Below are 142,249 nucleotides of genomic sequence, written 5' to 3' on the forward strand. Positions count from 1 at the left end.
CCCCCCCCCCCATACTGCGCCCCAGCAGGAACGGCCCTCCGCGCCTCGGCTCCGGAGGGGAGCTCCCGGGGCCTCGAGAAGCCGGCACTGCCGGCGGGCCCGGGCTCCACTCACCCCTCAGCCCGGGAGGCGGGGGAGCTGCTGCGGCGGCTCCTCGGGCTGCGCCTCTCCTCCCCCCTCCCGGCCACCGCCGTCGCCGCCGCCGCTCGGCCTCCGGCCTGGTCCCGGCCGGCCCCGGCCCGGCTCCGCTTCACCTCGTCCCCCACTCTGGCCGCCGGAGCCCAGTGTCCTGCATTGACCCGGAAGCAGCTTTCGCGGCCCAACAACAACACGTGACCCCGCCGCACGTGTCACGTCCGCTGCGTGAAGGGGAGGGGGCGCCGGCGGAGCGGGTCCTCGGCAACCGAGCTCGGGTTGCCATGGCGACGGGGAGGTCTTTAAGGGCCTGGTAGTCTCTACAAACACACTGCACCTGCTCTTTCTCTTGGCCCTCGTGAGGAGACACCTCAGGTGCCAAGGAAGAGTGAATTGTCACATCAGAGTGAGGTAGGGGCGGGTCAGAGCAGAACCTGGGCAGCTGGGAGGCTGCTGCCTTGCAGAAAGGAGCCTTGGGCTGAACCTTTCCGGACTGACCTGGAATTTTGTCCCGGCCTTGGCACCGGTTTGCTGCGTGACCCTGATTAACTCACTTCCTGCCTCTGGCTTCAGTTTCCTCACTAGGCGAGTTCACGGCTGTAATCTAATAAAGTCCCAGGATGCTTTTGCATCGGGATGTGGTCGCACTCACTCTGGCCTTGATTCTGCGTCCCCTTTGCAAGGGCCTCTGGCATCCTGAGTTTTCAAATGCTCCCAGCACCGATGGAGAGACCCCCGCTTTCCATTCATTGGGCACCTTCTAGGCACACTGTACATGGGCTGTTTCTAATGTTCACAACTCGCAAACGTAGGCATTTTGTAGAACCGAGAACTTTAGTTCACAGACGTTAAGCGATCTGCCCAAGACCGCCCAGTTAGGAAAAGTGATCCGGCTGAGGTTTGAATCCAGGTCAGTCTGGTGCCAGAGTAAAAGTCCATGCACTTCACATTATGACATGCTATTGCTTCAGCCCCATACACCTTATCTGTGGCTGTTGGGCTGTGATTGCTTATGTACTTTTTTGTCCCTTTCTTTTGCAAGGGCGTATATGGAATAGGGATGGTGGTGGCTGATCTTGAAGAGAATTCAGCCTTGTATGGATGTGTCAGCTGACGTGCTAGGAGTTGCAAGGTTCTATGTGCTACACACATAAGATGTGTGTGCTTTTATGTGGCGTGTGTCAGGGAGCTGGGGAGGAGTTGTGATATGTATATATGTATGTATGTGTATATATATGTATATTGGTTCCTAGAGTGGGGGGTAAGGACCCAATGGCGGCTTATTACCATCAGCAATTAGGTACTTCTCTCGTTTTGTTTTGTTTTGTTTTGTTTTGTCTTACCCCATATGTAGAGCTTAGAGAAGTTGAGGCAGGGAGCCCAAAAGAGCTGGTTAAAGAAAATACTTTGAGGATCAAGGGGAGGGTGAGCCAAGCAGTGTGGCTTAGGTTGCTGAGATGGGGACATTCCTCCTCCTTCTGCAGAGAACAGAGCAGTGCCCTCAGAGTACCTCAAAGTACCGTCAGTGGCAAGGACCAGAGAAGAACAAAGTGATAAATGCACAGAGGAGGAAGAACAAGGTGAATGCTGCGTGGATATTTTGTTAATAGACTTCCTTGTGAGCTCAGGTACCACTGGGGACACACAGAAATACTTGGGAGGGTAGATGTCCTGTGAGCAACTAGAAAAAGGCAAGAAATGTGGATCATGAGTGCACAATGTATATAAACATATACATGAGTGATGCCTTTGACTGGGTGTGATTCGTTATATATGTCTTTGTCTCTTTGAGATATCTTTGAGTCATTTTGCCTTTGTTCCCATCTCTCCCCTTAATGAGCCAACTCCTAAAGACAAGATCCATTTCTCTACCCTTCTCCTGTCTATCTCCATAAGGCAGCCAATCCTATGTTTCTAAAACTCCTATCTCATCATGTTATACCCTGGAATGTAAAATCCTCCTGAGGTGAAAATCATAGTTATTAACATGCTCCTCAAGGCTTTTCATGGTCTGGAACCCTGCTGACTTCTCCAGTCTCATCTTTTTGTCCTTTTATCCTCTTCCTTTATACTCTCTGTTCAGCCTGGTAGCCGCTAGCCACAGATGGCTATTTAAATTTAAATTAATTAAAATTAAGTTAAATTAAAATTGCATTTCCTGAGTGACATGACACTAGCCACATTTCAAGTGCTCAGTAGCCCTAGGTGACTGGTGGCTATCATAAGGGACTGTGCCGATACATTTTTATCATCACAGAAAAGTCTTCCGGCAGTGCTGCTCTACACCCTCAATTCCTCATGTGTGATACATTCCGCGGGAATTCGCTCAGTTAAGCCCTTTGCTTGCAAAGTTATTCTTCCAGCTCCTTGAATCTGAAAATGATACACAATTGCTTATTTTGTTGTCTCCTTAATAAGCATGTAAACCTCAGTGAAGGCAGGAGCTAGGTCTGTCTTGTTCCCCATTGACTCTCCATTGTCTCTAAAGGATTGTCCTGTAGAAGGAGAGAGACGATGTCAAAGCAAGAGGCAAGGATAGAAAGACAAATTCCTGGTCTTTTTAAATACATTGTTGATAATTTAATTGTTTTGACCCAGAAATAGCAATTTCATATGACTCAACCTAATAGTAAGGAAGAACTTTGGAAGAATTGGAGCTGCTTCAGTTGGTTCTAATGAGTTCCCTGTCGCTGGAATGTCTTAAGCAAAAGCAGAATCTGTTAGAACCATCTGTGAATAATTCCAGGATTGGGTAGACTGGTTGACCAGTATAATTCTAAGAATCTAAATCTGTTGTGCTCCAACTGAGTCTTTAATTCAAGGGTTGAGTATGTCATAACAACAATCACAGCTAACTAAAATCTATGTACCAGATACTGCTCAAGAGATTTCACATAGATTATCTCCTTAATCCTCACAATGATCGTACAAATTCAGTTTGGTACCATCGGATTTACCAAGTGAGACCCAGGTTAAGTAATACACCCAAAACATAGAGCTAGTAAATAGCAGAGGCTGAATTCATATTTAGGTCAGTCTGACACCAGAATCTAAGCTCCTAATAACACTGTAGTTACAGGATATCATTCTATCATGAAGTTTCAGTCACATATTTGCATGTCCTTTTAATGCAACACATGTTGGTTTTATAATGGATATATTTCTTGTACTTAGCTAGGTGGTTTGGGGAAAACAAAGACAGATAAGGCATGGTTCCTACAGTGTGGTCCGGAAGACAATGCATAGCCTCAAATACAGTGATACAGAACAATTTATAGGATATTATTTTAAAAAGGGCAGGGGCACCTGAGTGGCTCCGTTGGTTAAACGTCCGACTTTGGCTTGGGTCATGATCTCACGGTTCGTGGGTTCGAGCCCCGCGTCGGGCTCTGTGCTGATGGCTCAGAGCCTGGAGCCTGCTTGGGATTCTGTGTCTCCCTCTCTCTCTGCCCTCGCCTGTTTGCTCTCTCTCTCTCTCTATCCCTCAAAGATAAATAAACATTTTAAAAAAATAAATAAATAAAAAGGGGAGTCATCTTAGGTGAAAGCATCTCTCAAGTAAGCAAAAGGATAAGGACAGAATTACATGAGAATTTAATCATATATGAGAATTATATGAGAACAACAACATATATATATATTACATATATATATTACATATAATACATATATATCTATTACATGCAACATTATATACAACATATATATATATATATATATTACATATAATACATATATGGGTACACAGGAGAAGGAAACTGCTTTACTTGAAAGAATAATGACTCGTTTGGAAATTAAGAGTCTGCAATATTGGAACTGGTTTTTCCACTAACCAGCCATGTCACTTGATCTCTTTCTGCTTTAGAGCTTTATCTACCAAATAACCTGGACTGGACAAACTACCATGGTGAGCCAACTGAAATTATGTGTAAAATATTATATATATACCTGTATTGTACACATATGCATTTTCAAGAGGAAGTGCCCTCGATTCCATCGATTTCACAAAGAAATCACAACTCAGAAAAAAAGGTTAGGCTTCAGTGTCCCCTTAAATTCTGCAATTCTGAGATTCTTTATTTTATTTTTGTCAACACTATTGACATATCTGTCAGGAAATGGACTGTCATGCCAAGCTTCCTGACCAAGCAAAGGGCAGAGATATTTTTATTTTAAACTAGAGAGTCATACCTAGAACGATTTATTTAGAAAGTATCCAGATTTCCTTACTGGGCAAAATATGGTCTTCAAAAAACAACTCTTAATTTACTTTTCTGCAATTTACATAAATGGATCAGTCATGAAGACCTTTATTTTCAAAGAGGCCTTGCATTTATTAAAAATATTTTTAACAAATTGATATAAGCCTCACTAACCCCTCTTAGTTTTTTTTTATTATGAAGGGATAACAACATACAGATTACTGCACATACGAATGTACATAAATGTACAGCCCAATGAATTATCACAAGGCAAAAACCCACGTAACACCACCCTACCAAGTCACAGAACTTTGCCAGTTTCCCAAAGCCTCCTCCCAGTCACTACAGCTAGTATTCTCCCCAAACTAGTATCCCGACTTCTAATACGGTAGCTTAATTTCCCATTTAAACTTTATATATGGAATCAAATGAGATGATTTAACACTGTGAGAGTCATCCAGGTGGTTGAATACAGTTATAGTTTACTGATTTTTGTTGCTAAATAGTATTTCATTATTGTAATTACCCCTTATTTATTTATCCATTCCACTGTTGAAGGGCATTTGGGTTATTTCCGGTTTTTAGTTATTGCGCATAATGCTGCTATAAACATTCTTGTGCTTAACTTTTACTGCGTGTATATACACATCTCTGTTGGGAATATACCCAGAAATAAAAAGTGAATGAATCTTAGCTTTAGATCAGCACCATCCTAGAAATATAGTACAAGTCAAGTCATATATGTAATTTAGAATTTTCTAGTAGCCACATCAAAAAGGTTTTTTAAAAGTTAAATTAATATTAAGTGTGCATTTTATTAATCCAGCACATCCAAAATATTATCATTTCAGCATGTCCTCAGTATGAAAATTATTAATCAGATATTTTTACATTGTTTTTTACATATTAAATCTTCAAAGTTCAATGTGTGTTTTACATTTATAGCAATTGGACCAGCCACATTTCAAGTGTCCAATAGCTAATGTGGTTATGAGCTGCTACACTGGCCAGTGCAGCTCTAGGTAATACTAACAAACATATTCCAAAGTGGTTGTGCCAGGTTACCTTCCTGACAAACAGTGTTATGAAAGTTAGACAATTGTTGGAGTGCCTGGGTGGCTCAGTCAGTTGGGCGTCTGACTTTGGCTCAGCTCATGATCTCACAGCTCCCGGGTTCGAGCCCCACATCAGGCTCTATGCTGACAGCTCAGAGCCTGGAGCTTGCATGGGATTCTGTGTCTCCCTCTCTCTCTGTTCCTGCCCTGCTCACACTGTGTGTGTGTGTGTGTGTCTCTCTCTCTCAAAAATAAACATTTAAAAAGGGGGGGGGGGGTGCCTGGGTGGCTCAGTCGGTAGAGTGTCCGACTTTGGCTCAGGTCGTGATCTCACGGTTTGTGAGTTCCAGCCCCGTGTCAGGCTCTGTGCTGACACCTCAGAGCCTGGAGCCTGCTTCGGATTCTGTGTCTCTCTCTCTGCTCCTCCCCTGCTCATGCTCTGTCTCTCTCTCTCTCTCTCAAAAATAAATAAACGTTAAAAAAAAATAAAAAAGAAAAGAAAAGAAAGTTACAATTGTTCCACATCTTCATCAAAGTTGGTACTGGAAGCCTTTTTAATTTTAGCCATTCTGATGATTCTTTAATGGTATCTTATTTTGGATTAATTTGTGGTTCCTTAATGACAAAGAGGTTGAGTCTCTTTTTCTCTGTTTATTGGCAAATTGATATTCTCTTTCATGAAGAGTCTGGGTCCTTTTTTCTATTGAATTGGTCTTTTTCTTATTGGTCTCATAAGATTAATTGAAAGTCATTTTTTTTTTTATTCTCTGGAAAATCTTGTGTAATATTAGCATTATTAACTCCTTAGCTGATTGTTAAAGTTCTCCAACAAAGCTGTTTGACCTAGATGTTTTCTATATGGAACGTGTTAAATTATAGATTCAATTTCTTTCTCTTTTTTGTCAATTTATTTTTTAATTATAGCACTATTCAGATTTTCCTATTTCTTCTTGTATCAGTTTCAGTAAGTTGTATTTTTCTAGGAATTTGTCCACTCCATATAAATTTTCAAATGTATTAGTATAGAGATGTGTATAATATATCCTATTATATTTATCAGAGCTGCAGTGTCTGCAGTGATAACTCATTTTTATTTAATTTATTTTTTTTTTATTTACATACAAGTTAGTTAGCATATAGTGCAACAATGATTTCAGGAGTAGATTCCCTAATGCCCCCTACCGATTTAGCCCACCCCTGCTCCCACAACCCCTCCAGTAACCCTCTGTTTGTTCTCTATATTTAAAGAGTCTCTTGTGTTTTGTCCCCTCCCTGTTTTTATATTATTTTTGCTTCCCTGCCCTTATGTTCATCTGCTTTGTCTCTTAAAGTCCTCATATGAGTGAAGTCATATGATATTTGTCTTTCTCTGACTAATTTCACTTAGCATAATACCTTCAGTTCCATCCATGTAGTTGCAAATGTCAGGATTTCATTCTTTTTGATTGCTGAGTAACACTCTGTTGTGTGTGTATATATATACATACATACCACATCTTCTTTATCCATTCATCTGTTGATGGACATTTGGGCTCTTTCCATACTTTGGCTATTGTTGATAGTATTGCTATAAACATGGGGGTGCATGTGTCCCTTCGAAACAGCACACCTGTATCCCTTGGATAAATACCTAGTAGTGTAATTGCTGGGGCGTAGGGTAGTTCTATTTTTAATTTTTTGAGGAACCTCCATACTGTTTTCCAGAGTGGCTGCACCAGTTTGCATTCCCACCAGGAGTACAAAAGAGATCCTCTTTCTCCACATCCTGGCCAATGACTTTTGTTGCCTGAGTTGTTAATGTGAGTCATTCTGACAGGTGTGAGGTGGTATCTCATTGTGGTTTTGCTTTGTATTTCCCTGATGCTGAGTGATGTTGAGCATTTTTTCATGTGTCGTTTGGCCACCTGGATGTCTTTGGAGAAATGTCTATTCATGTCTTTTGCCCATTTCTTCACTGGATTATTTGTTTTTCGGGTGTTGAGTTTGACAAGTACTTTATAGATTTTGCATACTAACCCTTTATCTGACATGTCATTTGCAAATATCTTCTGCCATTCTGTCAGTTGCCTTTTAGTTTTGCTGATTATTTCCTTCGCTGTGCAGAGATTTTTATGTTGATGAGGTCCCAATAGTTCATTTTTCATTTTTATTTTAGATACTGGTTAATTACTCCATGTTTTTTTCCTTTATTAGTCTCCAAATTTTGTTGGTCTTCTGAAAGAATCAATGATCAGTTCTGTGAAATCTATTTTATTTTTTCTTGTTTCATTATTTTCTACTTATTGCTTCCTTCCTTCTGCTCTTTCTTATTAAATATAATTTACAATACTTTTTCTAACTTTCTTTTTTTTAATTTTTTTTAACGTGTATTCATTCTTGATAGAGTGAGAGAGAGAGAGAGAGAGCGCGAGCATGACTGAGGGAGGGGCAGAGCAAGAGAGGGACACAGAATCCGAAGCAGGCTCCAGGCTCTGAGCTGTCAGCACAGAGCCCAATGCGGGGCTCGAACCCATGAGCTGTGAGATCATGACCTGAGCCAAAGTCAGATGCTTAACCGATTGAGCCACCCAGGCGCCCCAAACTTTCTTCTTTTCTAAAATATACATTTAGAACTACATTTCTGCCTCTAAGTAGAGCTTTAGTTGTGTCTCCTAGTTCTGATATATAGCATTTTTGTTATCATTCAGTTTTAAATATTTCCTCATTTCTTTGGTCTTTTGGTAGCGTGCATTACCTTAATTGATTTTTGAATAGTGAGCCAGCCCTGCCTACTTGGAATAAACCCCTAGTGGTCATGGTGTAGAATTATTTTTATACATTGCTGGATTCAATTTATTGTGATTTTTTTTTTGAGGATTTTTGCATCTATGTTCATGAGAGATATTGGTCTTTAGTTTGCTTGTTTTGTAATCTCATTGTTCAGTTTTGGTATTAGGGTAATCCTGGCCTCATAGACTAGGAAGTACTCTTGCTTCTATCTTCTGGAAAAGATTATAGAGAATTTATATAATTTCTTCCTTAAATGTTTGGTAGAATTAACTAGTGAATTCTGGGCCTGGTGTTTTATGTTTTGAAAGTTTATTAATTCTTTTTTTTTTAATGTTTATTTATTTTTGAGGGAGAGAGAGACAGAGTGTGAGCAGGGGAGGAGCAGAGAGAAAGGGAGGCACAGAATCCAAAGCGGGCTCCAGGCTCTGAGCTGTCAACACAGAGCCACGTGGGGCCCAGACTCTCAAACCGGGAGATCATGACCTGAGCCAAAGTCGGACGCTCATCCAACTGAGCCACACAGGTGCCCCGAAAGTTTATGAATTCTTGAATCAGTTTCTTTTTTAGACATAGGGCTATTCAGATTCTTTCTTCCTATAAGAGTTTTGACAAATTGTGTCTCACTGAATTGGTCCATTTCATCTGGGTCATCACATTTCTGGGTGTAGGGTTGTTCACTGCATCCTCTTGTTATCCTTTTCATGCCATGGGGTCCATAGTGATGCCCTCTCTTTCATTTTTGATCACTGTAATTTGTTTTGCCTTTCTTTTCTGTTTAGATAGACTGGCTAAGGGCTTATCAGTTATATTGATCTTTTAAAAGAAACATCTTTTGATTTTATTGATTTTCTCTATTAATTCCCTGTTTTCAATTGCATTGATTTCTGTTTTAATTTGTTTTTTCTTTTGCTTAGTTTGGATTTGATTTGTACTTCTTTTTTCTAGTTTCCTATGGTGGAAGCTTGGATGACTGATTTTACATCTTACTTCTTTGTCTACTACAGGCATTCAATGCTATAAATTTCCCACTAAGCACTATTTTACTGCATCCCATAAAATTCGATACGTTGTATTTTTTTTCCCACCTAGTTCACATTTCACTTGTGGTCTCAGTCACTTCAAGCTGCTGTAACAAAAATACCATGGACTGAGTGGCCTAAACAACAAACATTTAACTCTCGCAGCTCTGGAGGCTAAGAAGTCAAGAGATCAAGGCACTAGTAGATTGGTGTTTGGTAAGGACTCACATCCTGGCTTATAGATATCTTCCTTCCCTGTATCCTCATGACAGAGAGCAAACGATAGTCTCTTTATCTTTTGTTAATTTACACTCTTTTTCAATTTTTTACTCTTTTGTACACTCACACTCTTTTGTTAATTTAAATCAGTTTTATATAAGAATTTCCAACGTTGACAACTCTTATAAAAAGCATCCAAGCACAGGCCACAGAACTGCATCAAACAGCATTCTTATGGGTAGCTGACAGACATTAGAACTTCCACCCTTCGTGGCGACACCCCGAGCTCACTGGTGAACTCTGCTTCCCAGTACTCCTGCAAAGCACACCACAAGCTCAGTCCATCTTCTCAAGCCACCAGCTTCAGTTCACAGGACCACACTTACAGATCAGGAACAGAGGAGAACACACACCATACAGCCTTCACAGCAGTTGGCAAAAGGGGAGGGGAGATACAAGTATCGTTTCACTCAACACATCCAACTAACGGGGCTATCTAAGAACAAAACTCACTTAAAGTCTTCCAACAGACGTGGGTGTCCTTTGAATGCGAAACACATTCGTACGTTATCTGCTATTACTGCTCTCTGCACACTCTCACGCCAAAGCCACAGGATTGAGAGTCACATCTCGCCAAGTTAAAAAATATCCATTACGCACCACCAAGTCTCTGCACGCGCTCTCTCCTTTCCTCGCTCACGCTAGCCTTTCCTGCCTCGGCACCACCATCGATCCCACACAAGGTTTCAAAAGTTCAAACAGCCTTCTGGTTCCATATCACAGCCTTGCGTTCACAGCGTCGATACGACTCCATGAAATAAAGAGTAGCGGGTAAAAACGGGACACCCACCGTCAAAGACGCAGCCTGTGCAGCGTGATGACGAAGTCTTGGACGAGAGAGCCTGTAGACGGAAGTATTCCTATGGCAGAATATTTACAGCACTACTATCAGTGAAGTGCTTCTTCCATAAACATTTGAAATGAGCTGAACTGCAGAGATTAAATGAAGCCTTCGTATTGTACCTTTGCACACGAAGGGAGACAAATGTTAACAAAAAACAAAAACGAAAACAAAAGAACCAAACACCGTGACACCATGATCTCCAAAAGAGGAGATTTTCCTACGGGAAAAAATTCATATGGTGGGGTTCAAATTAAAACAAGGAGAAAACAGTGTAGTTCTAATCAATGGTTTCTATTTTGAACGTGCAAAGAATTCACTTGACAAGTCCAGGGATAAAATATTCCAGGAGAAACCTTTTGATATCAATTGTAGTGTGTTGGGTTTTTTACCAATCAGGCAAACGGCAGTTCACTTTCAAACACTCAATATTTCAACCCTTTATGTAACAAAACTTAGAAAATTCCTTTAGCTTGTCCTCTTTTTCTAAAGAAAAATGTCAAAAATACTGCTGAATATACTCCACACTGAACAGACCAATTCTGAAAATTCTCGGTGCATATGTATTTTACAACATACTTACCATGTGTTTAGAAAAATCTGAATTCCCACCAGTCTATACCAACCCCACCGTCTACATTCCCCAGCCAGAAGATTTAGAATCCATGCTGGAGCCAAAGCCTCCATTAAAACCGCTGCCTGACCCTGCATCTGATGCGGATCCCCAACCAGTCTCTGCACCTGAACCAGAACCACTATAGGAGTTATTTCCAGAACCAAAGGCCCGATTTGGCTCCCTCTGCATGTTGCCTTGGCTTTGGTTATCACCCGATGGGCCTGACTGGTTCTGCTGACTGGCTAACATGCCCACCATGCCCCAGCTGCTCTGCAGTGCCCCCTGGGCAGCTGCCTTCATTGCCGATTAATGCTAAAAGTGCCAAAGTTCATCCCCCCACTCGTATTACCACCTTGATTGTTTCCCACACCAGCTCCACCCCCTCTGCTGTTACCAAATCCACCCCGATTCCCAAAGCCACCTGGATTACCACCAATTCTTCCACTTCTTTCTGTCTATTGCTATTGTGCTTAGGTTCAGCATTGGCTGTATGGACGCTGATTCCTTTAGTGATCAAGTCCTCTCCACAAAGAGACTGGGCCACCTGATCATCTGCAAATGTAACAAAGGCAAACGCCCTGAACGGTCTGGGAATGAAGACGTCTGCCGCTTCTCCGTACTGGCAAAAAAACCTGCCGCCACTCATCGGCGGTCATGTCCTCTGTACAGCGCCCAACAAACACCTTCCTGCTTCTCAAAGGCTCATCTGGGCTTTGCTTAGAATTAGGAAGTTTACGGTCACACCGTGGTGCGTCTATCATATGTCGCCGCGACATTACCTTCACCTGGGTTTCGTATTCCGTAAAACGAACAAAACCAAACCCCTCTGAATGACCAGTTTTAAGATCTGTCTTGACCTGAACCATAAGAACCTCTCCAAAGGTACTAAAATATTCTCTTAGATCCTGTTCAGTCGTTTTCCACGGGAGACCCAACACTATTAAATCCGATGTTTTCTGGACAGCTCTTTTCGCTTTCACTGGTGAAGAAGCATCCGTCTCATCCATTTTTATTTTGTTGACAAAAAGATAGTTTGTGATCGTTGACAACATATACCAGATTTCCCCAGCCAGCTTCGGGGGCATGCAGAATTCCTTCTACCAGCCAGATACCTCTCATACACTGAGACACTGGACTCCTGGAGCTCAATCCACAGGCCCCCAGAAACTGGGCTGCAATTGTGGACGGCAGCACTGTCCCATCGTCTTCTGATGGTATTTCAATGGGCTTGTCATTCTCGTCTTTGGTTCCCCGAATACATTCAGACATCTTTTCTTAGTTTTCCGTTAGGCCACTGCTAGGAAGCCTGACAGAGAACCCGAAGCAGCGACAGTTCCAGGAGCAGCCCAGCTACCACTTTGCTCCCACAAAAGGTAGTCTCTTTATCTTCTTGTTAGTAAATTAATCCTATCATGTGGTCTCCAGCCTCAAGACCTCATTTAAACTTTACCTCCCAAACCTCCCAAAGGCCCACCTAATACCATTCTTTTGGCGTTTAGGATTTCAACATATGAATTTTGGTGGGACACAAATAGGCAGTCCGTTACCCTTGTGATTTCTTCTTTTGACCTCTGTGTTATTTAGAAGTATATTTCTTAACTTCTAAACGTATGGAGATTTTTAAGGGATATTTAAATCAATTTCTAGTCCAATGAAACTGTGGTCAGAGAACACATGCCATAGGATTTCAATCTTTTGGAAATTATCAAGATTTGCTTTGTGGCTAAGCATGTGATAAACTTGAGAGAAACTTTTTTGAGGGCCTGAAAATATGTTATACAACAGTTGTGGAGTTCGGTGTTCTACGTAAGCAATTAGATCAAGCTTGTTAATTGTGTTAGTCAAACTTCTTGCATTCTTATTGACTTTTTGTTAGAAATTGATTTTTGTAACAATTGTTAAAGCAGATTCATTCCTTGTTTTATTAGTTGCCACAGAGGTGTGTTAAATTTCCGACTATGACTATGGATGAATTTGTTTTTCCTTGTAGTTCTGAACATTTTTGATCTGGGTCTTTCGACAACATGTTGTAGGATAAATAACCAGTTTAAAATTGATTCTCTTGCTGGTAAGTTAAACTTCCTCACTGTGAAATATCCCACTTATTTCTAGTAATGCTTATTACCTTAAAGACTATTTTGTCTGGACTTTTCTTTGCTGTCAGGTTTTTGATTGCTGATTCCATCCCTTGCTAGTTAGAAGCCTATACAGATCTTCTATTTCTTTAATGAAGGTTTAGTCTTCGTAGGCTGTTGTTTCTATGAGTTTGTTCATTCTATCCAGGCTATCCACTGTTGCCATACCATAGTTTCTCATACTCTTTTATAATCCTTCTTAGTTCTGTAAAATCAGTATAAATATCCCCGCTTTCATTTCTGAATTTAGTTTTTTGAGCCTTCACTCATTTTTTTCTTCACCAAACTAGCTAAAGGTTTGTCAAAGTCGTCAATCTCTTCCAAGAAACAACTCTTGGTTTCACTTCATTTTCTCTATTATTTTTTGATACTCTCTTTTATTTACTTTTGCTCTAATCTTTATCATTTCCTTCCATCTAATAGATGTAGGTATAGTTTATTCTTCTTTCTCTAGTTCTCTAAGGTATAAAGTTAGGTTGGTGATTTGGAATCTTTTTAATGGAAGCATCTACAGCTATATGTTTCCTTCTTGGCACTACTTTGACTATACTTCAATTTTTTGTCTGTTGTATTTTCATTTTAATTTATCTCAACATATTTTCTGATTTACCTTGTCACTTCTTCCTTGACCCATTTGCTTGTGTCAGTGTGTTGTTTAATTTCTACATATTTGTAAATTTTCCTTCTGTCGTTGGTTTCATTTCATTCCATTATGCTAAGGAAAGATACTTTGTACAATTTCAGTCTTTTAAAATTTATTAAAAATTGTTTTATGGCCTAACAATTGATCTAACCTGGAGAATGTTCCATGTGTGCTTGAGAAAATTGTGTATTCTGATATTGTTGGGTGGAATATTCTTTATATGTCAATTAGGTCCACAGTGTTGAGTCCTCTGTTTCTGCAACAGAATATTTATGACCCCCTCAAATTCATATATTGAAGTCCTAATCCCAATGTGATGGTATTAGGAGGTGGGGCCTTAGGGATGTGATTAGGTCATGAGGTTGGAGTCCTCAAAAATGGGATTAGTATCCTTATAAAAGAAACCCCAGAGAGCTCCCTTTCTCTTTCTACCTTGGATGTTGTGAGAAGATGGCCATCTACCAATCAAGAAGCATGCTCCCCAGACACTAAATCTGTCAGTACCTTGATCTTGAACTTTCAGCCTTTAGAACTGTGACAAATAAATTTCTATTGTTTATAAGCCATCCAGTCTATGGTACTCTGTTATACCAGCCCAAATGGATGGAGACAGTTTCCTTACTGCTTTTCTGTTTGTTCAGTCTTGACACTAGGGTATTAAGGTCTCCTAGTATTCTTGTAGAGCTATCTGTTTCTCCCTTCAATGCTGTCAATATTTGATTCATGTGTTTTGGAACTCTGTTGTCTTGTGCTTATTTATAATTGTTATATCTTCTTGGTGAATTGACCCTTTTCTCAATATATAATGCCCTTATCCCTTATAACAGTTTTTGACTTAAAGTCTACTTTGTCTGATATTAGTCTAGCCACCCCTGCTCTCTTTTTGACTATTTGTTCAGAATACCTTTTTCCATCATTTCACTTTCAACCTAAGTGTGTCTTTAGACATAAAGGGAGTCTCTTTAGAGACTGTCCTTGAATTCTGCTTTGTTTTTTTTTTTTTATCCATTCTTCCAAACTATGTCCTTTTCTTGGGGAGTTTAGTCCACTTATATTTAAAGTACTTACTGACAAGAAAGGACTTCAGTTCGCCATGATATTATTTGTTTTCTATATGCCTTTAGAATTTTTGTCCGTCATTTCCTCCATTACTGCTTTCTTTTGTGTTTAGTTGATTTTTTTTTTTTGTAGCAACATGTTTTGATTCCCTTATCGTGTCCTTTTGTGTATATTCTATAGATATTTTCTTTGTGGTTACTGTGGGCTTACATATAACATCTTAAAGTTATAACGATCTATTTTAAACTGATACTCAACTTTAATTGCATACAAAGGCTGTATTCTTTTATAGCTCTTCCTCCCCATTTGATGTTATCAGTGTCACAAATGACATCTCTATATACTGTGTATTAACATAGATTTATAATTATTTTATGCATTTGTCTTTCAAATCTTGTACAAAATGAAAATTGAAGTTACAAACTAAGATAACAATAATACTAACTTTTATATCTGCCCATGAATTTATATATTCGTACAGCTTCAAGTTACAGTATTTCATTTCATACTGAAGAACTCCCCTTAGCATTTCTTTTAGGCCAGATCTGGTAGTAATGAACTCTCTCAGCTTTTGTTTATCTGGGAATGTGTTACTTCCTCCCTCATTTTCTTAAATTGTTTATTTATTTTAGAGAGAGTGAGCACAAGTGGGGGCGGGGGGAAGAGAGAGAGGGAGACAGAGGATCCGAAGCAGGCTTTGTGCTGACAGCAGCTAGCCTGACATGGGGCTTGAACTCTTGAACCATGAGCTGGATCATGACCTGAGCCTAAGTCAGACACTCAACCACCCTACTTCCTCCCTCATTTTTGAAGGACGGTTTTGCAGATATAGAATTCTTGGCTGCCATGGTTTTTTTTTTTTTTCCTTTCAGCACATACCCTTAATATATTCCTACCACCTTCTGGCCTTCAAGGTTTCTGATGAAAAATTGGTTGATAATCTTACTGAGTATTCCTTATATGTGATGTGTTGCTTCTCTCTGCTTTCAAGATTCTCTCTTTGTCTTTGACCTCAAAAGTTTGATTATAATGTGTTTCAGGGTGGCATATTTGTGTTTCTCTTACTTGGAGTTTGTTGAGATTGTTGGATTTGTAAGTTCATATCTTTTATCATATTAGGGGAGTTTTGTCCCAAGGTTTTTCTTCAAAAAATCTTTCTTCTCCTTCCTTTCTTCTTTTTCTGGGACTCTCATCATGCATACGTTGGTACACTGATGTTGCCTCACAAGTCCCTTAAGCCCTGTTCATTTTTCTTCATTCTTTTTTTCTTTCTGCTCATCATAAGAATCTCAGTTGTCCTAAATTCAAGTTTTCTGTTTTCTTCTATTGATTCGTATCCGCTGTTGAATCCTGTAGTGATTTTTTTTTTTAATATCAGTTATTGTACTATTCAGCTCTAGATTTCTGTTTGGTTCCTTTTTATGTTTTCTATCTCTTTGTTGATATTCTCATTTTGTTCATATATTGTTTTCCTGATTTCCTTTAGTTCTTTGTCCATTTTTTCCCCTGGGCCTTTGAGCATATTTAAAACAGATGTTTTAAAGTCTTTGTTTGGGAAGCCTGATGTCTGGGCTTCCATGGGGATGGTTTCTGTCAATTTTTTTTATTCCTTTGAATGAGTCATATTTCTCTGTTTCTTTGCGTGCCTCGTGAATTTTTGTTGTTGAAAATCGGATATTTGATTATTATAATCTGGTAACTCTGGAAATGGTGTTTCAGATTCCCTTCCCCAGGATTCACTGTTTACTTCCCCAGGATTCACATTCTATTTTGTTGTTTTGTAATTGTTGAAAGCTATAATAGCTTATTTGTTTTGAGACTTTTACAGACTATTTTTGGAAGGATGAGCTCATTTAAGTCTCTGTTTTTAAAATTCATGTTCGGCTAATGTTTTGATGGAGGTTCCCTTGAAAGCCAGGAACAAACAAATAAACAACACACACATATACACACACAAATACACACACACTCAGAGAGAGAAAGAAGAAGAGAAGAGACAGAGACGGAGATAGAGAGATCGACAGGGAGACAACAGCCATGTTTCCCAGTCTTTGAAGACTGGATCTGTACTGAGGCAGTTTTTACAGATTAGCTATACTTGCTCTGAGCCGAGGGATCAGCCTATGGTGAAAATTTAAAGTCTTGTCAAGACTTTTCTGAGAACGGATTTTTCTGGGCATGCAGGTGACTTCTAAATTCCTCCGTATATATGGTTGCTTTTGAATGTCCTCATTTCCCAGGGTCTCACCTCAGTTTGTTCTCAGGGCTTTCGATGCTGTATTGTATGTCTCCACCTAGAATCTCTTGCCCAGGCTGGGGGTAGGGGGGTGGGGTGGGGAGGGGTGTCTGTGGGCTTAAAGTCCCTTTATAACCTTTACTAGCAGGGCTCACCGGTTTCTCCAACCACAGTCCAAAGTATATAAGACAGAAAGGAGAGTGTCAGTCATATCAGAACTGAATACATAATAATTTTCAGGTAAGGTCTGTTCTGCTCCCTTCGGTTCAAGATGGTGAACTAGGTTTCCGAGTGCTGAAAACCCAGACTGTCATCACTGCATCAGGGAGGTGGTGGGACAAGGATACCACAAAAGTAGCACAGTGCTTTCCTATAGTTTTGAAGATTTTTTTTCTTGATTAGGCATGCTTGGTTTAATTGTTTTCAAAGCTCCTACAAAGTTTATTCAAATAGCTTTTTTTTTTTTTTTATGGTTTGTGGACAAACAAAATGACGGAGCTTCCGAGTCTTCTGTTTTTCTGACATAACTCCAATTTTATTGGTTTTTATTCCTCCTGTGATCTACAACCTTCTTTCTGGAATCATTTTGTGTGTGTGTGTGTGTGTGTGTGACAAATGCCTTTTAGTATTTCTTACTGCAATGGACCAGAGGTTATTAATTCTCTCACCTTTGTCTTTTTTTTTTTACATGTTTTATTTTTGAGAGAGAGACAGAGACTGAAACAGAGTGTGAGCTGGGGAGGAGCAGAGAGAGAGGGAGACACAGAATCCAAAGCAGGCTCCAGGCTCTGAGCTGTCAGCACAGAACCCGACGCGAGGCTCGAACTCACGCACCGCGAGATCATGACCTGAGCCGAAGTCAGAGGCTTAACCAACTGATCCACTCAGGTGCCCCTCTCACTTTTGTCTTAAGTAAAGGTCTTCATTTAACATTTGTATTCCAAAAAGATATTTTGTTAGTTTTGACTTGAGGATTGGCAGATATTTTCAACCAGCATTTGAAAATATCATTCCGTTTTCTTCTAGCTTCCATTGTTTCTTTTGAAAGGTCGTCTGTTTTGGAAAAACTTTACCAACGGTGTTTTCAGATACTCCACCTGACACATTTGTTCTTTCCATCTGAGACCCTGGTTACATGTATGTTGTACTTTCTTGGTCTATCTTCTATGTCTTTTATGCTCACTTAGGAATTTTCTGTTTATTTATCTCTCTACAATCTAAGATGGATATTTTCTTCTAACCTATCTTCTAGTTCATTAACTCTCTCTTCAGTTTTCTGCAATCAGATATATCATCTGTCTATTGAGTTCTTAATTTTTTAGCTTTATAGTTTATAAGTTCTCTGCACAAATTCTCAATCTTTTATCTCTTTTGAATATATCACAGCTATTTTAAAGTCTGTGTCTCACAGCTTATTATTTGAAGCCCTTGTGGGTGTGATTCACCTGCACATTGGTTTTCTTTCATGTTTTTTTTTTTTTTGTCTCCTCACATGCCTGATTAATTTGAATTACAGGATATATATGTAGGTTAAACATTGTAGCAATAATTTAGGGCCTCAGAAAATGACCGTGTTTCTCCAGAAAGAATTTAGACTAGCTGTGGGCGGGAAACCAGGGTCCCAGTAATCTCTGAACACTCTAATCCAATTTCAGACATTACTTGAATTTAGGCTTCAAAATATCTGTAAGCCAGTCTACTTCCAGTTCATCCTTTCTTCTGAGAAGTAGTCCTTTGGAGACCTAATCAAAACATGGTGGATTATCAAGACCTTCCTTATCAGGTCTTGGAAAAATTGTTGTCTTCGGTTTTGTATTCTGGTCTTGTGAGGCTGTCAAAAACACTGCTCAGCTTACAAGCCTCTCAGGTGTCTCTTCCTGAATCAGCAGACACTACCAGGAGAAAACAGCCCCTGTGCCTCTCCGGTTTTTGTCTTCCCTTGAATCTTGACCTCTTTCCTTGCCTCTTTCCTAGCTATCTGATGCCTCCAAACAAACAAACAAACAAACAAACAAAAATTTGTGTCCAGTTTTTCTAGTTGTCTTCAAAAGGAGACTTACTTTCAAAGGGAGACTAGTTTCTAGTTCATGCTAGAAATGGAAGTTGCCAATTCATTTCTACCACAACATTTTTTTTTTTTTTTTTTGCAATTGTTGCTAATCTCTGACCTTATTCAAGAAGTATAGTGAGAATGGATATGGGAACTGGAGAGAATTTTAGTGCGCATTTAAGGCTTAATAATAATAGCAGTTAAACATGCATTGAGCTCTTGCTAGAACCAGATATTATTCTTAGTTTTTCATGCACTTATGCCTTTAGCTTCTAGAGAGAAATTTTATGCAAAGCCAAGGTATTTTCTCCAGTAAAGAGTAATCATTGAAGTGGGAATCTCTCTAAAAATGGCACAGTTCTTGATCTATAGTTTGTTGATCGCATTCAGTGACTAGCTCAAGACTTGGTCATGGTAGTTAGGCCACAAAATTTGTGGAATAAATGAATTAATAAAGAACGTTGGGATGTAATTGAACTATTGAACTATTATTGAGTTACACTTTAAAGAAGCATTTGTAGGCACAATTGAAGATGCATAGAAGCATCTAATCAGGGGTGTTCTTAGGCATGATTTAAATGCTGGCTCACAATAATGCAGCTGTTTATTCTCTATTCTCTGTAACCATTTAGCTCAGCAAAGTTGTGTCACAGTAAACATTGCTTCTAAGCCAGGAACTTGTCACACATAAACCTGGCTTGCAATTAAGATTAAATATTGCTCATAAGTATCCATCTGTCTTGGAAGGGTTAGCTGTTCACCTACCTCAGGAGGTTCCAGGGAGCAATGTGAATATGTCATTTGAAAAACTGTCCCAATTTTGAAATAACACTGTGTGCAATGAAAAATATTGTACATAAGTTTAGCCCAAAAGATTCAGCCAACTGCTGAGGTATTGGGAAGACAATCCTCTCCAACATAAAATTCTGTTACATGTTATTTCATTATTTTTTGTTAGAATTTTATAGCTATTTTTCTTTAAAAATCTTCAAGGTACTCCCATAGGACTCTTTTAAATGTGTCTCTTCTCATGTAAAGTTGTAAATGAGGGAAGTATGGCAGAAAGGGGAAAGGAGAAAAAAAGGAAATGAGAAAAAGGAAGGTTCAGGAGGGACTTTGGAAGAACAGTGTGCACTCTTCCATACATTATACACAAAGAAAGTTATATAGCAATAGACATCACCTTGGTGGTAGCAGACTAGCTTTTCATAAGATCAAAGATCTCTATTTAATGACCTCATTTACTGACTCTGGTAATTTTAAAGCATGTCACAAATTCTTGGACACTCCTTCCACTGAGTGGTGCCGTCTGTGTCTTCTCTCCTTGAACCTGGGTGGGCCTTTGGACCGCCTCCATCAGTGGAGCAAAACGCCATGTACTGCTGCTCTCGTTCTCTTGGGCCAATTGTGCTTAGAACTCAGCCACCATGTTGTGAGGAAGCCAATGTAGCCACATGGAGAGGTCATGGAAGGTGTTGCAACGACCCCAGCCAACAACCTTGGTTAAGCTCTCAGCCCACAGCTAACGTCAACAACCAGACATGTGAGTAAGTGAGCCTTCCTATATTTCCAGCCCTCAGCATTGAGTATTCCTAGCAGAGGCCCCAGACGTTATGGAGCAGACACAAGCCATCCCGCTGTGTTCTCTCTGGATTCCGGACCTGCCAAATCTGTGACTATAATAAAATGATTGTTTTATGCCACTAAGTTTGGGGAAGTAGGCTGTACAGCAATAGATAAGTAGAACTCACTCATAGTCGAGGACTAGAAACTGGGCACCGCCTACTTTTGCTGGCTCATCTTCCATTGTTCTTCCTATCCTCACGTGTGCCATAGTCCTTTATTCTCTCCTCACTCTGCCCCTGCCCGGTCTGCTCTTCTTTACAAGGCCATCTCACGCGCTTTCACCTTCCCCAGGGTGTTTTGCTAATGCTGTTTCCCCTTCCTGGGCTTCAGCACTACTAAGACCTGGTTCAAGTCCCATTTGGGCTTCTCAGTAGCAGAGTAATCAATCCCTCTAACCTTTATCAGAAAAATAGGAATCAAAATAGAACCTATTTATAGATGAAATGGCTAAAGTATATAAGGTGCTTAGTTCCTGATACATAGTAAACACTCAGTAAGCGTTAGCTCTTATTATACGTTCTTCCTATTCTTGTTAAGTGAGTTTTCTATTGAACAGTTAAGACTTAAATGGAACTTTTGTCTTTTAAGTCTGAGCTCGTATGTCAATTCCTCTGTAAAGACATCCCCATTTACCAGAAAAAACTAAATTGCTCCTTCCATTATGCTTCCCAGTACTCTTCACATTCTTCTGACTTTGACAAGTAACTTATTGTATATGTGAACCCCGCCCCCGACCTTAGACTCCACATTCCTCAAGGGAGATGTTTAAGGCAAAGACCTCACAAAAATAAAGAATATCCTTGTCTCTTGTGTAAGTATATGTGTGTATGTGTGTGTGTATTTGATATATATGTACATCAAATACCATAATGAGGAAAGGAAAGTGAAGAATAAATACATGACTATAGGACAAGACTCAAGAATTTCTAGAATTTGGGTCCCTGCCAGGGAACTCTCTCCACTCACAAGACTTAAATTTTCCCACTTTGTTGAGGATATATAAATGAATTGTGAAAGCCATGTAAGGGGAAATGTACATTCTTCATTAGTTCATAATTGCCCACTGTGTACCAGCCACGGTAGTGGGTGCTATACTGCTTAGACTCCATGGTCCATCAAAATACGTACCCCCTTGCAAATACCCACAACTGCAGTGCCCAAGGATGAACCTAACTGTGCCAGGACTAGAGGAGTTGAGTGCTGCTAGAGAATATCACGCAACTGAGCTGACCGGATGCACTTTAATTTCATCTCTAACTGCAAGTGGGCATTCACTACCGCTCACCTATCTCACTTTTTCTAGCTTCCCACTCCTTAAAGTGACTTTCTCTTTCCTCAGACCTCCTATATCCCTGGCCTTCCTTCCTCCTAAGCAGATGACCTCACTTCAGATTTCATTAGTAAATATAAATAACAGCAGTGGGGATTTACTTGTCTTTCTACACCTCTCCCCAAAGACCAGCACTTGCCCCCGTTTCCTCCTCTGTTAACATGCAAGGTATATCCTTCCACCTATCAAAGGCCAGTTCTTCCCACTGTGTTCTGGATCCACCTGGAGTCTTCTACCTTCTGGTTTCCCCTTTCTTTTCGTGCTTCCCCAATCTCTTTGTCCATTGGATCATTCCCATGACAACATAACCATGCTCCAGTATTTCCCATCTTCTTGACTTCACATTCTATACCCTTTCTTCTACTGCCTTATTTTTCGGCTCCCTTCTCAGGAAAGTGTCTTCAAAATAGTTGCTATATTTGTTGTCTCTGCTGCTTCTCTCACCGCTCCCTCCTGGGTTGACTCCAATCTGGATTCTCTTTGCATGCTCTTCACTGACCATTCTTGTGAGGTTGACCAATGGATGCTTCTGTTTTCATTTAAAATTCACAATGGCATTTGGTTCCCTCAAGATCTTCCTTCTTTTTGGCTTCTGGGACATTACTTGCTCCTGGTTTTCCTCTGTCACGCTGACTGCTCCTCTTCAGTGTCCGTGGCTAGCCTAACTTCCCTGCCCTACCTCCAAGTATTAGACTTTCCTAAGGTTCCATAGACCTCTTCTTTACTTGTCCTTTCTCATTTCTCCCTAGGTCATGTCATCTATTGTCCTGGGTTTAAAGAACATCTTTATACTAATGAATTCTAAATCACCAGCCCAGACATCTCTGAGTCCCCAGACTTGCATCTCCCAACTGCCTTTCTAATATTTCCATGTAGATAGTCCTTAGACATCTCAAGTTTAACAAGCGCCAAAGGAATCTCCGCCCCCTCCCTGCTTCCCCTCCCAATCTCATCTTCCCCATCTTAGTAAACAGCACCACTTTCCACACCAGCTGCCAAAGCCAATAACATGAAATTCATTCTTGACTCTACCAAATGCCGTCTCCTTCCAAAATATACTTATGTCTATCTCCACAGATGCCTGACTCAGATAGGCACTCTATAAATATTTGTTTAATGAACAAACGAAGAGGAAAGAGGTTTATGTTTGCCCACCAGAGAAACATGGAACAGGTTCCTGGGAGTCTTATGGGATGAGAAGTCAGTGTTCCTGTTGTCAACAGGATAAGAACACACTGGAGTTAAAGCACACTGGAAAGAAGTGGGAAAAATATTTCTCCAGCTTCTGGGAGAGAAAGGAAACTTGCCTGGGGGTAGATAAGAGTCCAGGTGGCTAGACCATTTTGAGTCCCTATGCTGTGGTGTGCAGGAAGGAACACTCACACAGAATAGGCAAGACACTCTTGGAGGGCACTCCTTGAGAACTTTTCCCAACTTTCCTCATGGAAGACTGTAAACCCAGAGAGCAAAGCAACCCTTTGGGGGTACTACTTAAAGGGCTATAGCATCTTAAGAAGAGAGGTGCTCTGAAGTAGGTAGCATGGAAGTCAACAGCAGAGTCAGTGGCAGTAACAAAGCAGCAGGGGAGATTTGGAAGCTACTGAGCATTCCTGCCAGGGAAAGGAGGTGAAGGTGACCACGTTCTCAAGTTGCAATAGGCGCTCTTACACACACACACACACACACACACACGGCTTTTGTCAAAAATGGGAAAAGCAGCATCTTCTATCACCCTTTTGGCAAGTCATTACACATATTTGTATTATAAATACTCCAAGATGTCCTGCAGTAGAGAAAATGGTGCAACTTTATTTCATGCAGCATGTTCCAAACATGTTTGGTCTCAGAGCCCTTTGTCATGGAATACCTAATGTCACTGCCCCCTACTGTTCCACGAACAGAGGATTGATGGCAGGGAGGACATGTTTCCTTAGCTGTGGACTTAGACTCAGGGAGTCCCAGAGAGTTATCTACAAGGGATCTGCAAATCCCTGTGTGCACCAAACCCTGAATCAATAACAGTACCTAAACACACATGGCTACTTAAAAAAAATTAAGTCAATATCTGTAATTTAAAAAATACTAATTCCTAATCACTCAATGCTAAACCTATAACTGTGATCCTATATGTGGGAGTATGAAGAATAATTTCTCATTAAAAAGGGATCTTTAGGGGTGCCTGGGTGGCTCAGTCGGTTAAGCGTCCGACTTTGGCTCAGGTCATGATCTCACGGTTTGTGAGTTTGAGCCCTGTGCCAGGCTCTGTGCTGATGGCTCAGAGCCTGGAGCCTGCTTCAGATTCTGTGTCTCCCTTTCTCTCTGCCCCTCCCCAGCTTGCACTCTGTCTCTCTCTCTCTCTCTCTCTCTCTCTCAAAAATAAACATTAAAAAAAATTTTTTAAGGGATCTTTATAAGTAAAAATTTGTGGGTCAACCATCCTTAAAATGACTTTGATCCTATAAATAATAATGGCTAACATATTTTGGTGCTTAATATGCTCAGGGACTATACTAAGTACTTTCTCGAGATCGTCTCATTTAATCCTTACCGCAATCCTATGAAGCAGGTACTGTTATTACCATCCTCATGGAGAAAAGTGAGGTTTAGTGACATTAAGTGCCACAATCTGTTGAAGGCCACACAATATAAAGTGGTGGAGTTGGGATTTGAACCCAGGAGCCTGACTCCAGAGCCTATAGCTTAACTGTTAGGCTATGTGGCCCTCATCAGGGCAACCTGTCCTGAAGGGAATGGAGCACAAGCCCTGTGTCTGAGCTTTTTCAGGTAAGAATGGAGGTTTTTGTGTCCTGTTTCACGGCAGCCATTCTGTTCCTACATGTTCCTGAGGAACGTCTCTGTGTCTCTGTGCCCCTCTCCTCCACAAGACCACACTCTCCCTTTTTCTCCATTAATTTCAATATTTAAAAAGAGAATGCAGTCCAGCATTTTGAGGAAAATGAAGATGTGAAAGAAGGGACCTTTCCTCACACGTTTCCCCCGTGAAATCCCATCCATCTCCCTAGTAGTTCACCAGGATTTGGCTCAAAAAGAATTGGGGAAGAAAGGAAGGAGTTATGACGCAAGATAGTCTGGCAGGAGGGAAGTGTCACTGTAGCTCTCCTAAAAGAGGGGAGTATGCCTGGTTCAGAACTGAGACCTATCACTGCACCGTTGGTCATCATGCTGAATTATGTGCCCTCTTCTCAGTCAGGGACAAGGCATCTGATTTGAATGAGTTAAGATATACCTTTGAACCTATGGCAAATGTTAATCTATATAATTTTTTTAAGCAGAAACACCAGAGAGCAAAAGTCAGAAAGTGTAATGACGGTCCTTCATGCATAACAATGACAATGATTGCGGAAGTGCTTGAGTCCTTGACTCTCTGCCCCATAAATTATCTGCTGAGTGCTGCTTCTTAATGTCTCATGTTGGCACTGCTCTGCCCGCTCTTTCAGCATATGGAAGAGACTGTTGCTCACACATAAACAATGGCAACCCATCCCAGAGAGTATCCCACCAGGAAAATGCAACATAAAATTGCTTTCCTGAACTGTTTTTCTTTTAGCAAGTTAGTTATTTTCCAGAGTTTTCCCAGCATGTCTCAAGCACACTTCAATACCTCATCCCCTGAGGTGCAATACTATATTATAAATGATATACTGGGAAAACACTTACTTAGGGTCTAGTTGGGAGTTAACAATTTAACTGCCTTTTTAAGAGCTGCATTTTGACATGCATGTAGGGAGGGTCTATGGGAGAAGCAAAACTTAAGACTAGTCTGCTTTATGCTAATCTAGCCTTAGACAATCCTACATAATTTCTCTTATAGATTAGTAGGGAACACTATATTGTATACATGTATATATCTAGGTGTATTCTCCCAGCTAAAAGCAGGGTGAAAGAAGACAAAAAAACAAAGGGCAGGAACAAAGATGACTCCAAGTTGAGGCTTAAAACAAGTGTACAGTGGCAACAGCTTGCAGACCTCACGCTGAGCTTTCCAGATATGGGTTCAGAGAAGGGAAGGAAACTCATCTGTTTATAGTATCCACAGGATAAAACCAATTGCTCAAGGGATTTTTAGCTATTTTTGGCAACAAAATCAGGTAGGGGGGTTTTCCTAGAGGCCTGGTAAAATGGGACACCATATGATGAGTGAACATCATACCCAAACATTCTTTTACAGTGGAGTCAGTGAGGTTCATCAGGCTGTTTCTCATAAAGATCCTCCAGCTCAGCCAGAAGCATCCTCACCAAAGGGTAATTCCGTGAGAATAATTCTACAGAGGCCTGGTCTAGTCCATATAACCAGCCCTCTGCTGATCAATGATGTGCAAACAATAAAGCAAAGTGAAACCAGAAAACACTCTATTAATAAAATGGACTGGCTGGTTATCATCTGAGAACAAAAAAGTAACATTTTGCTAGTAGATGCTTTACTGACTTACATTTTGATCAGTTTGTCAATTTCCTATGTCTTTCTCAGCAGCAGCAAAACTATCAGGAGGGTTCAGTTGATAGCACTGAGTAGTCACAGATTGAACGAGGATAATAATCATCATCACAAGCTCTACCATTTCTTGGGCCCTTCTTATTTCCGAAGCCCTGTACACATGCGCTTTACATGCATTACCTCTGTAATCCTCCCAGGGATGCTTCAAGAGGTCCTATTTTACAAAATAAGACATTGGAGGTTACAGGCACACCTCACTTTACCGAGCCTCGCTTTATTGTGCTTTGCAGAGATCCCATTTTTCTTTCCTCACACTGAAGGTTTGTGGCAAATCCTGCACTGAGCAAGACTATCATGGCATTTCCCAACAGCCTCTGCTCACTTCGTGTCTCAGTGTCACGTTTTGATAATTCCTGCGATATTTCACACTGCTTCTTTATGATATTTCTTTATGACGACCTGTGATCAGTGGTCTTTGATGTTACCACTGTAATTATTTTAGGGCGTTCACATAAGATGGCAAATTTAATCTGTAAGTGTTGTGCGCGTTCTGACCGCTCCACCGATCAGCCACACCTCCATCTCTCTCGCTGTCGTCAGGACCCCCTATTCCCTGAGACACAATATCGAAGTTAGACCAATTAGTGACCCCACGATGGCCTCGTAAGTGTTCACCTGAAAGGAAGGGTCACACATCCCTCACTTCAAATCAAAAGCTAGACATGATTAAGTTTCATGAGGAAGGCACATTGAAAGCGAGATAGGCAGAAAACTAGGCCTCTTGAGCCACACAGTTAGACGAGTTGTGAATGCCAAGGCAAAGCTCTTAAAGGAAATTAAAAGCGGTACTCCAGTGAACGCATGAATGGCAAGAAAGCAAAACAGCCGTACTGCTCATGTGGAGAGGGTTTGAGTGGTCTGGATAGAAGACCAAACTAGCCCCAACATTCCCTTAAGCCAAAGCCTAATCCAGAGCAAGGTTCTGACTCTCCTCCATTCTGTGAAGGCTGAGACAAGAAAAGTTTAAAGCTTGAAGAGGCTGGTTCCTAAGGTTTAAGGAAAGAAGCCATCTCCATAACAGAAAAGTGCAAGTTGAAGCAGCAAGTGCTGGTGTAGAAGAAGCTGCAGAGAAGATCGAGCTGAGATAGTCAATGAAGGTGGCTATACTACACAACAGATTTTTTTTTTTAATGCTTATTTATTTTTGAGAGAGAGAGAGAGACAGAGCACGAGCGGGGGAGGAGCAGAGAGAGAGGGAGACACAGAATCCGAAACAGGTTCCAGGCTCTGAGCTGTCAGCACAGAGCCCGACTCGGGGCTCGAACTCAGAAACCGTGAGATCATGACCTGAGCCGAAGCCGGACGTTCAACCGACTGAGCCACCCAGGTGCCCCAACAGGTTTTCAATATAGACGAAACAGCTTATTGGAAGAAGATGTCATCGAGGACTTTTATAGCTAGAGAGAAGTCAATGTCTGCTTTCAAAGCTTCAAAGTTCAGGCTGACTCTCTTGTGAGAAGCTAATACAGCTGGTGACTTTAAGTTGAAGCCAATACTCATTTACCACTCCAAAAATCCTAGGGCGCTTAAGAAATATACTAAATCGACTCTGCCGGAGCTGTATAAATGGAGCAACAAAGCCTGAACGACAGCACAGCTGTTTATAACACGGTTTACTGAATATTTTAAGCCCACTGTTGAGACCTACTGTTAAGAAAAAAATATTTCTTTCAAAATATTACTGCTCATGCAATACACCTGGTCAACCAAGGGCTCTGCCAGAAATGTACGAGGTTAATGTTGTTTTCACGCCTGCTAACACAGCATCCATTCCGCAGCCCATGGATCAAGGAGTCATTTTGACTTTCCGGTCTTATTATTCAAGAAAGACATTTCATGAGGCTCTAGCTGCCATTCCTCTATGAATCTGAGCAAAGTTCACTGAAAACCTCTGGAAAGGATTCACCGTTCTAGAAGCCATTAAGGACATTCGTGATTCACAGGAAGAGAATATCAACATTAACAGGAGTCTGGAAGAAGTTGACTGCAACCCTCATGTCGACTTTGAGGGGTTCCAGGCCTCAGGGGAGGAAGTGCCTGCAGGTGTGGTGGAAATAAGACGGGAACTAGAATCAGAAGCGGAGCCTGAAGATGAGACTGCACGGCTGCCGTCTCAGGATCAAACCCGAACGGATGAGGAGTTGCTTCTCAGGGAGGAGCAAAGGAAGTGGTTTCTTGAGATGGAAACTACTCCTGGGGGAGATGCTGTGAAGGCCGTTGAAGTGGCAACCAAGGATTTCAAACATGACATGAACTTAGCAGATAGAGCGGTGGGAGGGTTTCAGAGATTGGACTCCAATTAGGAAAGAAGTTCTACTGTGGGTAAATGCCGTCAAACAGCATCGCCTGCTACAGAGAAATCGTTCGGGAGAGGAGGACTCCATCGAGGCAGCAGACTTCATTGCTGTCCTATCTTAAGAAATTGCCACAGCCACCCTAACCTTCAGCAGCCACCACGCCTGTCAGTCGGCAGCCATGAAATCGAGGCAGGACCCTCCACCAGCAGAGGGTTGCTGAGAGCTTAGATGATGGTTGGCATTTTTTTTTTTTTTTTTAGCAATAAAGTATTCTTAAATTAAGGTATGTACCGGGTTATTTTTAGGTATAATGCTATTATGCAATTGATAGACTGCAGTAAAGTATAAACATAACTTTGACATGCACTGAGAAACCAAAGCATTCATTTGACATGCTTGGTTGGGGTGGTCTGGAACTGAACCCACAATATCTGCAAGGTATGCCTGTGGGGCCATGAAATGAATTGCCCAGAGGGCCACCAGCTCAGAAGCGGTGGAGCAGATTGTGACCCCAGTCTGACTACCCATCATACCATGCCACCTCCAAATTCCTACCATTTAATTAGGAGGTTCTCCCCTCCCCTGGTGTCTCGCAATCCCTTTCCATTTTGTGTGACTTTCTCCCCAGTGGTACATAGGACTAAACATCATTTGAAAGACGAAGTCACTCTGTTGATCTTTTGAGTAGAGTTAATACCCTTAGAGAGAGAGAAAGCACTTCTTTATTCTTTTACTCCATTGGTAGCAACCGTGCAACCTGAGTTCTCGAATAGTCTAGTCCAGATTCCTGTTGGCTAACACAGTCTCATTAAAAACCACTTATCTGCATTCCTTTACTGGGGTTGCTGCCCTTTCTGTGCCTCTGTGATGGGGAGTTGCTCTGGGGGTCTACGTCCTGGCATCAGGTCCTTTCTAGCGCTGCACAATGACCCTTCGTGTATTACAGATATACGCCAACCATGAGCAGTTTCCTTAAGGAAAACCTTCTTTGTCGGCATGAGATCAATTGTTCAACCTCCCCCAACACCTAGCTGTGGCCACGTCCCGAACGAAGAGTTGAGCAAGCATTCTTCTTGGTCACTGATGAAACTTGAGAGACTGCCTAGTTCACTCGAGATGTAGGGTTTCTGCTCAATATTATAGCGTCAAGGCTTATCCATATGGAAATACGTAGAACCGGTTCATTCACTTTTACAACTGTGAATTGTTGCAGCATATCGATTAAATCACAATTAAAAAAAAATCTATCCCTTGACTTGTTCTTAAAAAAACAAGTCTGTTTGTTTTGACGTGACAAACCGCTGTGGCGAATACTCTTGCCCATGTCTACTTGTTGCACGTTTGCAAGAATTTTTCTAGAGTGCCTGATAAGCTATGGAACTGATGATTCGCTGGGTGTTCCTCATCTTTACCTTTATTAGCCATTGCCAAATTATTCTCCATTTTACATTCCTCTCAGCGGTAGACGTATGAGACTTTCTTTGACCACACGTCTTCATCAGCCCTTGGTTTTATCAGATTTTTATTTCTTTCTTTTTGCCTACCTGATGGGGGTGAAATATTTCATTGCTGTTTTGAAGGTCTTCAAGTGTTTGAAAAATAGCCGACTCGGTAGCTCTGTGAAAATGCAGCTTGTTCCAACTGAAATCGATAATGCATGAGAAGAATTTATTCAACGAGGTCCAGTGACTGTGGTCAAGGAAACAAGTTGCCGCCAGGGCTTCGAGCGGTTGTGTTAAGAAATAAAAATGTCACTGGTATTCATCTTGTAACAAGCTGGAAAAAGTTCTTCCCCTTTTCCTATGCTACTTACCTTTTTCTGTTCAGATTGGGTTATGAATTTGGTGCTAGCAATAAACGAACAAGTCAAGATTGGCATCCGTCTGCGTGAGGAAAGCAGGTGCTTAGACATGTGAAGCCTGGCTTTAAACAGTGTGCTGCACTTCCTTGGATGGGCTTGAAGATGCTCTCAGATGCTTAGGGTGCAGCAGGGTCGGGTGGAAGAGTTGGCCTCGGCCCTGCGGAGCGGGCAGGTGCCTGTGACGGTGCCCTGTGAGTCTGGGCCACGCTCTGGAGAGCGGCCACAACTCCTTGGCCTCATTAGTTAGTTACCTGATAATCCATGCCTATTTTCCCTTTGTTATCTCGGAGCCTTTAATTAAGTCTTATGTCATCATTTTAGTCTTATTGAGACCTGCTACAGGAAATGCAGGAAAGAGTCTTAAGTCCACTTGAGTCCGATTTATGAAAGAGCAGAAGTGGCCCTGGAGACAAAGGCAGCAGCAACAGTGATGGGGGACAAGACTCCAAGGCAAAGGTGAATCTTGAGGGGACCGAGATCTGATGATCAATCCAGGAGATTCTACCTCTGTTCCGATCTCAGAAGGGTTGTTAAAGGAGACAGTTTCCCTCACGCGCCGCTAGGCAGGTGAATCCTGGCTGACTCCTTTGTGAAATCAGCCCCCCTGTTCCTTAATTTCCAGGGAGTCGGCGTGATGTGGCAGAAAGAACATGCCCTTTGAAGCTGGTGAACTTGAGTTCGCATCCATGCCTGGAAAGGTTTGTGAACTTGGGCAAATCACTTTAACATCCTGAGCCTCCAGTTCCTCAGCTCTACAGTGAGGGTAAGAGTGACCGCCTGAGAGTTACTTTGAGGATTAAATATGATTGATGTGGAAAACAAAGGCAGAAGGAAATGGCAGACAAAATGAAATTTCCTTATAACCTGCAGCCCACTGACAAACACTTGAGGCTGGCAGAGTGAAATGTTTCTCCAGGACTCCCTACTGTCTTAACGCTAATGTTTTGCTAGAGGGAAAAACAACCTTGGCCTGACAATAGCTAGGCCTCCAGTATCCTGGGAGTCTTCTTTTTTTTTTTTAATGTTTATTTATTTTTGAGACAGAGAGAGACAGAACACGAGTGAGGGAGGGGCAGAGAGAGAGGGAGACACAGAATCTGAAACAGGCCCCGGGCTCTGAGCTGTCAGCGCAGAGCCCGATGTGGGGCTCGAACTCGCGGACCGTGAGATCATGACCTGAGCCCAAGTCGGAAGCTTAACCGACTGAGTCACCCAGGCGCCCCGGAGTCTTCTTTAGCATATGCAAATCTCAGTGGAAACTTCCCTGGACTTTACCTCCCCCAAACCCATAGTGTATAACCAGTCTCTCCTCATGGTCCTGGGGCAGCTTTTCCTGCCCATGGGTCCTGTCCCTACGCTTTAATAAAATCATCTTTTCGCACCAAAGACGTCTTCAAGAATTCTTTCCTGGTCATCGGCTCCGGACCCCACGAACCCCACTATCACTCCCCAAACCTCATCGATGATCACTTAGGTAAAAGCACCTAGTGTAACGTCTGGAACACCACAGACATGGAAGAAATATTAATTCCCTTCCTTCCCCACCCCACCCCTCTGTTTCTGGGACCAGCCTTCCCACACATCCATTCCCCCTTTGCCCCCCCCCCCCCCACAGCTCCCAGCCCCCAGGATCCTCGGAGGCAGGTGTGCTGGCCCAGGACCTTGCGCGAGCTTCTGTACCCTCATAGAAGTTGACCTCTCCGAGACCTTGTCTCTGCTATTGGGCAACAACTGACTTACAATGATTATCTCCATACCATATACTCTGTGGACAATTTCAGTTACCACAGGTTCATGGGGGAGTTGCAGTATCTGGGGACAGCAGGAATCTGGCAATAATTAACACTAACCTCCAGATCATACTACTTACCTTCAGGCCAAGTCTTAGCTCTTCAGTTTTGAAGTAAATGGATTTTTCTCTGAATGCCCCGAGGGAACCATTATTGTCCTCACTGCCCTTAGGGTAACTGCCTCTCCTCACTGCGGGAGAGATTTAGGACCAACAGATGAGATTATGATGGTCCGTGACACTCTTTGGTCTTAAATTAAAATGCTTTCAATGGTTGGTGGCTGGCTCAGGTGACTGCCTCTGGAACCTTCCATCTCTCAGTTAGCCTTTCAGATTTGCCCCTGCAGTTAGTTGCATTCTCCTCTGGGAAGAAGGCAGCCGCTGATAAGGAATCCGAATGGGGCCCCAGCCCCTCGCTAACCCGTGGACACTCAGCTGGCTGGAAACATCTTTCCCTCTGGCACCACAGCCCCTTTACGGACACTCTCAGTGGAGAAACTGAAGATCAAACAAGTTTAATCTCTGACCCCCACACTGGCCACCTAGCAGGATTGTGTCTTCAGAGCAAGGGGGATCTGAAATAACTCATGTTGCCCTCATACAGTGTTCTTTCTCTGCAGGAGGCTGTCGGCGGCTTAGGGCTATCAATCTGACATACTTCTCTCGTTCTACACGGAGACTAAAATACCATTTAAGTCTTATTCCAACATTTCTCGAATCAGGTGGGTATTACCAAGCATGAAATCATCATCTAAAAACTCAATTTTAAAGAGCTGGTACTTTGGGAAAAATAAGAAAGAACGTTTCCCCCTGTTTACTCTGAGATTTGCTTTTTTTTTTTTTTTTTTTTTTTTTTTTTTTTTGGTCTCCAATAGTGTGTTATTGTGTTTTTCTTAATCTTTGGAGATTAAGCTTCAATTTTTCACCTAGACTCCCAATTTGCCCATAAATCTCTTCATTTTGCTTAATTTAAATGTTTTGGCCAACTTCATGGTTTAATAATGAGACATAAAATTGGAGCCTTAATGACTACTAAGGAGGGAATTTTCATTTCATCTGGAATTCAAAGAGCTGTTCAAGAGGCGGGTGCCCTGGCAGACAAGATGCCACAACCTTCGGTGGAGCGTGCCCAATGTGGCTTGATATCCTACCGTTCTTTATACCCAGGGCAATCCTCCAATATGATTACTTGGAAATCCTTCAGTCTCAAGTGAGACTGAGCTCCAGTCTCACTTACATCCACCTGATTGCTATGCCCCTATTGATTAAACTGCGAACTAGTCATTGAATTCAGGCGCGTCCCTGGGCTGTCCCCTCACGTGCTACCCATCAGAGCTAAGCCAGGTTACCCAGCTCCAGCCTGCTTTGGTACAAGTCGTATAACGGGGGGGCCCCGAGACCAGGCCCCAGAGGGATCTGAGAGCCAGGGGGGAGAAAATAGGGTTTCAGCATTTCCATCCGAGCTGACAAACTTAAGAGAAGAACTATAAAAAGTTTGAAAACTCCCTTTCTCGTAGGTTTACCAGTGGAGAAAGGCATCCACCGCATGGCTGTGTAGCCTAGAATTCCCTCCTTGTCCCGGAGCTGAGAGGGAACACCAGCTGGGTGGTTCCCCTTGTGCGGAGAGGGGAGTTTCCTCTGCGGTAGAGAATACAACAGCCGGTCGTCTGAGACAGTGGATGGAAAGGCTGCCTGCTGCCTGGCACTGGGTAGAAGAATGGGCACCAGCTGGAGACACATCGACCTGTCTCTATGGGGGGCTTATTGGAAAAAAATAACCTCAGATTCTTCCCTGTTAGTTACCCCCTGCGGCTATGCCCCAGGCCACTTTCCTTACCACAAATCACCTCTAAGAAGTCTCCTACGAGTGTCCTGTCCTTCATTTAACCCTTAATCATATATTGTTTTAGGTTAGAGTGCTTCGTGTACTTGCCTTTTAACACAGATTGTAAATGCCTCAAGGGCAAAAACCTTGGTTTATAATTTTTATTCATTCATTGATGAACAAATCAGTGATTAAGCCACTCATTTTGCCAGCACCCACGATGGCTGAGCGCACTGAGCAACGCTAATTTTTTGCTACTGCAGAGACCCTAGAGATTTCTGCCTCCAGGCAGCTCACAATGTTGTTGGCTAAACTCACTGTGTATGGAGAGAAAGATACTAATGGAGTCACATACAGTGAGATCACAATGGTTCAAAAACATAAAAATCGCTACAAGACAAAACTTTAATACCGAGTTTCTTTAGTTACTACCATTTGGGTTCTTTTTTTTCCCTTCTACTTTTTGGATTTTCCAGATTTTCTATAATGCATAGGCATTACTTTATTAATCATAAAAATGAAACCTTAAAGAATCCGTTAAGGAAAAGGACATTTTCCCAAACTCATCAAAACTAGCCAGACTTGTCAGTATGGTGATCAGTCTACCCGCTAGAGTTGTAATTTGTTGACCTTCAAACTGTTACGATGTTTTCACATTTTAAAAGCAAACCACCAAGGGGGAAATATTTGGTTTTCCTGGCAAGTATGAGGAAACTAAAGCTGATTTCAATTATTTTGGTAAAGCAGATCAATCCCATTTGTTCTGAGAAAATACCACCTTGGTGGACTTACACTGAAATGGATAACCCATGAACCAAGTTTTGGTAATATAATGTTGGACGGAAATCACTTTTTGAGGATAATGAGGAGAGAAGGGAGAAGGCTGATTGATTTCTCCAAAGCTGGTGTGGGAGTTGGGAGGCTGAATCCCTCTAACCTGTAGAGAAAGCTTGTAGACTGCTGGAAGAGATCATTCCCTGGTACCTACTAACTGGACCAACTCTCCACCAGCCTCTGAATATTATCAAGCTGCTCTCCCCACTGGGTTCATGCCCAGTAAAATAAATGAAGTCATACTTTTGTCTGGCATAAATTATTAAGTTGTTCTATGCACGATTGCTTTAAATCAAGGGTGTATTAGCATATTCCTGCCTCTCAATGTCCTACCTGCAGCATTTTCATGTACATTTGGTCTCGGGTGAATTTGCCTCATTCATTCATGCATTCATTCATGGGAACTCAGGATGTGCAAGGAATCCTACACCCTGTGAAAGAATAAAAAATGAAAAAGGCATTTGCTCTGCTCTTTAAGTACCTTCCTCTGGTGGGTGGGGGTAAGAACAACATATGCGTCAAGCACAGATACTTCAATGATGGAAGCGCTAAGGGCCGCGGAAAAAGTTTGAGAATGTTCAGGAGAGGGAGAGGTTATTTCCTCTGTCCTTGGGGGATGGGGATCATTGAGGACTTCACAGTGGAGACGGTCCATAAGCTAGCTCTTCAACAGGTAGGCGTTGGCAATATAGACATGCCTGGGGGAGGGCTTTCCAGGAGGTGAGAATGGCCAAAGCAAAGACCTAGAAGGAAAGCCTGGAAGAAATGGGATAAATACAGACTGGGAACTGGTATGGTTTTATTGCAGGGTAGAGATGGAAGGCAGGTGACAAAAGTGTCAGGAGAAGTTTGAAAGATCAGCCTGGGCCAGATCAGGGAGGCCCTTAAATCCTCTGGAAGTAATGGCAGTCTCAGCAAATCTGCTGCTTTATTTGAAACAAAAGATGTGCTAGCTGAATAAAGATATTACTTCTGAACTCTGTACTTTACTGGCCAACCTACCCACTCAAATGTTAACAATTTCATTGTCTGACCTTTCTGAACATTGTTTTCTGCCTAACATGGACAAGGCTATTGATGGAAGTATGGAATGTAAAATGGAAGTTGACCTGCATTGCTCTACTTTGTTCTGGTTGTGTTCAGTAACAACAGTGGCTTTGCCTTTTGTCTGGTCACGTCTTTTTTTTTTTTTTTTTTTTTTTTTAATTTTTTTTAAGGTTTTATTTATTTTTGAGACCGAGAGAGACAGAGCATGAACGGGGGAGGGGCAGAGAGAGAGGGAGACACAGAATCGGAAGCAGGCTCCGGGCTCCGAGCCATCAGCCCAGAGCCCGACGCGGGGCTCGAACTCACGGACCGCGAGATCGTGACCTGAGCTGAAGTCGGACGCTTAACCGACTGAGCCACCCAGGTGCCCCTTGTCTGGTCACTTCTTAACGCTAGAGGAACTTTGCTTTGTAGCTGACAGGGGTGGAGGGAAGAGATTTTAAGAAGTCAGCTCAGGCGTCTTCACACTCAACTGGGGAATGGGGGAAAAACAACTTTTTACTTCATGCATCTACATATACGGTTGGCTTAGAAATAAATTACATCAAAGAGCACTCGGTGAGAACTAAGCCAGAGGATCAAGCCCAGCAATATTATCTAGTGGCATGCTGAGGTGGTCACGTAGAGCATCCTCTCTCTTTTGAAATGGGCATAAGGAGCACAGAGACAAGGTCTGGGCTAAACCGCTGCATGCGCATGTGCGCGCATGCGCACGCACGGTTTACCTTGCGTTAAGGGGAGAGGGGAGCCGCAAAGAAAAAAAATAACTGAAATCTCTCTGTGTTGAACTGTTTTTCATCTGGTCCTCTTTAAACTGGTTCCTCAAGTCCTGTCACTACATCTGAGCTAGCGGGCATGCCCCATCCCGTGGTAATGCCGCCTGAGGCTGTTTACCTACTTGTGACTTCTCTCCTTGACCTTCACATTTGACCAAGCTTTGGTGATTTCGAAATGCTTGCCTATGCTCACTTGGTGCTACAGGATTACAGATGATGTGGAAATGGAAGTCACATAATCTGTTATTCTTAATGGAAAAGCTACCAAGAATCTAATCAGATCAATCCAAGTAGAATAACTTTCCAGGCGGACTCCGTGTGCTATGGATAACAGGACGGTTTAATGGGCTGAAAAGGAAAATTGTTCTAAAATGTTCCTGTACATCACAAATTGGGGGGTTTGGTTCTGTATTGATTTTTGACATTGGTTCCACACCTTCGGTTCTGTATTCACACTCCCTTCCCCCCCACCCCTGCAATTTAAAAATATTTTACACACACACACACACACACACACACACACACACACATTTAAAGAGCTCATCATCCACTTCAGACCATTTCACTGCTTATTTCAGTTAGTCTTTCTGTATTCTATAGGGCTAGGCTGTTTGTTTCTGCAGCTAATCCCATTAATATAATTTAAAGAAGCCCTGGAATGAGATAGAAGTAAAAGATCTCTAAACAGTGTCACAGTGTCGGCAGCAAACATGAAGAAACATAATAGGAGAGCTGGAATCTCACCAAAAGGAACACCGTGGGTGACAAACAAAACAATAGCAACGACAAGCTATCTCTTATCAGAAGAGCGCCCCATTCGTCAACAGGAATTAACCATATTGCACTCCAAGCGAGATGAAGCACAGTCTCATTTTGCTGGCCATCAGAAAGGTTTTCAACACCCCCAAGTCACAAACACCCCTGCTTCCTCCACTAAGCCCATCTCAACTACCCAGAGTCCTTCGCCCTTCTGAATTTCTACATGGTTTATAGTCCAGATCACTTTGATATTTCATGCTTTACTCCCTAGGTGAGTTTTGTCTATCCAGGCAGAGTACAGATAATTTCTTCCACTTCTTCACTACTTGGCCACAGAATCGAAAGTGGCACTGTGTGTTAAAGAAATACCCTCTCAAGATCACTCCCCAACCTGAAAAAGGGCCAGCAGGGTGAGAGGTCCTTTGGTCCCTCTGACTTCTCTGGCATAGTCCAAAGAGAACATCAGATTAGGCGCAAGAATATGAAAGCTGGTAGGATCTTTCAGCTAATTCTCTAGCAGATCATTGTGCTTACGTGTTTGATCTCCATCCTCCATGATATGAGCTCTGCACACGCTAACCCACTACTAGGGTCAAATCCCCAGACACAACCGCAGTCACAAGGCATTGACTCCCGCAACACGCTTCAGTACGTTCCAGCCAGGGAAATATTTATATGCATGCTCTTAGCTAATATCAGGACAGCTTATATGCTCAATTGCTTTACGCCCCTTCCTTCTTAGGGCCTCAAGTCTGCCATTTCCAACCGGAGAGGTGGTTTTCTACTTTATTGCCTTTGTAGACTTCTTTCTCTCTCGACACCAATGCTATTTGTGTCATGGTAAAATTAGGATTTTTTCAGTCATTAAAAAAATTTTTAATGTTTATTTATTTTTGAGAGAGAGAGAGCGTGAGTGGGGAAGGCCAGAGACAGAGGGAGACACAGATTCCAAACCAGGCTCCAGGCTCTGAGCTGTCAGCACAGTGCCCAACACAGGGCTTGAACTGGCAAACTGTGAGATCATGACCTGAGCCGTAGTTAGACGCTTAACTGACTGAGCCACCCAGGTGCCCCTCATTCATTTTTGATTGAGGAGTAAGACATTAATAAAAATTTGAACAATTACGTTCTATCCAGAGTGACAACTTCTCGTGCCTGGTTGTCCTTAATATATAACAGGTTTGTTGACCCCTTTAGTTCTAAAACTTGGGAGCATTTTATTCCTCTGGAAGCCACACCAAGTTGTGAAATATACCTATATCTTTTTATATAGAGATACATATAAATTTACATTCATATTTATATAAAAAGATATTTTAATAAAATATTTATTTTTCCTCTAGGAGAAGAGCTTTTTGAAGGTATGACATCACCAATCTTTGAGGGACACTGTTGGATGACCAGATTAACAGACCCTGGGGACACTCTTTGGGTAATGGTGGGGACTTGCCTGTGGGGAGAAAGTCCCCTTTCGTAGAAAGGCTGGGAATAACTCATAGCTCAAGGCAACTAAAGGTTTAATTTCTGTCTTCAGAAGGCCCCATAGGAAGCACCAGCTTTAAGCAAAATCTTTATGAAAGGATTCCTTCTCTGAATTTTCCAAACAGGCCTCTTTGTTACTCCCCCAAGAGAGTGAACAACCAGTCAGGGAATTAAATCTCCCTTATCGTTTCCAGACTATTTTACCTTGCTGCTCACACCCCATTGGCGGGAAAGGCACAAACGGTTCTCTCAAGCTTCACTCCAACCACCAATCTGCCGTGTCTGAAATGCCCCAGCCCTTTCTGGCCTCATGTATTTGACTCCTACACCATGGGGAAGTCCCCCTTGGATTCCAAAAGAAAATTCAACTCCTTGGAATCCAAAACTAATAAACTTTCACAGAGTGGCCCCAGGTGGATTGGTTATCATGATATGTCAGTCTCACCTAACCAATAAGACGGCCGGCTGGCAAGTTCCCAGGATGAATATTCTCATATGAGCATTGGATTAGAGGAAGCCAAAAGATTTTCGGCCATCTACACGCTCAATTTACACCCCACCTGGGTTCTGGGGTAGAGATCTTGTGACGGTTGGGGCCCTGCAAGGCAATTAAAAGAAATAAAGCAAAGTATTATATTTTAATTGATGTAATCTTCAAGCTCCCAGTGGAATCTGGGGTGATATCTGACTAGAGTTACCCTAGGTAGCAATAGATGGCTATTCTGTGAAAGTGCATTTAGGAAGACAAAACCCTATGAATCCTGAACTTCATTAACATGTGTATCCGTTTGGGGGGGGCGGGCAGTGGTTGGCTCAGACTCCCAGGACTACAAATTGAAAGAAGCCACCTAGACTTTCCTGGGATCTGAACAAAGAGCTCAAGGGGGTGGGGGAGTGGAGAGGGGAGAAGGGGAGGAAGAGAGAGAGATAGAAAGAGAGAGAGAGAAGGGCAGGTGGAGGGGAAGACACCAAGTGGGTTTATATTTTTATTTGCTTTTAGGGTACCTGGATGTCAGACACACCAAACTATTCTCCCCAAACCCAAACAGCTTTCATCCATCACTAGCACTTCAGGGTTTGTTTCTGTTTTATTGTAAATATTCCAGTTGAAGAAAGATAAACAGACAAGAAAAAACTGCTTTGTACAGTATACAGAGTCAGATAGAAAATACAGAATGGAAAAGAAAGCCAACGACGAACAGATAAAAAGCGGAGACATACCAAGGAAGACAACTAGTTGGGGGCAGGTTCACTCACCAGCTGGAGTGAGGTGCAGCGATAGTCCAGCAGCTAATAGAAACTGTCTAGCGCTGTCAGTCTTATCTTTATTCCACGCAGTGAAAGAAACAGACTTTATAAATGATTCATGGGGACATTTATTTCCCTAATCCATTAAAAAAAGGTTTGCTATTGATCAAGATATCCTGCTCATAAAAATGAGGTTGGTTTTTTTGTTGTTGTTTAAAAAAAAAAAAAATACCCAACGCTTCCTGCCCCAAATGTGATCTAACAGTAGGGACCACATTGTGAGAAGCAAGCGATGAAGCTGCGGGTTGGAGCAGTGTGGCACCATTGGGGTCTGCGGTCAGGGGGCCTGCGGTGTCCTCCCCACCAAATCCATGGGACTTGAGGCAAGGTGGAAAAAAATACTCGTGTCCTCTTGTAGCTTGTCCTTATTTGATGGTCAAAGAGGAAAAGGAAAAAAAAAAATTGAGATTCATGACAGAGAAGGTCAGCCTAGGACAACACTGGCATCCCTTACAGGAATAACCAGGAGACCATTTGCGCCCCCCCTTCCTCCCCCCAAGGTTGGGTGGATGTCAACCTACCCAAATGGTAAAAAAAACAAAAAACAAACAAACAAACAAACAAAAAAAACCATGGAATTAAGCTCATCATCTTCCAAAGATGTCTTTATTTTAGTACATTCAGAACAGAAATGTGAGGACAGTTTGATTCAAGGTGGTGGCGGTGATGGGGGGGTGGGGCTGGGAGCGGCTGATTACTTCTCTCTCCCTCTGGATTTTCGAAGTTGACAATCAGAAATTGCATAGAATTTGTTTTCCATCAGAAAGTGAAGACTCTCTGCGTGAAACTCCCAACTGGTGAAGCCAAGCAAAGGTCAAGGTCAAGGTCAAGGTGAAGCAGCGGCTGGGGAGCCTCACCCCGCCCATCAGATGAGCGCTCCCTACGGACCCTGCGAACATCTCACAAGTACAGCAGTAACTAGCAGCCATCTGCTAGCCTGGAAAGCATCAGTAACTCAGATCTTGCAGATGAAAGAGAAGTTAAATGCTTTACTTAAAGTCACGCAAGGGGACTTTTGCCCAAGCTGAGGGTAGGACTCAAGAGTTCCCAGGCCGGTGTATGAGCTGTGACACCCCACCTGTCTCCGAAGAAGCTGGCAAATTCTTGATTACTTAAGGTCTTTCCATTTAATACACACAGCGCGCGCGTGTGCGCGCGCGCGCGCACACACACACACACACACACACACACACACACTTGCACCCAGGTCTCACATCTAAGAAATCACCCGATCCGTGACAGCCTAGGGGATCTGGCTTCACAGGCAGCTACTGGGTTTGGTTAAAGAGATAGCGTTGACAGAGTGTGCACCATACTGACAGGGCAGCCCCATCCTTCCTTCCCTGTGAACAGCACGCTCCGGGGGGAAGCCAAGGCCAGGGTGTGGGAAAAGTGTATCACCTGCCCCTGCTCCTTAAGCAAGGTCCCAGGGCACCTTGTACATTCTGCTCTCCTCCCCTGTCTCTCTTCTTTAGAGATCACATTGACAAAAGACCAAATCGAACCGGTCATAGTGAAAGTCAGAAAGAGAAAGAGAAAGAGAAGACATATTAACCCCTGAAATCCCAGGCATTTCAAGGTCTCTCTGAGTAAACTATGAGTGGGTTGGATTTTGGCATTTAAAAAATTACTTTAATGGACTTTTGAGACTCTCCACCTCCTTCTTCCCAAGACTCTTCTCCTATACTCCCCATTATCCCCAATCCCCACTTGGAAGAGAGAGGTCAGCACCTGAAATCAGACGCACTTGGCTGCTCGAAATCCTAAAATTTAGGAAAAAGAAACAGGGATTATTTAGAATTCCATTCCCTAACCCAGCCTCCCCCTCCAAAAACAAAAACAAAAAAACAAAAAAAAATCCCAAACAAATGAATAGAACGGAGAAGACGACAAAGAAGAAAAGGCGGGGGCGGGGGGGGGGGGGGGCGCGGTGCAAGGGAGGGGAAAGAAAAGGAAAATAAGAGAGCATTACATTAACAAAAATATACAAATCCAGAAAAGAAAAACTTCCCTGTTTAGTTTAATTTGTTTGTTTTCCTGTAAGAACTAGACCCAAGGTACAATGGCCCCTTCCTAGGGGAGAATTCCACTGATGGTTCCACCAATTCATTGGACAGGTCTGGTCAAGGCCCCCCACCCCAGACTCTGTAATTTTGGCGGGAGGGAAAGGCCCACTGGGAGAAGGTGGGTCCTTGCGGTCGGGAGGGCTGGCGTCCCCTCGCCACTCGGGGTGCAACGTCTCTGGGTGGACCCAGCTCCCGGACCAGGGCGCTGGCTCTGGCTGGGGCGTCAGGCTCTCCGATCTGTGTGTCAAGTTCCTGGATCCAGGCTCCGGAGAGAAGCGTGGACGCTGTACAAGTCCGGGCTCCCTGCGGAGCGCAGCATCTGCCCCCCGGCCCTCCCGCCTCCCCACCTGGCCTCCGCGTCCGGCGGCCCCCGAGGCTACTCGGGCTCGCTGCTGTTGGTGGTCTTTTCCCACTCCAGGCTCTCCTCGCTGCGGGCAGGCGACGGACGCGCCCGCAGGCCCTGGAACCTGCGGCACTCGGGGCAGACGCGGATGTGTGTGCAGCCGCGGGCCACCAGGGCGGCCTCCTGGGCCAGTCTCTGCGCCAGCTGGTCCGGCTCCCCGGCCCCGCACAGCTTGCCATTGCTGAGCGTGGCGGTGCCCCGCGGCCGGCGCTCCTCGGGGCCGGGGGGCCGGGGCGGAGGCACCCCAGCGCGCCGCCGGCGGGGGTGGACACTGTCCTGACACAGGATGATGCTGCGGAGCTCGGTCACCATCTCCTGGCAGACGGACACCTGGAGGGAAGGAGGAGGTCACAGCCTAACCTCTCAGAAAGAGCCCCTGTGGGTCTCTTGAGCGTCCCCTGCGTGTCTCTGCAGGAGGGGGACTGGGGGGCCCGTGTCTCAGAATCACATGATCGTAGGGATGAAGATAACATGAAGGCCTTGCAACCCACCCCCTCCTTCCACCTGCCACTAAACATTCCAACGCCCTCCATACCCTAGAGGTCAACAGCCCTGCCAGCTGGTTGTCCTGTCTTTGTTCGGAGGCCTCCAAAGATAACGTCCTCACCATGTTGGGAGATAGACGGTGAAATGGTGCTTCCTTCTACTGAGCTCACAATCCCTCTGCGTGAAATTGTCATCCATCGATCCCAATTAAATCTGTAACTTGAAGCCTAATAAATGAATATCCCCTCTTCTGCAGGTCTGTCAAGTATTTGAAAAAAGCCATGTCTCCAGGAACTCTCTGTTCTCAAGCTAAAGACTCATTCTTTTGATCAACTGGGTATAGCTGGAGATGATAATCACTGTAACAAAAGCAACAACAATCACCACCTCTCCAGGTTCATAGTCTCCTGATAGGAAACCCTTGGTCCATCTATGTTTCGGAACGTTTTAGATTTTAGGGGCGCCTGGGTGGCTCAGTGGGTTAAGTGACTGACGCTTGATTTCGGCTCAGGTCATGATATGACAATTGGTGGGACTGAGCCCCACGCTGCATTCTACTTGGGATTCTCTCTCTCCTTTCTCTCTGCCCATCCCCCGCTGAAAACAAATAAATAAACATTAAAAAAAAAAAGAGAATGATTTAGATTTTAGAGAGGTAATAAAGCATACATAGAATATATTGCACGTCATACCCCGTGGGGTCTAGGGCAGACTCTATATATTCAAGCACATTAAAAGTTGTTAAGAGTGGGGCGCCTGGGTGGCTCAGTCGGTTGAACGTCTGACTTGGGCTCAGGTCATGATCTCGCTGTTTGTGGGTTCGAGCCCTGGGTCCAGCTCTGTGCTGACAGCTCAGAGCCTGGAGCCTGCTTCGGATTCTGTGTCTCCTCCTCTCTCTGCGCCGCCCCCCCACCCCACCCCATGCTCATGCTTTGTCTCTCTCTGTCTCTCAATAATAAACAAACGTCAAGAAAAAAAAATTTTTTTAAGTTGTTAAGAGAGTAAAGTCTGAGAGTTCTCATCATAAGGAGAAAACTGGTTTTCCTTTTTTCCTTCTTTTCTTCTTATTGTATCTGTGTGAGATGACACATGTTAGCTGAACCCATTGTGGTAATCATTTCACAATAGGTGGAAATCAAATCATTATCCCGTATGCCTGAAACTTACACAATGATGTATGTCAATTATTTGGCAATAAAACTGGAAAAAGCACATTAGTTATTTATGTAGCAAAGCCTATGTACCTTACACCAAGTGAGATAAAGACCATAAATACTAACATTAGCTTCGCACCGGTTCGAATGTTGTCGCCAAATGCGTTTTGCATCAAATTTATAAAAAGAACTCGGCACTTTCTAAGCTTTTTAGGCTTCAGAATTGTGGGTGAAGAATCACAAGCCCGTGTTACTGCTGCTACCACTTCTACGTCTACTACTCCCGCTGCTACGTCTATGATACCCATTTCACAGATGTGGAAACAGAGGCTCCGAGAAGTTATTTACCTTGTGAAAAATTACTTGACGCATCGATGGCTGACCCGGATTTTGAACCTAAACCCACCTACTCCAAAGCACATGTATGCTCAGTTTAGTTCTCTACTCTGTGCTGGAAGGGATGCTTTCCTGGACTCTGATGGAAGAAGAAACCCGCTCTTTCATGGTCTTTCTTCCAATCTTCCGGTTCTGTCAACAGGACGGTTGTTCTACCATGGCCAGGTAGCTAACGGAGACTTTACTCTTCATTTTGGTTCTCAGAAGTCCTCGCTGAATTTTTTAAGGTACATCCAGACCATGGGTGAACTCTTGGGAGAACCAAATGTGCACAGATCCTCTACTTAAAGCAGCTACAGAGAAGTAGTATCACCTGATGGGATACGGCCAGCATCAAGAATGAGGACCTGGGTTCTGGACCTCCTACTGTTACCAAATATCAGAGGTTCTGGGCAAGCCCCTTAACATCTCTGTGCTTCTAATAATGACTGTAACAGCTAAAACAATACCACCTGCCTACTCTATTTTATGTGGCGAGACACTCATTTGTTGGATGCCAATTAGGTATCAAGCACCGTGCTTTGGGGGGAAATATAGAGACAGAGGACACGGTGCTTTCTTTCAGGCAGTGTTTAGTAGGAAGGCAGATCCAAAAATAATTGCAACACAGTGTAGGAGTGCTCCGTGCACAGGTTATAGTGGTGACGGAAAGGAGGAGAAATGATCAACTCTTCTCATCCAGGGCAGAAGGCACGAGAAAAAGCTTCACAGGGAGAAGAACACTTAGGTTGAACTAAGTCTTACCAAGTAAGTAGCACCACCATTTTAGCAGTGGACAAAGAGAGAAAGCCAGGAAAGCTGGAGGGAGAGATAGGAGGGGAACCAACAAAGCTTGGTGCCGGGAAAGGCAAGGGAGGAGAGAGCTCCTGGAAGGAACTGTCCACTTCATCAAGGGGCACACTGAGGTCCAATAAGGCCCAATGGGTTCTCTGGTTTTGCCCACTGGGAGGGGTTAGACCTCTTAGCAATGACCTTTCAGTGCAGGGATGGGGAGGAGCCAGACTGCCTTGCATTAAGGACTGGCTGGGAGGTCCGGAAATGGAGACTGAGATAGTCGGATCACCTTGGTCGGCCAGAGGGAAAAGACAGCGCAAGAGCAACAGTCATCCTGTTATTATTTTAAAACAGAGGATAAACTTGCGCATAATTTTAGATTTTGGGGAGTCAGCAGGCAGCAAAAATAAAGGGGAGAACGAGGAGGACCCTAGAATAGCCAAGGAAAGATGGGATCAAGGGGGAGAGAGAGGGATGCCCGGGAGCATCTGCGGTGGGCCGCAGGGGTGGTTTTAGCTGTGGGTAGAGTTTTAAGCGGGAGTTGTAACTTGGGGCTGCCCACTCCTGATTTCCTGGGGAGATGGGAGATAAAATCAACCTCTGTGCACGGAGGGGCCAAGAGATGTGAAGAGTGGGTGACGGTCTGGAAGTATTAGCGGGTATGGGAAAGAGGCTGAGCACAGAAAAGTAAAAGGACGGGCAGGCAGTGCTGTACTGATGGCCCTCCCCCCACCCCCACCCCCACCCCCACCCCCGCCTGAGGCTGGACTCCACTGATGGACGGGCACACGTACACTCCTGTCCTGCTAGGAGCTGTTTCTCCAGCATCAGTGAAGCCAGGAGGCTCAGGGAGATCCAGGGTTGAGAAACCGAGAGAGAAGCGACTGTACTTTAAAAGCCGAATGATGCGATCAGCACATAAGGATTTGTGCCCCTTCTCTGAGGCAGAAAAGGACACAGTCTTCTTCCTTCTAACCAGACCCTTCAGTCTGTGGGAAATCTACATTAACCCAGTTGCGAAGCCACAGGTTCGGGAATTAAAGTTACTCAAAATCCCCGGGGGAAAAAAGACGTAATTCTTGGGCTCACGTAAATTGGGGTATCTCTAAACACCTTTGCCGGGAAGTGAAAAACATCCTAAAGATCCAAGAACTAACGTCAACGGTTTCCACTGGCAGCCTGGTACGTTTGCCTGTTTTTCTCTGCCATACTACATCTTAAATTGTAGTTGTAGAAGGCTTCGTTGTGCATAAAACATTCATCCCATATGTATTTTGGCCGTTTCGGAAAAGAATCTGCAGCTCAGAGGTTAAGTGTGCTTTCTGTGGCTGCATCATTAGTAAGTGATAAAGCATGAACCCAGATCTCTTGCCCTCAGGATTGAGATTCTTTCCCCTGCACTGTCTTGTGGGCGCTCCACCCTTTTATGGGGTCTCAAAAAATGATTTTTTTACATGCCCAAGCCCGTCTGCCAACACTACAGGTCGTACCCCTTTGAAGGTTTACCTCAGTAGCTTCCGAGTGTCGGAGGGTCCATAAAAACTCCAACATAGCCATAAAAATGGCCACGATTAAGCCACAAATAAGAACCACAAAGATTCCACCAATATTCTCCATTCCCAGTCCTGTAAGAAAGTGAGAACAAACGAAAGGTAACGTAAGAGGGCTGGAAGACATTATTATTCTACCAAAGATGCTGAAGGTCATTTACATAGCCAGAACTTGAGTCGTGTAAATACTTTACACACATATTCCTTGATAGAGTTATTCTTTTGAAACAAACAAACAAACAAACAAACAAAGGAGCAGCATTGATGAAGTAAAAGAGGGGAGAAGGGATCTGGTTGCAAAAAGAGGAGACTAGAGAGAAGCCTTCAAAAAGCCATCTGGGGGTGGGAGGGGAAGGTCATTTTAAGAAAAGGGTCATTGAGGGGCACCTAGGTGGTTCAGTCGGTTAAGCGACTGACTTCAGCTCAGGTCATGATCTCATGGTTCGTGAGTTTGAGCCCTGCATCTGGCTGGCGGTGTAGAGCCCTCTTCGGATCCTCTGTCTGCTTCTCGCTCTCTGACCCTCCCCGGCTCCTGCTCTCTCTCTCTCTCTCTCTCTTAAAAATAAATAAACATGACGGGTGTGCCCTGGGCAGCTCAAGACTTCAGCTCAGGTCATGATCTCATGGTCTTTGAGTTCGAGCCCCGTGTCAGGCTCTGTGCTGACAGCTCTGAGCCTGGAGCCTGCTTCTGATTCTCAGTCTCCCTCTCTTTCTCTGCCCCTCCTCCACCCACACTCTGTCTCCCAAAAATAAACATTTAAAAAAAAATTTAAAAAAAACATTAAAAAGTTTTTTTTTTTATGAAAAGAAAACAAAACAGATTAGTGAAAATTTGATTTAGCCTACAGAGACATGATAGCAAAATACCTGTAAAGTCTAGACGTTTCATAAAAAATTTAGTGAATCTCTATAACACTGGGTTTATCGGATATAAAGCAGTTGTTTTAACTGAACTGTCGGTAGAAAAAATTCCGTTTACATTATCTGCGTCAACATGTTAGTTAGACAGTAAAACTTTTTATCCCTCCAGACCAGTGTTTGTCAAACTGGGCTACCCAACAGAACCACCTGGGAAGCTTGTTCAAAATATAGATTTCTAGTCCTTACACCAGACCTATGGAATCCATGTCTCTGAAGATGGGGCCTAGGAATCTGCATTTTAAATGTTTTTACTCATTTTTGAGAGAGAGAGCGCGAGCGAGTGAGCATGAGTGGGGGAGGGGCAGAGCGAAAGGGAGCTGCAGAATCCAAAGCAGGTTCCAGGCTCTGAGCTGTTAGCACAGAGCCCAACGTGGGGCTTGAACCCACAAACCGCAAGATCATGACCTGAGCGGAAGCCAGACACTCAACCGACTGAGCCACCCAGGAGCCCCGGAATCTGCATTTTAAAATACATTTCACCAGTGACTCTTTTCTAGCCAGGCCTAAAATGAGTGTGCAGATTGGTATTTTCAGAAGCAAGGTACATGACTAAGTTCCTTGAAGTCAGGCAGTTCCCAGTCGCCTCCTCGCTGCCTAGCATGATATACAGCACGTACTCAGTAAATATTTGTAGGTTGTTTCATTTCCACAGTGTCAAACACTGTGTTTAGCTACGTAACTGGATGCTCTGTTTGGTCTCAGAGAAACCCAAACTTTAGGGGCAGTGTCATAAGCACAGGAGACCCTGATTCCCCAGGGGCCACATTCATAAATCAAAAAGCATCTTTTATCCAGGAAAATGCCAGGAGGGTAGCTTACACCCTGGGCTGGTCTAGAACGCTTGCATGTTTGAGTGTTTGTTTAATCGGTGAGGGCATAGGGAGCTATGTCAGTGTCAGGGAAAGCCAGCCTCAGGCAACACTAAGAAATGAGCCTAGTTCAGGAGCAGAAATCCGACACTACTTTCTGCACCTTGGAAAGCTGGAAAAATAGCCCCACCTAGTCATTTCAAGACCCCCTGGCTTTCCTCTCACGAAGCCTCAAGTGTTGCTTTTTTTGTTTTGTTTTTACAACAGCCCGGCTGGGTGCAGTGCCCGCCCACACTGATAATTTGCTACCACGGCTTACACCATGAATGCATCGCAAGGACCCTATACTTTGGTCTGCAGGTCTATGCAGTTGACTTTTGGAAACCGGTGCAGATATGAATCCTCTATTTCGAATAATCAAAAACAGCGGGGTAGTTAAAAACTCAATTATAAGGGAAGGCATAGAGGGTTTGGAGTAGATTTCTACTTTCCAGGAGGAAGATGCTTGGGGTTCCTTTGAACACCAGCCCCAGATTACTGGGACCATTTGGGCAGAAAGTTGTTGACCATGGGAACAAGAGGATCCAGGTGAACGGGGCAGACACAGGGGGACACTTGAGAAAGAGGGCACAGAGGGGCCTGGCTGGGGCGTTCTGGCACATGCTCCAGCAGCAGGTTAAGGGGTGGTGAGAGCCGGGTGTTCAGATGTGCATCTGAGCCTCATGGATGAACCAGAGCCTCCAGCTGGCCCCTGTGGAGAAGGCCGGATGACGGCCTCAGTGAAGGGGAAGGTGACCACAGTGATCCCAAGGATATCCACCTGTTCAGGTAAACGGAGTCCCCAAGCGACCATTGAGGTATAGAAGACTCTCTGATCACTTTGCGATAGTTCTGCCTGATACAGGAAAAATCCCCAAAGGAAAATAAGGAGCCTTTCTTCCCCTTCCGACTCCGTCTAGTGAACACCCATTCTCTCTCCTTCCTTCCCTGGCCAAGCTTTCTGAAACAGTTGTCTATATCAGAACTGTTTTAAGACATTTTCAAGCCCTTAAAACCGTGTACCTTTGGAGGCCCCGTCTCACATAAAAGCGAGAAGAAGAAAATGCACGCACATCTCCTGTTAAATGCGTTTTAAAAATTTTGCTCGTGACGTGGCTGAGTAGCAGGCAACAGTTAATTTCTAATGGGCTGTGATTTCTCAGCAATCATCGCGCATACCAGGGAATGTTTGCACAACGAGAAAAAAAAAATCTAAGCAAAAAAACTGTCTCTAAATGTAATGAAGTTTTTATGAATATTAAATTTAAAAATTAATGAAGCCGAAACAATGTTACATTTTGGGGATATTTAATTAAACATGTCTTAATTTAATTTTGCCGTTTCTTTTTGCGTGTTAGAGCTAATACATTTTTTCAGACCTCAAACATAATTTTGGATTCTTGAAAAGCTTTTAGGCCCTGGGTATCTGAAGAAGAAAGCGGTTCTGTTCTGAATTCACTTTTTGTTTTTCCTGTTCACTCATCACCCCATGTGATTTTGTCTCGCATCACCAAAACCAGCCCCCTACCAAGGTCACCAACGAACAGTGTGTTTCGAACCTACTGGAAGTTTTCCAGTCCTGATCTTAAGTGACCTCTCGGGGCACCTGGGATTGCCAAGCACTCTCCCTTCTTGGCTTTTTATAAAGACATCGCTGTCTTGCAACCTCCTCGGTGCCTCCGCTTGCTCTGAGGCACATTCTCCCATTTTCCTGAATTTGGTCTCTTGTCTCTCCTTCCCGCACTGGCTCGTACCAAGTCCTGGTGATTTTACCTCCTACATGCTTTTCAACTTCTTACCCTGCTAGTACTTCCCTAGCTCAGGCTCCCACTGTTTCTTGCTGGGACTGTTGCATGAGGCCTCCAAAATGATTCCCTGCTTGTAGTCATATAACTCAACTCTACCCTCCACTAAGTTTGCCTGAGTGATCTTTCCAAGATGCTAAAATCCAACCGCAATAACATCTCTAGTAACTGTTCCCAGTTCCCAGCGCACAGCATTCTGTTCCCAGCACCCTACCTTCTGTACCTTTACTCCCACTGGCACCTCTCCCCGGAGCCTACCCCCCCACCCCCCAGCCCCCAGACACGCACCAGGCTAACCTTACCCTTTCCTTCAAGACTTAGCTCATCTTACCTGGCTCTGTGAGTTATACCGCTTTGGTGTTTCATTGACAATGCACCGTGAATCATTCTAATGTTGCATAAAATAGTACCCTAGTTTAACCTGATAAATCTGGATTTCCCGCTAGGCTGTGAGTTCCATAAGGGGACGATCCAGGTCTGGATCAACTCTGTAACTCCACCATCACGGGGCCTGGCCCCATAATAAGAGCCCAGTAAATGTCTGCAGAAAGAATGAACAGAAAGCAAGAGGATAAAGACATCTCATATGTGGAATCCTGCGTTATCAAAAGCTTTGGATCCATACTGTGAAGTGTATTCATTCCTAATTCATTTTAGTTTGAAATAATAGTAAAGTGCGACAGCCCTTGTCGCGTGCTCGCAGCCCGATCACAGAGGCAGAAGGCCCAGACTGCACAGAGTGGCTGGCCAAGGTGGGACTGAACACTGACGGTGAACCTACCACGTGGACCAATGGTACCGGGTCCCAGGCAGGTGCAAGGGAACTGGGGAGGGTTATAAACAGAAAGGTGATCTGTGCTGGGAGAAGTCTGATCAGATTAGGGGAAGCCTCTTGGAGGAGCTGAGGTTTTAACAGGATGCGGGTAGAAAGCATGAGTCACCAAAACACCACACGGTCCTTCTTTCTCAGCTTCTCGTGTTTCAGGGCCAGCGTGTCAATCATGGCTGTTGGCTCAAGAGTTCCGATTCCTGGCTGAGCGGCCTCCCCACCCAGGAGCGAGGCTTGTATGCCACCGGTGCCTTCCACTTTACTGGAAAGTGGAAGCAAGAATAGATTGCTGGCAGAGCCTGAGTTGAGAAACAGATGGAGCGGGAGCAGGCAGCGAGCTCTAGGAGAACACAGTGGTTCCACTTAACACTGTCATCAGTCACTCTGCTAAAGTCAAATGCCTTCCGCAGCACACAGCCTCTACGCTGGCATGGGCACCCTCCAGTCCGACCACAGGCCCTCGTTGTGCTCACAGGCGCCCCGGCCCTTGCGAGGGGACGGCCCACCAATCACCCCTCCCTTCCCTTCTTCAGACGGCCCACGCAGACGCCACCTAGACAGATGGCTTTCAGACAGAGCCTCTCTTGACACGTAAGTCTCGGAGCCTCAGCTATGCCCCAGCCACGAGACTGCATTCACTGACATAGAATCGAACTCCCCCTGCAAAGTCTTGGTTGATTCAATCCTAACGCCGGCGTCACTCATAGCTTGTCCACAAATACAAATTACAGTTGACAAATGCCAACAGACAGCATTCCGTGTCTCTAGAACTAACAGAGGGAAATGGCAACCTGGAAGGGACTGCAGGTGATAAGACTGGAATCTCCACCCAACTGCTCTGCCATCAGCTCTGACCCGGAAATAATCACCTCTTGGATTCAGCGGCACATGCGTCTCAGGCCTTAACACCCTCTAATACCTCCAGATGGCACTGGGGAAATTTGCGACGGAGACGCAGGGAAGTTCCTTTTGAACAAGGAAGGGGCAGGGCTAGCCTGGGAGGCAAGAAGGCAGAGGCCACAAGAGCCACGGAGGGAGGTACCAAGAGAGACTAGCATCAGCATCCCAGCAAGGGAGAGTATAATTACTCTTGAACAACAGTCAACATACCTTTCTTGAGAAACCTCCCTGACCTGAGCCCTCCGCTGTGTGCTGAAGTGCTGTGCAAAGTTCCACACTGAAAACGCTTGACGAGACCATGAATTCCTTGACCAATAGGACTTTCCAGCACTTTCTATTTCAGAATCACCTTCACCTACATCCAAGCAAATAGCTTCCGTGGTCTCATCTCCACGGACTTATTGATTGTAAATAGCAACTTCGTGAGTCCGTGTGGGAGCTGACCTCTGTGACCTTCCCAGAGAACACAGAACAATTCGTCAGGTTTGCACGACTGAGGACTGTGAGACAGTAGGCATCCCACTTACTCTTACTGTGACATTCATTGACTAGAACTGGCTGAGTCTGGAGACAGTGATGGAAGGAGAGCAGGCGAATGGACACGAGATAGAAGAGGGATGGCAGAGGCATCTGATAAATTTTGCAATTTATCAAAACATAAGCCTGGGGGAGGCACTTTACAATTTATCAAAATATGAGCGCGAGCGCCTCGGTTTTAAAAACATGTGCTATCTCATTCAATTATCATTAAAAACGCTGTGAAGAAGGCTCACTGTAGGCATTTTCCAGTTAAAGAAACAGGAATTCAAGGAACTTAAGCTAAGTTGCCCACGTTTTCAGGGCAGAGGTGTGAAATCTACATAAATCTGACTACCCAGATAGTGTTCTTTATAAAAATAGGGCCGACCTTCATGACTGTTTACTACTATGAGCAAGGTTACCAGGCTAAACCTTCTAATTTCATCCTAACAGTTGCCCTGTGAAATTGGCACTGTGTTTACGTCCATTTTTCCGACAAGGCAAGTGAGGTACTGGAGTCAGCTAACTTGTCCGTGGTCCTGTGGCCACTAGGAAGTGTCAGATCCAAACTGAAGCCAGAGCCTGAGTCTTTACCCCCAGCCCACACTGCCTCTCCCTGGAACCAGAGTTCCTGATGCTACAGGGAGAGGGGATACAGAGCTCACCCTGACACTTTGATGACTGAATTCATTCCTGGGACCCCTCCCCCAACCTCGAGTGACCAGAAAGAGGGTCCTATTAGTTCCGCTTATAAAATTCCCTGCTCTCCTTGACAATGTTACATCGAATGTTTGAATCGATGCTTTATCGACCTAACCTTGGCTCAGTATCCAAAGTTGGGCTGCAGCCTTCGGAGTGGCTGACCTCCTCTGATGCAGACACACTGGACCACCGTCTACCTCTGTTCCTGATCGTGCTTTCTGGCACCCCCCGGGAGTTTCTCCGTCTCTCAGCAATCAATCTGATTGGATGAGGGAGAGGCTTCCTCTGCAAGCATCTCTCTGAGACACTATCTAAACTCCCATATTCAGATTTCCCGTCTTGGCTCTCTCCAGAGAAACCAGAGAACCGGGATAATCAGGCTGGGCCCCCTGAGAAGAGAGAGAGAGGATAACAGCCCCAGGTTCCATCCCCCATCCACCCCTTACCCTCCTCTTGCTGAGATGTCTCACACTTTCATTCCCACTGTGCCAGACAGCAAACTTCCTGCTCTCTAAGGATTTTGTGAGTCAATACCACTGGCCTCTTTTCCATCCTTGAAAGGGGACCCTGATTTTCACAGCCTGGTGGTGTATTTATGTTCCTTTGAAGCCCGATTGTGAGCCTGTGTTTTTCAAGATAAAGGTATTCAATTTCCTTGGAATTTACCGACTACCTTTTTGTCTGACAATTGTTCTGCAAAGCCTTCAGTAACCCAATCCCCTTGAATTGGGGTGCCGGCATTCTGTGAGTGGCTAACGAGATTTCTTTTTATAGGGGCGGAGTGAGAGAATAAACAAGTGTTGCTGAAAAGAAAAGGCAGAAGAAAATGCAAGAGCTTGGAATGAAGCCTGCTGCTTTTTGTAAATTCCCATGTAGCCTACCACACGCTCCACCATTTCATTTTTCAGCTGCAGACGAAGGCAGATGGTCACTGAGCCATAGGCAGGGAAAGAAATTGGGGAGATAAAGCGAAGGGGTAATGTTGTGGTTGCCACCAGAGCCAAGGGAGGCCTGGCAAAAAGACTCAGGAGCAGTGGCTCCATCCCAATGTTAGGGTTCTTCTCCGAAATTTGGCAGCGATGTTTGAACTGTAATATTGGATTAGAAGCAGGGTAGCACCAGATCCTTTTCTTTGAAATTGCTCGCATTTTAATAGGATGATGAAGTAGAAACGAATTACGTCAGCTACTGCACGCTGCCTGCTACCTTCGGCAGATCGTCCTCGACTTACGACGGCGTCACGTCCCCGGTAAAAACCCATTGTAAGTTGAAAGTATCGTTAAGTGGAAAGTGCATTTAATACACCTAACCTACCCAACGGGATGGCTTAGCCTAGCCTACCTGAGACGGGCTCAGGACGTTAGCCTATGGTTGGGCAACATCATCTCACACAAAGCCTGTTCTGTAACAAAGCGCTGACCAAAGCGAAAACTAGAACGACTGAACGGGCACCGGCGGGTGGTCGGTGTATCGACTGCTGACCGGGGTGATCTCGGGGTGACGGGGAGCTGCTGTCCAGCGTCACAGGAGAGGAATCACCCTGTATACCGCTAGCCTGGGAAAAGATCCAAATTCAAACTTCCAAGCACGCGGTACATTAAAACGTGTATAGCTTACGCACCATCGTAAAATCGAAACACTGCCAAACCATCGTTAAGTCAGGGACCGTCTGTACTTGAAAGCAAAGTGCCTACAGCCACTGTCAGCTTCAGAAGTCTCTGCAAAAAGGACCTTCTTCACAGTTCACTTCATTGCCGTCCCTGTCTGCGTGCTCTACGTTCTCCCCCTTCCCTTAGGCACACGTGAGAGCCCACTGACTCACATCACGAAAAGAAAGATCACCTACGAGCTACTCTGGAAAGCAAATTAAAGTGACTGCCCTTTGTTCAGTCTGAGACACAAGGGGAAAGAAAAAAATGTTCCCGTGGCTCCACTCCGGGCAACCACTTAAAGACTTAAAGGAAGAGATCCTTCGGGTTACACGGGTCCTGTTCTTCTGCCGCAGGAGGGGCTCCCTTGAGCAGTAGCTTATATTCCATAAGTCTGATGGCTAATTTGCCAGAGAGAGGCCAAGCAATGCAATGGTGCCTTCCGTTCCAGGCTGGTGCTTCTTGCTTGGCTTGGAGGAGGTCACACGGACTTTCGCTTGGCTTAGGAAGCCTTGTCGCATCACTGAGTAACGTCTGTCTGGGCTTCAGCCATGGCAGGAATGGGGCCGCTGCATTAAACGGGCACTAGCTGCCGTGGCTGGGAAGGGAGCCGAAGCCCCAGCTCTTATGATGATTTGCACCGCGTCTCCCAGACAGCACCCTTTGGACAAGACTGCGTATTAATACAGCTCACATCCTTTTCTTCCAAAGGATGGCGGCACAGAAGCAAGTTAACCCCGGCCAGTTGATAGAACCCTAGCATCTTCTGGGGCATTTGGGACCCAGGCAGGAGGACTTGTGCTATTTATTTTTCCTTTTCATCTGTTCCATTCTTTTCTCTGTGCCAGAGAACATTTGGTCCCCAAGTGCAGCTGGGAGCCTCCTGTCACTATGTCCTACCTTCCCTGGGAGCCCGATCTCCCTGTCTGCCTCCCTTCTCCAACCCTCCTGAACTCTGCTGTCAGATCGGTCCTCCTCAACCTCTGTGGCCTGGGGAAGGATTTCCAAAGCTAGTCCCTCGGCAAAAATTCTAACGTAAGTTTCCTCTAAGTTACCAAATGTCTACCTCAAGCCCCCATTTCCACCTGATTGCCACAAATGTAGTTTTCTCAGTCATTTCAGGTTTAAATTTAGCTAAAGGCAGTGTTGTTTCTGTTCCTGCTTCACCCCAGATATATTTCAGGTCCGAGGATAAGAAGGAGGTGATGTGCCATGGGGGTGGGTTAGGTATCTGGTCTTAACGCAGCATTCCACTTAGATTTCTAGTATCTTTGGAGCCTAGGAAAATGCAAGCCTGCCACAGGACCCTCCCTGCCCTAGGTCCCCATGTCCCATCCCTCATGTCCCTTCCTCACCGTGGCACGACACATATTTCTGGGGCTTTCCAAACTCCAGAAGTAAGCAAAAGTCTCTTTACCTCTTAGAATCCCCGACTAGTTCCATCTACTACTGTCTTGTGTCCCAGCAGGGCACAAGGCTCCTTCTCAGGGACCCTCCCGATTCTAAAATATCCTTTTCCTGCTCAGAAGCTCGCTATCCCGGCCAGGGTGTTTTCTGTCTGGTGTGCAGACTGGGTGGCCTGGGTTTTCTATTATTTTTCCACTCTCTAACTTCATGCCAAGCTTCCTTTAGTTATTAGCCTTCTGTATGGCAAAATATTCTTCTGGCAAATCAAAAACCTTGACTTCCAAGAACAGTGTCTCTGCCGAGTTGCAAGAACTGTTGAAACTTAAAGTCAGTAAGTTGATTCTTTCTTCCTCCCGAGGCAATGACTGTCCCCTGAGACCATGTATGCCACCGAGAGCTCAGAATTCCACCCGACAGCACCTGCTTTCATCATGCCACATCTTACCCCAGCACCTCTGAGATCTGTAACTAACACTCTCAAACCCAGTCCAGTGTGCTATCATAAGCAATGCTCAGGATGTTGATGGGGCATCGTCCTGGAACGCTAATTTCACTCAGAGTTGAGGTACAAAAAGCATTTTTACATTAAATAAACGTGCCTATGTTTTGTTGTAAGTTGCAGAATTCCTGTATGTTTTTAGGATAAAACACAGGACTCAGGATATTCCAAGCATGGTGAGCCGTTTTAGACTATGGCCCCAACCCCCCGGAGTGTTATGTTTAGTCTCTGCTGCTACCAGCTCCTTCCATGGAAAATCCTGGGACATGCTGGTTTGCAGTCCAAATGCCTTTATCTAGTTTTCAATGCTCTCTTAACTCCAACCCCATCTTACTTATCGAAACCAACTTCTGAGTGTGGTGACTGTGCTCTACAACATTCCGAAAGCAGTGACTCCTGATAGAGGCTGCAAGGTTCAGGCCAAATGTCCCTAAAGCCTTCCCTGACCATTGCTCAGAATTAATCACTTCCTCCCCTGGGCTTCATAAACACTTTTTTTTTTTTTTTTTATAGTTCTCATAAAGCATTCCTACAGTGCAACCATTAGAGTGATCATCTGTGCCTCTCTCTAGGTTTCAAACCTCTTGAGGACAGGGCCACGTCTTACTCCTTTTCATAATCTCAGAGCCTAGCACAGTGCCTGATGTGCTGTGGTTTACGATGTGTGCTGGATGCAGTGGGGGCTATGTGAACACTTTCTACGCCGACACCTGGGGTGTCAAAGTTCCTGTTTGGGAGCCAACAGACATAGGAAGTGGTACCAGTCTGGAGGTCCATGAGATGATTGCCCACCCATTCATTCATTCATTCATTCACTCATATTCACTCATTCACTCATATTCATTTATTCATATTCATTCATATTCATCCATTCATTCATTGCTCATCCTTTCATCAAACACTGATGTCAGATGATCATGCTCGTCACTGAGATACAAAAATAAATAAGACACAGTCCCTGCCTTTGAGTTTTTCATACTCCATGGGGGACAAATGTCAATGGAAACAAAATAGATGTCACAAGTGTTGATTTTAGAAGAGCTATCTAGCCTCGAGGAGCACAGCCATACTTGTGGCTGTGGACACTGTTCAGACCTCTCACTGTGCCTTAATTGCTCCCTTAGGCCTAGATTCTGGGATAAAATTAGTTCTCGTTTCCTTCGTGACAGTCGGTTTTGTGGAGGGTTTAACACGATTTGTGTCACTCACTCTTCACAATAGCCCCGGGAAGTGACATTATTATTATCATCCCTATTTTCTAGAGAAGGAAACTGAGGCTCAAAGATGTTTCATAGTGATTATAATGAGGCCTTTTATGGAGTGGAGTCCATTTGACCCAATGTCCATGATCCTGAACCCTTATGAAAACTGCCTGAGGGAAGAGACCTAGCCTCGTGCAGACAGTAGAACCAACAGGTAAGCAGGAGAGTAAAAGTCTGATGAGCTTTTACTCATCAGAAGGAGGGTTGGGGAAAGTCCACTAGACTTTAGGTAATACCTAGAGAGGGAGAGAGATGATCCAGACTGGGGACTGTGAGTGACAACTCTAAGGCACCCAGATCCTGTGTCATCATTCCTATACTCGCCAATTTTGCTGCCTTCCAACTGTTCCTCCGTAGGATTAGCAGGATGCATAAATAAACACAAACAAAGAAATATGTGCACAAAAGGGAAGGACCGGTGGCTGAGTTCAGGGGTCAGGGATGAAAAGGGAAACTGGAGACATGGGGCCAGCTCAGCAGTGAGCCTCAAGGGGACATGTAGATCAAATGGGGGTCATGTTTAAAAAGGCAGGGGAGCTGGGGAAGACTGCAACTAACTAGTGGGAAGCAGGAGGGGAGGGAGATCTGGAGTTGGAAGAGCCAGTGCAGGCCTGGGTGGCAGGGGAGCGGGGGGTGCGGGGGCATGCAGGATTCTGTGGGGGTCCCTGCACTGCTCTGAGCCCTTGCTCCTGGCCACCTCCCATTGAGTTCTAGCCTCCCTCATCGAGAGTGTCTCTGCGTTAACCCGTAAGTTTGGTTGGCTGCTCAGAGGCAGGAAGGACTGGACCTAGGAGACAGCTCTGGGTCTGAAGGTTGCTCAGGGAAGTCACTGAGGCACCATTTCATTGGTTGCTTTACTAACGTGACCAAGGAGAACACGGCCACTGGTAGCTTTGGACAACTAGCAGCCGGTAGCTTTAATCACACATCTCACAAATATGTATTGGGTACCTACTATGTGCCAGGCTCTGTAGGGGGTGCTAGGGACACAGAAACAAACAAGACTGGGTCCACATCTAAGGTGCCGTCTACCAAGCAGAGGAGATTGAGAGCTGCAATGCAGAGTGTTGAGTTCTCTGTCCAAAGTCACATAAGCGCCCAAGTCCCTGTGGGAGACCAAAAGCCACGACTGTTTCCCTCCATCTGCTTGGTAAGACAGGGCCCTTCGCTACCACTCTGAAGTTCACTGTTACCACAGAACAACATTGGCGTAAGTTAGCTTATCAAGGATCGCCTCTTATTTTGACTATTCCAAGCCCAGACCGCTTTAGATTATTTTCAGTCCGTGTGTCTTTGGATGGGGAGGGGGTGGTGCAGGAGCATTTTGCTACCCTGTCTTCCCTAAGGACCGACCCGCTGTCCACCTCAGAGCTACTCGTGGGACTCTGGCTCTGTTCCACGTGAAGCACACAGAGCCCTCGCCCACAGCACAAATGTCAGCTGCTGCGTCTCTCCTCAGGGTGCTTATTGCCTGCAATACCCCCTCCGCCCCTCCCTCCCTGGTCAGGTCCTGAGTATCTTCAACACCTACTTCATTCTATCAAATCCACAAAAGTTTCCGGAAACTTCTCTCTGTACCACCCTCATTTCTTTCTTCCTGTTTTTTCTTCTGAACAGAGTTATAGCCTCCTCCCCACTTGATCTTTGGGGAGTGGAGAGCCAAGACATGTGTGGTCTCAGTGGGTTCCTGTGAGGGGAGGGGCAGAGTGTCTAAATTACAAAGGGCCTGCCCCCCCTAGGTCTGTATTCCTGAGCTCCTTCCTTGCAGGAGAGAGATCCACAGACAGACACTTGGAAACACAAAGTCACTCATTCACTGTCTCATCACGGATAATCATTCACTCTGAGCAGAGATGGAAGCACGTGGTATTATTCATTTTATTCCTGAGCTGCCTTCCTGGGGGGACAGCGTGTAGAGGTAAATTTGTTGTGGATTTTAGCAAGGCTGCAGGAGATTGCGAGGGTGACCACAGGATTTATTGCCCCAACCAGGACATTGTGAGACTTAAAGGGAGTTCTAAAGATAACTAACAGGCATTAACCGATCTATAACAGATGTAGCATGGGACTATCCTGGGCAACCCCCCTACAAAATATCCCAGATGCTCAGGGACCCTCAAACTCCTCAACCACACATATCAGTCAGCGACTGCTTTCTATCCAGCGTGATTTAACCTTCATTCATTCATTCATTCATTCACTCATTCAAATATCTACCTGCCAGGCCCTGTGGACCACCCTATGAAGAAGACAGTCCTTGTCCTCACGAAATTTGCATTCGAGTAGAAGAGGTGGACAGTAAACAAAGAAATGCATAGAGAACAGAACATGAGGGAGTGATGAGGTCTGAAAAGAAAACCACAGCAGAGCTCACGTGATGGGAGGGATGTGTGGGGAGGGGAGGGAAGACCTCTCTCGGGGACCCACCCCAGGGAGGCCAGGAGGAGGCCACGGAAGGCTTGTGTTTTATTCTGAGAAGGGAAGGTTTGTGCAGGGGAATGCTGGGGTTTCCTCGAATCATGAAAAGATTCACTCTGATTACTGATGGAGAAGATGCTGTCGAGGGGCAAGAATGGGAAAGGGAGACCAGCAGTCGATCGGCTCTGGGACTAGCGAGCCGATGGGCACTGGATGCCCCCAACCAGCCCAGACTCTGGGCCAGGACTGGCCCTCAGCCCAGCCCAGCCCAGCCCAGCCCTCCATAGCTTGCAAGGCTTGCTGTCCGTGTGTTCCAGCAATCATCACCTGGACTTCGGACGCCAGAAACAAGGGACAAGCGCTCCTCTAGAACAGGAGGGGGAAGCCGCTGAACGCACTCACCTTTGGCTCTGTGATCTTCCTCCTTGGGGCACTTGCCGCCTTCCCACCATTTACGCTTCAGAATTTCGAGGCGGTTGTTCTCCTGCAGCTGGAGAATGGCCAGGTCGAACTCATCCCGGAAAACCGAACCTGTGGGGTCACAGGAGAGCCCAGAACACAGGGCGTGAGTGCCCTCTCAGGCATCACTCTGCTCCTTTCCCCAGTAGACCTCCTCACCAGTTTCCCCACCTAACATCAGGAGAAGAGAAACAGAGGTGGCGGGGGTCCCTGCAGGAGCATGGCTCTCCCCTCTGCTTGTTCTGAGGACCCTCCGTGCAGAGGAGGGAGTTCTGGCTTCATGCAGGGCACTTGGGCCTTCCTACTTTCCTTCTCTCTATGCTGACTGGTCTGTTCAGCCCATGGCCAAGAACCCAGTGTGGGTCAAGTTGAAGCTTTTCAGACAGCATTGTGGCCCTACTCACCCACCACTTTCTACTAAGGTTACCCAGCCTGCCCACTGACACTCAGGAAGCTGGCTGCAAGGCATCCCGTCTGCCTCCTCCAGGTGGAAAATCTGTGCCATAAACCTCTCCCTTGGTCAGTTGTCTTCTATTTTATCTAAATTAATTTCTCAGGCACTTGCAACTCTTGCCACATTACCCCTGACAACTGTTTACCCAGAGCAGCCTCCAGTGAGAGAAGCATCACCCCAGAGTGTGACGGAAGCCACCTCTCATCTGTGTGCAGAATCCGGTCACCAGCCACCCCAAACTTCCCACCTGCCTGCTGAGTGGCCGACAACCCTCCATCCCCATCCATCACTCTGTGCACACCGCTCCTCCCTCTGTCCTCAAACAGAAGGCTTCTGTTCAGTGCAATTCCTTTTTAATTTTTCTAATGGAATATGGTCAAGGAGCTTTGGTTCTGGAATTTGGCTTTAATCACAAAAATAGGCTTAAATGAGACCGTGGAAAGCTCAATGTCCCAGCACAAGCTGAGGCCGGAGATCATAGAGAAAAGGCTGCCAAGAGGCTGGAAACCAACTAAGCTGCTCAGTTTTCTTGCTCAAGCTCTGTGAAGGCCTGATGTGGACAGAGGCCTCGGGGCGGGGGGTGGTGGGGGAGGCTATGATGAAGGATGGAGGCAAAAGCTCAGAACAAGTAGATTTGTGCTCTCAAACCGTCACAGGCACGGGAATGACCTGGGGATCTGACTGACCCGCCGACTCTCATTCTGTGGGTCTGGGGTGGGGCCTGAGATTGCGCATTTCTAACAAGCTCCAAGGGGATGCCCCGCTGCTGGGCCACAGACCGCGCTTTGACAGGCAAGGAACTAGATCAGCTCCCAGATCTCTTTGGACTCTGACAGCCCAAGACACCACAGATGGAACCTGCCCTACTGGAGATACAACCACGCTTGGGCGGGTGAACCCCAAGCCCACAGCACAGAACATGTCTATGCAACTTATGTGGGCCCATGTATAGTAGGTACTTAATACACTCGTGCAGTGGATGGCTACTCGAACTAACAGATGGTGCTAGGTGGTGAGACTAATGAACATTCCAGGTTTACAGACGACTGTCCAGCCCAGCCAGGCATTTCTAGCATTTCCAACCCAACCTCAGTGGCACACCAGGGGCCTTGAGAAAGGATTATTCTGTTTATTCCACATTTGCCTACTTTGCTCCTAAACCACTTGACTAATTGTCCATCTCATTCCTTGTACTGTTTCTCTTCATTTCCCTTGGTCCCACCACATTGCTTATTCTCTGGTTATGCCCTTACCTCCCGCATAAGAATGACACACATGCTTTCTTGGACGTGACCTCAACTCAGATAAATTCTGGCTCATCAGTGGGTGGTGCGGTGCCCTTCTCAGCCTGATCTGAGAACCCGGACAAGCCCGTACCTCACTTCCCCACCTATCCTGTCTTGTCGAGCTGGTGGGACCCCCTCCGGCAACATGGTCCAGTAAGCGAAGCACTGAATTTGGAGACAGGCTCAAACCCAGCTCCTCTACTGATTGTGTGACCTTGGACAAGAAACTTGCCAGCTCTGAATCTCAGTTCTCTCTTCTAGAGTGGGAAGGACAACATCTAACTCACAGGTGGGATGACATGTGAAAATAGCATCACGTTAGGGGTGCTTGGGTGGCTCAGTCAGTTAAGCATCCGACTTCGGCTCAGGTCATGATTTCAAGGTTTGTGAGTTCAAGTCCCGCATCGGGCTCTGTACTGACAACTCAAGAGCCTGGAACCTGCTTTAGATTCTGTGTCTCCCTCAATCTCTGCCCCTGTCCTGCTCACACTCTATCTCTGTCTCTCAAGAAGTCAATAAACATTAAAAAAAAAAATAATAAAAATAAATAAAAAGAAAAAAAAGAAAATAGCATCACGTCAGACATAGAATAAATGTGTTTCCTTCCCTTTTTCCTTCGTCATTGATAAAAATTTCTAGAGTTGGTCCGCTTTAGGTCAACTCTCTAATAGGTGTGTTCCACGAAAACTTAGGAAGCATTTGACATTTCGGTTAAATTTCTTAAATTGCTGGAGTATTATCAAGGTGCATCTTACATTTGTTTTGCGGTTTACTCCACCATCTTGAAATAAAATGTAAGCCAATACATTTCTCAAAGGGGCCCATGATTTGCATATTAATGAACATCAATGAAATATGATGGTAAGAAGGGAATACGTGGGTTTTCAAGCGCCCCGAGTGAGGCGTCTAGTTTATAGAATTCGTAGCATCAGAATTCACAGAGTTCGAAGATGAACCGTATCATTGCCTACGGTCACTGGTGTGGTTTCTGATCGGTGTTTAAGGAGTCATCTGCTTTTATCAAATAACACAAGGGACTATGGAAAAAATGGGGAGGGCACCAGTGTTCCTCCTGAACAGGCTAAGTATGAGACACTGTAGTAAGGCACCTGACTGGATTATTAGGCTTATCCTTCAGTTGCCCCAATTTACAGAATAACTGAGATTCAGAGAGCTTAAATAACCTATCTGAGGTCCCACAGGCCGGAGCCAGGTGCATTCCCAGGTCTGCCTGACTCCAAAACCATGCTTTTCACACTCCACAGGTATATAGTGAAGCCTACAGAGTTCTGAGTTAGGTAAAGATCAAGAGAAGGCATGTGTAAGGTAACAGCAAAGTTGTGTATACTGTATATTGATCTCCCCACATTGGTCTGATGGCCTCAGTTCCTGCCTTTCCCCCTGCTGCCTTGTACAGGACAACCTCCTATAAGAAGAGTGTTGGGCGAGGACAGCCCTATACGGCATGGCTCTCAGCGGTTGGGTGGGGGAAGGGTCCATGTCCCAAGCATCTGGGGAACATTTTCAGATTCCCTCTTCAATCCAAAAAGCCGGTCAACGTGTTCCCTCTCATCTTCCGGTTGAGGTACTATCAAGGCATGAATATCCTTTAGAAAGCACAGCTGGGATACTTTTCTGGAAGCCAAACATCCCTACCTTGGTATAAAACACCGGAAGGTACACAGCTAAATACAGAGTTCCACTACCTATTCTCAATTACCTACGCTGATTTGGAGTAGATGGGTCCACGAGACCCACAAATGAATTGAAAGCTACCCCATCAATCATGTCAGTCTCCTTCTGTAATAAGCCTTTCACCAGGGACACTAGCAGCAAAATTCATGGAGCTTCGCCATTTCTTCCTTCTCCTTCCCACTGCTAGTAGAGAGACCCTCAAAAGGGATATGGCCAAAGGGCGGGAAGCAGGAGGAGGGAGAACAAAAGCCCTAAAGAGTCCACTGAGGGCATCAACCTGCCCTTTAGTAATTAATCAACTACTAACAAACCGATGGCTAGCCCTTCGATAACTAAAGATTGAGAACTGATCACTGATTAGTGGAAGTATGGGGGTTTGCTTATTATTTTTTTAACCTGGAAAATGCCCACCTAAAGTCCCTGTTAAGTGGTTCTAGAACGGGGTTGTCAAATTCAATGTTGCATTCAGTGGTCCTAGCTACTCTGACCCTGCCTGGATGGAGCCACCCAAAGAGGCTGGTCCTCTCCCGCATACCGACTGGCATGCCAATCCCATAGCCCTTGGTGTCCAGCAGGCCCCCAATCTGAGTGAGGTTGCAGTTTCGCTGCCGGTAGTACTCATTCATGGTAGATTCCAGAAGGAAGGCGTAGTTGGAATTCAACACCCTGGCGATCCCCTCCTCTGTGCTCTTCACAAACACGCTTGGCTGCTTAGAATACATGTAATTCCACATGCGCTGGTAGGTCTGATAGCGGGAATTCTGGGAAAAGAACACACGGAAGCAGGCTTAGGAAAAGAGGAAGGAAATGTTTTCCTAATGGGCACGTTGTCAGCGTGGAGCCTGATGTGGGGCTCGCGCTCACAGACTGTGAGATCATGACCTGAGCCAAAATCCAGAGTTGGACGCTTGACCACCTGAGCCACCCAGTCACCCCAGGAAATGGTGGTTTTAAAAGGGAGGGAATCAAAGTAGACCTTAAAATCCTGGCCCCTCTATTACTCAACCCCCTCATTATATTCAATAATCTTTTCCCTTTTCATCTCTCAACTGCCACCGCATCACGGCAGGAGGCGGGGATTGTGCCTACGATAAACTTTTACAGAAAAGCAAGGAAAGAACAGGGTCCTAAGGCACTATAAACTCTGTCTACTGGTTTGATCATTGGTTTTGCCCCATCTACCCTTGAGAGGTCTACCACTGCCAACCTCCATGTTCTGACAGAATTAAGAACGGAAATTCTGGAACTATCCTTTGCTGTCCTTCAGGCTGGAGGTGGTGGATTCAGGTTCATCAGGACGTCTAAAGACACCATCTGAAGGAAGAGTGCCGGCTATTTTCTGTTGATCCTAAACCAACTTGTCAATCACATATCCAGCACCGGCTTCTCTCTTACAAATAAGAACAAGGCCGAGAGAATTCTGGCGGTCTATCCACACCTGGGTTTGCACGATGCCTTCAGTGGTTATGGGGCCAAGAGACACTGAGACTGTCTAGGAAACAGAAAACTGAAGGCCTTGGACCTGTGTCCTGTGACAATGGACTTCTTGGGCGGTAGGTTGGTTAGACACCTATTAACTGCAGGGTAAGTCTGCTTTCTTAGAGATCCCGAAGCATATGAAAACTGCCCCTCTTGTCTGGCCCAGATCTGCCAGTCTTGGTGATCAGTCACCTGGTTTGTTGGCTAATACACAACTGCGGCAAGGTCTTCTCCAGAGCCTTGCAAGGAAACCTCAAAGCCAACAGGGTCCCGATCTGACACCTGTCTAGTTTGGGATATGTGCAATCAGTTCATACTCATCTTCGTGTTCCTTATACTTCAGACATTTGTGTAGTGTTCTAAACTTGCTTTATGTAAGTACTGCCGATAAAATTTAACCCACTTAACCAAACTTAAATGTATACATTAGCCTCAACCTATGCAGTAGTAGAAATAAAAGTACAGGTTAGATTCGCTGCATTTACGTGTATTTTTCTAATCGCCACTAAAACAAATACGAAACTATTGCCATTCAAAGATAGTTTCAACACGTCATGCTTAAAAGCATCTCGACTCCCACTAACGGTTCTTGCACAACACTTTGGGAGGCTGAAATTAACCCCAAAGTGCTTTGGGGACCTCATTCCAGGGGTATTTTGCAGAAGGGGGGTGAAAAATGAGCCCCAAGTGAATCTGCAGACTAGATGTTCAAAAGAGATAATGGGATGAGGATTGATGTTTTCATCTGCAGAGGACAAACATCTCAACTTTATCCTGCCCAATTCCCCATGTTGGTGAGCAACCAAATGGGTTTACTTGGAAGAAGGTCATGCTGGAGCCTCCGTGAATTGTGCCATACTCAATGGCGGTCTGGTCAGCCAGGTCATCCACTGACTCAATGGGCACATCCATGCGTTGCACAGTCAGGAAGGCTGCTAGGTTGGCCGTGTAGGATGAGATGATGATCAGCGTGAATGCCCACCTATGTAGGAAAAGACCAGGAAGTCATCGTTGCCCAGGCACGCCCAGGAGTCTTAGCCCCCGTCCCCAGTCCTGCTGCGACATAGGGGAGACCAGGTGTCCCTCTTTGGAAGGAGCTCCCAGCTCAGTCGGTGGGGGGAAGAGAAAGGAGGCAGGGCATATGATGTCAACAGAAATGAATCGGGTGTGTGAGGTTGCTTGGGAGACCATTAATTTTTTTTTTTCTTGTTTCCAAAAGGAGGTGGTTCTTGGGTTGCTATTCAAAAGAGGTGTGTCCATGCACATGAGACCGTCTGGAAGACCGTGAGAAATGAGATAGGGAATGAGCTAAGGGTGCTGGCTCTGGGGGCTCTGTTTAGAACCCGAGCTGGGTCGGCTGCCCTTGTCCTCTCATGATGCGGTCCACCATCAGATGAGCATCAACCGTGTACTGAGCACCTGCCCTGAGCCACAGACACGATCTCATGTAACCCCTGCAACGAAGGGAGGCAAAATTCTTATCCCAATTTTGCTGATGAGAAACTTGCCAAGTAACACAATGATACATCCATATTTTAAAACCAGTCCTACAAAACCAGAAACCCTTTGAGATTAACTGGTGACAGGCACCTTTGAAGTGCTAAGAAGCTGGAATTAGAAACTACCCTTACAATGGGCAAGCTATTTCAAAACAGAAGAGTGTTTTATTGGGTAGAGCAAACTCATTTAAAATTAGAATAATTTTGCAAGTCAGGCGGTATACATGTTAAAGGCGTTAAAACTAGTTTGTTCACTTAAGTAGGTTAAATAAGCCCTCTGCCATCTGGTCAGCAGTGTGGATCTGCATCCCAATCCATTTGTTTATGGGAATTCAAAGACATATCCAAGCACAAGTGAGGCTGGATAATCACAAATTCGGAATTAGTGGAGTCTGAATTAATGAGGCTTTAGTCATTATGAAGACATTGCCAACTAAAGTGTAGCGTTTGCCACAGGATTCAGAGGCCAGCAGCTTCCAGGAGACTTTTAAGAGTGGGAAGTCCCATTGTCTCCTTGGCCTCTGTGTCCAAGGACCCCTGCTGGCGGCCTCCCAGATGTGAAGTGACAGGGGCATCTACCGACTGCATCCGTATGCCAGACCACCAGTGAGGTGAGCTGGTTTAGTTCTGGCCTTGTTCCCCTCCCCCTGTGAGACCTTAGGGGAAAAGCCACATTCCTCCTCTGAGCTTGCCCGCTCAGGGAGAATAATGCCTGCTCTGCGTGTCTTTGGAGAACTGTGAGATCAAACGATTGGTGACTAATAATCTGTAAAGGACCAGATGAATGTGAGATACAGAGAAATGCAGGGATAGACCGTTACGCCGAACATGGGATGACGACCATCTGGTCAACTTCCCTATTTGTGACCTATAAGTGCCCGGTGTCCATCCATTCCTAAGACCTGCCTTCCTTGCTGCTGCCTCAGCTCATACACGCTGCTGGAAGTTCTTTCTCGTGACCATCCCCCAGAGGAGGCCAGGGAGGTGGGGTGATCCATCCCTAGGTGGAGGCTAGCATTCTGAAGCTGTTTGTGCCCTGGCTAGTGCCGTGAGTTAGTGAGCCCTGGGTGTGGCCTTGACCTCAGAGTTGGCTGGGGAAGTTCCCTCAGCCCCATGGCTACACTCCAGCGTCTGTTCCACCCTGGATGGCCATGTGTCTCTTTATGCCACTGGTCACAAGGGAATGGGTCAGAGAACAAAGTAGCTCAGGGCAAGCCTATCTTCTCTGCTGAGGAAGCAAATCACACACTCTCTCCAGAGGGGTCAGGGGAGCCCTGCTCCCTTGTGAAAGGGGCATCACTGGTTGCAAAGTTGGCATTCTTGTTAGCAACGTGGTATTTTCCGTCACTTGCTCTGGGCGAGGACTCTAAGGGAGGCGGCGATGGCCCTGTCTTCTGACCTCACACTCCTGCAGGGAGGTGACCAAACTGAGACCTTGATTTGATAACTCAGAACTCCGAGAGGCAGAGGGGCTCCCTAACAACTCAGGCACCCCCCCCCCTTCCCACACACCCTCAGGAGTGGCGTAATGGAGCTCCCCTAGGACGGCTATTTAAAGTACTGGCGACCCTGTGGGCCAGGGCGGCACAGCCTGCAAGACTAGTGGCCCTCCCAAGCGCTCAGGCAGACGTTGTCTGCAGGAGGGAAGTCCTGGGGGTCAGGGATCTGACAGGTGGATGAACCTGACAATGGGGCCCTACGTGCAGTGCATGGGAACACCCCCCTCTGGAAGGCAAAGCCCCAGGTAGAAAGAGATCAGAGTCTGCAGCTGACTTCTGCAGGGCTTCTGTCCATATTTCCAGGATTTTGAGGGAACTCTGTGATTTTCCCTGCCAAGACCGTCCCTTTTTCCCGGTGGAAAGTTAAACCGGGTTGTCCCAGTTGATCCACTTGGTGATTTCTGGGCACAATCTGGGAACGGGTGAGCACCTTGCCCAGATGTTTTAAATCCTACTGTATTCATTATTTAGCAGAGAAAACAAAAGTCCCAGCTGCGTTTTCACCTCTCCATCAGCTCTAGTCCAGTGGTTCTGGTAAATGTCCAGACACTGGTGTCCAAGGGTGAAAATGCCACTTTTCCTTTGGTTTACACAGGCTGAGAAGGAGGGGAGAGAACCAGGGTTGGAAGTCCTATAGGCTGTGACAGCCAAACCTGACAGCGGGTTTTTACGTGAGGGTGGGGACCGGTACTCTGCAAATGTGCCTCTCTGTGCTACACGCACACACGCGCGCGCGCACACACACACACACACACACATATGTATGTCTGTTTCACTCCCCCATAATGCTCAAATAGCAACTATGAGTCCACACATTTATGTATCATTTTCAAGTTTGCAAATTGCATTTCCATGCATCGAATCATTCGACCGTATTCTTTTCGCCCTGAACGAGCCAAGAGGAGAAGGGAGTTTCAAGCTGAGGCTGGCGGACTGCCCATGTGGACGGCTCCTGAGGTCCTGTCCGGCTCTGAGCCACTAAGAATTTGCCTTTCCCCACACCTGCCGAGGTGGACAGGTCAGGCAAGGCCCCAGAGCCGGGCGCAGAGGGACAAAGTTGGAGAAAGCTGGTAGAGGAGGAGAGATGTGACAGCCAGGTTTGAATTCTTCCAGCAGCCAAGTCCTGTTTCACACTCACATTTGCATAAATCTGCATATGCCTTGGCAGGCCCAGCCACCCAACCTCAGGTCATTTTCAGGTCAGCAAGTTACAATCGCTTTGCCTTGGGCCTTACAAGGCTGTTTTCTGCATCTCCTTTCCTGCCCTGGCTCCCCTCTGTATCCAGACCTCTGAGGCAGAGGGAAAGAGGAACCAGATAAGATGGCACAAAGTGTGCCCAACCCGGTGCTCCCGGGCCTTTTGAGCTGGCGGAATGCAACCCAGCTCCCTGCTAATCTGTTTTGAAAGGCAGAGCTCTCTGTGAGGTTCCTGCCTACCCGCAGCCAGAGCAGGGCTTATCTGACGACTCCCTTGGTGTCCCCACCCCACTGGGCCTGGCCCCTTCTCTGCCCCGGATCTTACCAGACGCCACTGACACAGCGGGTGGATAAGGCTCGGGGGGCGATGGTGGACCCCTGCTGCATGAATCCCCCAACGGGAAACCAGAGGCTGTTGCCAAGGGAGTACTGATTCACCAGGAGGTTGCACCGGCCTTGGGCACAGGGGTGTGGGCTGTACCACTCGTAGGGGGTCAACCTGTGGGAGAAAAGGAACATAGACTAGTGCCACGGAGGGTGGCCATGATGGAAAGTGCTGGAGTCAGTGGGAGCGGCTCTCCCTTCTGGCCTCGCCTCTGTGCTTCGGGACCTGGCCTGTGGCCTTGGGTAAGCCACTTCCCTCTGCTGGACTTGGATTTTCCCAACCCCCAAATTGAGGGGGTTGGAGTATGTTGGCAGTTTTCAAACTGTTTTTCTTTCATCAAAAAAAAAAAAAAAAATGTTTTTTTTTTTCCCAAATAAATTATGATGTGGAACTCCAAACCTAGAATAAAGTGACTGGAAACTGGGAGTGTCAGGGGTGGACAGCGGGGAAGCTCCGTTTTCTGCACCCCCTAGTCCCCAAAGTGGTCACAGAGGGATCCCAGGGCCCCACAGAGCCAGTTAGAAAACTCTCAGCCTAGGGGCGCCTGGGTGGCTCAGTCGGTTAAGCGGCCGACTTCGGCTCAGGTCATGATCTCGCGGTCCGTGAGTTCGAGCCCCGCGTCGGGCTCTGTGCTGACAGCTCAGAGCCTGGAGCCTGCTTCGGATTCTGCGTCCCCCCCTCTCTTTGCCCCTCCCCCACTCATGCTCTGTCTCTGTCTCAGAAATAAACAAACATTAAAAAAAAATTTAAAAACAAAAACAAACAAACACAGACTGCTGGGCTGGGCCCCTGATGCTCCTGATTCAGTAAGTCTGGGTGAGGCCTAAGAATATGCAAGTTCTTCCGTGATGTAGATGCCACTGGTCCAGGGACCACGCTGAGAAACACTGGCCTAGACCGTCCCTTGGGCCGAGGGTCTCCACCCTGTTTCTGTTTCAGACTCACCTGGGGGCGTTGAAAGAAACGTCAAAGATGAGATTCTGCTCCCAGAGGCTCTGATTTACTTTGTCCAGGTGGAGCCTGAGCATCAGGATTTTTTAAAGCCCCCCCAGGTCAGTGTGATGGGCACACGGGGTTGAGAAGGGCTGCTCTAAGCTCCCTGCCCCCACCTTCCCTCCCTGATGCCCAGAACACCCCGTCTTCCTGCCCACCAGACGCACGCCTTCCCTCCTCTGCTCAGTGGCCCTGGCCGGTCGCCCACACAAAGCATCCGGGCTCTGAAGAGAGAGATGTGTCTGGGCGTGTGCCGAGCAGGGCAGGCACCGTGTGCTCACAGGGTACTATTCGCATCACTGGTCTTCCTGTCCCTCCCCCAGCCTCGTCGGCACTCACTCTACAGTGGCTCGCCCACATTTCCACTGCCGCCTCTTGTTCCTGAATATGATGCCAGCGTGTCATCGTTGGCCCGCGTCCTGACATGTGCTCCTTCTCTCTGTGGCCTACGGAGCTGGCTTGCGCTCGGTGGTTCCCAAGCCTACAGGCCACTGGAAGTGAGCTCCAAAAATACAGATTCCCCGGCCCCGGCCCTAGAGGTGCTGAGATGACCGGACCTGGGAATCAAACTTTTTAAAAGCTCCCTGTCTGACTCGGATATCAGCTGGCTTGGGAACGGCTGCCTTAGATCAGTGGTTTCCAAACATTTCTTTTCACCTCTAAAATCTTACCCAGCAGTACAGTAGCTCAAGAGATAAAAGCGGAACTGGTTTGGATGAAGAGGAGTTGAGGCTCCAGAGCTCAGGCTTCTTCTCACCTCCAGAGTCTCTGGTGCCTCCCAAGAGCCTTCCTGCCCTATGGAACCCTATTTGAAAACCAGTACCTACCTCAGGTCGGTAAATTATCCTATGTTCGTGTACATACACACACACACACACACACACACACACACACACACACAAAGTGGTATAATCAGACCTTTAGTACATTTTTTTGGTTAATCTTTTTGTTAATGCTGGATCCTGGGGGTAGTGAGTGAGAGTGTGTGTGTGTGTGTGTGTGTGTGTGTGTGTGTGTGTGTACGCGTGTGTGCGTGCTGCGTCTAGGGCAGGGAAGAAGGGTTGTTGAAGCCCCTGGGGCCGGTTGAAAAGCTTTAGGCTGCAGTGGGCATGGTGAAGCGGGTTTATATGTCTGTATATCTAGGAACCAAGCCATAAGACTATTTCCAGGGCCTTCGGGGTCCCTCGAGAGCTGTGGCTGTCTACCCGCAGGGGCTCAATCGAAGGGGGCAAGAGTGGGTTTCAGAGAGGTGGAGCCAGGGCTCAGGCAGACAGCTTCCTAAAAGCTGCAGCACACAGTGCGGTGGAGAGGAGAGAGAAAGTGTCACGCAGTGTGCCAACCTCCTGCGTGTCTCGTCCGTTGTCACTGACAACAGATCCTTGATAGTGGCAATGCCTACAGGCCCAAGGGGGTAGATGAGTGGTACACAGCAGCCTTTGAAGACTACTGGCTTGTAAGCAAGGCCTTCCTCTGTCTGGCTGGATCTCATGGGTTCAGGATGACTTTCCTCAACTTGGCTTTGATCTCCACTGGAAGAGGCACAGGCTGGGTGATAGAATACTCCCTGGGCAGGCTGGGGGCTGCCCTGGGGGTTAAGCACTCCGCTGCCCCTTGGGGCTCCGTGTTCCAGCTGGAGAGAGCACATGCTCTCCCTGAGCCACTGAGCAGACATGCCCTTGGGGAAGACCCTGCCAGGCAGAGTTGGGACATACGCTAGAATCATCTGGCCCCGCCACTGTGGCCCCGAGGCAAAGGAGACTGCTATGGAGGCAGCTGGAACAGACACTGCCAGTTCCCATGAAGCTCATTGTGTGGTTCTCTGCTCCTGGGTAACAGCCCTTTCTGGTCCCCCACTATGGTCAGCTGAGCACTGAGCAGGGAGCTGGGATTCTGAATGAGTGACCTGTGAACCCCAAGGGCTTGTTCTGTTTCCAGATAGGTAAGCTGGCTCTCCTGAAGCCCAGGCTGACCCAACGGCCCAGCCCCAGAGAGAAACAACCCTCTCTGTGCACATTCATGGGCGGCCTTAGCCATGGGATGCTCTCAGGTTCTTCTGGAGGCCCAGGGATAGTTTCTATTTCTAGCGAGAGGGGAGGGATTAATTGTCGCCAACCCCTGATCTGGACCAATGGTCTCAACTCAACACAACTTGCGAATGCCTCTCTCCAACCCGTCCTCCTGTCGTGTACCACCCTCCATGGCTCCCATTCACCAAGGCAGCTGTGTTTTCACTGGCAGATCCAGGCTAGGGGATGGGCCAGACCCTCTCCAGAGGGAACCTCCTCCTTCGCCCATGCCACGAGGCCTCTGGTCCCCTCACTCTGGATTCACAGGCTCTGTTTCTTGTCACTTAGCACTCTGCAGCAGATCCTGGCGACGTCTGATGCCAGGACAGCCAAATGCATAGTGATCAATCCTGTCTCCCTCCTCCCCACCACTCTCTCTCCCCAAGCCCCCCCCCCCCCCAAGCAGGGGGCCCAGAGATGGGAGGGAAGAGGAAGGGGAAGAGGAGGGATGCAGAAGCAAATTCAGACAAGCTCACCTGTCTTCACCATGCAACTTGGGGAACATGTGCACGTAGGTGGGGGAATGGGTAGTGCCAGGTGGACAGCAGGGCAGAGGGCAGGTGGGGTCCTGAGTCCCTCTCCTACCCCCTCCAGTGTGGTGCCAAGGTGTCCTGCTCCCCACCCCTCCCATGCAGTTCTCCGCAGCGGACGCGAGGTGGCGGTGTGAGGACAGGGACGGGGAGAGGAGCGTTACCGAGCCACCAGGAAGAGGACGCAGCTGACGGCCAGATAGGCTAGAAGCATGAAGAGCCAGACGCCTGGAGAAAATGGGTCCAGGAAGGAGAAATAGCCAGGTTTGCGCCCCTGGAAATGGAGACAAAACCAAGATTCACCATACACATTCAGTCAGGATGGCCCTTGGGCAGGGCAGGGCAGGGCAGGGCAGGGCAGGGCGGAGGGTATGGGGAGTGGGGGTCTGGCCCCAGATGGCATTGCGTCGGGTTCTGGGTGACCGGTTTCAATGGCACTGGGACCCAAGGTGCAGAGGGGCTGCTCCAAGACCTATTCAGCCCTGACCTCAGCAGATGAAACAAAGGAACAGCTGGAGGCATGTCACTTCCTAGGTTGAGGAAGGCTTTGTGCTGGGCCAGTGGAACAGCGCTCAGCGCCCCCTACATACTGCCCTGTGTCCCCCCCGCCCCCGCCCCCGGGGACGGCATGGCGGGCTCAGGGGCACCTTAGAGCCACTGGTGTCTGCAGTGCTGGAGTACAACAGCACCCCTCTCGGACTCTCACGTCTTTCTCATGAGGATGCTAACGTGACAGGCCCCTTGATGTTTTTGTTTGCGGGCTGATCTCACACCGGGTGAGATTTCTCCCGTAAACCTCAGGACGGTGCCATGAGGCAGATTATTATGTTCATTTTACTAGCGAAGAAACCAAAAGCCAAGGGCAGTCAAGAGATGTGTCCAAGGTTACACAGCTGAGGAGTGGAAGAGTGGAGTCTCAAATGCACGCCTTCTGACACACAGCTCAGGGCTCTTAGCGTAATGCTGTGGGGAAATGTGGGCTGTCCCCAGCCCAGGGATGTGCCTGGCCAGAGTCAGAGGCGACAGCGGATGGAGCCAGGAACAGACACCTGGCCACCAAGCTCCCAGACATTTTTCTGGAGGAGAGCAAACTGGAATGAGCTGTCTGCAGCTGTGTGGTCTTGGACGAGGGCACACCTTTCTCTGGTCTCGGTTGGAGGTACCTTAGATCAAAGGTGACACACCACAGACAGCCCTCCCCTAATCTGTCTACCCTGCAATGTTTACCTATTCTGTATCCGTTGCTAACATTACATGATTGGGAGATGTCATGTAAAAATCCAGGTTTCCGGCTTTTTCTTCCTTTGTTTTTTTTTCCAGCAAAATGGGGCTTTCTAGAAACACTGGGCCCACCTTGTCAACTGGCTGGAGCTCAGTGGTGGTTGCCCCCTCTACATATGGCCTGCTCTCTCCAGCTCGTCTCTCTGTCCTTCCATACTGCTGCGGCTTCTCTGGGCAAACAGACATGAATTCTAGTGCCCTGTCGCTCATGACTACTTCCTTCTGTGTCTCTCAATTGAGAAATACCCAGGGGGGAAAAATCTTTCATTGTTGCTTTCTGAATCTGAAACCCCATTAGATGCTCAGTGTCAGAAATCTATACCTGATTATATCACAACGAGTGAATCGAGAAAAATGACAGCACTATTTAAAGCTGCCATATTTGGTTATGGGTGATAAGGAATGACACACAGTCATGGGAAAAACTCCTGGAGACTCAAGTTATAAAACACAGAACACCACACAAACGAGGATCAAGACATAAACATAGCTCCACTGGAAATGTATCAGTCATGCTGGCAAGGGAACATCTGATTCTTCCTGCGATTGACTGATGCCAACCAAAAGAGCAAGGAGGGGGCAGTTATTTGAGATTTGGGTCTGGGCGTCTACCGCCTTGGTCGGGGCTGAGCCCAAGCTGTTTAGGTGATGCCAAAGAGAAGTACGTTCCTTGCAGGCTCTGAACACCTGCTATTGTTTTTTTTTTTTTTTCCTATGCGGATGCATCAGAACACTTCCTTCCCCGAAGACATCTGAGTTACTGGTGCTTGGGGGCAAATCAGGTGTTATATGCCACAGGCATTTCTTCCGAATAACAGCTTTTCCTTAACCCAGAGATATATGATGGTGATACTTTCCTTCTGGAGAACTCAAAATGTTTCGTGATGTTCCCTTGATTTCAATACCCGGTCCTCTCTATTGACAGATGGAAGAACTGAGACCCGGGGAGGTTAAGTGCCTTGCTCAAATCAGTGGCGATGCCTTCCATTTCTCCGGTGCTCGTTCGTCAAGCTGCGCCATAGAGATGCCACTTCTCTTTCGTTCAGATGGCAGCTGTACCGCGTCTCCCTCTTCCTCCTTTATCTTTGCAACTTGCTCCAATAAACTCCCTAATTAATCTCACGCCTGCTCCCCAATGCCAGCAGGATCCCAACCTACTCCATCTCAACCCCTGAAAGTGCGCTGACTCATTATTTATTTATACCCATCATCATTTATTTTGACTCTGTCATATTGATAGGCATTTGTATTGATTTATACCTGTCTCTGTTGACTGCGAGTTGGGCCGGTTGCTTCTGGGGGACGATAGCCACTTTGGAGGCAGATAACTGATTATATCCAGTCTATGCCCCAACCATCTAGGACAGGCCAAGCCCCATGGACAGAGCTGAAAATCAGATGGCACCAAAATTTAACTAGTTCCTTGACTTTTGTACCATACTTCAGACTGACCACACCAGCGCCAGCATTCATGATGCTGTCTGATGGTGGCAAAGATTCAAGGGGCTGGTCACCAAATGATGGCAATCCCAGCATGGTAAGGCCCTTTGAATGTTAGCACCGGACCTGCAAAGTGGCCCTAAACTCCCCTTGCATGTTGAAAATCCCTCTTATCGGGGCGCCTGGGTGGCTCAGTCGGTTAAGCATCCGACTTCAGCTCAGGTCATGATCTCACAGTCTGTGAGTTCGAGCCCTGCGTCGGGCTCTGTGCTGACAGCTCGGGGCCTGGAGCCTGCTTCGGATTCTGTGTCTCCCTCTCTCTCTCTGCCCCTCCCCTGTTCATGCTTGGTCTCTCTCTGTCTCAAAAACAAATAAAAACATTAAAAAAATAATTTTAAAAATAAAGAAAATCCCTCTTATCCACAAAAACAACCTGATGCGTGATACTGAATTCTACGCGTACTAGAAGAAATGAATTATAGTCAGAATGCTGCTGCTCTCCCAGGGTCCGGAGCCAGATGCGTAAGGACACCACAGCCAGATAACTCAGGACAGGCAGTGAATTGAGACACAGACTCTGGAGCTAGCTTGCCCAGGACTGAATCCCGGCTTTGCCACTTACAATCGAGTGACCCTGGACAGGTGACTTAACCTCTCTGGGCCTCCGTTTCCTCTTTTGTAGCATGAAGGTAACAATAAAACCTACCTCAGGGGGTGGTTTTGAGAGCTAGATGAGTTAACACACAGTGAGGGCTACATACGTGTTGGCTTCCCTCTAATGGTAGCCATGAGGGAAGGGGGAGGGAGGAGGCAGTAAGTGACAAAGGATGGAACTTCTTTTTATATTGATTCTTGCTCAGCGGACAAGAAATCCCTTTTTCTGTCTTGTAGTGACACACGCTAAAGATGTTTGGGGGGAGAACGCCACGTGGCCACAGTCACTTTCCGTAACTCCTACTAGCATTCCTGTGTGTTATGATACACGAATCGTGAGGATTCGCCAGGGCTCTCCAGGGAAGCCATTAGCGCAATACCAGGCTCCCTTCTGGAAACATGGCTTTTAGAAGCCAGCGATTCCAACCTTTGGAACTCAGTTCCGCCTCAGCCTTTCTGCCAAAGTCACGGAGTGGGTCAGACGTGTGGCGGGTTCTTCTGTGTTTCTGGAAGGGCTGTGTATCCTAGTCACCGTTTCCTTAGCGGTGACATCACAGAAATTAGTGACGCTGACTCTCTTCCTGCCCCCTCTGCTCTCCCCATGCCCTCCATGTGGTTTTGCCAGTCTTTAGAACTAAATGGCAGCATATTCAGAGTCTTCTTTCAACTACTGGCCGTGGTCAGCGGTCAATAAAAACTCTTTAGGGCTGAAGCGATAAAAGAACAAAGTCTCCGTGTCTCCTGGAAGAGGCAGAAGAAGGTGATTTCCTCTTGTCCCACCCTGGGAACCCATGGACAGCTTTCCTCAGTGTGTCTGCAATGGGCTGCCTTGATCATAGTTGGGTCTACTATGCACTTCCCACCCCTGAAGCCAAGAAGAAAAAAAAAAAGCAAGCAATTCATCCCTCCTCACAAAACCTACCCACGTGGGTTTGCTGCCTATGTAACCCACATACTAGCTTATCTATTTTCACTCTGCTGATTGGAAGTCTAGTATGAGGAGACCTGAGTTCTAATCCTGGCACTGACCTTGACTTGCTGAGCGATTCTACACAAGCTGCTCAACATCTCTGGGTGCGATTTCCTTCTTCCAGAAGATGGGACCCAACAATCAACATGAAGGGGGAATGTGAGAATTACTACAGCAATGTTGATAAAACACCTTGAGCTTCTTGGGATAGGAACGCTCAATAAATAACCCAGATTAAAATGATCATATGCTCAGGAAACCATATTTCCATTATATGGGTTATCATGTTGCTTAGCTTTAAGGAACAGAACTCGATTCATTTTCTGTTTTCTTACAGCAGCGTATTAAGCAGTATTAGAAATGACTCACTGGTTTACTTAGCATTGTTCTCCATTTTTCTAGGCAGTCTTTCCAAAATGAAACCGACCTTCTTGAAAACATGGGTAATATATCCAGCGAAAACGCTGGGCATTAATTTAATGTTGGCATTTATTTCTCTCTCACTTTTTAATTACTGTCTTTTTTTTTTTTTTTTTACTTTTCTTGACAGAGAAGACTCTAGCTAGGAGTTAAGGGAAAAGAACAGAGTATAAAACTTTCCCATTTGTTAATCAGAGGTAGAGCGGGACAGTACAGGGAGAAAACAGTAAAGTTACGTTTTCAAGGTAGTCCAAGGTGCTCTGGCTGGCTTGGGACACTATATAGGATAACAGAGTACGATAGAGTATAGTATGGCATAGTATAGATAGTATCCTCAGATTAGAAAGGATTTTGAGGGTAGCCTAGGTGGCTCAGTTGGTTAAGTGTCTGACTCTTGATCTCAGGGTCATGAGCTCAGGCCCCTCACTGAGCTCCAAACTGGACGTGGAGAACTTCCACCCCCCCCCTTTTTTTTTTAATGTTCGTTTACTTTTGAGAGAGAGAGAGGGAGAGAGACAGAGCATGAGTGGGGAAGGGGCAGAGAGAGAGGGCAACACAGAATCCGAAGCAGGCTCCAGGCTCGGAGCTGTCAGCACAGAACTCCACATGGGGCTCGAACCCATGAACCGTGAGATCATGACCTGAGCCAAAGTCAGACGCTTAACCAACTGAGCCCCCCCGCCCAGGTGCCTCCCTCCTTTTTCTAAGTCGAAAAAGAAAGGATTTTGAAAATTCCGCTGACACAAGGCCTTGACGCAGAGAAATACAGCCAACTATACCATAAAGATGGGTAGTTGGGAGTGTATGAACTTGCAGACCAGAAACTCGGTTCAATACAACTTCCACTGTTGGGCTCTTTCCTCTTTCCATGGCACCGCTAGCCACCGCTAGCCTTAGAGTCCTTCCGTGGAAAACGGGAATCCCGCTACCTGCCTCAGGGGATTGCTGTATGAAACCAGAGACTATAGGTGAAAGAGCTCCATAAATAAAGAGATGCCAGGCAGATGTTAGTCAACACACAAGTATCCTGGACGTACACCCAACCTCGCTGAATATGTCAACTCTGAATTTTTTAAATGTAATTATGCATCTGGGGGCTATCTATGCCAAATGTCAAATCTCAGGTTGGCTTCCGGCACGCTCTGATGATGCCTTGCTACGACAGTCAGTGCGTGCTTGAGGAATACAAACTTACTTTAATATTAATCTGAGCAAAACATCATTAGGCAAATTACAGCTGCAGAAAGAGAGCAGAAACTGCATGAGACGCTCTAATGTTAAATAGGAATGTTTTCGTTTTTCTGGGCTCTTCTCCCCTCCATTCACACAGATCTTTGAGAGCTTATGGTGTGCGTCAATTTCATTAAACCCAGCACTGCAGATGGCCTAGGGGTTCTACTGTTACAGTATAGGAGCCGATATGCCAAGGAAATCAAGACAGTCTTGAACTTCAGATGTCCTATCACTTGATTCCCATCCGTAGAGTACCAGGGGACACCTCAGATTCTAATGGCTGGACTCTGTATGTATGGCTTGGGAGATCATCTGGCCCCGGCCAGGGATTCCGATGCCCCGTCAGGTGGGTACGATGCTGCATGTAGGATACGCGGGCTCAGGGCGGGAGGGAGAAGTGAGTCCTGGTGGTAGCCATGTAGGCCTGGAGCAGAAGATGCCCCTAGGATGCCTGTGATATCTGCTTCCCATCTCTTCCTGTTCTCAAGACCACTGGAGTCAAGGTCAGGAAGAAAAAAAAAAAAGAAATCTATTTAGGGCATTCGTTCTGCTGCTTGGGATACTAGGCCTCCTAATGGAAGTCAGGCTCCTAGGGCTCTGTCCTGCGCCATCAGGAGCCACAGAGGAAGGTGGTGCTCACTGCCCACAGGACCGCAGGGTACTTCCCTCATCCTCCTTCCTGCCTTTCTTCTCTCCATAATCACGAAGCTAATATTGCCTGTTTGGGATGATCACGTTTCCATACCAAAAATCAGATCATAGAAATGTATGGCCTGACAAGAGGGTACCTTCTCCTCAACGTATCTCCCACTAGGATCCACTTGAGGAGAGATGAAGAATAGTGCAACACAGCATATGAATGCTATGCTAGAGGTGTGGGCAGGGGGCAGCCGCTCGGGGAAAGAAGCAATCGGCTCCATCCGGGGGACTCACACTGAAGAGCAAGTGCCATTTGAGCTGGGTATTGAAGGCTAGGGAGGAGTCTGTTACATGGTTGAGAGGCAAGCAGATGGGCATGAATCCAGGTAGGGGACCGGAAGAGGCCAGCTCGATGGTGAAGCGGCGAGCAGTATGGGGTACAGATGCCTGCGGTGAGGCGCGGAACAGGAAAGATCAGCTTTATTCTCCAGGCTGAGAAGGATGGACTTTGTCTTGCAAATGATGGGCAGCCAGTGAATGATTTGAAGTAGGAGGCTGATACGATTGCATTTATTTAAAAAAATAACGGTAAACTAAAAAACTACAATCCTCAGCAAGTCACATACATTTACGAAATGTAACAGCTAACACTTTCTTGTGTATATGTCGGGCACTGCTGTAAGTGCATTACTTATGTACTGCTGTATCCTCATCAAATTTGCATGACAACCCATTTTCGCAGATGAAAAAACTGAGACACGGGTGATATGCAGCTCGTACGTGTTTGATCTGGTTCCAGGACTTTCACTCCACTGTGTCTTAGTGAATGCTGGCAATGCCCTTGACCCCCCTTAAAAAAATTTTTTTTAATGTTTATTTATTTTTGACAGAGAGAGACAGAGACAGAGCATGAGTGGGGGAGAGGCAGAGAGAGAGGGAGACCCAGAATCTGAAGCAGACTCCAGGCTCTAAGCTGTCAGCACAGAGTCCAACGTGGGGCTCGAACTCACGGACCGCGAGAGCATGACCTGAGCCAAAGTCAGACACTTAACTGACTGAGCCACCCAGGCGCCCCTGGGCTCCTTTGATGAAGATACTGTACTGCATAAGAAACACTCTAACCTCAAGGAGAACACAAGCCACCATAATGGCAGGTTAGAGACAGAGAGCAGCAGGTTAGAGACAGAGAGAGCCTGAACCAGGTGGAGTCATTGGGGGATGGACAGCATACTTGAGAACTGTTTAGGAGGTGAGCTGACCAAGTGAAGGTGGAGGGGTAAGAGAAGTGAAGGGCAGCTCAGCTCACTGGGCGGAGATGTGATGATCTGAGATGGGACAGAGGAGAAGCAGGCAGAACTAGACTGAATACAGCCTCTGACACTGTTTTTGAGGTGCCCGTGAGACACCCAGGGGCCCGTGAGACATCTAGGTGATGTCTAGTCGTGTGTTCAAAATGCGCTCCTAGAATTCAGGGGGGTGGTCAGGGCCAGATTTACAGATTTGGTAGTGGGTGAGATTACCCAAGCAGAGAGTTGTCAGAGTGAGAAGGAAAATGGGTCAGGGACATTCATGGGGTAGACAGACAGAGAAAGAGGGGTCCACAGAAATGCAGGAGAGGCAACGATCAAAACAGCAGGAAGAAACCGTGACCTGGATCCCAGGAATGGAGAGAGTGTTCAAAAGCGGGGGAGGGACCAACAACAACAAATGCCAAAGCCAGAATGCTCAGCTGGCCTCTGAGCGGCAGCGAGTAGGTGGTCTAGAGAGCAAAACATTCTTCTGATTTTGGTCCTAGAGATGCCTGGGCAGAAACAGACGTTATACCCCAACAGTGAGAAGAAGGAGAGGACCACATAATTACCTCTTGGTGATCCCATGTTCAAGAAAAACCCTAGGTAATCTCAGATTGCCGGAAATTCCCAAATTATTTCTGATTGCCTTTCGACTTCACAGACATTCCTGCCATCCTTATTATTTTTGGAGGGTCCTGCGATATTTTCTAAACCGGCATTTATACTCCGGGTTAATTATTTTAACCTTTGCACACAGGTTCGACTACCGCCAGATGCTCACTTTTGGGTAATAATCACTCATGACTCAGGTGACCTCAGACATAGAATAAAGATAGAGATTCTAGGTCATGAATAGATTATAAGTGAAATTAAATTACCATATAGTTGTTCACAGGTAACTATCGATTAGAGAAAATTCACAAAATAATAAATACTCAGTATTCAACTTTAATTTTGTTAACACCATTTTATGAAGGATGGCTTCTCTGTGTAATTTTAGATCTAGGCTTTTGTGGTGAACTCGGCTGGGCTATCCTTCGGCATCCGCTGTTCCTGCCAGTTCAGGGTACAGATGTTTCAGATGCGGCCAAGTTCACCTCCAATTTGTTCTCACCAGGTCTCCCCTGGTTTCATTGATTCAGGATTGTTCTCTCCCCAGCTGACTTTTTGGTACTTTCTGAGCAAACTGCCTCACACACAGAATGCATTCAATAAATATTTGTTGAATGAATGCATAAACTGTCAGTTCTGCTTAGTGTAAGCTGTTCACGCCAATACTCAGTTTTTACCCAGCTTGGCCCCCCGTTATAAATCAGATCTGAGCAGCCATGTGGTGTACTAGGCTGGAAAAGGGGAGGGGTCCTGAACAGAAAGGGGAACCGTATCAGTTAGGGTTCTCCAGAGAGACAGAACCAACAGGGTGTGTGTGTGTGTGTGTGTGTGTGTGTGTGTGTGTGTAAAGAGATTTACTTTAAGGAATTGGTTCATGCCATTGTGGGAGCAGTTAAGCCCAAATATATAGGGCAGGCTGGAAATTCAGGCAGGATTTCTAAGCGACAGTCTTGAGGCAGAATTCCTTCCGCTTCAGGAAACCTGTTTTTGCGCTTAAGGCCTTCAACTGATTGGATGAGGCCCACCCACCTTAGCAAGGGTAATCTCCTCTACTGATGATAGCGGTTAATCACCTCTACAAAATATCTTCACAGAAATCTAGGCATCACAGCCAAGGCAAGCTGACACATAAAACTTCACAACCCAAGAACTAATATGGTCATGGGTTTGTGGTGGTAGGAAACACTTGGCCAACAATCCAATTAAGGGTGTCCAGAGGGTTGGTGAATGGGAATTTTGTTCTGGCCAGAGCTGATATTCCAGGCAGTGGTGGCCTGGGTGGTGAGGGCAGCCTAACAGCAGATGTCCCCGGGCAGTGAGTGGAAACACTTGGTGTCAGGTGCCTTCACCCACACAGTCCATCGGGTCATGAGCGAGGCTCTAGAATCCTTGGCATTCATCAAGAGATCAAGGCCAGAGCCTAGTTGTACAGCCTGGCCACAGCAATGTGGCGTGGAGAAAGCTTCTATGTCCCCATTACTTTGGGATGCTCCCTCAGGGCTCGGTAGCAAGATTGGGGTGGGTTCAAGAGACTGTGCTGGCTGGACAATAGCTGAGGGAGTAGTGACAGGTGTAAGGGTGACAAGAACACTGTCCCCAGAATTAGGAGACTTGGCTTCCAGGCCCAGCCCTGTATTAGTTCCAAATGTGACTTTAGCTTCCTCACCTGTCACTTTGGAATTATAATACCTTCCCTCTCTTCTCAAAGAACAGTCCGAAGGACCGAATGAGAGAAGGCACACAAGAATGTTTTCCAGAACACGTTATCCAAAAAAGGTCACACAGATGAGGGGGTGGCAAGCCTGGTGTCACAGAGAGAGCAAGCTCGAATCACACCATTCCTGGGTTTGAACTCTGCTCTTTCACTATTATAAGAATAACCCGAGTATACTGGTGTCCTAGGGCCTGCTATGACAAAGTGTCAAAAATTGGGTGGCTTAAAAAAAACAGAAATGTATTGTCTCAGAGTTTGGAGGCTAGAAGTTCAAAATCAAGGTGTCAGTGGGGCCGTGCTCCCTCTGAAGGCTTTATAAAAATTTTTTTAAACGTTTATTCATTTATGAGAGACAGAGAGCACAAGCAGGGTAGGGGCAGAGAGAGAGGGAGACACAGAAGTGAAGCAGGCTCCAGGCTCCGAGCTGTCAGCCCAGAGCCCTACGCGGGGCTGGAACTCACAAACTGTGAGATCATGACCTGAGCCGAAGTCGGACGCTCTACTGACTGAGCCACCCAGGCGCCCCTTAGACGTTAGGTGAGGACTCCCTCCTTGTCACCTGAAGCTTCAGGTGGTCCTTGGCGTTTCTTGGCTTGTAGATACATCATCCCAACCTGTCTCCAAATTCACACGGTCTTCTCCCCTGTGTCCCCATTTCTCTCTTTTTATACAGACACCTCTCGTTGGATTAGGACTCACCCTAATCCAGTATGACCTCATCTTAACTTGATTGTATCTGCAGAGACCCTGTTTCTAAATTAGGTCACAGTCACAGGTCCTGGGGCTTAGGACCTCAACATGTCTTTTGAGGGGATACAATTCAACCCATAACAAGAGTCCATAACATCACAGGTGTCTGGCACATGGGAGGCGCTCCATGAACCGGAGTTCTCTTCGTCGTGAAAGAGAGGAGGGGGAATCAGAATCCCCCTTAATTCACAAGACACACACATCAGTGACAGCGTCTACAGAGACCAACTGCTCACATTTTTTCTGTTTTAGCCTAGAGGGCTTGGGATTTCGATGCCGCCTCCCCTCTCAGAGGATCGGCCTCCTCTCCTAAGACGGGCCGTGATCGTGACGGATGCTGAGGCCCAGCACGAGACAGCGCTCTTCCGAGCTGCTTGAATGGGCTCTGTGACGAGGGGACCTTTCCTCCTGCAGAAATGGGCCGTAGCGGCTACCAGCTCCGTGCGCCCAGGCTGGGACTGTGAATACAGGCAATCCCCTTTCTGCAGGGCTGGGATTTGGGGCCTGGGAAGGAGTCAGAAGCCAGAGGGTCACTTCTTCAGCTGGCCCGTGGGATGAGCTCTTGATCCCTTCCCTGTAGGGCAGGCTTTGGTGGTGGCAGGTAACACACTGGAAGACACCATGTTAACGTGACCTTGGACACCTATAATGACTCGAGTATTGGGGGGGGATCCACGTAATAGCTGTGCGCTTAGAGACAGTTTGGATGAAAGGATGAGAACAAGTTTCTTCTGGTTCGGTAAGAAAACTACGGAAAGTCAACTCTGCACGGGCAACGTAACTATCCACTTTGCGGATGGGGTACAGCCAGGGTACCCTGGCAGGCCCGTCCTCCGCTGCCCATTGGTGTGCTTTCGCAAACTCCTGTAGACGCTCACTGTACTCGCGCCAGCCAACCTAACCAGAGAAGCCTTTCTTTTCTTTTGTTTTTCTTTTTTTTTTTCGAGGACGCAGAAGAGGGGACAGACCAGAGATAAGCGATGTTATCTATTCACCAGTATGGATAACCCAGAGAGGAAAGAGTCCACATTCCCTCACCAGACGCAATGCTTGGCGTGAACCAAGGTGCACCGGGGAGTCGGTGAGATCCTTGAAAAGGCTGGGATAACTTATTGGGACTGGGGACCCTGTCCCTAGGCAGAAGCAGAGTGACCACTCTGTGGTCCCACACCCTGTGCACCAAGGGATGAGCAATCACTCTTGGTCATCTTTATTCAGTGAGGCAGAAGCAATTTTTACTGGAAAGCCCACAAGTGTGACTTTTCCATTCTTCCTGTTTGCAAGTCCGTGCAGCTGATGGGGGAAAAAATAGCCCAGCTCATTTGCATTTAAGTCTTGAAATCTAAATATTTCCGTGAGTCATTCATTATTACCATATAACTCAGTGTTTGCATGCAAATAACTTTAATGACATAAATGCTTATAAAATAAGTCTCTTACCATATGAACTCGGTAAAGAATGCTAATTCCCAGAGTCATGAATGGCTTGGAGAAATCAATCACCTTCTCCCGTTCAGCAGTAATGGTGAGGCCTGCCACAGCCAGGTCTGCTTTCTGAAAGGGACAGAGAAAGCCCATCAGTGGGGTGGCCATGTTAGATGCAGGTATGGGGACTTGTGACCAGAGGTCATCACTACTGGGGAGATGTCACTCTAGTCTGGTTTCTCTGTGTGGGAAGTGACTCTAGATAGTCACAGTACATCCCAGGCCTGAACATAACAGGACATGGGTATTGAAGCTATAACTTATGGTCATTTGAGGTCAGACCCCTCTAAATACATCAGTAAGTATAAAAAGCCGGGGGCATCACTACAGACCGTTCAGAGATAGTCTCGCAACGCCCTAGGCGAGGGAAAACTGGCACATAGGTTGCTGGATTCTCAACATCAAGTAGTTTTTAAATTCAACTTCTTAATTTGCTCTGTCAACAGAACTTGATGGAGTTGCCAGGTTGTAGAGGACGCGTGGTGGGAGGCAGTTACAGTGAAAAACAAAAATGATGTAACCACGGAAATGAGAAACAATCTAATGCAACCCCACTCATTTCATGGTGAGGACACGGAGGCTCAAATTGAGCTGGTAGCCTGACGTCACAGAGTCTGTCCTTGTCAGAGCTGGGGCTGGACCCGGGGCCTCCAGGACCACTGGCCACTTACGTTGCTGTTAAGGTTAAAATGCAGGTGCCATAGAACTAAAAGAAGGGTCTCTGGCCCTTCATGCAAAACCACCAGAATCTGTTCCAAGGACATTTCCTTCCTTCCTTCCTTCCTTTCTTTCTTTTCTTTCTTTCTTTCCTTTCTTTTTCTTCCTTCCTTTCTTTCTTTCTTTCCTTCCTTCTTTCCTTCCTTCCTTTTCTTTTTCTTCCTTCCTTCCTTTCCTTCCTTCCTTCTTCTTCCTTCCTTCTTCTTCCTTCCTTCCTTCCTTTTTTTCTTTCTTTCTCTCTTTCTTTCTTTCTTTCTCTCTCCCTCCTTCTTCCTTCCTTCCTTCCTTCCTCCTTCTCCTTCCTTCCTTCCTTCTTTCCTTCCTTCCTTCCTCCCTCCCTCCCTCCCTTTCTTTCTTTCTTTTCTCTTTTCTTTTCTTTTCTTTTCTTTTCTTTTCTTTTCTTTCTTTCTTCTACTTGCACCTCAGGTGCCCAATTTGGATAACAGTCTGTTCTGAATTCAAGCCCTCTGGGTAAGGAGATGCTATAGGCTTCCTCGATGCTCCTCTTGGCCACAAAGTCCTTCCTTGAACCTAACTGAAACCCATCCTGTGGCAAAGCAAATTCAATTTCTTCCTATTGGGTCGGCTCCCTTTGCACATGCTATGGAGGGGACAAGCCCAGAACTGGTACACAGTTCTGGTCTGCGTGCTGCCCTCATCAACTAACTTAGCCTAGTCGCTTCATGTCTCTAGATGTCCTTGACCTCATCCTTAAGCCAAGGATGTGAGGTGAAGACAGGGCGAGGACCCTTCCCAGAAATTCTCTAACAGGGATTCTCCACATCTAGTCTCTGACCACCAGCATCAGAATCACCTGCAGGCCTTACAAAAATGCGAATTTCTAAATTTTCTTAATGTTTATTTATTTTTGAGGGGGAGGGAGGGGCAGAGAGATCTTTTAAAATGTTTATTTTTTTTGAGAGAGAGATGGAGAGGGGGCAGAGGATCTGAAGTGGGCTCTGTGCTGACAGCAGAAAGCCTGACATGGGGCTTGAGCTCACGAACCGTGAGATCATGACCTGAGTCGAAGTCAGATAGTTAACCAACTGAGCCACCCAGGTGCCCTTAAAATGCAAATTTCTGAGTCACATCCTAGACCCCCTGAATCAGACTGTGCTGGCGGGTCACCAGCATCTGTATTTGTAACAAGTTGCCCACGTGATCCTGACTACCACAAATATTGAAGAGCCATGTTTTATAACCGGGGCGTGTATCTCAGACTGGCCTCCACTGGTTTCCATTTCAGCTTAACTCCTTCTTCTAATTCTGGTGGATCAGCTGATGGAGAAGAGGTAGAGAGAAATAAGAAAGGGAAGTGTCCGACCATCTACAAACAGGCCAGGCTGTTCTGAACGAGTGCGCGCGCACACACACACACACACACACACACACACACACACGCACGTACATGATTCTTCCTAAATCACTGCAAAGAAAATAGAGAGATAAACACGCTGGCCCTCATTGTGCACACAAGGGAATCTGAGATTTGTGTACAAGAAGGATAAATCCATTGGCAAAGGTCAGTCTCTTCTGCATTTCAACCTTGAGTCTCCACTCCTGGTCCGTGTTCCGTCTGCCAGAGCAGCCACGTGATCCTGGCGTAGGTTAACAAACTCAGGGCCTTATAAAGTGAGACCGGGCTTAAATAAAAGAAACAAGGGTGAAGACGTAAGAGATTTTTAATAAAAAATAAACATGTGAATGCCTCATTGTGCTCATTCTGCGTTTCTCCAAGAGAGCGCTGATTGCTGCTATCAAGTGAATCAATCCTTGAGATTAAAAAATGAAGTTTGATGAGAAGATTGTTAACACCTTCATTTGGGACACTTTGGAGGGCTGCTGGGGCCTTTCAGAACCTCAGCCCCCCGATGACGGCGGCACTGGCTGGAGGCCCACTCGAGAGCACAGGTGTACAGCAACAGAAATCAACCAAGCACAAAGGCCCAGCAGGTGCGATGTCAGACTCATGAGTGTGGGTTTCCAGCCAATTGGCAGCCCAAGCCCTGCATGAACCTTCGGAGGAGACGAGTTAAGTGGGTTGGATTGAAGGAACTGAAGAAAAGATCAGGAAAACCAAAACTCATAAAACGGGCAAAGGTACACAGCTTCAGGTCCCTCCTCTGTTTCTTTAAGAGCACATATTCCATCCACCCCCCAAATTAACCAAATTCAACAACTCTATCCCCAAGGTTTTTAATTTTTTGATGTTTGTTTATTTTTGAGAGAGAGAGAGACAGAGCATGAGCGGGGGAGGGGCAGAGAGAGAGGGAGACAGAATCTGAAACAGGCTCCAGGCTCTGAGCTGTCAGCACAGACACCGACGCGGGGCTCGAACCCACGGACTGTGAGATCATGACCCGAGCCGAAGTCGGACGCTCAGCCGCCGAGCCACCTAGGCGCCCCTCTATCCCCAAGTTTCTTTTCCTCACACAGCTTTCCTCCAAAAAGGGCAAACTTTGAATTGAAATTTGGAAATCATGGCACACGTTTATAAAAGTTGGCCAACAATGACATTATGGTAAAACAATTCCATATGGAGAGAAAGGTGGAAATGGACGGTGTCACAGGAGTGACACTTTCCTGGGTGCTTACAGAACTACCACATACCCAGAGGGGGTGTGTGCCCCAGGCTCCGACAGGGCATTTCTGTCCACTCACAAAGAGATGCTTCCCAAACTAGTTGGGGGCAGGGGAGGCAGGAAAGGAGGGGTGGGGTGGGAAAAAGCTAAAAGAAACCACGGAGGTGTGCTCGTGGCTGTTTCTTACACTTAATCAACTTAGTATAGAATAGTAATTGTCTACCCTGGCTTCCGTGCATCCTGAAGTATCAGCAACAACCTCTCAGGGTCAGGTTATTCCAAAAGATGTGCCTGCATTTTATTTCATCTGAGTTAAAAAGACATTCTGCTACAGGAGCACCTGGGTGGCTCAGTCGGTTAAGCGTCTTACTCTTGGTTTCGGCTTAAGTCACCATCTCACACTCCCTTGTGTTGGAGCCCCGCATCGGGCTCTGCGCTGTCAGCACAGAGCCTGCTTGGGATTCTCTCTCTCTCTTCCTCTCTCTCTCTCTCTCTGCCCTTCCCCCACTCACGCTGTCTCTGTCTCTCTCAAAATAAATAAGTAAACCTTAAAAAAAAGACATTATGCTATAGAGCCATCTTCGATGAGACGATATGCCACGAAACCAAATGGACAGCCAAAGGGAGGTGGGAATGTTAAACTGTTAGCAACTGTCAGTGTGGGGGAAGGAAGGAAGTACGGGCATGCCCATAGCTCAGGCCAGCCCTGCCGGGTCTCTTGGCCGCTCACAGCAGGAGGGCTGTGCTCTCCCGTGGAAAAAGCAGTAGGCAGGACATCTCAAGACCCGGCTCTTGTTGCAGCTGGGCCACAAACTCATGGTGCCCGTGGGCAAGTCATTCCCTTTTCTGGGCCAAAGTTGTAGCCACTGTAAAATGAAAGGGTTCAACCAAATGCCCTCTAAACTCTTCTTCCAGCTCCCAGACCTCACACTTGGCATTTCGCTTTGCTAGAAGAGGCGGAGCTTAGTTTAACCGACTCCTTTTGCTCAAGGAGATGACGGCGGTCGGCAGAATCGGATGCTGTGGAGCAGTTGGGGAGAATGAGCTCGGAGGAGGAAACTGCCAGACATGTTGGCAAAGAGCAGCAGCCGACAGGGACCCCAGGCAGGGGGAAGGAAATCCAGAGAGGTCGGGAAAGTGCGCCACCGTCTGGAGAGCAGGTCCGGGAGCGGTCCCACGGGCAGGGAAACCAGCAAAGGCTGGGACCCCCAGAGCCAGAGGAAGAGAGGGAGGGCTGACAAAAGAGAACTGGTAGAGAGTTCTGTATGCAGCATGGTGTTCCTGATCTTGGGGTGTTGAGTGTGTGTGTGTGTGTGTGTGTGTGTGTGTGTGCATGCGCGGGCACACGGGCGTATAAATACATTCCCTCCGAAAACCCGCTCTCCTCCCCATTTTCAATTGAAAGTGTTCTTTGAAGAGCTTCATGTTCTGCCTCTGAGAGATCCCCCTCTTTTATCTCCTGTATGTTTGTAGAATTTACAAGGGGAGGGCAGGCTGGAGCCAGCCTGGAGGTGACTTCCAAAACAGACTATCCTTTGCCTCGTGGAGTTTAATAGGGGTCATGCAACTGCCTCCATTGCTATCAAAGCCTGGAGGCCCAGTGTGGCTGCCGCTCTCCTCCCGGGAGCTGGGGCTTGGCTGGGAAGAAGGCGGCAGGTTCCCAGCAGGGCTCCCGGGTCGCCTGAACCTGCTGCCGCCACCCTGCGCCTCCCTGAGAACACCACTACCGCCGGGAAGGCGGGAAGGCGTCTGATGGCCGCAGATCCCGGACAGCCCGAAGGGAACGAAACACTCTTCTGTGTCCTTCTCCTCTTTCAGAGAGCTGCTGCCCTCTTTCGGGCAACATGCGCTCCCACCCCCTCAGCAGTGCCCCAGCAGCACTGGCCGATGGCCTCCGGTGGCCTCAGCCCAGCCTCCCCCTCCCACCTCCCAGAGAACCAAGCTAAAGAGAGGTGGGACAGGGCGGAAGGCCATGTGCCCAGAGCAACTCGGCCTCTCTGGGACTCATTTTACCGGGCTATACAGTGTGGACAATGCCTGGGAGAGTCCAGAGAGATGCTGGACCTATGTCTGGAGTGGCCGTTGACACAGGGCTAAGACTCAGCCTTCTGTGTGGGGCAGACCTGTCCTGACTCTGTTAGTACGCACTTGTTTGCTGTGTGACTTTAGGCGAGACATTGAACCTCTCTAAGCCCCAGTCTGCCCGTATGCAAAGTGGGGGTCATCACAGTGCCTACCTCCTGGAATTGCTGAGAAAGCGAATGGTTCAGAGTAAGTACTCGGTAAATGTTTGCCTTTAGGATGATAATCTCAACGAGGGCCTCTGGAGACGATATCTTAACCCGGGATGAGATATCTTAACCCGGGATGAGTAGGAACGTCTGGGCGGGGGTGCTGGGGGCAGCCAGGCTGTTCCACTTCCAGGTAGGGCAGAGGCCTCTGGACACTTGGCCCCTGGTGGTCTTTCCCGGGTGACCTGGGACATGCACAGAGCTGTGCTGACAGGACGTGCTTCTCTGGCGTGGCTGCCTGTCTCTGAAGATTCACCTAAGGACCCTCTGAGGCCTCATGCTGTCCCCATGCTTAGGAAACTCAGGGAAAAAATGGACACTCAGCTTGGAAACCAAACTCAGTCATTTCCCACAGTGTCTTCCTTGTTATGTGATCCTCCTCTGGGGACAGCAGATGAAATGACCTCCCCAGCTTCCTTTGAATTCTCAGATCCGCTGTGCTATCTCTGATGGGCTTCTAGATCTTTTTTCTCTGGCTTTTTTTTTTTTACCGGGTCCCCCCCCCCCCCCCCCCCAAGTCCTCAGTTTCCTGCCCCCTGGGCGGCGGGGGGCCCGGCTGTTTTTCCATGCCAGCCCCTTTCCGCCCCTTTGCCGGTCACATCTGCACATCCCTTATTTCACCTGCTACTCAGGCCCCATAGTGCCTCCCATTCTTTGCTGCCATTTATTTAACTCTGTAATTGTGTTACTTAACTCTGGAAAGCTTTGGGAGGCTACAGTTGGAATGAGAAAATGCTACACAGAATGAGGTTGTACTGAGCATTCCTGGAAACCTTCACTCCAAGGTAATTGTGTCTGGAGATCCCTTGTATATCGAAGAGGCTTACAGAATTCCAAGCAAGGCCGGTCTGAGGCTGCAAGATGGGAGCTGGCATAACGCATATAAATACCCAGATAGGGAGGAGCTCCGTCCGAGTCCATCAGGGAGGCTTGCCAGGGAAGGATAACTAACGCACATTAGGCCCTGGCTGAGGATGATATGGGGCCACTGAGCAGGCGCTGTGTGCCGGGTTCCCCCCTTGAGTGTGGGCTCTCGGGGTAGGCAGCAACAGCCTGCACAGCCCCCACTGTCCCCTCCTCCTCTGCAACGCTCAGCATTCCCTCACCCCTCTTTACGGACTCTCCACCTTGCTGTGGGCAGCGTGCAAGGTGCTGAGATACAGGCGTGGCCCCGTGCAGCAGAGGGCTTGCAGTCCGGAGGGGAGGTGGACAGTCATGAGACAGTCGAACCATTTGTAAAGTGACAGCTGCAACAGGTTTTATAAAAGGGTCATATAAGGCACCATGAGAAGGTACAAGAGGGGGTTGATAGAGTCTGGGAGGTCTATGGGGGCTTCCCCCAGAGGAGATGCAGTTGCCTGAATAGGAGCTACCTGTGAGAAGGCCTGGGGTGAGCACGCCCAGTGGAAGGACCGCATGTGCCAAGGCCCTGAGGCAGAAAGGTACTTGGTGCATTCCAGAGATTGGAAGAAAGCCAGAGTGGCTGGAGAACACAGGACTGAGGAGCCTGCTATAAGATGAGGCTGGAGAGGCAGGCAGAAGAGGCGACAGCTTGAAAAGCACTTGGATGGCCCTGAGTATTTTAAGCAGTGGATGGCCTACAAGATACAGTTTGGAATACTAACCTCGCTAACACCTATAGCCCTTCCTGTGTGTCAGGAGCTGGACCGAGCACAGTATGTGTGTCATCTCACTTACTGCTCACAAAACCCCTAGGAGGTAAGTTACTATTATTATCCCCATTTTACAGGGCACAGTGAGGCATAGAGAGGTTAGGGAACTTGCCCAAGGTTGCACAGCAAATAAAAGGCAGAGCCGGGATTCCAACCTGGCCAGTTTCATTTCAGAGGCTGTATCGTGAACCTGCACCAAATTCAATTGGCTCTAGTGAAGAAAAAAGATTAAAGAGAGGCAAGAAAGGACCATCCTCATTATTATTTTCCCATGTTCGCTATTTAAAAAAATTTTTTTTAACATTTATTTATTTTTGAGAACCAGAGAGAGGCCGAGCATGCGTGGGGGAGGGGCAGAGACAGAGGGAGACACAGAATCCAAAGCGGGCTCCAGGGTCTGAGCTGTCAGCACAGAGCCCGACGCGGGGCTCGAACTCGAGGAGTGCGAGATCATGACCTGAGCCGAAGTCGGACGCTTAACGGACTGAACCACCCAAGCGCCCCGCTTGTTTGCCCTTTGTACCACTCCACACAGGGCAACCTGATGTCCATGCCCCCACTCCATCAACATCAGCCAGCTGGACATGGTACCACGTCCCAGAGATGCTTTCCAGCCCTTATCCTGCTGAACCTCCTAGCCAGCCATTCTTCTCAGCCCCTTGCCCGGCCCTCCTGAGTGAGGTCAATGTCAAGGACACACAGCCCTCCCTCCACGTCTCTGACTCCATTGCCACGCGTCACCGGCACCAGGCCAAATCGGGCTCACGTTCCAGCCCTGCCAGTCACCGACTGTGTGACAGTGGGTAGGTTTTACATCCCCTCCAAACTCACTTCTCGCTTCTGTAAATGGAGACGATAATCACCAGCTCGGGGCTGTTGTGAGGACAAATGACACGTAACGCGCAAAGCACGGGGCCCGGCATATACAGAGGCTCAATACGTAGTGGCTATTAATATTCTTTTTCTACAAAGATGAACTTTGACACCACGACAACTCTACCCTTCCTCCCTCTTAAAAAATTATCCACGATCCTCACTCCCCTGAAGTCCGCCCTCATGAACTCCTGTGACTTCAGCCTCACTTCCCAGGACCCCTTGGGCTCCCCCACCCTGCACCAGTCTGGCTCGGCTGACTCCAAACACCTTGTACTTCCTGACAGCAGTGGCTCCCAAGGCGTTGCTTCCTCCACCTAGAATGTCCAACCCACATCGCCACCTACCCTCCAAGGCCCATTCACAGCTGACCTCCTCTGCAAAAACTTCTATGGCCTCCCCAGGAATGAGCCCGTCCTCATATCACCAAAGGTGATAAGACACTGCTTATACCACTCACGTGGCATAGGCCATATAATGCCCTGGATTCGAATAGGGGGCCAGGGCTCGTACTCGAACTCTGTACTTACTAGCTGTGTGACCTTGGGAAAGGACTTACCTTCTCTGTGCCTCAGTTTCTTCTTCCATCAAGTGGGCATAACAGCAGTTCCTACCTTCATGGGGCCTCTGTGGGAATTAAATGAGGAACCCGTGCAAAGGCTCTGCCTGGCACAGAATAACTCAGAAGATATTAGCCTTTCTAATTATTCTTAGTGTCGTTGTAGACATTCATATCTTAGCTCTTCATTGGATTATAAGAAGCAGGGACAAGGATTTTAAAATATTTAATGCATATAGCATTTCAAAGTTGCCATTGGTCTCATTTTACAGAGAAACCGAGGCCCAGAGAGGTTAGTAATTTGCTCAAGTACACAGAGCTAGGACAAGGAGAAAGTGAGCTTCAGACCCATATGGAGTATTAGGACCATTTATGTGGCTTTCTGATGGCTGTACTGGGCACAGTGATTTTCCCAAAGTGGGCACACGGCGAGTCCCTAATGAACAACCAGGACGGCCCACGGTGCAGGACACGGGAGGACAAGCCACCAAACGTGGCCTGCCCTCGAGTCCCTTCATGCTGACAGCAGAATCAGGCAGATGTCTGACACGTGCCTGTAAGCAGGGGGGATTTTATCAGGAAGTCAGAATGTTACAACCAGATTCAGGTCATGACCCGGATCGGTCAGATACAATCCTCATCCTCCAGCCTAAGGCAGACTCGGGGCCCTGGATCCCGGCCAGAGGGCTCCCTTTTCCCCTTATACCCTCCCAGGCCCAGTCCCCCCGTAAGCCCGCTCAGGAGAGAGCTTGCCCAGGTTCTGTGCTTACAGGCGGCTGTCAGGGGAGAGGTGTTCGTTCTCCCCCCAGGAAAGTCTAGGGATGGTGAGGACAGTCACGTCCTCGCCGGGCCCGGTGGCCGGAGAGAAGAGGAAGGACTGGCTCCATGGAGCCAGTTTCTAGACTCTGGCCGGCCCTCAGTCCCTGCTGTGCAGTGGAACAGATTAACATCTGCAGCTCAGCCCATTTGAAATTAGATTATCTGCTTACTTCCTGTCTTTTGATCGATTTACCTGCTGGGTGTCTTCCTCCACCCCCCTCCCCGCCACCCCCCGCCTAGTGAGATGCCCAGGGACCTGCCATGACTCACTGAGGTCACCAGGCAGAGCGGCAGTGGATTCTGAAGGAGACGGGGGAAGCTCACTCCCACTCCTGGCGCGAGCTTCTGCAGAAGTCATCATTTAGGCCTTCCTAATAACATGCCTGAGAAGGGCGCACATCTGCTCTCCTGCCACAGGAGGCAGGCTGTCTTCCCCCTCCTCCCCGTGGGCACTGGGGCCGAGCATGAACTCACTCTCAGGGCTCACATGCCATCTGCACGACGTCCGGCGTCCTCGTCCACTGGGGACACTGGATGCCAGCCCCACCCCTTCTGCTTTCAGGACATGGGAACAGGGGTAAGGGCAAAGACAAGAGCACCCAGTTAGCACGCACGCCCGCACGCACCGACCAGCCAGCACCCGGGCCCCCGAGGCTGCCCGCCCCTATCGAGGGGGAGGCTCTGATCAGAGCTTTCGCGAACCGGTCTGAGCCCAAATGTGTGGGATTTATCCGTGCTCACTGGGCTGGGTCCGTCCTCAGTAATGCTCGGGGCGCAGAGGGCCAGAGCAGCGTTAGTATTCCTGGGGAAGCGGCGATGTCATTCGCAGGTCTGAGGGCTCCCCGGTGCTATTTCTCGAGGTGACAGTCTGCTCTCAGGGTTGGATGAATTTCTTTAGAGTTAAATTAAAATCCCCATGAAATATTTAGTTGGCTCAGCTCAGGGCTGTATTATTGGCCTGTGCGGGCAGATTTCAGTTAAGAACCAGGCTGAAGGTAAGAAGGGGTTGGCAGGTCAGCCACCGGTGAAGTGGTGGAGCACCGGAGGGTCTGAGCAAATGTTGACCTTTGACCTCTTGTCATAGTCTCCCGTTCACGGGCCATGGGCCTTCTTGCCTTTTGGGGAGAGACAGATGTCTGTTTAAATCCCAGCCCTGCCATTCGCCAGCTGAGCAAATTACCTCCAGTCCGGGCTTCAGTCTCCTCCTCTCTAAAATGGGTGAAATAATGTCTTTTATGTTTGCTGTGAGGATTAAATGTAATAACCTATGTAAACGGAGCTCAGGTGCGGTCCTGCCTCTTCCTCTCTCCTCTTCCAAATGTAGTTTTTCAAGGGTCTCTTGAAAAACGAAAGCAGATTATGCTGTTCTAGTCTGTATTGACTTAATCTTTTTTATGCCTGTGGCCCCTTTCAGCACTCTGGTGAGGTCTGTGAACCCCTTCTTTAGAAATGTTTAGGGGCGCCTGGGTGGCGCAGTCGGTTAAGCGTCCGACTTCAGCCAGGTCACGATCTCGCGGTCCGTGAGTTCGAGCCCCGCGTCAGGCTCTGGGCTGATGGCTCGGAACCTGGAGCCTGTTTCCAGTTCTGTGTCTCCCTCTCTCTCTGCCCCTCCCCCATTCATGCTCTGTCTCTCTCTGTCCCAAAAATAAATAAAAAACGTTGAAAAACAATTTAAAAAAAAAAAATGTTTAAAAATGATTATTCTGCCTGGGTGGCTCAGTTGGTTAGGCGTTCGACTTCGGCTCAGGTCATGATCTCACGGTTTGTGGGTTCGAGCCTCACGTCCGGCTCTGTGCTGGTAGCCTGGAGCCTGGAGCCTGCTTTGACTTCTGTGTCCCCCCTCTTTCTCTGCCCCTCCCCCATTAGCACTCAGTCTCTTTCTCTCAAAAATAAATAAAATTAAAAAAAAATTAAAAAATGATTATTCTATTTACTGTATTGCATAACTGTATTACACAGAAATACAGTTGTCAGGCTGTCTGGGTGGCTCAGTCACTTTAGCGTGTGACTTTGGCTTAGGTCATGATCTCACGGTTCGTGGGTTCGAGCCCTGCATCGGGCTCCGTGCTGACAGCTTGGAGCCTGGATGGAGTCTGCTTCAGATTCTGTGTCTCCCCCTCTTTCTCTCTGTCTGCCCCTCCCTTGCTTGCGCACTGTCTCTCAAAAATAAATAAGCACTGGGGGGGAGAAAAAAAGAAATCCAGTTGTAAAATATTTTTACATCTTTGTGTTACAGTGACCTTGTAGCTACAGGTAGGTCTAAGACCAGCACTATACTGACACGACTGGTGACAAAGTCACAGGTATGGTTCATATCAGTATGCTTTGTTGCCCACATTCGTAATTAAAAGAAATAACACATTTCAGTTTAAATTTAGAAACCAAATAGATGTAAATTTTCCTCTTCTAAGTTTATGGACTCTCCTGATGCTATCTATCCTCAGACCCTTGGGCGGGCAGGCAAAGAACCCATAGAAACTTCTCAGCTTACAAACAGTACAGGCTGATCCTTGAACAATGCAGGGGGAGGGGCGCTGACCCCCTGCCCAGTCGAAAATCTACGTAAAACGTCTGGCTCACCCAAAACTTAACTACTAATAGCCTACTGTTGACCGGAAGCCTAACCGATAACAGTCGATTAATTCGTATTTTGTAGGTCATATGCATTAAATATCATATTCTCACAATGAAGCGAGTAGAGAAAAGAAAATGCTATTCAGAAAATACGTCGTACTGTATTACACTACTGTACTGTATGTATAGAAAATAAATCTGTGTCTAAGTGGATCCAGGCCACTCAAACCCAAGTCGATCAAGGGTCAGCTGTAATCGTTGACCACGGCCCACGGGCGTCAGGGCCCGCAGCCTACTCACCACACTCCGGCCATGCTGGCCTTCGTCTTGCTCCTCCGACAGGGCAAGTTCATTTGCATCTGCACATCTACGCTCTTCTCCGGCTGCAGGGCTCTGCCTTGGCCTTGGCCTTGGCTAGGCTGGCTCCTTCCCACCGTCCAGATCTCCAAGTGGTTTTCCTCGTGTGCCCATCTAACGGACCCCTCTCTCTGACGCTCTGTCTTATTGTCCTGTTGTGTCTTCTTCACAGCAAACATTACAATGCAAAGCTGTCTTATTTATGCGTTCATTTCGCTGTTTATTGTCTAGAATGCAAGCTCCAGGAGGCAGGAACCTGTAATGTGTTTTTTTTTTTGCTACAGCCTTATGAATACCCCATTTCCCCCAAACTGATAAATCCCCCAGGCCACGTGACAATAAAGTCATCAGCAGGCCGTGTGTTAAGAGGCACTAGATCTCTACTGGCAAGTTTTCATACTTCTGCCCGTCTCCCACTCCCGCCAGCTGCCAAAAAAGCCAGGTGGGATCTGGGGCACAGCGTGGGGCCTCGCCACTGAGCGCCGCTAACTGGCCCACGGGGGGATCAAACTCGCAGCCCCGACTTCATAAGCAGGGGGCTTGCACTGACCACGCCAGCTCTACAAGGTTCCGGGCCTACGCTGTGAGAGCACGTTCAGGTTCAGACAGGCTCAGGCAAGTGGCTTCTGCTGCTGGAGGAATCTGACAGCACCACTAGCCCACGATGCTGTCTTTCTTTTATTTCCCTTCCCACCTGTCAGTCTTGTAATGAAAAATGGTGCCACTCACAGGCCTGTTATTAGGTCTGTTTCGGTGCGATGAAATCAAGTAGCACCAGGTGTTGGAAGCATTGCTGAAGTTACAGAAGCTTCCCCTCCTCCCCCGTCTCTACTCCAAGCCGACAAGTCCCCTCCACTGTCTCACTCAGCCCTCACTGTCCTGTTGGACAGGAGGGAGCCCCCAGCTCTGCTTCAGACTGGCCACTGAGCTGCCCCACGGCACGAGCAAGGGTGAGCAGTGATCTGACCAGTCAGATCCAAGAACTGGGTAGCCCCAGCTTTGTTCTCGTCTCTTATCAATATAGGCACAAGTCAAAACCGTTGCAAAGGGCAGGAGGGGAGGGCATTTTCTCAGGGATCCCTGTAGTTTTTTGAGGAGAGAGCTAGAGACGTCGTCATAAACCTCTGGCCACTCTTCTTGGGTGGCAAAGTCCATCTGGTCGACTTCAGAGAGGTGTTGTACCTTGTTCATGTGGCTCATGTGCCTACCAATAATAACATCCTCAAAGTGCTTTTCACAAGGCTGCATTTGGCTCCACAACAACTACAAGGTCAGCAGTAGCCAATTTAGAGACTGGGGAATGAGGCTCAGCAGAGTTATGTGGTATTAAATTGGGGGTAATGGTTGCCTTTGGGAAGGAGGGGTGTATAGAGAGAAAGGAGGCGTGTTGGCGGGGTGGGACAAGGGGCCCTCAGCGTGCTGGTCATGGTGCTATTTCTTGACCCGGATAGTGATTCCATAAGTATGTCCCCTTGGTGACAATTCATCAAGCTGGCACTTAAGATTTATGTGCTTTTCTATCTGTGTATTTAAATTAAAATGTTTTTCAAAAAGTTAAGTGATTTGCCCGAGTAGAAGAACGAATGGCTGCCTTCACGGCTGACACTGAGCACCTTGCTGACTCCGAAACCCACAGGGGCTGCAGCGGCTGCATTAACTGTGCCACAGTCTGGGAACTTCACACACCCAAGAAAGGGACACTACTGTGGATCTCTGTTTAAACGCCTGAGTGATGGCTAATGCAAGAAGGACGGGAAGGAACAGCTGGATGTTTTAACGCGATTTGCATTCGCATCTGGATGGAGAAAAGTCTAGCTCCCTAGTCTGGTCCAAACAGCTGAACAGACTGAAACTTCTGGACGAGCCAACTCTTTGTCCAATGAACACCGGGCAAAGCCCCGGGGAAGCCTGGCTTTCCCCTGGGGAAGCCTGCTGGGAGCTGCAATCACCCTCCAGCACTGAGTGGTTCCCATTCTAGGTGGGTCTTGAAACCTAGAGGAGAGGGGAAATTCAGCCTGTCACAGATTCAACAGCAATGCTCTCGTAGTGCTTTGTGACAGAGAGTTGTCAGAGGGCCCCGGGTTTAAGTCTGCCTCTTGGTAGCTGTGTGACCTTGGGCAACTCACTTAGCCTCTCTTAACTTGTTGTCTCATGAGCAAAGTAGGAAGGGTAACGGCTTCTATTTTACTGGGCTGTGAGGGTAAAATGAGCTAATGTACAGGGCCTGATGCAGAGGAAATGTTCATTGATCAACAAATGCTCACTGCCATTGTCACGCTCTTCCTGATCCTGGCATCCTGCCTCTATCCTGTCTGTTCTCTTTGAAGCCCCCAGGACCTGGCCTCTACTCTGGGCTGCGCCATCCTGCCTGGGGCGGTGTGTGTGGGGGGGTGGGTCCTCTGAAGGCTAAGCCCTTCTACCCGATTTGTTCCTATGCGAGTCCCCTTCGCTTTCGACGGACACCAACATACACGCGTGCTGTTACCTGACGCCATCCACCTTGTTTTTTTTTTAACGTCTTTTTTTTTTTTTTTTTTTGAGACAGAGAGAGACAGAGCATGAACAGGGGAGGGTCAGAGAGAGGGAGACACAGAATCTGAAACAGGCTCCAGGATCTGAGCTGTCAGCACAGAGCCCGACACGGGGCTCGAACTCACGGACCGCGAGATCATGACCTGAGCCGAAGTCGGACGCCCAACCGACCGAGCCACCCAGGCGCCCCACCATCCACCTTGTTTTGATCTCTTGCCTGTGGCCCCACTGTTCGCCACTCCCCAGCTGCCAGCCAGGGCCCCAGTCCACTGTTCCACTGCCATCCAGGATGTGGTGGGTCTGCTCAGGGTGTCTCCCGGATTTGGATAGGGGATCCATTTGGCAAGAGTCGACAGCATCTTTCCGAGCAGTCCAAATTCATTAAATGGACCCCAGGCTGCCATTTTAAAAGAGGTGGGCCTTTGTTCTGTTGCCTCAATTGCAAATGTGGACGCAGTTGGAGTAGGAATGTGTCACCAAGCAGGGGAGCATATCTGAGGGCTGCAGAAGATAAGGAATCATTCCACAGGTTCTAGAAAGGGTGGAGCAGAACAGGGCTCCCGGCTGCTTCGAGAGCTGCCAAAACACCACCATTGGCACGATCAAGACAGGCCTGGTTCTCATGCTGACAAATGGCGGGATGTCAGCTGCTCCTGACAAGCTATGGGATGGCAAGAAAAATAGCCTGTGAATAAGCCCCTCAAAGCATATAACGATTCTGGCCGAGAACTGTGAGACGGGGAGGCCAAGCCATGGCAACAAGCAAGTTGAACACCACAAGACCTTCTGGTGCAAATTCATTTCTGTGAGTGAGAGATGGCCAGAGGACAGAGGGAGCTGTCACATTCAGATTCTTTGAAGCAGGCCTATTTATTCACAGGAAGACAAGAGATGAGCGGGGCCTGCCTGCTGGGGCAGGGCAGGGAGCCACAGCAGCAGGATCTGATGACTGAGGTACCGCTAGGTAAGCAAAGCCTGGTATGTGTTCGGGGCGGCTCTGTGTGGTAATTAAAAGAACACACCATGGACCCATCTGAGCTTGGAGTCCGCCACTTTGCAGCCACCACGTGGCTTGGATGAGTTCACCTCAGGGCCTGTTTGCGGATCTACAAGACGGGGGTAAGAAGACATTGCCTTGTAAGGTTCTTTAACGATTAGATGAGATAATATTTGCAAAGCGATTGTTAGTACGCAGTGAGTGCTCGGTCAAAAGCGCCTGTTAATTATCTTTAGAGTACTTTCCAGCCAAGGGACAGGCGGAAGGTCAGCACAGGGAGCCACAGGGGCTTGAGCACGGCACATGAGTCTCAGGTGAGGTGACTCAGACGTCCGGGCAGGTGATCCGGGAGCCTGCTCTATGATGCTCAGGCCACTGCTACCCCTCAACACACAGACTCAGGAAACAAAGCCAGCAAGTACAACGGGACAAGGTTTACTCCAAGGGCAGGTGGAAGATAAATGTGTGTGATGGGGGCTGAGAGGATACCCAGTTAGGCTAACTGAAGATTCAAGAGAGGACAGAGGTGAGCTGTGATTCGGGGAACAAATGAGGAGACGGGGGTCGGGGGGTGGTGGTCAATTTAAAGCCAGACGGCCAGCCCTGGACATCCTTATACCTTGGCGAGAGGAAAGAGGGGTGAGGTTGCTTATGCAGGGGGGTGAGCTGGAGGCCCAGCTGTGCGTTGTGGGGGAAGGCAGAGATTTATAGGAAGCCTGTGTAGGCCCGATGGCTGCTGCGAAAGGGCAGCCCCAGAGAAGACATCAACTCCTACAGCACCAACCTGCTGAACGCACCAGCATATCTAGGCCAGTTGTGTGCTTTCCCTGTTGCTAGTCAAAGGGATCATCTGAAAACTTGTACCTGGTTCTTAGCATCAGGCTGTTCTGTCCAGGCTTGAACTTTCTTGGGGCCAGGGGGTGTAATGGTCCGTTCTTTTGCACATGCCTTCACAGCATCCCATCCATCCATCTATCCATCCGTCCATCCATCTATCCCTCTGTCCATCCATCCATCCACCCACCCATCCATCCACTCATCCATCTGTCCATCCGTCCATCCATCCACCCACCCACCCAACCATCCACTCATCCATCTACCCATCCACCCACCCACTCATCCATCCATCCATCCATCCATCCATCCATCCATCCATCCCATAATTGCTGAGTGCTAGTGTATGCTGGGCCTATTCCAGGTGCTACCAGTACACGAATAAGACAGATGTAGTCCCTGATCTCAGAGAACTCACATTCTAGTGAAGGGAGATGCACAAGAATCAAATAGTCCCATTATAAGCAAGAGGATTTCAGATGGTGATGATCTCTTTGAAGATAATACAACAAGGTAATGTGGCAGAATGTAACTAAGAGAAAAGATGAGGGTTCCTTAGGGTGGCAGAGAAAGAATGTATCTTGGAGGAGGTGACACCTGGTTTAGACCTAAATAATGAGAGGGAAATAGTAGATTGGAGACTTGGGGAAAACAGATTTTTGGTAGAACGAAGAGCAAATGTACGGGTTGTATGTTGGCATGAAGCATGCTGTGTCCAAGGAACCAAGGCAAGGCCAGTAGTGATGCAGCAGAGAGAGCGAGAGCCAAGTGACAGGAGATACAGGGCCCTGGGGGCTCTTGATCAGTCCTTCAGATCCTAGGGATATTGGTGAAATTGTGGCTGATGCAAAACAGGGCACAGGGGGAAGAGATACGCTCATTTAACATGTGAGCAACAGTAGCCCAGGAAGATTCAGCTGCTAATTTACGATTCAGGGACAGACCTTGACTTGCAACTCAAGGTATTTTTCTCTAAGCCTAAGAGGACATGTGGACTGCCTAGCACCTTGTCACCTAACACAGGTGCCTCTTCCCCCAAGAGATGGCCCGGAGAACCTTCCCTCCAATTTCTGCTCCTTGTGCCCCCTTTTCCCACAAGAAAAGGGCAAGAAAAGAGGGGGGCTCAGAACAGTACAGCAGGCCACCACTATTGCATGTAGCATCTGGAAAGCTGCTGGACCTCCCCACTGTGAGAGCAGGACTGGTTATGGGCTGCTTGCTCTGTTGATCTGGTAAACTTAGGTAGTGTCCAGGCATGGTGTGGCAAAGAGGAATCAACCCAGGTCAGCCTGGGAGAGGGAAGGACCAGCCCTGGGTGCCTACATCTCAAGGGAGCAGGTGCACATCCCTGAGTGTGTGTGTGTGTGTGTGTGTGTGTAGAGGGGGATGGATGGCAGGGAGGCTGAGGACCTGAGCTTTAGGCCCAGAGACGAAGTACAAGGACAGCCTCCTGCAGAGAGAGAGGGGTAACAGGCGACAGGGACAGGAGAGGGCTCGCACTCCCTGCGAGTTACCACATGACAGGCACACTATGGAGACTGTAGTTCACTGATTTCTAACCCGGAGGTGGCTGCCATTATTTCCATTTGGAGAATGAAGACCCGGGGGTCAGAAACGCTGGGTGACTTGCCCTCACAGCTTTCACCTGGAAGAGCAGAGATCTGCACAGGTGGCCCAGGGGGCAGGAAAGGGGTGTGGGGACAGGGGTGAGCACGGCCACTCCTTCCATTTCTGCACCGCGTGTATCCTGATGACTCCCAACTGGAGAGCAGGCCCAGCTCTGCCCTCCCGCTGGCCTCCCTCACCCACGACCTCCTGTCCTTCTCGCCCTCAGAGTCCTGCTGGCACTTCAGACCCATGTCATGTACTCCGTGTATGTCTTCGTCTCCTAAAGCTACTCTTTTTCTATGTACTATTTCTCAGTTCATGACTTTACCAGCCACCTGTCATCCAAAACAGAGAGCAGGAGTCAGCCCGGAGTCTGCCCTTGCCCTCCCTCCCTTGCTCTCTCCCCATTCAATAACCAAGCCCCATCCATTTTACTTCTGCAATGCCTGCTTAATCCATTACCGCAACTCGACTCTCACTGCTGCTGCCATCATTCAAGTCTTCATTTGAATTATTCAGTAGTCTCTGCACTGGTCTCCTTGCTTCCAGTTCCTTCCCACTCTATCCATCTACTGAACTGCACGGGCACCAGCGGTTCTCAAAGTCGAGAGGCATAGGCACCAGCGGTTCCCGAACTGGAGATCACGGGCACCAACCAGTGCTCTCGAACTTGAACGTGCATCACAACCACCTGAAAAACCTGTTAAAATGCAACCTGCTGGGCCCCACTCCAGAGTTTCTGATTCAGTAGGTCGGGATGGGGCCCCCGAGTTTGGATTCTGCACAAGTCCCGGATGATGCTGATGCTGCTGGTTCAAGGTACACAATTTGAGAACCACTTCCTTGGGGTCTGTTTCTACACCAAGGACCTACTCAGGTCAGTCCTCTGCTTAAAAAACAAACAACCAAACAAATAAACAAACAAACACCCCAGAAACTCCCTACTCTCTTTGAAATCTTTAAAATCGAGCCCAAACTCCTGCGGCACCTGGGTGGCTCAGTTGGTTAAGCACCCAACTTGGGCTCGGGTCATGGTCTCAGAGTTCATGGGTTCGAGCCTCGCATCAGGCTCTGTGCAGACAGGAGATCCTCTGTCTCCCTCTCTCTCTGCCCCTTCCCCACCTCTCAAAAATAAAAAAAAAATCTTAAAAAAATAAAATCAAGCCCAAACTGCTTACAGTGATCCTCACCACCTGGCCTAGCCATGCCTTTCCCGCATCACCTCAAGCTACTGACCTCCCTTCAACCTGTAATGAGCCTACATCACACTACTCACGTTCCTTAAGGCTGTCAAATATTTCAGACTCTGCGTCTGCCCACACAGTTCCCGGCCTGCAACTCTTTCCCCCCTGGAGCTTGTCCACTTCCTACTTGTCCATCAAGGTCCAACTTGACTGTACCTGCCTTTCAGGCATCATAGTGTGTTAGAAGGGCTGTGGACTTTGATGTCAGCCAGGCCTGGCTTTGAATTCCAGATCAATCCCTTGTTAGCCGTGTGACCTTGAATTAGCCTCTCCGTTAAGCTGGGGTTAACCTCAGCGTCTTCATTATAAAATGTGAATCATAATAGTCATCTTTTAAGATTGTTGTTGGAGAGGAAATGATGTATGATAAATGTCTGACAGGTAGTAGGTAGTCAACAAACAATAGCTATTATTATCATTAGCTCTGTTCGAAAGTTCTGCCTGGCTTCCTGGAGACGAACAGTTTCCTTTTTCCTCTGTGTTCCCACAAAGTTTTGTATGATTCCATTTTGCGTACATCACATACTATGGTCTCATTATTTTTATACATTGGACCTCATTCCAAGTATAGCTGGGGCCATTGTATGACTTACAAAAAATTGATCCTCTCAGCAGGCGTAGTGGGCACATGGTTTGGCAAACTAAAGGCTTCTCTGTAGGAAGAGAATCTACAGGTGGATCCATGCCCCCACCACTGCACATGCTTGGTGAGCAGTGCGAGTGTTAGGTTTCAGGCCCTGTTCACTCCTTATACAATATACTACCTGTACAACTGTATTTGGAGGTTCTATGTATATAGCATGTGAGTTCAGGGCAAGTAAGAACCGTGTCTTATCTACCTGAATCCACAACTGATGTTGAATCAATGTACCCACGGGCAGGTAATATTGGCTGAGGATGGGAAATACATCAGCAGGGTTAGTTAGGGCTCTGGCCTCAGGTGCAGGGGTAGGATCCTTACTCCTGTGGAGAAAGGGAGCCCAAGGACCAGGGTTAGACTCAGGCTTGAGGAATAATCAGGGGCCGAATTGCTAAAACTAGGTGGTGAACAAGAACGTACTTTGGGGACTGAGACAGAGGTTAAGTGCCCAGGTGTTGAACTGGAGTTCGAGAAAGAGCTCTTAGAGCCCAGAATATGAACGAGCCTGCAGATAACATCTTACCTCTGCCATATGGGGTGGGCAATCAGGACCAGAGTACCCTTAGAAGATACTAACATACCATTTTCTATAGCTTCCTTCCCCACCCCTGCCCCACATCAATTCCTTACTGCCTGTCTCTTCTGTTGAACAGCAAGCCAATCTCTTAGAAGGCTTTCAGATGCCTTAATTAATACATTTCCATTTCTTTTGCAGACCCCTCGCTCCCCTTAACAGCTGGCACTCAGTGGGGAAGGAGGAAATAATTCCCAAGAAGTAAGCCTCTGACAATTTCCCAGCCTGCTTCTAGACACCCATGGGGTTTGGAGGAATTCCCAGTCTGAAGCTGCTGATATAACTCTGAACACGACTGAAGCCCAATCCCCCCGAGAGTCCCATGTCAATTCCTGTCGAGGTCTTTTCCTGAATCTGGGCCGACCTTCTCTGGACCTCACACTCTACAAGGCCACTCTAAGGGAGATAAGGATTGAGGTTGTGTACCTTCACAGGTGATGCACAATGCCCTTACTTGGCCCCGCCTTGCTCAGGGCTGAACTCACATCCGTCGTGGCCACACCGGAGCAAACATTTCTCTGATGGGTCTGTACTCCCCGTACCTCCACACCACCTCGTCTGTAACCTTTCAAAGGCAGAACCAAATCTGATCTGTCCTCTTACCCCCACCGAGGGTAAAAGGGCACAGTGACCTACACATAGTACGTGTTAAATTACCTTCTGCTGATTGATTATTCAATTGATAGCCTGATTTTCTAAGCCTTGGGTTGACATCTGCATTGACATAAACTCGCTGATGGGTGACCTTTCTAAGTTTACGCAAAGAACGCTTATTGTATGGCGCCTCGTTCCGTAGGATTCGAAGGAACTGTTTCTTAATGCTTTGCTGTGTTCTAGAAATTTCTGCTTGTCTGCCTGCCCTTCTAGCTGGAGGGCTCCTAGAGGGAAGGAACCTGGGTTCAAATCCGAGCACTTTCAGGTGTTGGCTTCTCGGGGGCTGTGCCTTCTTAGCCTCTAAGAAGGAAGCAGTTACAAAAGCCCCCACCCCCAGGATTAACGGCAGGGAGGACAGAAGTGTCATCCGGGTATCCCTCTTAAGCTGGCCACTCAGAGCCACATGCAGCCTATTCCTTCCTCCCCGTTGTTCCAGCAGATCGGGAAGGTTCGGCCGCAAGCGTTCTGTGTGCCAGTCAGCAGTTCACATGTGCTCTTTGCAGCGCAGTGAGGAGAGCGCAAGATTGGGGTCTGGAGGGGGCAGGAGTCCGGGCTCTGGCCACCCGGGGTGTATCTGCGCTTGCGTTAATCACTCAACTCTGAGCCTCCATATCCTCATCTGTGCACGCTGGAACAAGAATTCCTGCCTCTCGGGTCATATGAGGGTTAGATGAAATGCCACGCATGGAGTTCCTATAAAGTGCCTGGCCCTTGTCAGGAGTGATCAGCCCCCTCTCCTCCTACGTGCTTTCCTGGGGGCTCAGCTTGGAACTCAGGAGAGACGTGACCAAATGTCTGGAGCACAGGAGACCCCCATCCTGATTCACCACAAAGCCAAGGGAAGTAAGAGGAAGAAAAAAAAAAAAACCTGAAGGCCTTAGCAGAACCCTCTGGTGGATCTGGGGGCTCGTCCCAATCTTGCGGGGTGCGCGCAGGTCGCCTCTGGATGGGGAGAGGGAAGCAGTCCCCAGAGGTAGACGGGACAGCCCAGCTGTATTGGTGGCCGCCGTCACAGTCATCTCAGAAGAATGGGAGTGTGGCTGCAGTCTCAACACTGCTTTTATTGGCTTTTTATCGGGTAGGTAAAAGGAGGTGCGTGGCAGAACAGAAGCTTTGAGAACTAGAAATGAGACAGAGTCGTGTAAAGGCAGGGACTGCTGAGAGGGAGGGCGGAGGCGGCCGTGGCCCAACATGCAGTCCAGGGCTCTGGCCCCTTTCTTCTCAAGGACAATGGTCTGTGAATAATGAGCCAGACAGGACGGATTTTCTCCCGTCCGGGTCTCGGGGAGTCGCAGGCCAGCACTGCGACTTGACCTGCATCCCTCACGATGCTCTTCTAGAAAGGGCCATTCCCAGAGTCAAACAGCCATCCCTCTTTCCCTGAGAGGCAGGTGCCCAAACCCACACTTAAAGGCTTACACAAGAGGGACGTTCACCCCCACTCAATGGGCCCTAGAATTAAATGGTGAGATCCCCACATGTCGCCATCTTTTTCTGGGCACCTTCACTGCCACTGCCTTGACTCGAGGCCCATCCCATCCACCTGATCCTGGGACAGCTGTCTAGTGAATACGCCTGCATCTGGTCTCCCCAAATCCAGTCCATTCCCCTCTCTCCTGCCAGAGGAACCTTGGCGACCAAGCCAGAGCCAATAATGCCGCTCCCTTCTTCCAACAAAACAGACCATCTTGCTCTTCAACAGCTCCCCGTTAGCCTCCCGGACAGAGTTTAAATATCCAAACACACGAGTCCTATCACAACGGGCCCCTGTCTACAGCCCTACTCTCCTCTGCTCCTTCCCATGTCTGACTTCAGCCACACAGAACCACTCACGCTGCTCAGTACGTATCTTGGTGTTTGCCGCATCTAGAGTATTCTCTTCTACCAAGAGGATCCTTCTCCATCCTCAATACTTCCCTTTCCTTGGTGAGCCCTTCCCCGTTCACACCTGTACCACCTTGCCCGTCCTTCTGCCAGACCTGTCCTTGCCCCTCACTACCCACCTGACCGTGAACAGGTTCCTCATCTGCAACATTTGATCGCTGTGTGGACTAAATGAGTTAATACAGTCAAGGGCCTAGAACAGCACCTGTCTCATAGGAAACACTCAATAAATGTCAGCCATGATTATTATCACTATTAATACAGCGCATATCACATGGTACTATAATTCTTGCTTTACCTTTCTGGCTCTTAGAGTAGACCCTGGACTCCTTACTGGCCATTCCCCACATCCAGATAGTGCTTGTCAGGGAGTGGGTACTTTGATGAATGAATGAGTGATCACTGAACCCCATCTCTTCCTGATTTGAGTAAATTCAGAAACCGAGGGGAAGATAGAGTAAAATTCTCCCTGAGCTTGGATATCACATGGGGGAATGCGCTGAACACTCAGTTTTAGCCCCTGGATTGGTATCTTTCTTTTAAAGAATAGAATTCTCTGACCTATTTGCAGTTAAAATAGTCTGGCTTCATGGTGAAAAGTAATCCCAGGGGGACTAGTTGTGGTATTTTTTTAGTTCAGCAAAATGTCTCTGGACAACCTTCCCAAGTGGATTGAGGCCACGGACAGCCCACAATACCAGGCCTCTGGCAAACTCGCTCCCCAATCCTCTCTCAAAGGGGCCCGGCAGGGGAGATGGAAGGAGGCATTTCGGCTTCATTTACACTTAACTCATCAAAATGTCACTGGAAAGAGCGATTTGATGTCAAAGGCTTACGAGCCTTGGTTCTAAGCCTTCCAAAGCCCTTTTCTCTTTGAACCTAAATGTGCCATTCTGCCAACACGGTGTTGAATGCCAACAGGGTGGTTGGTTCTGAACTTTGAAGCCAGAGGAGGACTCTTCCTCTTCCCGAATGTGATTTGCAGCTGGGTCCCGAGGATGTGAAATGCAGTCTCTCCCCTTCCTGGCTACCAGTCCTCGGGGCTTAACCGACAAGAACGCCTCACCCACACTGGGGGAGAGAGGAAGGGGTCACAGAAGCCATCTGCCTGGCTCTTGACCTTCACAGATGGAGTGCAAACCCTTCATAGGCCAGAGCCAGATCTGGGTACCAAGTCCTGGACACCCTCCAAATCCTCCGCCTAGGAGGACATCTCCAAAGTGAATGCCAATGGTGGCTGCGGGGACCCGAGGCTGCCATTGCAGCAGGTGAGGTCGTGTCCTGCCGCGGACTGGTGCCTGGGCCTGACCCTGCTTCTCTGCTTGCTGGCTGTGGGACACTGGGAGAATCATTTTGTACTTCTAAGTCTCCGGTGGCTTATCTCTACGATGGGGATAACGACATCTACTTCACGGCGCTGTTGTGAAACGGGTAAGGAGCGAATACTGGTGAAAGCAGTTTCAGATGGGAAATCACTGCAGAATCTTGTGAAGCGTTACGGAGACAACAGCCCGGACGGATATGCCCCCGATGGCGCTGCTTCCCAGTTATCCGCCTTGGGAAGAAGTTCTCGCGCCTTGGCCAGGACTCCAAAACCCTTTCACAAATGCTCCACCCCCCACCCCGTGCTCGGCCCGGTCCTGACGGTCACCCAACCCTGACACTGCTCCAGCCTCGTGGCGGGCTCTGCGTCCTCCCCCCGTCCCCGCCCCCATTCTCAACTCTGGGCAGCTCTTGTCCATAGGGAGTTCATTTTGAACAACAGCCAACCTTTCTGCTCCACAGCTCCCTCTAGCGACAACCCCTTCTCCTGCTTTCCCATAAAAGCAAGGCTTCTTTACAGACCATTCATTCCTCCCAGGTTCGACCACTGCCATCGTATCTCAATCCGGCCACCCACGAAACTGCTCTTGCCAGTGACTTCTGTATCGCTAACTTTCTGTACTTCCTTTCAAGGGGTGGAAAACGTCTTTACCCATTTTCTTTCCGGGGCCTTCGGCAGCCTCCCGAGCCTGTGTTTTCCTCCTGGGTGATTCCTTCCCCACTCGTGGCTTCAGCAGCCACCTCCGATTCACCGCGCACCCTAGCACCCACAGCATCAGGGTGCCGAGCCCACTGTAGCCAACTCCTTGCTGAATGCCTCTACCTGGATGTCCGAAAGGCATTTCACAGTTCCCCATTCCGAAGCTAACTTCGTCCTCCCTTTTCCTCGCACACCTGATTTCCTTTTGAATTTTCCACCTCAGCGACTGGCATTACCATCCACCCCGATGTCCAAGTTAGAAATCTAGGAGTCTTCTTACTGAAATACCTGTCTCTCGTGGTCCACTCTCATTTGGTCCCTGTGTCCTGGTGACTTCTGTATTAACATATACTATGACCCCATTTTCACTTGTGTAAAATACATATTCATTAAGAAATCAGAAGGGAAGGGGTACCTGTGACTCAATCAGTTGAATATCCGACTCTTGATTTTGGCTCAGGTCATGATCCCGGGGTTGTGGGATCGAGCCCCGCACTGGACTCTGCACTGAGTGTGGAGCCTGCTTAAGATTCTCTCTCTCTCTCTCTCTCTCTCTCTCTCTCTCTCTCTCTCTCTCTCCCCTCTGCCCCTCTCCCCCACTTGTGCGTGCTCTCTTGCTCTCTAAAATAAAATTATTTTTAAAAGAAAGCCAATTTAAAGGATTCACTATCTGACCACTGACAAGTAGCATCTATTATAAGCCTTTTAATGGCTTAACCAAAGAAGCAAGAGGCATCCAGACAAGGCATAAATGAGGTAGCCCCACGATCCAAAAGTTTACTCCTGAAATGAGTCTAAGAAAGCCAAGACCTTTGTTGCACAGGCAGGCTCCCCTGCCTCTGTCTTGTCCCACTCTTCCAGCCGTCCACACTCCACACTGGGGGCCCTTCGTCACGTGGGACCTTCATCAATGACCGCTGCCTGCTTCCTAGCCTCATCTCCCACCATGCTCTGCTTCAGGCATCCTAACCTAAAATGGAAATATCCATGCATCTTCAGCCTGGCAGCTCATGCTCCTTCCCTCCCGGCACGCTCTTTGCTCTCCATGTCCCTCCTGTGCCTGGCCAACCTCTCTTGGTCCTTAAAGACTCTGGTCAAACATGACCCCCTGCAGGTGTCTCTCCTACACGTCACCAGCAGAATCAGGAGCCGGTCCTTCAGCCCTCGGTCCATACCCTGCTCTTCCCCATCAATGCCTTTCTCACTTTTACCCAACTTTCACCCAACTATCTCCCATCAAAGAGAGACCCGGGAGCCATCCACTCATCTTTGTATCTGAATACCTTGAACAATTTCAATTAACACTGTAAGTAAGTTTACTGGAGTGACACAGGAGGATCCCTGAGACTGTTCCTGGGGTACCTCCTTCTTCACACTACTTCACTCCACCCCTTCCCCTCCAAGTTCACCTCCATCAAGACAAACCATCACTGTGGGCAGGCCTGCTACGGGCTCATCCGGGAAGGATCTGACTGGGGCCAAACGAATCCAGATCCGAGAGCCTCCCCAAATAGATTCATCCCGCTCACCTCTGCGGCTCAACCACAGGACCGGGGGGAGAGGCCACCCACCTGGTCCAGTTTATGTGAATCTACTTGTCACTCCAAGCACATTCCCACCTGTAATGGGATTTGTGCCAAAAGACATATTCCGATGATTTCCAAACAGATGCAGAACACATGCTTGAATGCTCTTCTACAACTAATAGGCCATGTGTCCAAGCCCGAGAGCCTTGGATAAGCAGGTGATAATGGACGTGAACTCTGAGGCTCTCGAACACCCACTGGAGATGGCCCACGCCTCTGTACTTCACTCCGTGTCACTCAGACATGCGGGAAGCTGTTGTGCTCTTCAGACTGTCTACAGAAAGAGATTCCTTAGCCAAGGGCTATCGGCCCCTTGTGTGTGGGGTGTGATTCCCCTTTATATCTAGCCTCCGTCTCTCTTACTGCAGGCCAACCAGGCCTCATCTTGCTGGCTGTCCAGGGGAAGCGGGTGGGCAGCCTTGTCCATGCACACCCCGGGGGCCTCACCCTTTACACGGTCTCTTCCCCCAGATGTCACATGTGCCAGGTGGGTGAGCAGCCCCCAAAGCCACAGGCGTGGACAGTGTGCACGGACGCACTGGCCCAGGACTGCTGCGCCCCCATGACAGAATCTCAGGCTTACCCCAGTGTGATGTTGTGAACAACTGTTTTCACTTGCAGCTGTTAACAGATGACGGGCTTAGTTTCCTTTTTTTTTTTCCTATGGGGGAAGGCATTCTCCTTGAACAAGAGGGGGTCACGGAGACACAACCTGGTGTACCTCCAGGAGCCTAATAATAATCATTCCTGAGGGGTGCCTGGCTGCCTCAGTCCGTAGAGCATGTGACTCTTGATCTCAGGGTTGTGAGTTCAAGCCCCACGATGGGCTTTGAGCTTACTTAAAAAAAAAAAAAATCACTCCTGGTCCAAACCAGCTAAGGCTCGCCTCCGGGCTCCCCCAGCGAGGAGGGGGACGGAGTCATGCTCAGTTTTACCCGTGGCCCCTGGACAGATGGCGTGACAGCAGCTGTGTCCTAACAATCCATAGCACATTCTGTCACTGGACAAGGCCGCAGGCAGGAAGGGGGTCAGCTGCTCACACCCATTGGCTGCGGCTTGAATTAGGGGAGCTGTCACTGTTGATTCAGGATCTGACTTGTCTGAAGGCGGCCACAGGGTTTGGGGCACATGGGGAGGTGACACCCTGCGGGGTGAACCTCAGCCGAGGAGACTCAGCAGGTGCATTCTCCTCCCCATCGCTACGGGCTGTCCGGTGAGGCGGCACTTTCCTGGGTCTCTCTGAAGAGCGAACACTCAGCTGGGCTTGGAGCAGAGCTATGGCCAGCCCAGGGACGTACTCCTTTAGAAGGACGGACAGATGTCCTCTTGGCCTGCCACTCCCCTCCCCTCCCCCTCACTTCTGCTGCCTCGGAAGTGCACACCCTCAATTAGCATGGGAACTTCCCCCTTGGGCTCAGTTTTCTAGGGAGCCCTGACTTAAGGCAACTCCTATGCCCCCTGTATGTCAAACCCTCTGTATGTGTGTGTTATTTTATTATTATTTTTAGTTTATTTACTTTTCGAGAGAGAGACTGAGCAGGGGAGGGGCAGAGAGAGAAGGAAAGAGAGAGAATCTCAAGCAGGCTCAACACAGCACAGAGCCTGACACGGAGCTCCAACCCACGAACCGTGAGCTCATGACCTGAGCTGAAATCAAGAGTCAGACGCTTAACTGGCTGAGCCATCCCAGGCGCCCCCATGTGTGTATGTTATTTTAGATCCTTAAAATTCTTCCCAATGAACACTGAAGGCTTGCAGAAGGGACAGAAAGGATAAAATAACTTGGCAAAGAACACACAGCCAGTAAGCGCATGGACTGAAACTTTAGCTTAGGTCTAACATCGGGATCTGTGCTCTCTCAGACCATGAGCGCTGAAGCCAGAGAGCCCAGGCTTCAATGTGGACTCGGTACTTATTAGCTATGTGATCTCTGGCAGGTTACTTGACCTCTCTGACCCTCCCTTGCTTCGTCTGCAAAAGTGACAGATTTAGATGTGGTGAGCTCTGAGGTTTCCTTCCGTTGGGACATTCAAAGCCCTGCCGTTCCAGCCTCTGCAATGTTTCTGTACGACAGGATGGATCTTGGCTTTAGGACTAATGGAAACCTAGGGAACATCTTGGCAGACACATCTAATTGTTGAACCTGGGGAAGGTGGTGGTCCCAGCATCACCCGTTCCAGCCCAGAATCAATCCCAGTGGCATCCAGACAGCCTCTGGGCTGGAATGCTCTTCCCATCCTTCAGATACCAGCTCCAACGTCACTTCCCGAGGGAAGACTTCCCTCCCCTGCCCTCTCGCCTCTCGAGACTGGATCCCACTGCCCTCTGATACGTCCTCACGGCTCCTTCTACTTTTCTTCCCTTGCGCTAACGGTTTGAAATTCTATATGCATGTGATCCTTCATTAACATCGGTCTCTCGCTGGTAAGTTTCATGAGGGCAGTGTCTGCGTTTATGGGGTCCCCCCCACTGTATCTCCAACATCTGGAATAGCAGAAGGCATTCAATAAATATTTATTGAATTAATGGTTTAAGTAATTAACTAGTTGATATGAGTAGCTATGTCTAGATGAGACCAAAGCAGCAAGGGTTTGGGCTTGAAAGCCAATCTGGGGTGAAGCTGAAGATCCCTGGCTGATTGCCTAAGTCATTCAGTGTGTAGCCGCATGTCCTTGAGTCCCAGGCTCCTCCCCTCTCCCTGCCAGTCCATGTCATAGCTCATTAGGGGGCTGATAAGGGGACTGGCTGTATACTAACTCTGACATCCCTGAAGTCGCCCTACCAGTCACCAGGTAGGCCAAGGAGGGCTGAAGAAACGGACTCAAGGTGACCAAGTTTGCCGGTAAGAGAAGGAAAAGGCATGGCAGTTCAGCTTCCTGGGGTTTAACCACCGGGCTCCACCTCTGCAGTGAAATGCAAATAAAAAATCTGTTTTTTTTTGGGGGGGGATGAGGGGTTGAAGCATGGGCACCATCAGCAGGGTGGGCTCGAATCTCAAAGATAGCAGACAGGGTCACCTTGGTGGCTCAGTCGGTTAAGCATCCGACTTCAGCTCAGGTCATGATCTCACGGCGTGTGAGTTCGAGCCCCATGTCAGGCTCTGTGCCGACAGCTCAGAGCCTGGAGCCTGCTTCGGATTCTGTGTCTCCCTCTCTCTCTGCCCCTTTCCCGCTCACACTCTGTCTGTCTCTCTCTCAAAACTAAATAAAAACATTAAAAAAAAATCAAGATAGCAGACAGCTCTCTGAGGAAATCTTCACCCCTATGCCCTGCCCCTGTGAAATGCTCCCTGGGCTCCCTAGGCCTTCTCTGGCCTTCTGTTGACTGGTCTGTCCTCTGTATGAGAGCCTCTCCTTGCCAGCAAGGCCTCACTTCTGAAACAGCTCACACTGGAGGGTTCAGAGTCTTGCTATGTACCCTGCCAGGTCACTGCAAATGCTGTCTATACAGCCAGGCAATCTCCTAAGCACCCCTTCTCCTCAGCTCTTAAATAGCTTTTCATGCTCCTGTCTATACAAACCATTTCACCATGAGGCATCAAAGACTGCTTATTTAATACCCAACAGATATTTTTATCCTTGAAGACGATCACGGCAAAAATGTATCTCGTACCCCAAGCCTGGTACATATAAAGGGTTAAAATCGTATTAACTCAAGAGATAAAGGGCAGAGAAAAAAGAAGGAAGGGAAGAAAAGAAGAAGGCCAGGAAGAAGGGAAGAGCGGTGTGGAGGGAGGGAGCATGAAAAGGAAGGAGAGAAGGCGGGGCCCAGTTGGAAGGGTACCTTTCTTGGTGACATCAAAGTCCAGCTGTGGTGGGGTGCGGCGGTGAGAACAGCGCAGGCCCGGCTGTTACACAGATCTGGGTTCAAATCCCAGCCCTGTCTCATACTAACTACGTGGCTTCAGACAAGTCATTCAAGCCCTCTGAGCTTCAGATGGCTCGTTTGTAAAGTGAGGATAACATCGAGCTAAAGGGTATGTTTAAAGAGGATTCAAGATAATGTATGTAAAGCCCTTGCACGTTGGCATTCACTGGGAGGCTACAGGGGCTCCTTCTGCACATGGAAAGCACAGAGAGGGAAAGGGCTTGGTTCAAGGTCGTGCTAGGAACCCAGGTCTGTGCTCTCTGCACTGAGTGCCCATCACCAGGACCCGGCCACAAAAACTCGGTTACGGAAATAGGGGCCGTGAAACAGTAACGACTTAATTAATTTGTACAGCTGTTAATAGTGTGTGCCAAGAAAACAAGAGATGTCCCCCAGGAAGAACTTTCTATATCCTTGCTCTAACCAAACAGATGACTGACATTCTACGATGCTCACCTGCATTTTAACCAACTCCCCACATTCACCCTGAAAATCTACAGCCTGTCCAAGTGCACCTTGGCTCGGGTCTGTAGAAGCACGTTAACGACAGCAGAGAGTAGCACGAGAAGTAATAACGAAATAGCCGTAACCGTGACCATCTCCTCTGACGGTTGAACCTTTTCCCCCTGTTATTTTACCACGTCTCCCTTGACCGGCACTTCTCCAGTGTCAAAGTCAACTGATGTGGCGTGTTCTATTCTCCCGGGCCCACCCAAGCTCTGCCAGGGGGTGCTACCGAGCCGTAAAATCGTCGGAACGAACAGAAAGCACCAGGCGTATCCAGAAAACGGACCCCGAACCCAAACCTCAAATCCGTATTAATTGGTCAAGACCTCCATTACCTGTTACAGGTGCTGAACTGGGAGAGCCACAGGGCAGGGATCATGGCGGTCTGCATCACTAACGTTTACCGCCAGTGCCTGGCTCAGTGCCGGCAGGGAAAAGATTTGTGCAAAAAAATGGACAGATACATGAAAAAGGCATGACTGCCTGAATACGTGGATGGTTCATGAGCATTCGGCAAACCTCATGCCCTTCAATTCCCCCTCCCCAGCCCACCCCCAAGTCTAGACCACCTGTTCTTTCCTTACCCTAGCGATCAGCTCCCCGACCATTCCCGTCCAGGTGCCATTGGCCTCAGGAACACCGTACACACCATCCCCGACCAGGCGGATCTTGTAGTTGAACCGGAGGATCTCTGCCAGCTCCTTGAGCATGTCCACACAGAAGCCCTCGTAGCGGTCATTGCCTTCCATCTCCTGGTGGTTCCCCTTCAGCATTAAATACGGGTTTTCCTGCAGCAAAACTGGGCAGCTGTCATTCTCATCTTAGCCCTGGTGTCTCAGCCACGAGGGATGGGGGTGCCGGGGCAGAGGTCAGGGAGGAGACGAGGTAGAGGGATGGAAGTGACTGGGGCGATGGGCTGCTCTGGAGGTGGCAATAAGCTCCCCTCCTGGCCTCAAGACACTTCTCTTACCAGGAACACACAAGGGTCTCAGTGCACAGAGGGTCAAGCTGAAGCTCCTCCCTCTGGTGCAAGGCCATCATTTGACCTCACCCCCTTCCCATCCCTTCTTTCTTTCCCTTCTGTTTGTTTATTCCACATGGACCTGTCACAGGGCATTATGAGATACTAGGATACTGACAATATAGCGGGTGAGGTAAGAAAATGTACTGACCAAATGCAACCCAAGGCAGAGCAGGTCCAACCACGAGAGCTCTGGGAAGAGGGGTGGGTCTCTCTGGGGAAAACGTCCAGAGAAGTTTCCATGGGGGAGGTAAAACCCAAGCTGGGTTCCAGAGGGGGATGGAATACAGATGGAATGGTGTTAATGGAAGGCATCAGAGGTAGGGGAAAGGCAAGATCAAGGGCATAATCTTGAGTGCGAAGGAGCATGGCCTCTTTAGGGGACAACGGACCCTCCATTCAGTTGGAGCATGGCTTGTGTGCCCGGAGGATAAATTAGGGTCAGAGGGGCCTTGGGTGCCAGGGCAAGGTGGGTGCACAGCCTACATACATAGTAGGGGAACATGGACGGTTTGAAAGACTTAAGGATTAAGAATATTAAATAATAAGAGAGAGCATCTTGGGGCTAGGGCAGACTCTCTCCTGATGTGAGATACTGAGTCCTGAGCCATAGTTTGGCTCAGGATAGAGCGCAGAGAGCTGGAAGAAACACAGAGAGGGCCAGGCTTGAGGGCAGGTGGGGTGTGGGGTACAGAGGGTACGGGTCCTCAGACTGTTGGAGCCTGGGTGGATGTCCAGAGGAAGGTGTCATCACGGGCATGGATGGTCTGGAAGGGAAGACGATTGGGGACGTGTTGAATTTGGGGTGCCAGCAGGCTATCCCAGAGGAAACCCCTGACCGAATGCTTAAAATGTGGACTGAGGGCAAGACCAGGGCAGGGACTGGGAGGCCTCTGTACAGAATGGACGGCTGAAGCTGCAGGAAATGTGAGGCCATCGGCGGGGGAAGAAATGGGGGAGGACAGAAGGGGGACAAGAGGACAAGGCCCCGATCTTAGACAGTGGGAAAATGAAGAGCAGCCATAAAAGATAAAGCAGAAGCAACCAGAAAAGTTGAAAATCAGGAGAATGGGGCCATGAGAGCCAAGGAGCAAGGAGGTTCAGGAAGGAGGGTGCACACGTTCCCCTGCAGAGATGAAGGAGGGCTGTGAAGGGGGCCCCTGGCCAGGTGTTGCTGGCAACCCTCCCACGGCAGGTGCAGCGGGGCGGCAGGACTCCACAGGAATGGGGAGTGAATGCAAGGTGCATGAGAAAGAAGGTACCAGAACTTTGAGAAGTCAGGAGATAAAGGCAGGCAGGCACACGGCCTCTCCACCCACCTTCTACTGGCCTCGTCTCTCCTCCAGCCTCGGTTGCCCCATCTGCAAACCACTGGGCTGGAGGATTCCCCGAGGGCCCACCAACACCACGACTTACAATCCCCCAAGCTGGAGGCAGCTGGAGGGGCAGCAGGGTGTGGGCAAGGGGGTGGCGATGGTATCTGAGGATGGGAGAGGCCAGAGTGTATTTGCAGGTAGAAAGGAAGAATCCCATGAGAAGGAGAGATCAGAGAAGGAAGAGAGGCGCTAGCTGGTGCAGTGAGGTCCTGGGGCCAAGTGGAAAGAGACAGGGCCAAGGCGGCAAAGAAGCTGGGAAGGAGGCCTGTAGGTGAGGTGGAGACATGGACGTGGACACAGAGAGGAGGGGAAGGGACAGAGGTGAGGGAATCCGTGCCAGGCCCCAGAGTCACGTTGGGGGCGGGACTGAAGGCTTGATGTGCAAAGGGCTTAGCAGAACTGCTCAGGGGATATGACAAGGAAGGGGTAAGACGTGGGCCCAGGGAGTACCAAGGCCCAGAGGAAGTCGGGAGGCTGACCGTTGACGGGTAGCTGTGAGTGGGGATGGTGAGGACGACCGGGCTTGGGACCCGCACGAGATGAGATGGCTGAGCATCAAGGTGGAGATGGTGCTAGAAGCTAAGAGACACAAGTGCTGAGACACTGGTTTGCTGAGCTCAAGTCAGAAGGGGCTTCAGGGTTGGGGAGGGCTGAGAGTCAGACAGCCCAGAAGTCATAAGGGGAGGGTACAGGAGGGTGATTTTGTGAGCGTGAAGTAGGAGAGAAGAAGGCAGAAGGCTGTTTGTCAGGGAGAGGGAGCTCTGTGTCGAAGGTGGCCTGGTTCTGTTTCATGGCCAAGTTCACTGCCATGTCCATGAGGTGGACCAGTCTCCTGTCTTCCACACCTGCTGTCCTCCACTCAAGGGTTTCTCTCTGCCCCAGCTGCTCTCCCTCCCTTTCTCCCGCCTAACCTAACTCACCTCTGTCCTTGGGGGTCCCATCGCCTCCTCTGATGCCAACTCATTTCTCAGAACTCTCACTGCCTCACATGGCCCAGTCGTCCTCTAGGCCATGCTCCCAGGTAAAATGTAAGTGGGGCCTGGACGGACTCTTCCCCTTCTCTGGTACCCCTATCTGGCTCCGGCACCAGGCCCTTGTGGACTGAGTGAATGCACAGGGCTTGGCTGGGGGTTCCAGCCCTGGGTTGGCAACATCCCAGGCTACCTTTACTTATCCCAGGGAGTACCATGAAATTCTTTTCCCAGAAACATTCTACTCTCAACTTAACGCTCACGGGCACGTTCATAGTAAACATACAAAAGGCCAATCTTGGGGGCGCCTGGATGGCTCAGTCAGTTAAGCATCCCACTTCAGCTCAGGTCACGGTCTCACGGTTTGTGAGTTCGAGCCCTGCATTGGGCTCTACACAGAGGGTGTAGATCCTGCTTGGGATTCTGTCTTTCCTTCTTTCTCTCTCTGTCCCTCCCCTGCTTGCGCGCACTCTCTCTCTCTCTCAAAAACAAAATAAACATCCAAAAAAAAAAAAGTCGATTTTGGAGGGAGGAAACGTGGGAAAGCCAAACTGTCAGGAAGGTTGGGGCTCCCCAGCACTTTGAAAAATGTAGGGGCCGAGTGCTGGCTTGGAGCCGGAGCCCCTCTGTGCTGGCATGAGGGTTGGGAGAAGGGAAAGGGGAACACAGGCAAAATGTTCAACTCAGGGTAAGCGCTCAAGGAGTTAAGAGCTACGGCTAATTCTGTGTGTGTGCTATTAACCAATAAATCATTCACATGTCCCAAGTGTACCCGGACAGGAACAGGAGACGACAGGGATATGTGCTGAGTGTTAAGGGGTGAGTCATTCAGGATTACTGTTTGCCAAGGATAACCCACAAATGGTCACCGGGGACTAAATTAAGATAATCGTTCCTCGTGAGAGTTGTAGCAGCCATCTTAGACACACAGGCACAAGAAAAGACGTGTGTCCGGATCATACTTACCATGTTGTTAAACGTCACCCGACACCAAAGTGCCCTGCTGTCACAGTTGATGAACACACGTGTGCATATGTGAACCACATGCGCGCGTGCGCACACAGAGTCATATTGACTTTCCCCATCTGGAAACACACCCCTGTGGTCTCCGTGTCCCCGTGGGTCTGTGCCAAAGCTCTCAGCACCGTCCAATTCCAGCCCCTGAGAGGCAGGAAGTACAACCCAGCAATGTCCCCATCTCCCTCTCAAACTCGCGTTGGCTTTTAAGGGACATCCTTCTACCCTGTAGGAAGGAACTCCTTTATTCAAATTCTAATCGTCGAGCTCCTACTTTGCATCAGGAACCCCAATCTTCGAGGAGTTCCCATTCTAGAAGGGGATATAGAGTGTAAACAACAACGTCTGATAGGAGAAATGCCACCACGGAGGTGTGGGCAAAATGCTAGAGACAGGGGAGGGCAGGAGTCAGTTTAGGGAAGATTTCACGGAGGAAGTGACATCTGAAGAGAGGTCCGAAGGGTGGGTGCAGAGGCATTTCCAGTTGGAAATGGGATTTCAGGGGAAGGGTATTCTGGGCTGAGGGAACAGCAGGGGCAGAGGCAGGGAAGGGCATGATACAGTGAGGAAGTGTCGTGCAGTCTGGTACTGCTAGATCCCAAGTTGCGTGGAGAGGAAGCAGGTAGGGCAGGCTGGGCTTGATTATGAGGGGTTTCTACTCGGAGTGCAGGGGTGGAGGGTCCTGGGCAGTGCTGAAGGATTGTAAGTGACGAAATAACAGCATAATTCTGATTTCAGAAAGACCACGCTGACAGAGGGGCAGGGAGTATGGGGGGGGTAGACTGAGAAATTGAGAAGGGAGCCTCTCAGGAGGTCGTGCTCAGGTGAAAGAGGTAAATGGGCCTCAGTGAGAGCACGGGCTTTGGGGACGGACAGCATGGGACTCCAGAAGGCTGCGGGCGGGAGGTCCCAACAGTGATGCTGTGTGCTGACCCCCCCCCCCCCTTGGCCAGGACCGCGGCTCACCACTGCCCAGCTCAGCCAGGCTCTAGGAGCCCTCAGGGGCTGTGGTGATACCACCACTCTCCAATCTTTCTGGCATTTCCAGGTTGGTTCAGAGAGGCTAAAGCTGGAGCTGACAGTGGGGAGTGACCAACAGTCTGGGAGCTGGAACTGCTCTCTCCATCCTTCGCTCCAATCGTTTCCTCCTTCCGCCTGGAATATTCCTTCCCGGACAGCCACCTGGCTCTCACCTCTCCCCGTCAGGTCTCTGCTCAGATTTCCCTGGCTCAATGGGTCCAAACTGACACCTGTGATCTCAGCTCTGTCTATTCCTGGGTACCCACAACAGCACCCAGCATAGTGTCCCCCAAATATTCACTGAAAAAGCGAATGAAAATATTCAGTGACTCCGTGTCTCACATGAAGGGAACACTCAACAGTGTGGCATTCAAGTTCCTAAGCACCATAGCCCGTTTTCTGGCCTCCTGTTCCCTCCTCCACCAATGCCCATTTCCTGGAAAACCTGCCCTTTTCAGCATTTCCTAAATGCCCACAGTGCTGTCCTTCATTCACCTCTCCCTCCCCATCTCTCCCTGTCTTTTGGAGCCTGTCTTCTGTGTCCCTTCTTCTCCGGGAGGCTTTGCTAACCTTCCTGATGGCATGGGAACCCCTTCCTCCTTCAACCCCCATAGGGCTAGCTGTGCACCTTTTTCCTGCCTTTTACCCCAGTCTGCCCGCAGATCAAAAATTCTAGTCTAGGGTTCCTGTGCCCCAGGAGTTCATGAATGAAGTGATGGAGGTCCCTGAGCTGTTTCATTATCTCAGAAAGCCTAAAGAAACAGACGCATTTGCAGACCTTGCGCATGTAGCAGTGATAAGGCTGAGCAGACTACCCAGCGCATTGAGTCTCTGCTTTGGGCTGGACTTATATCAGTGTGGCAGCACTGGTTATCTCCTGCTGATAAGATACTGTGCCAGGCAGGGAAATATGCTTTTGATTAGTCAAAAGCGGAGAGTGAGGGGAGAGAAACAAACTAATTATTGCTTAATATATGCAGTTGGTTTAACGGATACATCTTTTAAAACACGAGATCGTCACGGGGGAAGAGGCCCACCTTGGCCGTGAATGCACTTGACCCAGGCCACCTACTAAATTATGACCTCTTTGAGGCTAGAGACCGAGTCTTCTTCATCTTCATGTCTCCAGGAATGAACACGGTGCCTGATCCATGGGGAGAAGGGTTTGGTAATTGTTGAGGAGAATTGAATCAAATAAAAAAGGCAGATGGTCCCTTGCTCTATAGATTGAGAACTTTCTTTTGACCATCTGGAAATGAAGAAACAGGCCATAAAAACCCACTGGAATTCAGATGTCCACTGCAGGGGGGCATCTGGTACACAGTAGGCACCAAGCAAAGTAGGCTGCCGTGAAAGAGTAGGGGCCACCCCGGTGGACCGGATCCAGCCCCCTGCTGGGCTTCTCTGTCATAAGGTTCCCTTCCCCGGGCCATGCACAGCACCCTGGCTGTCAGGGTGCCCCTGGAAGAGGTATGCACAAACTGTGGTGTCTCTTCACCCCATCGCTCTTCCCCAGCTGCTCTGGAACTCATCAAATATCATTTCCATATGAAACAGCAACTCGAGTTTAATTACACTGTCATAAATTGGCCTCGGTGCTGTGATTAGAGCGCCCGTCTTGTGTTCACTGGGACCCCGGGAGCTCCTGGAGCTGGAAGAGGCACCGTGGGGAGCTGCAGCTGGGAGGCCCAGGACCACCCCGCTTACCAGGATGGTGGTGACAACCAGGGTGGTGTTGAAGAGACTGTCGGAGATGTTGGAGGCGTAGAGGCGGCTGTCCATGCTGAGGCCATCAGCCACGTGCCACTGGCCAATCTGAGGAGACAAAGGAGAGAGGGCTGGGAAGAAATGGGGAAAGGAGGCGGCTGGGGAGAGCGGGGTTGCTGAGGTCACGCAGGCCTCCAGGGTTGAGAAGCAGCAGAGAGGCCAGTCCCCTGCCTTCGGCTGGGCTATATGTAAGGCACAGAAGGAGGCAGGGATATGGAGCATGGACAAGAGGGGCGGGATTAGGGCAGGGTTACCGTTCCATAGGGTTGAGGGGGTCAGGGAAGGTGGAGGAGGGATCTGAGAGGGGACAGGAAGATAGGGGCAAAGACCTAGGAGAGGTAGAGGAGGAAAGCAGAGAAACAAATCAGGAACCGAATGCAGTTTGGCGACATTCTCTCAGACAGAAGGGAAGGGAATAAGTGGATCACATTATGTTGTGGCAGGCATGAGCCACAAAGCTCCTTCGCTTCAGCCTTTCCTTTCCGTGATTCTGATTATCCAGATAAGAATCAGAATGGTATACCGGACAGAAGTGACATCGCACTAGGTCCTTCAGTGAACGTCGCTGAGGGTTCAACGAGTGAACGAACCCGGAGAGGAAAGAGCTGGGTTCTTGCCCTGGTCGGTTCACTTGCTGGCTGTGAGAACCCGGGCAAGCTGCTTAGATCTTTCTGAGCCTCAGTTTCCCCAGCTATCAACGGGGGTGGTAATGTGTGCCTTGCCTTCTTCTCCGAGCCAACCAAGACCACGGATGCTCCAGTTTGAGGCTAGGTTATTCAACCAGGCCCAGGAGCATGCACCTCAAATGCGTAACCTCCCCCCAAAATTACTGAACCTCTCTGAGCATGTCTCCTCATCTACAAAACGGGAGTAATAGCAAACCTTCCCTGAGTCATAATCAGAACGTATTTAGCCTGACACTATTTTCCTCCCTCTTCCCCGTTGCCTTCACTTCTAGGGGGAAAAGTACACAACTTACCCAGCTCTCCTTTCTAGAAAGTCATCTACACCTAAGCTCAACATCACTGGGTTTTCAGATGGTTTGTTTTCTCAGCGGAACCCTTTTTATAAATACGTATGTGTGCATGTGTGCACACGCATGTGTGTAAATACCAATATATTTCTACTAGCTGAAGCCCCTGGCAAATCATGTCTGTTGCTGAGTGTCCGAAGTGGACGGCCAGGAGACGTGGCTGACAGCTGGCTGGAAACCCAATGAAACGCACACATCTATCTCTGCCAGGCACCTCCAGGCACCAGCAGCAGCTTCCCTGGAAAACCGTCACAAGTTCCATGGATGCCATGTGGCTCTGTTCACCAGAGCTGGGCTCTGGGTTCCCCTTGGGGAAAACTGAACAACAACGAAGACGCATCTCACCCTTGGTTCCCACCCCCTCCCACTCCGTAGGGCCAGAGGGTTGAGGGTCTTGGGGAACAGTAATCACCCCTCTGACATCCTGGCCTGGAGCTTGAAGAGGGGAAGGCCAAGCCACAGGACCGATGGTGTCCACGGGTGAGCCTTTCACCTGCCGAAGGGGAGATGACCCAGATGACCCCAAAACTCCTCTCCAAGACTCTGTGAGGATGCCACTTGAAGAGGGGGTGGGCAGCTTTCTCCGCCTCCGCACGGGCAGAAGGGTCCTGGACATACGCATATTCATTTCTAGTTTACAAGCAGAGTCTCGTGCACGTCCACACGGGAGGTCCCATTTGACAGATAAAGAAACTGACATTGAAATAAAAGAGCCTCCCCAACTTGTCCTGGGGCCACCTCACCCACTGGCTGAGAGGCCTGAGCTTCAGCCCCAGGCGCGTCTTCCCAAGGAAGCCTCCGTGGCCGTCCTGCCTGGCTCTTCCAATGCCCTACTGCACGTTTCTGCTTGCCTGTCTTCCCCACCAGCCCGTGTGGGGCTTGGCCAGTTTACACTCATGCCCCAGCATCTCGCTTAGGGGCTGGTACTTGGAAGCAGGGGAAGCCATCATCTCATGTCAGCAGGTTGCTGCTGCTGGTGAAACATGGACAGAAGGCAAGGGAGCCTCGTCTGGGTCTCTGGAGCACCTAACTGCCTCTCAAAGGGACCAGCCACATCAGGTTCTTGCTGCGCTTCCCTTCTGCCTCTCTCTGCAGGCGAAATGGGTGGGGAGAATGAGGGATGAGCTTCTGGCTTTTCAAGCACAAAGGGGAAGGGGAAAAACAGAGACCAGACACCTGCTGGGCTAGATGTGTTCTATCATCTCTCTGAACTCTCCCCGCAACTTTGCGGATAGTGGTGGTGTTTTGGTTTATAAGGAAACTGGGGCTTGGAGAGGTTTAGTGCCTCGCCGAAGCTCATCCACTCGGTAGTGGTACCCGGGCTTGAACCCAGAGCTGTCCGACACCCAGAACGAGACTCTCCTGTCTCTGCTGCTGGGCCCTGGGTAGGGACGCCGAGACGTGCTTCATGAAAGCGGGCCCAGAAAACCAGAGAAAGGAGCCTCAGCCATTGGGCAAGAACCCCGGACAGAGCTTTCCTCTCCTGGGTTTGGACCCTGCACAAAGTCAGGCGGAAACGACTATCCTCTCGGAGGAGGCTCATTTGAAGATAGATCCGGCCCGTCTGCAAAATGGCGAGAAATGGTTCCCCATGGTCTCTGAGGGTGGGAAGGGCCAGATTTAGACAGAAGGACATAAAGAACGCTTGGGCTGGATGTCAGCATTTGGATGTCTGACACAGGAGTGAACTTCTCAGAGTCCTATCTATAGTCACCGAAGGGCCCGCGAGACACAGCTCCCCCCAGCCTCACCTTCCCACCTCGGCTGCGCTCAGGGGACCCGATCTGCACGAACCGCCTGCCCCGGCCCCGGACTCCCCGATCTTACCCAAGCCACGAGATAAGTTCCCACAAAAGCCAGGGATAGAAATGATTTACCCGGAGCCAGATCTGACAAGCCTGAGCAGTGTACTGCCCCCACCCCCCACCTCTGGGGACACAGCAAAGAGACTAATTAGCCCCTAAGCGCTAGTCAGGAAATGCGTCTCCCACCCACCCTCCCATTAGCCCCCAAGAAATTAATAAACTCGTCAGATGCAACAAAGCGGCTTGGCAGTGATTCCTCAGGGCAATCTAATTGCAGAAAGGCGGTGGGAGGGAAAGCGAGAGACAGAGCCAGGCGCCCTGGGATACAGGCTAATTGCCCCACCCACCGGGCAACTTCCATGCCACACACATGCCAGTGGTGGGCAGGAGATCCGGCTCTCATCGCTGACAATCTGTGACTCTGCCTCCAGCCAGATTCCCTCGCTCCACCGTGCTGACGCCTGCCCTCAAAACCTCCTGCAGGAACAGCTGTTTTGTAAGCCTCTTCCACATGCCCACATGTGTGGGCCTGATTATGTTCAAATAATGTCTTTCCACGGGCCTCCCTCTGCACTTTCTGTCTCTGCCACTTGTTCTGCCTTTCCTCCGTGTCCGTGGACTCGGGCAACACCGTTAGCCTATACGGAGCCTTAATGCAGGTAAGGAAAAGGCCCCCTCCTCCTGGGCTGATGCGGCCCCGCCCTGCAGGTGCACAGCTGGGCAGGCCGGATTTCAGCCTCCGCTCGCCCTTGAGCGCTACGCTGTGTGCATCACGAATGCAGTGGCCCCGGAGCGGGAGGACCTGAGTTGAACTTGGTTTCTCTGCTTATGAGCTGTGTGGCCTTGGGTAAGTTACTCAGTCCCTCTGAGCCTGCTTCCTCCGTCTACCAAGTGGGGGTTAAAATAGTGATTATTACTTCATAGAGTACTTAGGGAGATTAAATGAGACAGTGTATGGGCAAGTACTATGCAAGCGTTCATTAATTTTTAACGCCGCGGTCTGAGGCAGAAGGTGGATCTCTTCTGTGCCCCACAGAGGGCTTTGCACCGTGGACTTGAGTTTATTAGACCGATGAGACCAGCGTCTCGAAGTCTGGTTCCGGGATCAGCAGTACCAGGGACAGAAGTACAAATTCCTCGGCCCCACTCCAGACTGACTAAGTCAGAAACTCTGACTTAGGAGAAGGGTCCAGCCATGTGCGTCGTAGCAAGCCCTCCAGGGGATTGCGATGCAGGATGAAGGAGAGCATCGCAGGAGGAGCAGCTCAGACGACAAACACGATGACGGGGAAAGGCGAAGGTGTAGAGGTTAACAGGGATTCGGTGGTGGGCCACGAAATGTTTAAAATCCAGCTCTGCAGGAAAAAAAGGCTCCGATTTGTAACGCTGGGGAGTAAACACTCCCGGCTAAGGTTGAGTGCAGGCTACCAACGTGATGTCACGGAACAGAGTCGGGAAGAGATGTGTTTAGCAGCCCTTGCTAGCTGGGGCAAGCTGGCTCCATCACCACACTGAGGCCCACCTGCCCTCACAGGCTCTGTGTTGGATGCTCGAAGTAGATGCTTACAACTCTCATTGCCACTTCACTTTATTAGGAAGGAAAGTAGGGGCGCCTGGGTGGCTCCGTTGGTTAAGTGTCCGATTTTGGCTCGGTCACGATCTCACGGTTTGTGAGTTTGAGCCCCACATTGAGCTCTATGCTGTCAGCACACAGCCCGCTTTGGATCATCTGTCCCTTTCTCTCTCTGCCTGTCCCCCATTCATTCTCTCTCTCTCTCTCTCTCAAAATAAATAAATTAAAAAAAAAAAAAGGGAAGGAAGGAAAGGAAGGTCCATGTAAGATCATAACCAACCCAAGTCACAGAGCTGGTGAGTAGAAAAAAAACAGGATTCAAAACAAGGCCAATGTGCTGCTTAACGGAGATCATAATTTTGAAAATGAATGTGTATGTTCAGAATGGGTCTCACAACCCATTCTGCTGCTCCTACAAGAAATATCTCATGATTGGAGTGCTCAGTCGAATATGAGCATTTCTGAAAATAAATGATACGGGATGTGTTTGCACGGGCACAGAAAGTATCATTTACCCAACATTCCTAAAGGACACACGACTTATGCTAATTTGGGTCCATACACATTAATTAGCGTCTTGCTCCTTAAGCACTAACAGTTTGGAGATTTCAATTATTTACCCGAAAATTCTGTGAAAGAGAATTCTACTTTCCACTGTCCTCTCAAACAGAGTGAGCGTCTTGACCTTGGTACGGTGTCATTGTTACAAAGCCAGTTATTATTACACTGTGCTGTGAGATAACGTTGCTATGGATTGCTGAAATGTAGATGGCCACTTCATTTCTGTGCTTTGAGAAGTTAATTTGTCCACTTTTCACAGCGTCTACTCTCCTTAAGAATTGTCACTTGGTAGTGCTGTCGGGACAGCTGCCTTTGACCCCAGGGCGAGCAACCAAGGGACCAGGCTGGAAGGAACCGTGGTAAGGAGAACACAGATAAGGCTGGCCGGGGCGCCGGGGCTCTGGTGAATGGAATCCGTGGCATCGATACAGAATACCCACAGTCCTTTGGGAAGGCCACTGGCTGTACAACTGAATGAGTGTCTGGGACCGGCATTTAATTGGTGTGTGACCCTGGGGCAGTGTAAGCAAGCTGTTCAGTCCTTCAGCAATATGCCTCGGGAAATGCCTATCCAGGGCCATGACCACAGGGGTCCCCTGCTGCTTCCCGAAAGAGCTGGTAGCATGTCACGTGGAGTCTGGAGTCCCGCATTAGCATCTAGCACTGTAACCACAGGGCCTGGTGGCCCTGAGCAAGTGGGCAAACTTCCCGGACTCTCCCCCTTCCCTGGCCTCCACTCTAGTCCTGGTCCCCATGGAATTTCCCCTGGACGAGGTTACACTCTGGGCCTCTGTTCTGCTCTCCACATAGCCCTGGGCGGTCATCCCTACAAAATCTCAAATATGATCGCATTAGCCCCTGCTTAAAACCTTTCAATTGTCCCCCTTTTGCTTTTTTAAGGACAGAGATCCTTCACACGGCCCAGCAGGCCCTGCAAAGCGGGCCTCTGCCCACTCTCCACGCTCACCTCACACGATTCGCTCCAGCTTTCTCTGCGTTCCAGCCACAGCTACGTGTTCAAGTGCAACAAGCTCCTGTTGCCAGGGTCTGTGTGCACGCAGACCCCTCTAGAACTTTCTTTGCTGCATACCACCCCTGACCCCTAGCCTTCTCTCAGCTCTTCGGGGGTTGGCAAATCAGCCTACAGGCTAGATCTGGTCCATTGCCTGTTTTAGGAAGTAAAGTTTTATTAGAACACAGCTAACTACCCCCATTCACTTATGTAGTATCCATGATTGCTTTCATCTATAGGGGTAAAGTTGCAAAGTCTAAATATATGTTTTTTAGACGTTTATTTATTAATTTTGAGAGACAGCGTGAGTGGGAAAGGGGCAGAGAGAGAGAATCCCAAGCAGGCCCCACGCTGTCAGCTCAAAGCCCTGGCGCAGGGCTTGAGCCCCTGAACTGTGGGCTGAAATCAAGAGTTGGACACTCAACCGACTGAGCCACCCAGGCGCCCACAAAGTCTAAATATTTGCTATCTGGACCTTTGTAGACGTTTTCCAAACCCAGACCTAGTTCCTAACAGTTAATCCTTCAGGCCTCAGTTTGAGAGTCACTCCCCCCCCCCCTCACCCCCCAGGAAGCCTTTCCTTTTTCTCCCAAAGTCAAACTTGTCCCCAAACCATATTCTCTTTCCTTTCAGAACATTTGGCTAGGCTGTAATTGCGCACTTAGCAACGAGACCATTGCTCACTGCTTGTCTTCTTTTGCTCTGTCATCAAGGGAGAGCCCTCTGCTGTCACCTGAGGAGGGTGGTCCTGCCCGGAGCAGCCACACCTGCCTCTCCCTCACAGCCCTCTCCCTCCCGCCTAGAATCACTCCGGGCTGTCATTTTGCCCATTTGCTCTGTCCCAAGTAGGTAAAATAGGGATTCGCTGTGAAAGCCCTGAGGGATTTCCTCACATCCCTGCTTGTGTCTGTGCGTGTGCACTCTGCAACATTTAATACTTTATGGACATTTAGATGATTGTTCTTTGCACTTAGCGCTGTCGGGATCCAGCTTCTACAGAAGCTGACGTAACTCCAAGGCCAGGTGAGTCCTTTTGCTCCACAGAGTTTGCAAATACTTATCGATCACCCTTGCGTGCTGGGCACTCAGCCACTGGTTGGCTTCCATAAATTTCCCAAATTCTGCATAACAGCCCTGTTATTCTTCCCACCTGAGAGATGTAGACACTTCAGACGACAATAATAATGCTTAACACAGGCACTTCATACAAGTTATTATTGGGTGAATGAGCAAATCAGTGAAAGAAAAGAAACCGAGACTCAGAGATGTCAGGCAACTTGCTGTGGGTTCCAGTTAACAGAAGGTTAAACTGGGATTTGAGCCCATGTTCTATTTACTACTCTACTGTCTGGTCAAGTTGGGGCAGGTGTAGGCCATCTTGACCTTAAGACCTGGGTCTTCCCATATACCTCTCTGGTCACTATAAACTAGTTTGTTGGTGAATACAGCCCTGAAGATGGTCCGCTACAGACCCCACAAGTGATCCTGGTCAAGGTGCAGGGTGCTTGCTTAGGGACTTGACACAAGGGAATGCAGGGTTCGGGCAGGGTGGGGGGGGGAGAGGGATGTCCCAGAAGATCCACGTTTTCTTTCCTAGTCTGCCATGCCTAAGCTGTGTGGTCTTGGGCAAGTCACTTAACCTCCCTAAATCTTTTTCATCCATAAAATGGAAACAAATGAACCCACTTGTCCATATGGCACAGCATGACTTGATAATCAACTGAGATAGTGTTATGATGGCTTTTGATGGGCCATGAATGTGAGATAACGGTAGTACAGTCTGGTGGCAATGCAGCTGACCAGAAGTCAGGAGATTTGACTTCAAGTTTCATCCTGCCCTTGCCATGTGGCTTGGGAAGTCCATTTTGCTACCGATAAGATAAGGGGAATCTTCCTTCCCTTCTCTACTTACTGGGATGATCTGAGACGATCACATGTGTGACAAAAGCTTAAAGTCCTATCCACACGGAAGCTCTTTTCATTCCAGATCCTTGTTCTCTGGGACCATCCAAAATTGGATAAACCATAACCACGGACTCATTTTTTTTTTTTAACCTCAGGTTCAGGGTTCAAAATCGAAATGCTCATTAGGAAGGATGTATATAATAATATATATTGGCATCTCGTTGAGTGCACAGAACTGTGTGACATATAGGCTGGAAAAATGACAGTCAGGTGTGAGACACTATGGCTAGAGACCCCAGGAATGAATTGAGACGGGCTTACAGATTCAGAGTCTCCACAGTAGAGGACTGTACCTCGTTTGATTGAAGGCCAGTTAAAAGGCTTGTAATGTAAGCCGCTACAGTAAACACCCCGGGCATGAAGGAATTAAATGTTTACTGAGTTTAAATCCAATATCTCCAACCATAAAAGTTTAGTTTCAGTGGGAGGTGGGAGACTGGGTCAGAACTAAGGACCCAGTTGATTGCCTGAGGGGTGATTTGGGGAACAAAGGGTGTTGCTGATGTCGGCCAAAGACCGTCCCTTAGCCAAAATATTCTTTCAATACAAAATATGTGTTTCCATGCAGAATGTTGTGAAAATTCAGGATCAAAGGACCACAATGGCAAATGCCAAAGATAAGAGATCAACAACAAGCCTGGAGGAAACTGGGAAGACAGTGGTATATCAAAGGAATTTCACGGGTAATTTCTATGAAGCCACGACCCAGTTGGTCTAAAGCAGTGTTTTGTTCAATTGTGGCTGCCCCCCCATTAGTGGGCTATGAAATCAATTTGGTGGGGTCAAGACCTGAACCTTAAAAGTGAAATATATATCCGGACTATATCAGAGCACAACGCGCATGACAGGGGCAACCATCGTTTCATAAGCTTTTGTTTCGATTATGCGCAGCCGTGCTGTTAACGTGCATCTTGGATCGCAACCTACATGCGGTTCGTGCTCCAAAAGTAGGAAAAAAGTATCGGATACCTTGCCTGTTCACTATCATCAGCCCCTAGCAGAGTCCCTGGAACAAAGCTGATGCTCAATAAATACTTTTTTGGCCTCAATAAACTCCTAGTCCTAGTCACTTATAAAGACTAACTATAGGAAAATCATACAAGCTATTGCTTTTGAACATTTATTTACCGCATGCCAGATACTGGACTAAATGCTTTATATTCATTAACTTAATCTTCCCCACCACATGACTAGGGTGGATGCTTCTATCATCCCGTTTTACAGACTAGTAAACTGAGGCTCAGGCTCGGGAAGATTAGGTTTCTCGCCTAAAGTTCCACAGTTAGGACAGAGTCAGACCCGGGCAGGTCCACGGGACTACACTGTCCCCAACATATTAATTCTCCTGGGCTGTGGATGTGTAGTTAAACAGTTAGGGGACATCTGAATTGCTATTCTTTATCCACTGGTATTTGCCGTAAGGTTCCTGAGAGTCTGCATCCCTGAAGTCAGCCTTTGCTTTTCCCTCTCTTTGATTCCAACCTAGAAGAGGATATTTAAATAAAACTCGAGGAAGGGAAGCTTCAGAATTCCAGCCTCCCAACCTGGCTGTGCCATCAACCGGCTCTGGTCTCAGAGGCCCGCACCAGACTACCCGCTCTGGGAGGCCCTTGTTTGGGCTCGTCACGCTCCCCTTCACTTGGGGATGCCCCCCACCCCCAACTCAGTCAAGTCCCCATCATAAAGACTCACGCAGAGTGTCCCGAACCTCTCCTTTGCAGCATGCATCACACTTGTAATCACACAATTATTTTAGGTATTATCTGTTTCAAGCCCATCTCCCCTACTAGACAATACACTCCATGAATGATGAGGCCCTGTCTCATTCCCTATCATATCCCTAAAGCCTAGCATGGAATCAGGGCTTAGTAAGTAGTTGGTGATTGCATTAATAAATTCTTCTTCGTAGTTCTAGCTCCCAGGACAGTGCTTGGCCCGTAATGTATAACGGGTGCTCAATAAAGATCTGATTAATTGCATTATGAAATTCCTTTGGGAAAGTCACTTCTTTTTTAGCCTATAAAAGAAAGATATCGTCTAGTCCTATCCAGTTCTAACCTGAATTCCTAAAAATGCTGGGTATATTTTATGATGTGGTATAGTGTTTCTCAGTGCCTTGGGGGCAAAGCCAGGGAGAGAGAGCTCCGAAAGGGACAACACAGAGGCCTTGGGCAGGTGACTGGAAGCTCGGCTACCCAGGCATGTAGAAGAAGCACCATGAAGGTGGCCATCAAGAAAAGGGTGTAAGGAAGGGCCCTTTCCTTCCTGCCATGAAGTAGCTCTCTCTCAGCCCCGTGGCGGATGCCTGGCATTTCTCCATTGGAGCTTGGTCTTGGGGCTAAGACCCTGTGTTTGGTTAACATGAAAATAAACCGGAAGCGTTAGCATTTCTCCCTTGTGGATACCATTTACGAAGGGATGGCTGGTTTGATGCGAGGGAAGAAAGGAGTCTTCTACTCAGACCACACCTGAAAAACTGCATACTGTTGTTCCAGGCACCCTCTTTAAGTGGAGCTTAAGTGGAGCACCTTCTTTAAGTGGAACACACTAGTGAGTGTTTTCCAAGGAAACTGAGCAGGCAGGTAAAGATATTAAAATCATATTATATAAGGAAAAAGGAAAGGCAGACATGGGAAGGATACATGTGTGGACCCAGGAAACAGAAATAAGGACAAAAGGAAGAGGCTGCAGAAAGAAGTAATTCTGCCCCATAGATAGAAAATCTTTCTAACAAGAGCTTTCTACTTTCTATAGGCAGTGAGTTCCGCGACACTGGGGGCATTCAAGCACACACTCTATTTCAGGAAAACACATATGCGAGAATCCAAACATCTGATGAGAGTATTGGTCTAGAGGACCTTTATGATTCCTTTTTGGCCCCAGGATTGTAAGACCTAGATTCTACTTCCTATATCAAGGGAACCAGAAGAAAGGCCAGGGCATCAAGGAGCAGATGAGGCCCTCTGGCATGATAAGATAACAAGAGAGGAGGGGTCTGGGGTGGTGAATACAGAGAGAAAAGGCCACCGTAGGACAAGTTCACACATTCCTGGTCTTCTCTCCTGGCTGTATCTGATCACAGTCGATTCTCATCATTTGCACTGAATGACATTCACTAAAGTTGCCACAAACACTGAACTAGGGAGATGCGGGATTAGGTTCCTAGGAGCCTCTGTTTACAACATTTTCATCAACCAGACCACACATAACCTCGCTTTATGCGTGTTTCTGCTTACCACCACCTTATTGAATATATATTGTCAGTTCATTGATATTAAACAACAGGCTATAACTCACGCCTGAGTGATGCTTTCTGAAAACCTGTATTTTGTCCGTAAGGCACATCACATCTTTCTTGAGCTTAGCTCCACTAGACAGCATGTCTGCACTAAGCTGGGGGGTCATTTGCAACAGCAAAGTGACCAGGAAAAAAACACACCGGTGTGAAAGACATGACACTAAGTGGGCCACAAGAAAGGCCACGTGTTTACCATACCAGGGCTGAAACAAGAAGGCAGACACTGCCTGTTCGACCTCAGCTGGGAACGTGCCTGTCGGCTGACTCACATTTTTCACTGTTCTTTGCACGTCTTATTTTTTTTTTTTTAATGTTTGTTTATTTTTGAGAGACAGAGTGAGCAGGGGAGGGGCAGAGAGAGGGAGTCACAGAATCGGAAGCAGGCTCCAGGCTCTGAGCTGTCAGCACGGAGCCCGATGCAGGGCTCGAACTCACGGACCGTGAGATCATGACCTGAGTGAAAGTGGGACTCTTGACCGACTGAGCCACCCAGGCGCCCCCTCACTGTTCTTTGTCCGTCTGAGGAAGCACCATGAGCCCAGACTCCGGGATAAGGTAAATTTTAGGGAGTGGACAGGTTTGCAGAAATGGAATCCACCGATAATGAGGATCGGATGCACTCTGTGTGTGCTCAAACGTTGGGCTTTTGCCAAGATGTGCCCAGACCTCCATCCCGAATCCCGAACCTTTGGGATGCGAAGTGGCGTTTGCCCCGGCCCTCACCACTTCTGCCCAACAGAACAAACCCACAGCGGCCATTTTCGGGGACTCTAGCGACAGATAAATACCATCCAGGACAGAAGCGGAGCTCAGTGCACAGCAGCTCGGACTAAAAACGCCACCCTCCAAAGATGCGCTCGGGGACTTACTAGGCTCTCTGACCAGCTCAGGACTTCAGCAGTTAAATTTCCCTGCTCAGGGCAGTGACAGTGCCCAGACTGCCTTTCATTCTTGTGGTTTTGTTTCTCTTTGTTGGACAGAAGTGCTTTGGGAGTTGAATAATTTTCTTTATCAGGCCCTCCTTTTCCCTCGTGTGGTCCAACATCTCACCGACTCTCTTCCAAACGTCCGGGGGGGATGACCAAACCGGTCTGGCTCAGACTGGCACGGGGTGGGTGCATGGCAGAGCCTGTAAATATGAAGGGCCAGCCGCACATCCCCCTCTCACCTCCCAGAAGGTGGAAGGTATTGCAAATTAGCTGCCAAGGAGAGAATTTATCAGGGAGCTCAGGAATGCTTGAGATTTTTCATCTTCCAAGGAAATTACTGCCAATGAACATGCCACAGTCAGGGCAAGGAGAGAGCCTGGCTTCATTTGTTCAACTCACCAGGTGGAGAAGTGTCTTGGGAAAGCAGTTGTACTAATAACACACGACTCTGGGCTCTGAGCGGCAGATGCCAATTGAGCTAATGGTTCTAATGAAGTGTCTGCGCTTGAAGGAGGCTGGTTGTTCCCTGTCCTTCAAGACCTGGTAAAATGCTCAGCTCTCAGGGAAGGGCTGAGAATGGCCCATCGCTGCCCCGGGAGGGATGTGGGCCCACAGGGCGGCGGCTGGGCCTCACTGTACTCCGGGCAGATGGGGAGTTTCTAGCGTGGGGGTGTGGTGTTAGAGAGGCCCTAGATGGTCCAGATTTCCCCCAAGGAATGGAGCCTTGACTTCTGGCTCTTGTCTTCGCCCCTCCCAGACCCACTGCAAAGTGGTGGTACATGGGACGCTGTCACATTAAGGAGCAGAGGAAGGACAGAGGTCAGGGATGGAGAAGAAGAGAAGGGGAGAGGAAGGCAGTGAGGAGCCTACCCTGAAGGAGGGAGGGAGGGAGGGCTGGACGGCAGAACTTATTTCCCTCAAGCACGGGCTGGCCTTCGCAGCATGCTTGCAAGCTCCGGACTTGCAGCGGGAGTGATGAGGGCACATGGCTCAGCCCTGCTTTGTCCTTCTCTCTGCCATGAACCAGCCGACAAGCAAGGGTCCGGGAATGCCGCGTTCCAAGATACAGAGAACTATCTACACAGACATCTTCATGAGAGATGACAGGACTCAATTTTGCACCGTAAAGGAGAATCCCCCAAACACATCTATAAACAGCATCTCATTTTGTTCTCACAGTAATTCTATAAAGCCCGCGAAGCAGATATTATTACGACCATCAACCCTATTTTACCGGGGGAGCCGCTGAGGAACAGAACTCTGGGGACCGTGAGAGCCGGGGCCCCTGCACACGGCTCCCCGTCACCTCCCTGGGTTTTCTTTCCCCACCCCCCGCCTTCACTCCCCACACCTCTGGTCTGTGGCGTGCCCATCTCGCATCAGAGCGGATGACGCGGGCTGCTTCATGAGACCAAATTAGCAGTCAGCCTCTTCCAGCTCTCCCAGGCATGAGCTGGCTGAAGAGGCGCAGAAAAGAGTCACTCTGTACTGGCAAACTTCCCCAGGCTGGGCTCAGGCGGGACGCGTGATGGGGCACAGTGCAAGAAATATATTTAAACTGTGGCACTTTGAAGCCCCGCTCGTCTGCCCAAACGCGGCCCCCCGGTTGAAAATTTAAGTAGCTCTAATTTGTTTGCCGGCTGATGTGTGAATAAGCTTCTGCAGTCAGTGAATTTCCCATCAAAGCTGATAAGCAGGAAGTGCCAGGGCTCTGGGAGAAAGAACCAGATGTATGTGGGCCAGGGAGACAGGGGGAAGAGAGGGCCCTTCAGGTCACGGCCTTCCAAAGCCAGCTCATCTGCCCCTTGGCTGTCATCTGGGGGGTGGCCGGGAAAGCCAGATGCCCTCACAGGAGGAGGTACTAAGGAGCCCTTTAATTAACTAGAGAGGTGCTGCTCTGGGGGCATCGAATGAAATGAGAAAGGACGCATGGTTGGTGATTTGCAGGCCTTTTCATGTCACGGCTTCGAATTCCAGCTGTCAGCGGGGAGGCTTGTCATATGAACTCTGAACAGACTGGGGAACAGTAGCTTTAGAGAGCTCTCGTGACAGCATCCTAGGTCCCCAGGGCTCTGGCGTCCCTACGGGATGGGAGGGCTCCTCAGAGCCGAATGGCACATCCCGAATGTTCCCCACACAGTCCCCGGACCCTGGCACACGCCAGACCCCCGGTCGCCGGCTCATCCCTTTCTCCAGGCCTGTGCTGAGCCCCACTCTCGGCAGGGGAGGGCCGGGTCTGCCCCGAAGGGGTGCCCAGCCCTGGTGGGTGACCGAGAACACCACAGGAGAGGCAGAGCATCTGGGCGGTTGTGGCACCAGGGGGGGCTCAAGGTGAGCAGGGCCCAGGGTGTGACCGCCTCGCTGGGGAGCGGCCATTTTGCTCTGAGAGCCAACGGGGCCACTGAGGGGTCTGAAGCCCCGGGCGACACACAGGCCCATCCACATTCTCCGGCGGGAAAGCCAGACCAGATGGCCTTTCGGGTCTCCGCCAGCTCTAAGAATTTATGATGTTCTAGGAGACGTCGGCTATTTCAAACCTCACGCCAATTCCCTTCTCCTGACTCCTTAACTAAAAGGAAGCCGTAAGTGACTTCTGAGTAACCTTCAAAGCAGGCCTCCCTCTCTCCCCGAGACAGGCCGCCTCAGAATTTCCTCATCAAAGGCAACGTCGCTGGCTCACGGGGAACGGCCCGCCGAGTGGCCTCCCCAGCCGGCCCCCTCTTTTCAGGTCTGTCCCCCAGCCGGGGAGCTGGCACACGAGGCCGCTGATTTCCAGCAATCAAACCCCCACTCCAGCGCTCTGAGCCAGGTTCCGCACAGGCAGCTTCAAAGGATCTGCATATTTATGGTAAACTCCTTCCCCAGACTGAAAATGTATTAGACGGTAGCAGGCATGACACTCTCTGAGCAGCGTCTCCCCCTGGCGACCTGTCTGAGCCGTGATGGCTGTTCTCGTTAGCGCAGATGGGACCTGGGCTGTCACCGAGGCTCGTGAGGCAGGGGCCGGGGGAAAGGGCACAGATGTGGGGCAGCGCCTCCCGCATGGACAGGAGACACCCCCACCCCCCCCAACCCCGGCCCTCACTCTTCTCCCAGGGCCACCTGCAGACAATGGTAGCGTAGGCTCTCATCCGACACGGTATTTTTAGGGGTTTCTGGTGTTCCTGGTTTGTTTGCTTCTGAAGTGGGGAGCGGGTCTGGAGGTGGGGACGGGGTGGGGGGGACGCCACCAGCAGGTCTGTTAAAACTGCCATCGAAGCAGCGGAAGATATTTCCCGCGTCCCTGGCCATGATAAGACATGTGGCTGGCTGCCTTTACACGACTCAGGGGTGCCATCAAAACAAGCCACAAACACTGGACCATCCCAGACGTCCCCGCCAAAGGGGCAGGCGTGCCTGTGTGGGGGCCTGCAGGGAAGGCAGCAGGAGAGGAAAGTCAAGAGAGGCAGCCTGTCCTCCTAGCAAGCGGTGGGACCTGTAGGGACTCAGGAAGCTGGGGCTGGATAGCCTGAAGCTTCTGGAGGACATGGGACCCCTGAGTTCTTGGTTTGCAAGGGTGACTCACAAAAGCCATCTGGCCCATCCTCCTGCCTCGTTAGAACTACACGCAAGTCATTCCAGAGAACCAGCCCCTCAAAAAGCTGAGTTTATATCAGCTTTGGAAAACGAAACATGGCCATCAGTTCCCAAGGCTTTTTACTCGCCCACTCTTGGCCAGATCTGCAAATCTCTCCATCTCCATAGGAACAGACTTAAGTAGATAAGTGGTCCAAGGAAAGGGTGGCTCAGGGATGGTTTCTATGAAAAGTTCATGTGAAAATAACCCCGGGTGTTTTGGGGGGAGGGGGGCACGTGGAACAATGAATTGACCCCAAGGTCCCGATTTCAAAGTGAATCAAAAATTTGAAGGCTAATTCCGGAAAGGAAGCTAATGCAGGGAATGGAAAGTTAGTGTTTGTGAGGGTGGTGCTCTCAGCTCTGTGCCATTTGGCCCCATCTGGAGTGTGGTCCTCAACTGGGGCCTCGTGTTTTAAGAGAGACCCAAACAAACCCAGAAGCGTCAGTGGCACCAGATTTGGAAGCCACGTTGCATTGGGAACAGTTATGGGCCACTGTTTGCCGAAGGAAAGAAATCAGAGAGGCCACTACAGTAACTGTTGACCACAATTTCTGCCTTTCCCCAAAGACCATGAGCCCTTGAAGAAATCATGACTCCTTTATCTTGCATTCCCAGCCCTTGACACAGAGGAGGTGCTCAAACAGTGCTAATGTTAAATCTTAGGAAGAAGAGAATGAATGAAGAGAAATCGAACTATCTTCAAATATATGAAGAGTTGGTAAAAAGAAAAAAGAAAGAAAGAAAGAAAGAAAGAAAGAAAGAAAGAAAGAAAGAAAGA

At 48.1% G+C, this 142,249-nt stretch overlaps 2 protein-coding genes, 1 long non-coding RNA gene and 1 pseudogene across 7 annotated transcripts in view; 1 reads left to right on the forward strand and 3 right to left on the reverse strand.

Moving 5' to 3' along the window:
• Nucleotides 1-996, reverse strand: part of TBCEL (tubulin folding cofactor E like) — a 75,425-nt gene extending 74,429 nt beyond the window's left edge. For 2 of the 4 annotated variants that reach the window (XM_049620895.1, XM_049620909.1), the window contains exon 1: nucleotides 115-290. The gene's annotated coding sequence lies outside the window, so the exon portion shown is untranslated. Of the gene's footprint in view, nucleotides 1-114; nucleotides 291-787 lie in introns of those variants that run through there. The other 2 variants (XM_049620919.1, XM_049620927.1) reach the window with 2 other exon arrangements.
• An 8,534-nt stretch (nucleotides 997-9,530) lies between these two features.
• On the reverse strand, nucleotides 9,531-12,185 carry LOC125908780 (TAR DNA-binding protein 43-like; annotated as a pseudogene).
• Nucleotides 12,186-42,491: 30,306 nt separating this feature from the next.
• LOC125908796 (glutamate receptor ionotropic, kainate 4) lies at nucleotides 42,492-119,600 on the reverse strand. Its single transcript, XM_049611615.1, has 9 exons — nucleotides 119,089-119,600; nucleotides 87,065-87,178; nucleotides 74,784-74,893; nucleotides 70,971-71,144; nucleotides 67,267-67,432; nucleotides 65,507-65,732; nucleotides 61,480-61,608; nucleotides 47,275-47,393; nucleotides 42,492-43,288 (listed from the first exon to the last, which is right to left on the reverse strand). The coding sequence occupies exons 1-9, from the start codon at nucleotides 119,275-119,277 to the stop codon at nucleotides 42,932-42,934; spliced, it is 1,584 nt and encodes a 527-aa protein (XP_049467572.1). The 5' UTR covers nucleotides 119,278-119,600; the 3' UTR covers nucleotides 42,492-42,931.
• Nucleotides 72,081-77,022, forward strand: LOC125908798 (uncharacterized). 2 transcript variants are annotated; one of them, XR_007453445.1, is made up of 3 exons: nucleotides 72,081-72,855; nucleotides 74,684-74,883; nucleotides 76,826-77,022. It is a non-coding gene; the product is annotated as an uncharacterized LOC125908798 (long non-coding RNA). The 2 variants fall into 2 exon arrangements; XR_007453444.1 differs by having other exon boundaries at nucleotides 74,725-74,883.
• Nucleotides 119,601-142,249: the final 22,649 nt, after the last annotated feature.

Source organism: Panthera uncia, chromosome D1, assembly GCF_023721935.1.
Source record: "Panthera uncia isolate 11264 chromosome D1, Puncia_PCG_1.0, whole genome shotgun sequence".
Lineage (NCBI taxonomy): Eukaryota > Metazoa > Chordata > Mammalia > Carnivora > Felidae > Panthera > Panthera uncia.

Bases quoted from the DNA above. Each gene is read 5' to 3' on its own strand.
- LOC125908796 (XM_049611615.1), bottom strand. From the start codon at position 119,277: ATGCTGAAGGGGAACCACCAGGAGATGGAAGGCAATGACCGCTACGAG. The intron at 74,894-87,064 runs GTAAGAGACTTA...CTCCATTTCCAG, and splicing joins TTCTTTACCGAGTTCATATG to GGGCGCAAACCTGGCTATTT. The intron at 71,145-74,783 runs GTAACGCTCCTC...TTTCTCCCACAG, and splicing joins GTCCTCTTCCTGGTGGCTCG to GTTGACCCCCTACGAGTGGT.